A 144,179-nucleotide genomic window follows, 5' to 3' on the forward strand; every position below is an offset into this window, starting at 1 on the left:
CGCGCATGATTGGACCCATGTAGAGGTCTCTTGTCCCCAAGGAAGAGAGCGAGGAGACACGAGGGGGATTTAAGCGCAGGATTTTGCCCTGCTAGGCAGACTAGTCGCTGACCAACATGGCTTAGAAATAGATCAACAAGTACCTCTTCTAGAAGTTTTTAGTGTGGCTCTGTATCGGCTGGCCACCTAAACTTCGCCATTCGTCTAGTTGTGACGCGATATAATGTCTGCAACGTAGACATCCGGACTTCGCCTCGAGTTAGCTCAACCTGCCCGAGGTCACCTGCAAGCACTAGCCTCCCGGAGCCATCAGCGTTGCAACACCGCCGACATCGCAGTTGTGCCAGAACTCTCTTCAACTTCTCGCATCCGATCGTCGGGGACGCAACGCTGCCTGTCGTCTCACGTATGCCTTCACCTGTTTATATCTTCGAACTTTCTCCTCCGTAGTTCCATTGCTGTTAGTTTGTGTAGTTTGTAATGGTTCTCTCTCGTAAGCTGATTTATTGTTTTTATATGTATTTTTAGTTGTATCAAGTGTTGATGTATTTTGTTAGTTGTATTGAAGTGTTGTACTAGATCCCGTGCGCTGCAATATCACTAGAGTAAAGTTTGCTTTGTTTTCTGATGTCTCTGATCTCTTCACTGTCTCTGCTTGCGTACGGATCGAACTAACCTGCTGTCATTCCCGTCACTGACTTCGCGCTGGCGACGCTAGAGTGGCAGCTTGTAACATCGGCATTTGTGGTGTCTTGACTTCTTGCGTCCCTGTTGGCACGCCCAGTCTAGCCCATTTTTTTGTCATTTCAAGATTGCCAAAGTGTGTTCTACAAACCTGTACTCGTGTTGATAAATACTGCGAATCACGTCTTGCGCCCACATTCAAGGACCAAGGTAAGCTGGTATGTGCCACACCTAATTGAAAGAAGCACAATGCTGCACGCACGACGTCGTGCGCGCGAACCGGAAAAGGCTGCACGCACGACGTGGCGTATAACGCCATCTAGAGCCGGGTCATGTTAGCTCATGGCTGACATGGTGCTCACGTGGTGGTGTGTGTTGTGCAGTGTTGTGGTCTTAGTGGTAGCAGCAGTAGCACTTGTTCTCTGGTGATAGCGTTAGTAGGGTGCGGACCCAGTCGGCGGCCTTCGCTTATCCCTCCTCATTCACGTACGTGCCCTCGGTCTCTTAGGCCAGTGTCTGTAGTCGGCAACGGTCCCCTCTCCCGTGCGCAAAGCAGCGTGCGAGTCTCGAAGACGACATGAATGTTGGTGCGAAGTTCGACAGCGACTTCGAGTTTGATCGAGCATTCAGAGACTTTCAAGTCGCTACAAACATTCTTTTTGTCACAAAGGCAAGCAAGACTGTGGACGTTGTGAATTCTCGGCTTTTTGCCGGTCTAACTAAGCTCGGCTCAAAGTTAAAATTCACGAACATAACTTATGTTTGCAAGCACGGAGGTGTCGTGAGAAAGACGGGGACTGGACTTTATCCGCAACAAAGGTAAGCACCTCCACCACCTCCACTCTCGCCTTAGCCGTGAGCTCAGAGCGGGAACTGTGAAACTCAAAAAGATTTCTCCTAGGACTATGAAGAAGGACTGCATGGCCAAAATTATCGTAACCGCACGCCAGGCCAGCCAACTACTAGAGGTGACGGTTGTCAACTTGGAGCACAACCATGAGGTCAGCTCGGAAACATATAAGGCGTACTCGGAGTGTCGCCAGCTGAACGAGGAGGTCAATTTCGTTCGACCCCTAATAGAGCTGAATGTTCGACCTAGCCTCATCGTAAAGAAGCTGCGACAGGAAACTGGCAAGAATTTTTTTCTCTGAGATTTGTCGTTTATTTCTCTTCTTATTTATGTTCGTGCAGGGAAAGCAGTAATCGCCAAGAATATACAAAACCTGAGGTGTGCGCGGCGAGGAGAGGACCGATGAGGCGATCCAGTTGCTGCAGGAGATGAACAACTTGAAAGAAAAGTATGGTGCAAAAGTGCTTTCCATAACAGATAAAAACGAGGAACTACAGATCCTGTTTTTCCAAACTCCACACATGGAGCACGCGTTTAAGTGCTTCCTGGAAGTTGTCCTGCTCAAGGCAACAGACCGTACCAACAAGCTGCGTATGCCTCTGTTTGTAACGGTTGTACAAGACGGATCCGGTTTGAGTCATGTGGTTGCCTATGCATTTGTGGCATCTGAGCAGCAGTATGTTGTGACACGTCTTTTAGAGACATTTGTACAGAAAAACCCTGCAGCAATGAGTACAAAAGTTGTGGTTATAGGCAAAGATTTCACGGAAGTGAACGCCATCAAAGCAGCCTTCCCAGGTTCCCCAGCCGTGCAACTGTGCGAATTTCATGTGAAGAAAGCCTTTCAAACTGCAGCCGCACAGCTCTGAAAGTCACCTGATTAACGCAATTGTTTGTTAGCCAGCTTTAGTGAAATGTTGCATGCTCCCACACTACAAAAATATGATGAAGCAAAAGCTGAATTCGAAAGGTATGCCAGTTCAGAATCCACCAGCTATTTCACTAAAAACTATGCAACCATCACCGAGATGTGGGTACGTCACCTTTGCGATCAAGAGTTCACAGGAGGAAACAATACCAACAACCGTGTTGAATCACACAACGCGAAGATAAAAAATGTTCTCTCATCGTCTTCAAAGCTTCATGAAGCTCTTCGTGGCCTCTTAAAGTTATCCACAAGCTTGTCACACGAAGCACATCACAAAACCATCCTTCTAAAGACCTGCGACTTTTATAGCTATGAAGGACATGAAGGTGTGCAGGAGCAGTGTCACCAAGTCCTCACACCGTATGCCTGCAAGCTGTTGAGCAGTGAGCTGGTGAAACTGCGCGATGAGGTTAAAAAGTTATCAGCGCACACCTATGCCGTTTTTTCTACATCCACTGATGTATGGCACGATGTCTCATTTGAAAAAACATTCATGCAACTGCACCACGTACAAAAGGATGAGGCTGCTTTGCTGGCACATGCTTGCCGTTTGTGCTAAATTTGACATAAAGCCATGTCTGGAGGAAGCTGTCAGCAGGCGATGGTTCAAATCATATCAGGTGGAGTTCCTTGGAACCACTGCAGTGAACAACCATGAAGTTGACGCTGATTTGGAGTCCAAGACAGGCAGCACTGCGGAAGTGCAAGTTCTGTCAATTCCAGGGCCTTCCTTTCAAAAAATGAATAGAAACCAGCGCTTCAATTACGCAATGAGGACGCTAAATGCTATTGCAGACAATCTGGCTGACTGCCAGCCAGACGTCTTTGCGGCACGACTCAGTTTCTTAGAATCGGTGAACACAACCTGGCTAAGGCCGGAAGAGGTGACACTGAGCAATCATGACAAAGACGAGGTGCAAGCACCAGAACATTCCACTTGGAATACAAGTAACTTCCTAGTCGCACCTTCACGAGCACGCTGGTGACGAGCTAGGTTTCGAGAATTTGCCGCGTCCATGGCCGGAAGCTGTCGAACGCCTTCACGCTGCTTGCTCCTTGGCGTGCACGGAAGAGGGGACCATTGCGCACTACAGACATTCGCAGAGAGAGTCGCATCGCCACCCGGCGCTACTACGCCGCATCGCGTGTACAGCCAACGCCTCCTAGATTTCTCGTGCCTGCCGGATTATCGGCGGTCGTCGGAACCAACGTTTATAGAACAAGGTCAGTTTAAAAACTTGAAAGTGTTTCCCCGCGCCGCCGCTCCCAGCTGCATCGATGGCGCTGCAGTCGCACCCGGCTCCCGCTCGGGGCATCTGACGGCGGCACTTAGTGCGTTTCTCCGGATACACCCGCGATCGTTCGGCCAGCGTTTTGACTCAGTTCATGTTATTTTCTTTGTGTGTGCGTGTGCTCCACCTGTAGATGGTTCGGCAAGCGCCATGCCGACGTATTGTGACCCCGGTTGCACGAGCGGCTACAGAGGAAACAAAACCTCAAGGCACTTCTTGCCTCCAAGTGATCCCGGCCTCCGTGCAGCATGGGACTGTGCCGTTCCCCGTCTTGACCGCAGCCTTCCATTCAAATCGCGCGCGTGCGACGTTCATTTTTACCCGGATGACATAGCAAAAACGTACACGCATTTCATCAAAGGTGAGAAAGTGGAGCCTCGTCGAAGGAGCGGTGCCAAAAATATTTCCGAACTTGCCTCCTTATCTATCCAAACCCCCGGCAAGAAGAAGAAAATTGCCATGCCAAGACCAGGTTGTTGCGCAGACCTCGCCCGCAAAGAAAGCGAAGACAAGCGCTAGTGCTGTTGCCGAAGAAAGTGTGGCAGATTTAGACTTGCCGGCAGCAGTTAGCGAGCTTACGTTGACGGAGATGGCAGAAGTTTGTTTGCCATCAACGAACTGGAGAAAGATTGTCGACAGTGATGACGGTGGAAGTTACGTCGCTTTCTTTGTTCAGAAAGTGGAGGGCAAAATGCTTTTCGTCGAAAAGTGTGTAATAATCGGCGAATTAGGAGCAGTGACTGTCAGCACCAGTGGTTGCATTGTGAAATCGTGCAGCCGTGTCAACACCATTACTCAGTTGGTGAGCCTGTTGCAGATTGTTGACCAACTAAGGGTGTGTGCAGGCTCTTCAAATGGTTCAGCCGGCAGCGCATTGAACGAACGTAGAAGTACAAAGTGCGAGCGCCTGACGAAGAGCCAAAGATGTGGTCCTTGCTTAAAGCTAAAACTTGACTTGAGCAAGAAACTCTGCCAGGAACCACTCAGGCGCAAGCAACAGGAGCAGAAATTAAACATATTTCAAAAGAGAGCGGAACGGGCTGTTGTACGATGAACCAGGCTTTTAAGCAAGATACAAGAGCTTAAAACAAAGCTCACTTCGAAACCAGATGACAGCCTCGGAGAAGCCATCGATGTTCTGCCACCTATACAGCAAGAATCCTTTTGATCGTCGTTCAAGCAAGCGAAGGTCAAGGGTCCTCAAGGTATGCGGTATAGCACCACATGGCTAATGAACTGCCTCCTCCGCATCGCAAGTCCAAAAGCATACAAGCTGATAAGAGCAATGAACCTTCTGGCCTTGCCTACATGTAGCCGGTTGAACCAACTTATTGCAGGAGTACCATGCCAGTATGCTTTTAATAAGGTCACACTTGAGACCATAAAACCATGTTCCAGAACAACCCAGAGAAGTGGAACCATGGTACTATACTCATTGACGAAGACAAGCTGCGCCAGTCCGTAGAATTCAATCCCTCAACCTACAAATTTGACGGATTTGCAGACTTCGCTGCACTGCTCCCGATGAAAATGGGAAGCTTGCTGATCATGCCCTAGTTGTGATGTTTGTCCCTATTTTCGACTCCTGGGGGCAGCCAGTTGGTAGTTTTGCTATCAGAGGTGCAGCACTTGGCGTCATGCTTGCAAAACTGGAGCTAGAGTCAGTGCTGCAACTAGAACACCACGGAGCCTCCATTCTTGCTGTGGTGTCTGATGGTGCCGGAAACAATCGATCGATGTGGACGTACCTAGGAATCTTTGGAAAGCTTGACCAAGCCACAAACAAAGTTCCACATCCATCACTAGAAGAAGGGCGTTTCCTGCATTTCTTGTGCGATGTACTATAATGAAGTGCATCGAGAATCACCTATTGACGCACACATATGGCATGGTGAGTACTATTTTTTTACAAAAAGTATCAAGACTAATGTAAGTGAAAGTTGCCGTAGGTTGCCACGATTTGACCACATTGGTACGGCATTACCGGAGATGTCAGTATTTGATCACAATCTTTTCACAAATAGGTAAACACCAAAAAAACCAATTTCTTGCAACACAGATGCAAATAATTAATAAACACTAAAGCAGTGATGCATTATGGATGTTAAGCACAGCCAATTTTCATTTTATCTGAATTCATGTATTTCCTTTTAGGCTAGCACACACAAAGTCAACTTTGATAACTACAAGCAACTTTACAAAACGGAGGAAGAAAACCAACTGAAAGTTGTGCCAAAGCTTACAACATCTCACGTCAACCCCAGTAAGCTGCAAAAAATGAATGTGCGGCTGGCAACACAGGTATGTAAAATTTGGACCCATGACTTGATCGTTTTGTCATTTACGAGTAGACCTACACATTGCATTTGCTAATCCTCTACGTTTGTTCCCTCTGCACCTTTTCAGCCGGAGCGTTGCAATTGGCCTGAAGTTCTACAGAGAACGAAAAACACTGGGCTTTGCAGATACCCATGGTACAAAGGAGTTCACCTTGATGCTGAACAATCTCTTTGACGCCCTAAATGCAAGAATTCCTGTGGAGGGAATAAGACGGAACTCTCGTCAAATTCAGGTGAGTTGCATAGAGGTGGCATTAGCAACGCAGCAGAATTCATTGATTAGAGTTCATAAATTTAACTCATAAGAATTTTTTGTTAACAGGTAATAAGAGAATTCCTGAAAATGCTGAACTCCACTGAGAAGAGCTGCAAAGAGGACAACACCAAGATGTTTGCTTCTCATATGAGCGTTGAGTCTCTGCGAGTCACTTTAATGTCTGTCCTTGATGTCATCGACCTCCTTCATAAACAAGGGGTGCCGTACATACTCACGGTCAAGTTGAATCAGGACCCACTGGAGGTACACCACTTTTTCTTTTGATTAAAAAATTCCACATTTCCAGAAATATACATTTATAGCGAGTTTCCACATCAGTAGAAGATATAAAGCAAGTCTTGTTTGTTTCTTTCAGCTTTTCTTTGGTGTTGTGCAAACATTCGGTGGTAACGAGGACCACCCCACCATTACTAACTTCAGCCAAGTCTTCCGCCTCCTCAGCTTGCATACGCCTCTCAAAATGGCCACAAAGGGAAACTGCACAGGTGAAGCCAATCCGGTCCTCATTTCTCTGGAGGAGACATTGAGCAACATGAAGATGTCAGCCTTGTTGGAGAAAGAAGCCAGAAATGAGAAACTTCAGAGTTTTCTTGCTTCGGTCAACCTTGAAGAATGTCCTGAAGGTGCAACTGAACACTCATACAGCCGCGCCACAACTAAAGACGCTGTTTTGTACTACCTTGCTGGATATGTTGTGAAGAAAGCTTTGAAGTTTTCCGAATGTGTAGAGTGTAGGGCAACGATTACAGACACACAGAGCATGCCTGCGCGTCTGTTCTTACAGAAGCTAGATCATTTGTGCCTGGAGCTTTGAAGCACCCATCAAAATCGCTAACCGAGCTGCTGGGTGCCGTTGAGTCAGTTGTAGAGGCGGAAACCAAAACACAAAAGGTCTCCGGAAACTTGTTTTGAGGATAGTTGACATCATCTCAGATTTGACACTTGCAAGGGTCGGCTGTAATGTGCACTACGAGGAATTGAGGGTTCGCATAGTGAAATTCTACTTTGACAATGTGCATGCATTTCTACACTCAATTTCTTGCTGAGAGGAGCCAGGTCAGCGAAAAAGTGAAAAATACGAGGAAGAAGGCTCGCCTCTTGTAAATAGCTCTTGCTTGTAAATGCGGATGTAAATATCTTTTGAGCATTGTTCCTGCGATATTATTATGAGGTAGCCTTCATGGCAAGTAAGCTGATGCTCGCCTCCTGTGAATAGCTCTTGCTGGCTTGTAAATAATGTTGTAAAATAGCTTTTGTGCACTTTTAGCATGAAATTGTTGCGGGGTATAGCCTTTTTGGCACTGAAGGGGCTGTCGCTCGCCTCCTGTAAATAGCTCTTGCAGTATTGTAAATACTGTTGTAAATAGCTTTTTTTTTTTGTAGGTGCCATGGTATTATGTGGCAGCCTGCGATCGTCTGCTTCTTTGCTCCCCGCTCTGCCTTACCCACCGCGCGAAGCTGCTGATGTCCGTGTCTTGTCAATAAAAAGCATCCACTGTTTTAGTTCTCTAACTAATAATGTTTGCTGCGTGCATTTATTTCTAGGTTTAGTGGTTTAAACATGCAGCCGCCTCAGCGAGAAACGTAAATTATATTATAGGAAGCGGCAGACAATGCAGTAAACGAATGCGGAGGTTCAGACACAAAACCACGGCCTTGCAAATTTGCCATGATTTGAAGCGCAAACACGGATGATGAATACAGAGTATACATCACAGGTGCCTGTCTTTTTTAGTCTGTATTCATCGTCCGTGTATTTTGTTCCGCTTCAGCTCATGGCAACTCTTCACCAACTAGCCCAGCAAGTTCTCGGCCTTGCAAATGCATGCGGCCACTTCGCAATCGTTGTTCCCGATAGAGCGCCGTAACTTCGGTAACCTGTGTCTAGATTTACCGCTTACAAACGCAAATAGGGATTTATAATCATGGTGATGGTTATATCGCGATTTTCCTCGCAATGGCCGTAGCAGCTGTGGCAACCGCCGCTTTCGTTCGTGCTTCCTCGCAGGCTGCAGAGAGCCGGTTGCGACAGCGGCTTGCTGCGCCACCTGGCGCAGCAAGCAGCTTGGGCGCCGTGTTGTGGCAACGCCTCCTCTAGGAAGATGCCTGCCGCATGAAAAAAAACCAGCTGCCACACCCTTTCCCTCCTTCATTTTGAAAATGTTCTCGGTCGCTGGCGTCACTTGTGGCGGACGGTGCAACAACGCAACACTTTGCATAGCCTCCGAAACAGTGGTGCACAGTTGCAGTCGCCGTGATAATGGATGGATGAATGGATATGGCTGTACCCTTTAGATCTGGCGGTGGCTAGTGCAACCAAGCCGTAATACTTAATGAACCAAAAACTAGATTTATTTTTTTTTCCTTAAATAGTGAGGTTGAGGATTCGTACTTTGCAGCGAAGGGTTCAATTTTCACCCGTGCCTTGACTTTAGCCACCAATCAGATAACCTCCTTCTAGTTAATTCTACCCGCTTAAAATCTATTTTGCCTTCACTGTCTCTAAACCCCAGTGCTTTGAAAAACTCTGCGCCATTAACCTGAACTACAGGGTGAAGCCCCTTACAGAACATCATCAAGTGTTCGGCAGTTTCTTCTTCCTCTCCACACGCACTGCATATCGTGTCTACACTGTCGTATTTGGCCCGATATGTCTTTGTTCGCAATACTCCCGTCCTGGCCTCAAACAGTAGAGAACCAGCCCGAGTATTATCATAGATCCTTTCCTTGGCTATTTCCTGCTTAAAAGTTCGATAGATCTCTAGTGCGGACTTCTTAATCATGCCGATTCTCCACATATCGGTCTCAGCTTCCTTCAACTTCCTCTTAAGCGATAATTCTTTTTGGTTTGGCCCCCTACTGTTTTCCAAGTATTTACCAGTCAATTTTCTGATTCGCTTCTGCCATATTGTATCGAGATTCTTCATGTACCAGTAGCTGAATACCTTCCTAGCCCAACGCTCCTCCCCCAACGCTCCTAGCCCAGCGCCACCGCGTGGAGCTTGTTTAAAACTGAAGGCAGGCCGACTCCGCTGGGAGCGCGAGCCATTCCTCAGGCATCTTTTTAGAGGAGGCCTTGGTTGTGGGTTAGGCGGAGAGTTTTAAAACTGACCTTGTTCTATAAACGTTCGTGGAACTACGGTGGCGGCGCCACTCAAGTAGGGGTGTCTTTAAATAGGTTTTTGCGTTTTTGGAGCTTATCTACAACAAAAATAACGTAAAAAAGTTTTTAAAAAGCATAAACGTAATTATAATTAACCCTATGTAAGTGACGCCGTCATTCAGCAAGTAAATTGTTTAATACAAGGCATTCTTTAAAATTAGTAGCAAACGCCAAAATTACTGATCTCAAAGGCTAAGTACAAAAACCCTTCTCCTACGTAGGCAGCGCCGCCATAGACAACCGCGTTTCGCGCTCATCCGGCAGGCACGGGAAATCTAGGAGGCGTAGGCACAGCCTTTTCCGGTTTGCACACACGACCAACGTTTCTAGACTAAGTAAGTTGCAAAACTGAGCGATGTTGCGCAATGCGGCCGCTGCCAGCAACAAATGTGGCGCTGCTGTCGCATCCAGATTCACTCACTGCATGCTCGCTCACAGAACACCTAGCTCGCTCGTGTCACTCCCGTAACGTCCATCGCTGTGCATATTGCAGTGCCTCGATATCTGTGGAGGCTTCTTTCTGCGTGAACATTTTTGTGCTTCAGCGCGCCCTGTTCTGCTTTGAATGTGTTGCGTGTTTTCAACATGCCCGGATGTTGCGTTCTCGGCTGTAGAGTAGCTACGGGAAATGAGAGACACCACGACATTTCTTTTGTGCCCACGTGTACCTGAGCAGCGAGAGGTATGGGACCACGCTATTCCTCGTGCGGATTAGAAACTGCCCAGCACCTCACCTATGTGTGATATGCACTTTCATGAGAAGGACATCCTAAAGACTTTCACTCACGTCGTATGGTAAGAAGGTACAAATCGCAAGAGGAAAGTGGGACCTCGTCGAAAGATGCCTTCCACGAATATTCACGAATTTGCCCGCTTACCTTTGTCGCAGGGCCCACGACAAAGAAGCGAAAGCTGCCCGATAGGAGTGGGGTATTTTCCAGAATATCATCGGCGAAAACGAATAGACTATCTCCGAGCACTGAGCTCGAAGATAGTGAAATAAGTCTCGACATGCCATCAACTAGTGGCGTCATTTCGCATCAAGACATAAAAACGTTTTTTTTTTTTTTTTGCATGCTGGCGGAACGTTGTTGAGAATGGCGAGACAAAACGTCTTGTGGCGTTTCTAGGGCTCAAAGAAAAAAAAAAGAGCGCTATTTGTGGAGAAATGCGTTGTCATCGCAGAAGACATGACAGTCACCATTAGCAGCCGTCACTATCGCTTAGCCAAGTCGCCTGGCAAAGCAGATACCATCATCCAATGGGCAGAACTTCTGGAGGACATAGAAAAGCTGCAAGTGTATTCATGTTGTCCCAATGCGTCAGCAGGCAGACTCTTGAGTAATGACTACGAAGTGCTCACCGATACCCCAAAGTGCGGTCTCTGCTCGAAGCTTTGGCTGCAGCTGTGTTAATAGGTTTCATTAGAGGAAATCCAGAAGAAGCAGAGGGAAGACATGCTGAAGAAAATGGCCGCACGCGTAGCTTCTCGACGGTCTAAGTTCCTAAAGAATGTGACTGACATGAAAAAAAAAAAAAAAAGCTGACTACATAACCAGACAAAAGCCACAAGATTGCGCCACACAGTTGTAATTTATTTTCAAGCCCAAAAAATACAGCCACAAAAGAGGATGCCAGACATTGTAATTGGGTTTTTCGCGTCTAAAAATCTATTGCGAACGTACACCAACTAGCAACTAACCGACAGACTCGTATGTATGACCGACTCTATACGCACGACGTCGTGGGTCTTGGCGGAAGCGTGTATACGCACGACGCGACTGACGCGCCACGACACGCGGCAACTTCAGAAAACGGAAAGCGCCCTCGCTACTCTCGCTGCTCAGAGCACGTCCACGTGCGTATTCATGCTTTCATCGAGCGGCCGTGCACAGGCGCCTCGCTTTGTTGTTCTAGTGGCCGCAGTGTGGTGAACGGCATGGGATTCGAAGTTGGGGCACGGTTTAGTTGTTTTAGCGATTTTGATCGCGCCTTTAGGGAATACCAGCTCCAAAACAATACCCTTTTCGTAGCAAAAGCGACAAAGACAGTGGACGTCGTCAATTCGCGGCTAAGTGTCGGACTTGAACGTCTGCAAAAGAAGCTCAAGTACGCAAACGCGACGTATGTGTGTAAACACGCCGGGGAACGGAGGTGCACTGCTACTGGTGTACGACCTCAGCAAAGGTGAGCTGCAATCCATCTATCCTTTCTTAACTTGTACACTTTAACAATGAGCTAACCTCTTGGGTTACGTTTCCAGTAGTTACGAATAGAAAAAAAAAATGTGCGCAGGACCATGAAGCAAGGGTGTCCCGCGACCGTTGTCATCGCAGCACGTCGGACCAGCCAGCAGTTAGAGATAACAAAGATTGACTGCAACCACAACCACGAAGTGAACAAGGAAATTTTCCAGCTGTATCCGGAAAACCGCCGGCTTACGCACCATGAAAAGGAATATGTCCTTCCTTTGCTTGACCTCAATGTGTTGCCCAATGTCATAGCTGGGAAGCTAGCAGAAAAGACGGGTAAGGACATGTGTTTTTTCCCTCTTTTTGCGACGCATTGATTGCCTTAATTTTCGCACTTCCCGTCTTATTTTTCTCAGAGTGCTCAATTATGACTTCCGAATATTTTTTCCTGTTTTGTCAGTGCATGCTATTCATGCATGTCTTTCTTTCCTGGCTTTTACCAACAGGAAAGGTGGTAACAACGCAGGATCTGCACAATGTCAAGCGAAATTGTCACGGCCGAGACGAAGCTGAACAACTTCTTCAGGAGATAGAGAAGTGTCGTCAGCAGCATCGGGCAAAGATAATTCCTATCACAGATGAAAATGAGGAGCTGCAAATTTTGTTTATTCAAACGCCACACATGCAGCAAGCATATAAGTCCTTCCCAGAGGTGGTGTTGCTTGATGCAACATATAGGACAAACAAGTTAAAGATGCCACTTTTTGTATTTGTCGTGCAAGATGGGTGTGGAGAAAGCCAAGTAATTGCTTATGCTTTTGTTGCTTCTGAGCAGTGTCACCACGTCACTGAAATGCTCAACCTCTTCGTGAAGGAAAACCCTTGTTCTGAAAATACTGGCGTCATAGTCGTGGACAAGGACTTCACCGAAATTAGTGCAATTCGTAGCGCTTTCCCATCTGCTCCATCAATACAGTTGTGCCAGTTTCATGTGATGAAAGCGTTCAGAACAGCAGCTAGCCACTTAGCACGTTCCGCTGAAGAACGTGACAAAATGGTGACCACATTCAATGAAATGCTGCACGCCCCTAATTCAAGCAAATTTGAAGATGCACAGTCTGAGTTCACAAGGTTTGCAAGCAAAGACTCAATAGAGTACCTCGAGAAGAATTGGCTCTCAATTAAGAACATGTGGGTTCGCCACATCTGCGACCAAGAGTTCACTTGTGGAGCCAACACAACTAACAGAGTTGAAGCGCACAATGGTTTCATAAAAACGGCATTGTCATCATCAACAAAGCTTCATGATGCTGTAAGGAAACTGCTAGATTTATCAAGCAGTATTGAAAGAAAGTCGGCCCACTCAGCAACATTGCTGAAGACATGCATCTTCTACAACCATTCTAGCAATAATAAAATTGAAGAGGCATGTGCTAAAGTGCTGACCCCGTTTGCTTGTGGAGTAATTAGAAAGCAGTTCAGCAAACTTGCAGAAAATGATATTGAAGTGAAGAAAACAAAAGAAAAATTGTACCATGTTACATTTTCAAATGGAGAAAGGTGGCATGATATTTCCATTGAAAGTCACTCATGCAGCTGCACCTTCTCTTCCAAAATGGGGTTGCCTTGCCGGCACTTGTTGGCCGTGTACGTCAAATACGACATTGAGCCTGACTTGGACAAAGCAGTACGAAGCCGCTGGTTCAAACGGTACCAGGCCGCATTCTTGCCAAATCAGCAAGCCGCTGCTGAGAACAGCACCCCCACAGACCAACTCCGAATACTTTCGATGCCTGGCCCAAATTTTGAAAAAATGAACCGTAATCAGCGATACAATTTTGCTATGCGGACACTCAAGTCACTTGCTGACACGTTGGCCGATTGTCAACCTGGTATCTTTGCACAACGACTCGGGTTCTTGGAGGATTTGAATAGCACTTGGCTCAAAGGAGGTGAAGAGAACAAAAGGGACTGCTCTATAAATTTAGCCACCAGCAGTAACAGTGAGTGTGACACACAAGCAGCTGAAAATCCTCATAGTCAAGCCGTTGAAGTGGAAAACATGCAGAAGAAACCTGAGGAAGCTGAAAATTCGGGTCAAGCCATTGAGCTGGAAAACATGCAGGAGAAAGCTGAAGAACCCGACAATCCTGGTCAACCCGTTGTAGTAAAAAACGTGCAGGAGAAAGCTGAGGAAACAGGGAAAAGCTGTCCAATAAAGCTTCCAGTGGTGAAAAGCAGAGGACGTCCTGCCAAGCGCATTCGCCAAAGAACAATGAAGAGGAAGAGACAAGGAGAAGGTCCTGTGCCTTTCAAGGATTTATCTCCGAGGTCTCAAGAAAAGTGTAAGGAAATATGCCTTTTGCAAGCGTTCTGGAAGTGTGCAATCATTACTTGCTTGGAATGGAACAGAAAACGTTTCTAGTGATGATTTTTTGTCAGATGCATAATTTTTAAGAACTTTTAAACATGCACTAGCTACGTCCCTCAAGAAAGGTTAATCTGAGGAAATGTTCTTTATTGGCATGGCTTGTCATGCTTGTGCATTATGTGCTGGATATTTTTTTCAGTGATCCTAACTGGCATTGCTGGCCAGGAGGCTGCAGCACGTGTTTTGAATGAAGGGGGAATTCTCGATGAGAGTGATATTGAAGTGCGCCCCGAGGAGTTGGCGAGCGCCCTCCTAGACCACCGGGTATCATTGCCAAAGCTGAAGAAATACTTCACCGCAGAGGCATGGCTGTTGCTCTCATCATCCCGTAAGAACCTATCTCTTTCTGGTCGTTTATCATTGTTTTGTGACTGCCATGCATGAGCAACTGTTCCTTGTCTGCAGTTGCTGTGAAAAAAAAAAAAGGAGACATATGGAGCTGTGCACAATGCAAGAAAAAGGATGATGGCGAAATAAAAATGGTTTTGTGTGATCAGTGCTTGGAATGGTTTCACTGGTAAGTATAGGATGGCATAAGGTCATAATTTATGTTCTTACATGCTTTTCTCCATTATATTACAGGCCGTGTGCTTCAGTGAAGAAGGAGGACCTAAAGCGTCACTGGTTCTGTATGAAGTGTTGCAGTCACACATAGATACTTCCTGGAGCAATAAACGCATGCTTTTTTTTCTTTTTGCACTTATGCTGTTTTGTTTTGCTGCTGAATAGACGGTAGGCAGTCTTCGGTAGTGCAGTGCCTTGTCAGCTCGAAACTGCAGTACTGCTACGGGTCCGTCCGCTCTGTTGCAAAAGTTCAGGAGAGCTTAGTATATCTCATACGCCCCCGCGCATGAGATGAGGGAATCGCGAGAGACCAAGGTGACTGAAGTGTTTGACGCATGTTGCGTCCTGTCTATTTCAGTTCTCACCCAGGAAGCACATCAGCGTTAGGTTACTTTTTTTGTGTAGCGTGAAAGTTTAAATAGGGAGACCCTGAGAAAAAGGGAAGGGGGGGGGGGTAATTTGACACAGCAGGATGAGAAATTTACTACAGTAAATTATTTCTAAACTTTTATATCTTGTCATCTATGAAACAGGGAAATAGAGTAACTGATTCAAGTGTAAGTTGAAATACATGTAACTGTAATATGCTCCAACATGAAACTGTTTCGACGGTGAGGACAGCCAGCGTGTGAACAGCGCGGCTAGCTGACTTTTTCTGAAGCTCGGAGTGCTTGCTGCCAACACATGCTCAAACAGGATGGCCAGATGTATATGAACTGAAGGCACTGCTGAACAATAATAGGGTGTTCACCCTATTAGCGTTGTTAAAGACCTCCATTTCCACTGCAAGCTGGTTTCTTCCAACGAGGACAACTTTTCATGGCAATGAAGGGAAAGCTACGGGGGCGGAGCTTCTGCACATGTACAGCCGCCCAAATCTTTTTAACTATCGTGCGCGAACGCCGACTTTGTGCGTTAGCGCCGTACGACGGAGCCAAGTTGCAAACGGCGAGAGTAAGCGCAGTCCCATGACGCGCGCACATGGGCCTATCGTCTGCTCGGCTGTTCCTTCGTGAGAACGTCACCCTGCATTAACTTAGTTCAGAAGAACAGGCAGCGCGTCTGGCTCGTATCTTAATATTCCGAAGATTAGCAAGCAACCGAAAAAATGAAATCCGCAGATACGTCACACGCCCCCGCGCATGAGATAAGCTGACAAATGTGGATCGTTCATTTGTTATCTGGCGACGCAAACGCTTTTTTTTTTTTTAAGTTTTCTCTCGCCCTATTTGGAACATGGCTCCGTCGTATGGCGTTGACGCACAAAAAGGTCGGCGCTCGCGCACGAGATTTGGATAGTTATAGATTTGGGAGTCTGTACATCTCACTAGTGTGTGCTGCGTCCTGTCTCAAAGAGGGCTACATGTAGAAAATAAAAGAGTTGTTCTGATAACTTACCTAGAAATACGGTGGCATTTGCGGGACTTCATTATTTACGATAGGATACGCGCGATTTGACTCTGCAGCCTTCGCTTCAATGCCAAGAAAAAGTTGTCCGCGAGTATAGTGGTCTACCCCATTGAAAACTGCTGCTCTTTGCATGCGCAATTACGTGCAGAGCGATAAGGTGAGCAAGGTGCAGCACACGCTCTCGTTTGCATTAAAACATCGTACTGTTCACAGCTGTAGGGCCCGTTACTTTGGCAACATCCACTAAACAGTTGTCACACGCGCGGCGACCGAACAGACACGCGCAGACTACTCGGAAGCATGCATCGGTAGTCCGATCCGGAAGGTTTCAGCAACTGCCGCGTGGCGCGTCAGTCGCGTCGTGCGTATACACGCTTCCGCCAAGACCCACGACGTCTTAAGTTTCTGCGGCAGTACAACAAATCTCGATAATATACTGTTGGCAAAGCTCTTTCAGAACGGCCGCCACGGCGTCTTGCCACGACGACCACGCGTTTTCGTCTGCTAGCGAAAGCTTGTTGCGCGCCAGTGCCACCAAACCGGAAGCTGTCCCGGCGCCGTGTGACGAGTAGTCTGACGCGGGGAGTTTTGCAACTTACCTAGTCTAGAAACGTTGCACACGACGTCGTGCGTGCAGCATTACTCTTGAAAGGAAGGGCTTCAAAACAGCCACGACACAATCATGGCCGAAGGCGCAGCACGCGCCGCAAATGAACTTCACCACGACATACTTTTGAACAACTCTTCGTAGCCGATGCAGAACTCCGTTGGCGTTGTCGCCCGCACGTTGTTTCTTGAAATAAACAAAAGCCTCACCATTCCGCTGGTTTTCTTCCTACGCGACCCGGGAGCCGGTTGCATCGTTGCATGGCATGGACATCTCGAGTTCACCCCTCGAACACCATCATTGCATTGATTGAACCTGGATAGAACTTTTCAAACTACGCACTTTCGTGTCCTTGTTGTCTCTGTGTCGTCGTTTGGTTCTCGCGCTATAACTATCGTCATCGACAACGCGCACATTTCGACGCCTGCGCTACACTCTACCTGCGCCATGCCGGCCGGCCGCAACGCTAAAGCCGCTAAAGTAACGCACTTGTGCTTTTACAAAAACATGACTAAACTTCTCAAACAAATTTAATGGTAAAAGTTGTGCCGCCATCTGATGTTGGCGAAGTAAACCAATACTAAAAAAAAGTTCAAGTCGTTCTTTAGTTACCAAAAACACTATTGTAATATTGGTGACGCAGCAATCTTTATCACGCATACTATAATTTTGTTTGCGCGTCATGGTGTTCTGTGGTCATGCTCTGAGGGCAAATTCGCTGCTGACGCGTTGAGAATGGGAAACCAGCGCTGGAGTTTTCCGCGGGCAGGGTGCGCCGCCCTGCCGGACACTCTCGGAAGCTGCCGGGCGTACAAACAAGCACAAATGGTTGTTGTTGTTGTTGTTGTTCTCGTATTGTTAGTGGCGCATACCCACTGTGGGGGATTGGCCAAGAATCGAGTGGTTTCAACATTTACTGTTCAGATTTGGAATGATGGAGGTTTAACAGAAAGATTACCGATAGCCTAGAAAAGTGTGGTGCTAAATGTAATGCATACAAATATTTGCTGCTAACGTGAATCGCGCTGCAGTAGGCGATTATAAAACGAAGAAAAAGAAGCTTCGAAGCCGGCGATATTGCTGCGTTTGTAAATGTCATAATCAAGAAGGCTTTGACAGCAGCGTGTCCTTTTATACATTCCCTTCACGACCGTACAAAAAAGAGCGGCGGCAGCGTTGGATACAGGCTGTTCAGCGCGCCGGGTAAGTGCGCTGTTTACTCCAAGGTTTGGCAAGGAAAAGAGAAGGTAAGGCTTCAACATTCGCGCTTTATTCATTCGACAGGCCTGACGGAGATTCTTGGCAACCAAATTCAAACACCAGAATTTGCAGCCGGCACTTCCCAGGGAATGCAAGGAGCAATGTCTTGCACCACGCTGCATACGTGCCGACTATTTTCCCGTCAGCATACCGCCGCACGGTTCCTTTCGACCCTTCGGCCCCGACAGAGCGTTTTCAGCGGTGAGTTTTTCTTTAAATTTTGTGTTGTCGTTGAGGTTTGTGCTCAAATGTAGTGATATTACATAGAGATATCGCGCCGCGCGGAGTCCTCTCCGTCACCCGTGAGGCAGATGGAAATTTGCTCTGGGCGCGTTCATTTATCCGGTTAACGGGCGTTGACGAACTACCGATTTTATGCAGTCATCATGCATCCTTCACGGCCCTCTGGTATCGCCCTATCATAAGCGGGGCCTCGCTCTGGCCCCGCTTATTCAAAAGCTGTTGCGCTAGAAATTGTGCACAATGTCTTAGGAGAACGCGTCATTCGAATTCAAGTCGACATAAGTCCCTCACGGGAAATGTGCGTACCATATGACAGATAATGATGTGGTAAATAAATGACGGAACGCATTTTCCAGTTTTATATCTAAAGAACAGCTGATATGAGGTTTTGTATACTAACGAGATGTTTCCTCTAAACGTTGCCTACCGTATACGTGTCAAGCTCTCAAAACACCACTGCTGCTTCTTCCCGTGCCCCTTTCACTTACCTCTTTTTCGTTTCTCTGTGCTTTGGCTTTAGGAAAATGCATTTCATAGTTCATTGGTTTCAGCACTCTAGTCACACTTGCGATACGGTTAAATGCTGTGTAATTTCAATGTTTTCCCCTACCAGATGGCAAAAGAGACCACGGGACCAAACAAAGTCGCCCTCAGAAGGAAAGGCAAGTTGGTAGTTATGGTTGTTGTAGTTCAGAGATTCTACGGTACAGCATTACCCCATTATATACAGGTCAAGGACACCCCTAGTTCGGCTGGAGGCTCTCATCAGCTGCAACTATGTCATGACCTGACGGATGAGAGTATTAGCTTGGAGCTGGTATGTTCACTTTTTCGTCGAGGTTTGTTCATTTTTGGTCCTCATTTGTAACTTGTGACTTTCAGGATGAGTCCACTGATGATCAGCAAGGTGAATTGTTGCGTGCTACTGTGGAAGAAGAGTGCCAGCACAAAGATGCAGCCACATCATGTTCTACCATATCCGCGAAGAAATTTCCATCTCTGCTACACCGCGCTGTGGGGCCAAGTGCTAGAGTGTGTTTTTTGGGAGGTTTCGACACAGTGTCCTTGACACCTGGGGCAGTGAAGGACCTTTGCGGTGTTTGTGACAATGTTTTCGCACTGCTATTAAGTCTCCTGCCTGAAGTGAGGGATAAGACAACTGATGTCAGCCTTCCTAACAAACTTTTAATATTTCTATTCAAGATGAAACATGGACTGCCTTTCAGTGTCATCGCAGTGCTTTTTGGCATTCATGAGACAACAGCGTCACGAAAGTGGATTTATAAGCCACAGATGCACGTTATAAAAGACACATGTCCAGAGTGCTTTAAAATAAATTATCCAGACTGCACAGTCATCGTTGACTGCACCGAAGTGCGCACAGAAACACCATCAGAAGTCAGACAACAACATGTTTTTCGCAATAATGCAGGCGTCCTAGCACATGTAAAAGAAGGGTGGTCAGGGAGGAACGTCAACAGTAATGGTGCATTGAGAAAGGACAGCAATGACGGGAGTTATCAGAAATAGAAGTAATACTGGTAGGTAGGTGTTCCTTGCCCTAGGTAACGCTGTCTGTGGCATGATAAGAAAACCACCACACATTCTTGCTAACATTCTACAGATTTAGCTGTATTGATATGAATTACATCACAAATTGCAAAAATGCTGTTATCTTTTTTACTGCAAATTAAAAAAGTCCATAAACAGGAGGTGTGTGCTAGCACCGACGCTTTGATGTTAGAGCGCTAGTGGACAGGAGCACCAATAATGTATGAAATTACGCAAAAGGTGGATTATGTTTTGGGGTGTACAGAAGCTTAGGGCACTATTCCTGTGATTTTGCAACAAACCTGTGTCACTGCAGTGCCAACTTTCCTCTCAAAGTCCCTCCTGGCCTCAGGTTCCATGGCCGTACCTATTGGAAAGCAAGAGACAGATAAATTTGCTAGTTTGTTAGCAGCTACATCATTGCACAGTTAAAGAAAATTGAAACTTTGGTGTGATTTTCAGCAGAAGTGCGTCTTAAAACTGTTAGTCTCATGGCTGACAGTAACAGTAATTGTTGAGCTAGTCGGTGAATCTGTAGTATTAAGATTAAAAACATGACTACTAGAGAATACATACACAGGTAGGATTTTTGGCATTGTGTCTTATTTATGCTAGTGCTGACAGGCTGAGAGATAACCAAAAGAGGCACAGCCACTGCGTTAGGTGGGGAGATAAAGCATCTGGAGACCGCATACACTCATTGCACACGGCTGGGCTAGCCTCAGTGTGCCTGGTTAAGCAGAATTTTGGCGAGCTTGAGCTTAAGTGAGGCCTTGTGAAAAAAAGAAGTATGCTCAGACGTATGCCAGGTTGTCTGTATTATTGGCTGTTATATCGAGGACAGCAGTTGGTGTTAGCACTATTTATGCATATATTTATTGATTAGTGTATTTAGTGATAAAATAACAGTGGCTCACCATACAAGATAGCAGGTACACAAGGAGTCTTTGACCTCTGCAGTTGCTCTGCAAGTGTCTCGAACGACTTCTTCCTGGTAATGACACGGTGGGCAACGGAGCTTGTGATTCTGAGAGCCCTCTCCTTGTGCCATCTGCAAAGCCAGCACAGTGTATTAGCAGTACAGTGTGCAAAGCCAGCATAGTGTATCTTATAAGAAATGTGTACATGCATATTAGAAGCAGCTGTTCAAAGAGCCTTGTTACAAACCGACTGCAGTTCCCTTGAGTCATTGTCTCGGCAGCTATCATGCGAGCTTCGGTGCACGTGATGTTCTTGGAAAAGTATTCACGCTCATCATCACTGAGCTCAGCAGCAATGCAGTCAGTAACATCGCGTGTGGCAGGAACGTGGCTTTTGGCTTTCATTGTGTACAGGGGCATACTGTCATCCCATTTCACTACCTGCTCCACAAAGCACAAGTCTGCATTTAGAGCAGCCTGCGATACTAACTCTGACACCACGTCGTGGACTACAATTTCAACTTCTCCCGTGAGTTGACTCCTCAGTGTTTTGTGCAGTTCACATTTTATATCTGGGAAGTGCTTGAGAGCATATTCTGGATACGGCTCTCGCGGTCGCTTGCCCCCTTTGTATGTTGGCTGGTAGTCTGCAAAACAACATTTTTTTTACTTTAAGCTGTTATTCATGTGAAAAACACAAACAAGTATGTAACAGCTTAGCAAAAATCACACTGTACTTTCCACATTTAGAGAGAGAATTTATTTGCAGAAAGGTAGAGAGTCGGCCTGAGCTAGTTTGCTCTGGCTACTTTACACTGGGGAAGGGGGACAGGGGAGTGATGGAGTGATGAATGACGGTGGTAAGGTAGGGAGATGAGAGTACAGTCTTGTTACGCTAGGGTAAAACATTAAAACAATGATCACACAAACTTCATCTCAGCAACGCATGGTACAGATATTTGTTATGCTTACTTCCAAAAAGTTCCTCGATGGGCTCTTTCTTCGAGGTGTCAGGCTTGGTCGACGGCCGTCCCCATGCCTGCGGGCGATCTGTTGACGACGGTGAATCGGTGTCATTTATCCTCAGCACGACAGCCAGCCGCAACGTGCTTGCAGGTCCCACACACGCCAGCCTTGCACGTGCACGCTGACAAAAGCTATTAGGAAGTGCATACTGTTCAAAACAAGGTGAAAAAGAAGCGCGGAATCTAACAGCCCCTGAACCTTAGGTAACATCGTACTAAGTGTGATATCCTCGCTAAAAACAGCTGCCACTTAGCAGTAGGCGACCTCAGTGATGCTGAGGCTTTATTTGAAAGCGAACACTTACAAGTGCAGGCTGTTTCACATTAGGGCTCCGAGTTTTCGGAAGTGTGAAACAGCCTACGCATTTACACTGCAGGCTGCGTCAAGCTTTGCGAAATCTATCAACTTACCTGTAACTTCACGTCGTATGAGGCTTGCTTTACTTGAGAGTGGCTTAGAAGTGTGGCAGCTTGGGCTAGTTGTTATGGCATGACGATAGTTATAACGCGAGAACAAAACGACGACACAGAGTGGCATTTTGCTGACACTTCTGACCCGCTGTTAGTGCCACAAACAGTCTCCTCGACATCGAAGATGTATTTGCAGTGCAGAGCTTCCGTCCTTTTGACAGCACAGCCGCACAGAAGTAGTCGTCAGTGTACACAACATTGTTAAATTCGTAGCGAAGTACCGGCGGCATCGCGCCTCCCCTGCTACGCCAAACTACAAGACGATTCTCAAAAGCAAGAACGCACTGCTGTTCAGTGAGTTTCCACTGCTCCACTGGCTCCTTCAAGCCGCGCGGCGACTAATTGTACTACTGTGTGCTTCTTAGCCAGCTCGTCAGGTGGCGCAAAGTGTCAATTTCAGGCGAGGAAAGAAGGAATTTTAGTCGAAGAAAGAAGGAATTTAGGCGAGGAAAGAAGGCCAGGAAGAAGGAAAGAAGGCGAGGAAAGAAGATAAAGCGGTACCTACCACACCATTCCATCGAGGCTGTCGTTGAGGGCTTCGAGGCTTGTGCCAAAATGCAAGAGGCTACCACTTATGACGAGTACATGTTGGCCCTGCGACGGGTGGTGGAACGACATATGCTCCCAGACAGACGGTCGACACGAGCGTTAAAGAGTCCGTGGTGAGATAGCGATGTTGAGGAAGCCTGGAAAAGGGGTCAAGAGGCAAACAGGTAGCATCGAAGGATGGTGCAGTCGTCGGATACAGAGGCATGCACAGCCACCTGGCAGAGATATTTTGAACTGAAGCACGAGGTACAGGCATTGGTGCAGGCGAAAATTGCCGAGTACAACAAGAAGCTATTTCAATCTCTGCGCAAAGAGGGCAAGAACGCAGCCCAGAAGTTTTGGCAATATGTGCAAACGCTGGACAGGCGACAACAGAATTCGCCCCAATCGAGGGATGCTGACACCAACCAGCCAGTGGCACATGTGCGGCAGCACCTGACGCGATACATCAGTGGACTGTTTGGCTCGACGGGAAATGACGGCGACAGCGATGCTTCCGCGGCCGCGACACTGCACCCTGCCCTCGGCGAAAGGCAAGAGGAAGCGGAACCGCGCTGGGCGGTGAGCAGTGTGACAGTCATCCGTGCCTTAGCGCGAATGAGCACACGAACTGCAACGGGGCCCGACGAGGTGCCAGCGCGCCTGGTGAAGTGCCTCCGCCCACAGGCTAGGGAGAAGCTTGCAGACCAGCTGTCGAGCATCCTTTCTGGCGCTTAAATCCCGAAGGACTGGCGTCAGGATCGGATAACATTGATCCTAAAGCAAGGCGGCGCGGCGGACCTGCTGCAGAGCTATCGCCCTATCACGGTCACTAGCGTGGTGTACCGAATGTTTGCCGGTATCCTAAGGGAATTGCTAAGTGGCTGGGCTGAGACGAAGAACTTGCTGACAAAACTACAAAATGGGTTTCGTTCGGGTCGTAGAGGATAATATTTTCACTCTGACCCAGTGTGCCGAAATAGCGAAGCTTGAAGGGCGATCTCTGCTATGCTGTTTTCTAGATGTACTGAAAGCATACGATAGTGTCCCGCAGGCAGCATTGTTTGATTGCATGAACCACTTGGGCCTTCCAGAGAACCTCGTCTCGACCGTGAGACGTATGTACAGAGGTAACACTGTAGTGGCACACTTCGGGGATGTTCAGTCAGACCCCGTTCTAGTAGTGAAAGGCCTGCGTCAGGGTTGCCCACTTTCACCATTACTGTATATTCTTTACGTCTCAAGCCTCGAGAGGAAGCTTCTTAGCTCCAGCCTTGGTTTTCGACTCCACCACACGACCAGCGGTATCGACGAGAGGCGTCGTATACCGGGCTTAACGTTCACAGACGACATCGTGCTCATGGCAGAAAGCACCGAGGAAATGCAGGCACTGCTGGACATCTGCCAGGATGAAATCACCCACCTGGGGCTCTGCTTCAACGTTAAGAAGACATCCTTTCTCAGACTTGTGGGGGAGTGCACCAAGGAGAGTGTTGTGACCCTGGGAGTTGCCGAAGTGAGCAGCTGCACCGAATACAGGTACCTGGGTGTAAAATTGTCAGCATCAACGGACATGTACAGCCTACATGAGGCGAAGACGCGTGAAGCTGGACTGCGGGCTCAGAGCATCCTCCGGCGCCGCTGTTTGTGGGGCTGCAACCGGTATTTAATGGTACGTGACCTTTGGAAGCTCGTCCACGTGCCTGGGCTGATATTTGCGAACACAGTCGTGATTATGTCAGCGGCCACCCGGGAATGGTTGGAGCGGCGACAGCGGGAAGTAGGGCGTATCGCTCTGGGCTGTCATGGCATGGTGGCGAACGAGGTGGTTCAGGGGGACATCGGCTGGTCGAGCTTCGAAGCGCGTGAGGCAGCCAGCAAACTGATGTTTCACTGCCGCCTGATGTACATGGCCCGCGAGAGGTGGTCTTGACGAGTTTTTGACTACCTCATGGCGACATGTATGCGCACCAAGTGGGTACGACGAGTGTACCAACTTGAGAAAAAGTTTGGGTTATTTCAGGCGCCACTGGCGGCCGAAAATCAACGGGGGCGCACTAAGGAAATTCGCCAACGTACTAAGGAGGCCGAGGAGGAGAAGTGGAGGCAGGCACAAGTGAACAAGTCAAGTCTCCTCCTCTACCGCCAGCACAAGGACACCATTACTCTAGTACCACTGTACGACAATGGCCTTGGAAGTGTGTTTGAGGTGAGAGCAGGTGCCCTGCGTACTCTCATCCGTAAGCAAGCACGACGGTGAACTCGTGAGTGTGATGTGTCGCGCGTGTGGTGGGGCTGACGAGACCATCGCACACATCGTGACTGAGTGCCCGCAACTGAGCCCATCCAGTTCGAACACAAATCTCACAGCCGCACTGGGTTTTGTGGACACAGGTGATGTGGTGGACTACGCCTCAGTGAGGCGCAGCAAAACTCGCCTAGAACAATCGAGGAAAATAACTCTCCGGTGACTGCGGGAGGGTTCTTAACTCGGCGACCCGCCCAGTCTGTATTTTATTTTCTTATTTGCTTTGTATTTTTTTACTATCGGCTAGGGTGCCAAAGTGTGCCAGCCCGTTACAAAGGGAATGGCCTCATTACCATCATCATCAGGCGCGCCACCTGGGCAGGGTTGGTTTCTGTATATATGTAGCAAACAACAAAAAGTGACATTTCTCCCTGAAGCACGCACGTACGCTCGGCGTGTGTGTGTGGCCGACTGTCTTGGCTTAGTGGCAGTGTGCTCCGCTGTTCGTGCGTTTACTATAAACAGCTTTGGCTTCACTCGGGAAGCAAGAACAAGAAAAATGGCCACGCTGACGAAGGTGGGTGTCCGTGAGGCACTGCAAGAAAAAGGAGTCCCGATGCCGCCCGGCTCCCCGGAGGAGACCCTGGTGCGGCGCTACCGCGAGCACTTTCCCGGTTCGGACACCACGCGCGGAGGTCCCTTGGACTTCTCGAGCGACGAGGAAGCGGACACGAAGGCGAGTACTGCTTGTCAGCATGGGCGGCCTCTTTGACGGCCGGCCATTGGCGCCCCGTTCGAAAATGGTGCGCAGCCTGTGGCGCGAGTTTTCCGCTTTAAGCATCGTCCCACTGCGTCGACCCTTTCGCTGCGAGCGTAGGAAGTCGGTGGAATGGCAATGGCACGATGCCAACTCGCTCAGTTCGCCGTTTTGTCCCTACGCTGAGGTCTATTTGATGGGGTCATTCCTCCTTGCTGACTAGAGCGGCACGTTGTTGCATTGCTCATAGCTGCTACTGACAATTCTGACCCATCAGATGCATCGTCTGTCGCAATACGTGTACTGCTCCTCTACTGTCAATTAATAGGTTGCTTGCGCTTGTTTTACTCGGCACTGACGATAATGATAAACAGAAATACTTGTGCATTACAATGCAGTCGCTAGTCTGCACCACTGGTCAGAGCAATGTGCCAGGGAAAACCAGCTTAAATTAACTTTGGGCACGTTGAAACGGGGTGAATCGCTGCTACTACTGTTTCCTCTGTTGCTTCCATTTAGTGGAGCTGTTCTAGCGGCGTGCATTGTGAGGACGTCTTTCGTTGTACCTAAAATATAACCCTTGAGCAGCATTGCACATCTTGTTGTACCATGCAGAAGTGTCATGTTAGGATACTTTTGGTTGGTAAAAGTTGTAAGAAAAGCTGTTTCGCTATGGTAGTGGAATACATCTTTCAAATAATCTATGTTTAGTACCAGACAAACATAACTTATTACCAGCAGGCCAAGTAAACCTCAATTAAGCTAGTTTTGCTGTAAAGTAGCTGCAAAACGTAATGCATTTGTAGTCGTTGTGTTGCCACTCAGGCAGCTGGTCTGCACAGAGCAATTAAGCGCTAGCATGAATGTCTGGCTCATTTATGTTTGCTGCAACGAAATACCTGTGCCATCCTTAGCCAGAGAATAGACTACTGAAATCGGCTGATCAGTTGGAATTGAAACAGTTAAAGTCTGAAGATATAATTTGTTGATAATCTCAAAATGCTTAGCAAGATAACAATTTTGAAAAATTAGCTTAATATATGAAAAAAAAAAACTCTAATGTTATTGAAGAATAAGCTTGGTTTAGATAAGCTTGGCATTCAACTCCTTTCATTTTGCGTATTAAGTTGCATTCGTCTTGCAAATGCTCTATTGGCTCAGACAGTGTTGTAGCCCCGAAGGAAAGAACCCCGGAAGTGATAAATTGAATCACATTCTTCGGAGTGGTTGATACAAAGGTTTTTTTCTTTGATTGGTAAACAATGTGAATGTCAGGAAGAAATTATGCAGGACGAAAAGCAGCAGAACTACCGGGTGAAAAACAAAGCTATTGCAATGCTCTAGAGCTGGATGTGAATTTTTGAAAGCAACATAAATAACGCAGCTTGTTGCTGTGAGGGAGAGGTCACGGTGGCCAAAGTGACCGTGGCTGAAATGATCGCCACTTTACAAAGTGAAGTGAAACACAAAACGGGGCTGTGACATTCTTTTGGTCCAAAATCGTAGCACTCTCTTTCTCGCTCGTGCCTCAAGCCCTTAGCATAGTTACGTGAGCGGTGAGGCAAAGACCATGATCCTTAAAAGCGAGTATGATGCAACAACAATTCTAAGAAAAACAATTCACGAGACTCTGTGGCGGGAAACTGCTGTAGCACGACTGTAACAAACAAGTACGCCACCAGCCTTTTGTCATAATTTCTACGGTGAATGGCCGTGGGGCCATCGATATTTCTAAATGCTGTATTGTGCAAGTACGCGGGTAGTGGGCGCGTGCCAGTAGTATTTCAGGTGTGAAAAAATGACTGCTTATCACTACAGTTATGAAGCAAGCACCTTGCTTTGCAGACACCTGACACACGCATTTGCCATCAGTACTGACGACCGGCAGCAAGGCCCTTACTAACGTGGAAAATGTGGCTGATTTCATGCATGTTTTCTTATTTACTCATAGTGGCATTACAAAAGAATGTCTCCCTACGATATCCTGAAATCTTGCTCAAAGAACCGATGCCACGGGCACTTTTGCCACCATAGCTGTCAAAGTTGTGAGGAGCTGCTGTCTGCTATAAGATTCTCAACGTTGAGCATCCGCCACACCACAAGTGGCATTGCGCACGGCTTTCAAAGCACCCCCTATAGGTTTAAATCAGAGTGTATAAGGAGTATGCACTGAGCCTTCATCTGCATCGGTGGCACGTGGGCTGGAGTTGCGCATTGGTTTTGGGTTCGGGTCACGGCTTCGTCTTGTTGCTTCGTTTTGCTTCGTCTCGCGGCTTGGGTTGTTGTGCGTTGTCGTCGTCATAGATGATGTGCTGTCGTCATATATGGTCGTCGGTGGAGGGTCTTCGGCTTTTCCTCTTGAAGCAACCTTACCTCCAAAGGTTGCTGGTTTTAGTTTCCTCTACGGGGGCTTGGGGACCTTCTTCGTTCGTTGTTGCTGCGGTTCGGTGACGTGAAGCATGGGGATGGCGGTGATGGAGAACAAGTACTCTGTATGGCGCAAGTAGTCTTCGATTGCCGGAGGTCGTTGTCCAGGGCGTGGCCGTGGTGCCTGAGATGAGAAGCCATGCAGTCCCATTCGCCTGTAGGGGCAGTGTCGAAGAATGTGGCCGGTCTCACCGCAGTGAAAGCATAGGGGACGGTCGTCGAGAGTTCTCCAGGTGTCGCATTTTCTTTGGCTCGGGCGTCTCTCGTATGTAGGGTGGGCGGGTAAGGGCGGACGGCTACTTGGGGCTGCAGTGTACCGTCGAGGACTGGGCTCGTTTCGTCGGGGTGGCCTAGTGTTCACTGCAGCGGCGTAAGTCATTGCTTCGGCCTCTGTTCGAGTCGTCGCTGATGAAGAGCCAAGCGCCTGCTGGACTTCATCACGCACTATGTCCAAGAGAGATGCTTCTTGGGGGGGCTGGGGGGTAGGAGGTAGCAATCGGCGTAGTTCTTCTTTAACCACTTCTCGAATAGCTTCCCGCAGATCGTTGGTGGTTAGCCCACCTCGAATCGGTTCCGAGTAGAGCGAGCTGAGCTGAAACGGGCGGTTGTATTGCCGAGTCCGGGCGTTCAGGGTCCTTTCTATGGTGTGCGCTTCTTCAGTAAATTCGGCGACTGTTTTAGGAGGGTTCCTTATGAAACCGGCGAAAAGCGACTCCTTCACCCTTCGCATTAGGTATCCGACCTTTTTGTCTTCGGTCATGTCTTGGTCCACTCGCCTAAAAAGACGTTTCATTTCTTCGACGTACACGTTTAGGGTCTCATTGGGCTGTTGGGTCCTCGATTCTAGCAGCAGCTGAGCCCTTTCTTTTCGCATGATGCTGGTGAAGGTGCTGAGCAACTCATTCTTCAAAAATTCCCAGGTGGTCAGTGTGGTCTCATGGTTTTCATACCACGTTTTGGCGGGGCCGTCCAGGGAAAAGTAAACGTATCGCAGCTTCATTTCTTCATCCCACCTGTTTATGGTAGCCACGCGCTCGAATTGGTCGAGCCATTCTTCTGGGTCTTCAGCGGCATAACCATGGAAAGTTGGAGGCACCTGCGGCTGCTGCAGCATGACAAGGGTAGGTGATTGCGGGGTGCTCATGGTGGCTGTGGAAGCGTCCTTTCGTGGTCGCGTGGGGTCCGGTAGCGGTCCCAGCTCAGGTGGCAGGTTTCGGAGGCGGCGACTGCTTCGAGTATCTGTGTCTTCAGCGTCCTCGTTCTCTGCAGTGCCTGTTTTAAGGTCGTTTTTGTGCATACCCAGCACCTCCACCAGATGTCACGTAAGAGTGAGGGTAGCCCGAAGACAGGAGACCGGGAGGTTAGTAGAAATAGAAGGAGATCCGTTTATTTGGCGGACTTGCGCCCACTAAAGGAAAACAGACGCGCCGGCTTAGCGGGTGGCGAACAGCGCGTTCGATGGCTGTCGGGGAACAGAATGTCCCACTGGAACGCAAGGCGCGTTCACCATCCGAGATACAGTCGCCGTAGCGTCTGGCGCTACGGCGACTCCTCGCGGCAGGGGCAATACCATTTTTGTGCTATTTTGAAGGTTCGTTTGTATGCTCCGTGCTGTTGTCCCTGCTTCGGAGTGCACGATAATAGCCGTTCGGATATCCGACCCAGCGTGTGCAGTGTTTTATGCGCGTGCGTCAGGGACTCCTATTTCTGAAACGCCGACCCCCTACGCTAGTGATCCTCGCAGACGACGTCAAGGGTATACCCCTATATGTTTGTGCAGCGCCTGTCAATATGTAATTTAAAAAATTACTCAAAGATGCTATACCAAACTGCTTTGTTGCAACACAACGGCAAAGCCACATTTGGTAAGTCCCCTCTAACCCCACTATCTTGTCTCTTTCTTGTACGTGGATTCATATAGGTGGTATGCACTTGATGCCACCCACAAGGAGCACTAGCATTGGGTGTGCCATTTTGAAGTCCGCACTTTCGCTCCACATGCGAAATGTGTATAGCCTACAATCAAATGGAATGTATAGCCTACAATCAAATGTTCTCTTTTCCTGTGTATCCACCCCTTATGTAATACCCCCGAGTGGGGTCCCTAAAGAAATAAAAATGAATGAATGAATGCGTGGTCCGATGCCGGTTCTAGAGACCTCCGGAACTCCTTGTTAATGCCGAGGCATGAATGGTGTGTACGAACAGACTTTCAAAATGTATCAACGATGGTCTTGGTGCCTTACATATCGAGACTTTGTGCATTCTGCCCTACTGAAGAAATAAAATGGGGTGGAGCACATTTAAAGTCGTTAATGGTATGTTTAACACTCTCCCTCAAAAGTAGGGTATGCTGCAGCTATAATTTCTAGTATTTGCCCTTGTAAGAGAAACCTGGAGGCTTATGAAAAGGTTCCAACTTAAATTGACAACGATTTAGCTAGCGATTGAAAGGATTGGGTCAGGGAACAAACTAGCATTGACCTTTTACTGCCGAGGGTCTCGAATTCGCGACATTTCGAAAAACTTTGAGCAAGCAGGTTGAAGCCTTTAATGCCCGCTGTCAAGTATGCACGGGGAACGTAGCTTTTAGCATAAAAAATCTATTGTCGTCTCATCTAAGGTATCTTATGCTTGAACCAATTGTTTTGTAACTGATGGCAGAGAGTGTGAAGCACAAGCAACAGCTTTCACTTCTTCATTCTTTCTCGCCTGCATAAGGTAAATTCTATGTTCAATAATTTTGTTTATTTGGTGTGTTCATATCCAAGAGGTGGCGCACATGTCACATAGTTCTAAAGTAAGTTTTTTGTTGCAAGGTCCTCGCTTCTGTGGCATATGGACAATTCGTGACATACACAAAAGTATTCTGCAAAGTGCCAATATATGTAACTTAACTGCGGGATCACTTAAAGGTTGCTATTTAGAGCTGGAAAATGAATAGTTTTTGTTTTGTTCAATAGTTTTATAATCCAGGTAATAAAGGGTTAAGGACATCTTTGTCAAAATTTAAGGAGCACTGGCAGAAAATTTCGAAGCGTGATAATGAATGAGATAGATTGATGAGGAGGCATACAGAACACCTACAAAACACCAAGGGAATGTATAGCCTACAATGAAATGCAAAGCCCCTCGTGGTGTTTACATTAATAAGATGGCAATGTAAACCTACGTTTAGAGTTAGTGTTGACTAATTTCTGGCACGCGCCTTGCATTTGCGCTACTTGCGATTTCTTTTTGTATGCCTGCAGCTTTGCATGTGCTGGCTGCCAGTGCGGCGCACGCTGTTGCGCGTGGCACCCACATCACAATTTTGCGTGGTAATGTGGCCAGCTGTGTTTACCTTGCCACCGGGACAGCTCCTACTTAGCTCAGTGCTTTTTGCAACTGAAACTGCAGCTGGGTGGTCTGAAAATGTCTCCTAAATACCCGTCATGTACTTATGCAAATGAGGTTTCAAGCTGTGATAAGTGGGTCATAAGCTACCTTTTGCAACGACAACAAAAATAACACTGTGCAAAATTTTTTGTCGGAAGAAATGGGCAGGGCGTGTAGCATAAGCACGGTATTGGCCGCACATTAGCCCTTCACTGTAGAGTGTTGTGAATTTGCGTCATGCCAAAAAACTTCATGCAAGCAATTGGGAAATGTGTGCCATCTTTGATGCCAGCTGTCCAGTACTCATGGTGAGCATGAAGCGTTACCGCTGTTTCGTGTAAGGTAATGTACGCTAAAACCAGGTGTTGTGTAGCTGATGGCAGAAGGCATGAAGCATGTGCTACAGCTCTCACTTGCCCGTTCTTTTCAGACTTAATGATGCAAATTCAATCTTCTACATTTTTTTTTTAATTTTGTATGAACGCATTCGAGAGGTGGAACACATCGTGTTATGGAGTTCTCTAGTGCTTTTTTTTTTTTTCTTGAAGATTGACCCGCAGGTCGCGGGTTCAAATCCCGGCTGCGGCGGCTGCATTTCCGATGGAGGCGGAAATGTTGAGGCCCGTGTGCTCAGATTTGGGTGCACATTAAAGAACCCCAGGTGGTCAAAATTTCCGGAGCCCTCCACTACGGCGTCTCTCATAATCATATGGTGGTTTTGGGACGTTAAACCCCACAAATCAATCATTTTTTTTTTGAAGATTATTGCATCTGTGGCATGTTGCAAATTCGCAACGCTGTGTGCTTTTAAAGTCGAATTGTAGATAATTTAACATCGGAATCAATTAATGATTGCTATTTAAAGCTAGAAGATATTTTTTTTTCGTTAAGTGGTTTCAGGCAGTTTCCAAATTGAGGCATTATAGGGTTAAGAGTAACTAACTGAATTTCATAATATGGCAAGCATGCAGTGGGGGAAAGGGCAGAACATTGCATGGCCAGATGAGATTAACAAGTTCACGAGTATAACATGGCAGCAGCAAGGGCTGGACTACGTTTAATTTGAGTAACATGGGAGAACACAAGCATTGCATGGTGAAGGTTCTTGTAGTGAACACACTAAGGTTGGAAAGATCAAAGTAATGTCCGTGGAAGACAGTAATGTCAGTAGAAGAATGCATTGACAGTGGTAGTATTGTATTCGAGTTGGCCTTGGGTCATTTCCATTGCTCTAACAATACAGGGCGACATCTCAACCTGAGAAACCACCAGCGGCAACTACTTTCATTCAGCAGTGACATTGCATTTAATGCTACCAGGCATTTTATGTTATAAGAGTTGCAGGCTATGTTAAAATTGGCTTCTGCAATGTTTCACCCTTCTCACCGTGGTATACCTTGGTCTTAAATACTTACCTCATGTAATGTCACCCTGTGTAGAGCCACGACACCAGCCTTCCCGTGGAAGTGTCCCAGGCCGTGCATTCCCTAACCAACGATCAGCTTTACACCAAGCTCAAGGAGCTCGGTGATTCAGTTGGCCCCATTGTCGGTGAGTGTTTGTTTCTTACCAAACCGACAAAGCTGTTCCCATGTTAGTTCCCAATAGGGCCAGTTAGAGCATTCTTTCATGTACAGCCGTACGAACATGGCTGTGGTGGAGTTGAGCAGATTCTCGTGATCATAGTCCACTCTAAAATTGTTCTCCTACGCCGTGGCAAACACTAGCCGCCCATGTTATAATGCCCCGAAAACATATGGAGAGCAAAAGTGAAGTTGTGGTTTTGCTATTGTGCATGAGCAATGTTCATGAAAGTGTTGATGTTTCAAAGGACCACACAGTGCAATGAAACATTATCTACTCTTGTGTAGATGCATATGTATCATATTGTAAGAAAATTAGACCAGCATTCTTTTGCCATAAACACTCATATATTCGCTCACTCATCCACCCAAAAAACACACTTGACAGACAGTGCTCCGTGTCATGTGTTTTTAGGGCAACCGTTGTGCCTTTGCTCACGTGCTTGAATTCATTGCTGAAGTTCATGATCATCACTATTGCTTTTCAGACTCTCAGCTCGACTATTCCTGTTGCGACGCAAATGTCGCGGTTCATTAACAGCTGCTGGCCGCTTTCAACGATGCCTTGCAGGCATGTTTATTTCTGAGAGCCGACAGATATGTTGATCCTGGAGCGAGGGAGAATGGCGATTTGATCTTCCAGTACATTCAAGGCCACATTTTCGGGCGGCATGTGCGGTGGTAGGGCTTGTTCTGTTGATAGCATTATTGACTTGGATTGGAGATCGATGATTGCACCACGAAGGCCTGGGAAGTCCATACCAAGGATCACATCTCTCGAGCACTGCTGTAGTGCTACGAAGCTTGCGGGGTAAATGTGGTTGTCGATGCAGGCTCTCGCTGTACAGATTCCTTCGGGCATTACTAGGTGGCCTTCAGCTGTCCTTATTTCGGGGCCTTCCCAGGCGTGCTTGACTTTCTTCAACTGCGGGGCGAATGCTCCACTGATGACAGAATAGTCGGCTCTGGTGTCAATTGGAGCTGTCACACTTTGGCCATCACTAGGTACTTCGAGGTCGTTAGTTCATCTCGCATTGAAGTTAGGTCGTGGCGTCAGGTCACGGCTGCATCGGCTTGTTCCACTGTTTCCATGTTGCGTCGTCAGGCGATCTTTCGTAAGTGGGGTTTCGTCCACAGTGCTTTGCCTCGTTTGCGTCGTGTTCAGAAAGTTCCGTCGCGGTGGCGGCGTTGGAGGATCGTCGGTAGTTCGTCGCACCGCAACCGCACCTCCATTGGTTGCTGCCCTTAGTTTGCTGGGTACGGGCTAGGAGACCAGGCCCCGGGTTGGGCCAGAGTACCGCCGGGTAATGCGGTGACATGCGGCAGCTGGGCGACGGTGAACGGGAAGGGCTTCGTGGTGTTCATTGCGCTTTTGCCAGGTAGTCGGCGATGTCACGTGGCCGTTCCCCTGGCTGCGGACGCGGTGCATTGATGGCAATACGTGTGCCTGGCTTCACCGCAGTGGTAGCAAAGTGGGCAGAGATTGGGGGCATGCCACACATCTGTCTTCCTCAATGCGTTGCGCCAGCCCAAAGGGGAATGGTATGGTGTTGGTGGTGGTGGCGGCAGCAGTGTCTGGCGGTGGAACAGTGGTGGTGCGGCATCTTGACGTAGGCGTGGTGGAGGAGGGCTACAACGCACTGCAGCAGCGTAGTTCATAGCCTCCGGATGAAACTGTGCTGGTTCAGAAATTCCAATGTCGGTGACTCCCTGAACATCTTGCGCAACTCTTCACGCACGAACGTGCGGATGGTCTCGTGCAGATCTTCGGCACTGTGTGCTGGAACGTCGGCGCAGTGCATTGTTGAGGAGCAGCGGTCGCACTGCCTTGTCCGCATCCCAATCGCCTTTTATATAGTTGTAGTTTCTGCGAGGAACTCGGCGACCGTCGTGAGTGGGTTGCAGACGAGTCCTGCGGAGGGTTGTTTTGTTGTCTAACACATCGCATAAGCAGCCGAACTTTTTTGTCTTCGGCCATGTCAGTGTCAACAAGGTGGAATAGCACAGTCATCTCTTCCGTGAAGATGGCGACTTTTGCATTTGGCAGTTGCACCCGCGTTTCCAGCAGGGAAGCGGCTCTCTCTTTGCGGACGACACTCATGAAAGTGTGTAGGAAAGCGCTGCCGAAATCTTTTCAGGTTTAGAGTGAAGACTCTCGGTTTTCAAACCAGGTTTTTGCCGAGCCTTTTAGGTAAAAGTAGGCATGTGGCAGCTTGTTGTTGGTGCTCCAGTTGTTAAAGGCAGCGACACGGTTGTATATCTCAAGCTAGGATTTCGGGTCTTCAAAGGATGTACCACGGAACGTTGGTGGCTCCTTGGGTTGCTGGAGCAAAATCGGTCCAAGTGGCACTGGAGCGGTCATCGTCGCCCTGTCTGAGGTCGGGGTCGTGGTTTGCCAGGTCTTTACGGGTAGAGGCCCGTGCTCTGGGGGGAGACCCAGTTGCCGGAGGCTTGTTCGTTGCTCAGCATTGGCGTCGATGTCTTCTTTCCGGCTAGGGCTTGGTTCGCGGCTTTACGGGGGCGTCCGGTACATGAACGAAAAAGCACCTCCACCAGATGTCGCGAGGTCGTGACGTGGATAAATGGAGAAGACTGCGGGTCGAATATGAAACTGTTTATTCGAGTCGAAGTTGTGGCCATGCAAAAAAAAAAGTCTGATTACAGCAGGACACTGGCACTGATAGTGGTGAACATAGCGTTGGCCGTCGATTGAATAATTAAAATGTAGCAACTCGAAATTCAGGGTCAACTAAATAGCCGAGATTTATGTTTATTTTATTTATAAGGTGTACTGTGCGTATTTACTTGCATATCGTGACTTGTTTATTTCTGCGACATATATCTGGGTATAATAAGGAAGTGCTATACTGAGCGCACTTACTTTTGCGTAGGGACGTATTTATTTCCATGACATATACGTAGCTTAAATGTGAATCTGACAGTTATTCATTATGATTCTTCCTCAATAGTCTCACATAAGCATAACCTATTTCTGAAATGTTGCGAAATGTTGCGGAATAGTGGTATCCGAAAATGTATATTTTCTAGCTAGCTGCTAAGAGCTCCACCAAGTTCGCCAGGAATGGACTCTGTAGCTTCCTGATAAGAGCAGTCTGGAAGAACGAATGGCATCGCATGCTGACCGAACGATAGCAGAATACGATTATCACAATATCAAGAGAATCGGTGAGATTATGTCTTTGCAGGTTGGCGCAAGCAGGTGCAAGTGCCATTACATATGGAGGGATGAATGCCATGAGCGTCCCTTTTATAACGGGGCGGTGTCTTGTGTGCCACTAGGCTTGCAAGAAAAAAAAAGCAAACTTTCCACTATTCTTATGTTGGCCTAATGTCTTATTTACTTCAATTAAATTGATCTTATTATAATGAAAAAATAAATTTATGTTCCGTCTCTGCCTCTTCAGCAGACTAACGTCATTTTTTCACTATTTCTATTCTTTATCTCTTCTTTTCTGCCACTAATACTCTAACCGTGCTTTGTTCCTATCGCGGACGTGTTCAGCTTTCTATGTTTGTGCCTAAAACCCAAAGCCTCATGTTGGCTTGTACCCACGTGTATACCTGGGTGGATATCGTCGCCTTCAATCAGAACATGTTCCATAGTTTCTTTAGCTCTCCCAGAGCATGTACATTGTTCTTCTTTACTGAATCTCGCTTTATAACCACGCATTCGTAGGCAACCCGACCTTTCTGAACAGTAAAGCTCTTCCCCTTGAATTATCGTAAAACCTTTTCTGCCTTATTTTGTTGTAGCCCTTTTGGTAGTTACTGAATGCCGGCTTCTTTTCCATCGCTGTCATCCAATAAATCCTCTCGGCCTCCGACTTTTCTCCCATAGGGCCAGTCAATAGGCTCCGACGGGTTTTTTTTTACACCCCCCCAAACAAGCTCGGTAATTCGTACAGTTGACCGCAGAGATCGCGTTTTCTGAATATTACATAGCTGCGCGCCACGCACAGCCGTCATTTCAAAAAACAATTTCAGCGCACCTTTTCTACGCCTGACTGATGCTTCTTGCACGTGCAGTGACAACTCTTTGATCAGCGGCGTGACGCAGCAGGCAGCTCGTCATTTGGTCTAAACCAGGTCTCGACAAACAGTAGTGAAGTCAACGACAGTTCCTGTTCCGACCCACAGCTACGACATAGCTATTCAATCATAGGAGTTGCAAAACTTCTCATAGGCTTCATGCATCGAAATCGAGACACTTCACTGACCCAGTTTTGGGGAGTGAAGAGATTGTCGTGCCACCTGTTGATCAGCACACTCACTATCAAGCGCATTATTTGTTTTGTATTGCTGCTCCCAAATGGCACGACAGTCCTTTCCCAAAAAGTCTAACTCCCGAAAAATCGGGCCAACTTCATGTCGGGGTTTTGGAACGCAGTTTTGCTGCATATCGAACAACTGCACTGTGGAGAAGCATTGGCCCTGGCTAAATGGTAAACAACCAGGCATCGCAGCAAGCGTAAGTGCGTTGTGACTGATCGAGTTCGTCAATGATGTCAGTTGCTGACGTCTTGTCACATTGCTGAAGTGGGCGGAGTCACGACGAGGGGCCACGCTTTCCCCTCCATCTAAAAGAGAAGGGTGGTGAGGCTGCACAAAAATTTGAAGCCAGCTGAACGCGATGCTCTAGGCCCTGTAAATTCCTAAATATAGCGTGTATTCGCAACATTCTTGCGGCAGCAAGTTCAAGAATTCACATATTTCTCTTTACACCAATTTCTGGTCCTTGGGGTTGTTTACTGGCCCTTTAACTCTTTCGTTACGGCGCAAAACTGGCCAATTTACAGTGCTTTCAGAAAATCTCTTTTATCTAAAACAATTAAATGCATTTACCATTGCAATGCATGGAATTGTATATTATTGCTGTGGCTTTTGATATGAAAAAATTGAAATGCCCTCAGGTTTACACTTGTTAAAATTTTATTGGTCAGATGAACAAAATAAATGCAATGAAAGGTATAAACAGGCGGAAATGAGCGAATGTACTCGACTACAAAATTATTTTCAAAATTCTGAAATATAGCAAATGTTTATAGTCACTTTAGCTGTGCTTTCCTTATATACCATCTCTGTACACTGCCTTGTGCCTTTTTCGCGACTCGTCGATCTAGGAGCGTTTACTGCTGTGCCATTTGGCAAAGCAGTCGCGTGAGGGCAGGAAGCAAAGGGATACGTTGCAAGTGGAGCAGAAGACATTCGTTCTGTTCTGTATCTTTGTTTTTTTCGTAGGAAATCTTGAAATTTCTCCTTTTGTTTCTTTTCGGTTGGTGCCGAACGGGGATCCAAGGGGGAGGGGGGGGGAGAAGGGAGCTTGAGCTTGTGCGACTTCGTCGTGTTCGAAAATCTGCTGAATTGATTCTTTCCTAAATGCAAGCTAGTCATAGTAAGTGCTTCGAGAAAGTTCTGGCACTGATGGGTTCTCTTTTCGGTACTCCTGGAACATTATATAAGGGTTGATGCAAGCAACGTCCACACAATGAAAGAACAGTGTCTTCAACTAGCGCGCGCGCTTTATAATCACGTTGTATGTACTAAGTAATTGGTCTGACTTGTCAACACCTAACATTCCGCTATTATATTCATGGACAAGGCGTGGTTTTCTTATGACTCTGAGAGCCCACTGGGTCCCCCTCTTTTCGCTTTGTTTGGCAGGAACATGCTGATTTGCAGTGTGCATAGTGCTTATGGGGTTTCCAGCACACCGGTCCTTCTACTGCGTGTACAGGATGTTACCATCCCGGATCCATTACACATCTCCACTATGTGCCTTCTTTTCCTAAAAAGAGTCCAACTCAACTGGAAAACATCGGCGGTCTTTGCGAGTTGTCCCGCATGCAAGGGTCTTGTGTTCGAGGAGGTGTTCGAAAAGTCTTTTTGAAGTATAAAAATTATCCACACAAATTTTGTAGCCTTGGTTCAGGTACACTGCGCAAAGCATGTTCACCACGTCGAAGGCTGGACCATGTGGTCCTGGTGCCTCCCGCTTTCCAGTATACACAAAAAATTGCAGGTTGCATCCTGTTCTCGAGTTCGCCAACACCCAGAGTTTATACCCAAATTTTGTCACCTTGTCTCGAATGTGCTGCCTGCCCTGCCGTGGTGGTCTAGTGGCTAAGGTACTCGGCTACATTTCCGATGGAGGCGAAAATGTTGTAGCCCTGTGTGCTCAGATTTGGGTGCACGTCAAAGAACCCCAGGTGGTTGAAATTCCGGAGCCCTCCACTACGGCGTCTCTCATAATCATAGCGTGGTTTTGGGACGTTAAACCCCACAAATCAATCGAATGTGCTGCCTGATTCCCGATCATGTTTTAGATTTAACCATGCACTCATCAACTGAGAGGTCACGCTGTGGTTGGAAGAAGTTCACAGATTCCTGATTGATGGGGCGCAATAGCCAGGACACCCTCCAAGTCTTCCCATCCGAAGCCGCAGCTGCCATGTCTTTCGGATCCCCTACACTCGGCAAAGAGAGCAGCGTGAAGAAACTGTCCCTTGGCATCACATTTTGTGGCAAAAGGCCACTGAATATTCCTGATGCCCTCCAGTACAAGTGCAGTCGTGGCACTTCAACAACTCTCATAAAGGATAATCCCAATCAATCTCAGCATCTCCAGTGGCGTAACCTCCTCCCAAGAGCCGTCACATCGAGCGTAGGTTTGCCGTTCCAGAATATGCATCCATGCATATTTATTTCTGTTGTCACACAGTCTTTATAACTTCTGGCGTAAAAAACAGCAGAAGAAAATCTAGTGCTCCCGAGAATCAACGCGCATAGTTTCGCAGCGTTGCTCCGACATCAGCACCGGGTTCTCTTGTGGGTGCAAACTTGATGCGGCGTGCTGTGTTCGGCAAAATATCCTGGCCATAGGTTGTTGAGACCTTAAACGGAAAAATAAAACCGGAGTCGTCAAATTTGAAGCGCGTTCTTGCGCCAATAAAGCGCGTAGCCAATAACAAAGTTTACCTGCGAGCACATGTTGCGTCCGAGGCGCCTGAACGGGAACATCTTCATGTGAGCTCGAATCTGACGGTCCCACATCGTTACTCCATTCATCACTGCTGCTTGGATCATGAACATCAGCAGTTGAAGCAGCCAATTTGCTCACAACAGAAGTCTTATGTCACGACGCGAACGTGGCGCCATTCTTGCCAAATACAACGCGACCTTCAGTTTATCTTTTGCTTTCGACGGCGCACCCATACGCAAAAAAAAAAAAAAACAAAAACTGAAAGAGTAGTTCTCACTTAACATGTCAGATGGTGTTAGTTGACAGTGGTGCGCCAGGTTTAAATTTTGCGGTAGATTCAAAATCATCGGAACTCCGTGTTAGGTGTCCTATGGCGCCGTACTGAAAAAGTTAATGCTCCTTGTTGCCATATCGCCCACACTGCCAGCCGTATACATATTAACTGGCGAACCTCCTAGTTCTTTTTCTCCACTTTGTGTCCACGCTCTTTCTACAAAAATACCTGAACACTTTCCCTGCCCATCTACTCTCCTTCATTTTCCTAAGCCTCTCTTCAAATCTCGTTTTGCTCTCAGCTTTCCTTACTTCAATGCCTGTCCGTCTCATATCCTCCTTTGCAGCCTCATTTGTCGTCCTCCCGTGAGAACCTTACGCGAGACGTCCCACATTCCTTTGGTTTACATCCATTCCTGATGGCACCTCTGACTTCATACACACCACTGAGTTCCCTAATGTAATGCGATTCCCTCGCCATTGTGCAGCGCCCTGACCTCCCGGCGTAGCCCGTCAGTCAACTTTTCCTTTGACGCGCGCTCTTTTGTTAGAGAAAATGACTCGGCAGGTTGCACCATAGGCGAGAGATCGAGCGTCTGTGGTAGACATATCGTAGCTAATAAGCACACAGCGAGTAAAGGTCACAAAGCTGTTCTTGCCAACCGATGGCTACTTCCTGCGAATATGAAACTTTAAAACCCAACCATGTGCACGCCATTTTCGAGCGGCGACGACAGGATTTGCTGTCGCGAAGGGGTATCGCGTCGCAGGTTTCTAGCAAACCAGAAAAAATCGCTTGTTGCCCAAAAAAATTGTGACGGTTTCTGCAACATGATAGCACCCCGATTCTCGCTTCGCTTGTTATCTGCGCATACAGGAACTTCTCGTGTGAAAGCTGTATTTTGTCGTTAATCTTGTTACCGACAGTTTGTTTTGATGCTTCGAGGTTTGCTTGCTGAAATGTTGGTTACTTGCTACAACGTAAATGGCAGCGGCGCGGTTGTCATGTGAGGTTGCTGCAAAGTTGGCATTGGCAAAGCGCGTCGTAGCGCACGCATCTGGACACCTCTTGAGATCACAGCAGATACCACTGTTGTGGTTAAATTGTGAGAAAAGATAGCCGCAAAACGCTCTTATGGCGTGTGCGGGCGGCGCGGGGACAGCTTGCAAAAAATAGCACCATCAACCACCGAAGATGAGTAAAGTGCAAAAAAGAAGCTGTTTTCAAACTGTGTACGCGCATATGCCAATTGCGAAAGGCTTAGCAATATAACTTTTTTTTTATTGCATTACCATATTTTTTGCTCTTTTTTACCTTGCTCTGATTTTTTCGAGAAAAAAACTTCATTCATTAGGCGTGTAAATACGGCATTCCAACAACAAGCTTTATCAAACGTGCATGTGTGACTGCACATGTTTGTGCTTATGTGACCATTGCATATACCATGGTTGTCACCGGGCACCTTAAGAAGCAAGCCAGGCAATAAACCAGGCCAGCATCTCCAGGATTACCATTGAACAATGCTATTTATGTAAGACAGCAATTCTTAATCTCGGGTAGCGCGAAGAGTTTTTGCATGTGCTGCCATAACAGTGGAGTTAAATGCACTGTAGAATATTTCACGTAAGACATGGTGCATATGGCTGTGCTGGATGTAATGTCCGTTGTGCCAAGAAAAAAAAAATGAAAGCATTGATTTTCCAACCAGGTGCAGTATCTTTCACTGCTGAGTTCTTATGGTCATTGTCAGCCTTGGTAGTCTCGATAGTCAACTTGAGGAGTCTGATTGCTGCCTCGAGTCTGATTGCTGCCTCGAGTCTGATTGCTGCCTCGTAGTGTTGTACGGAATAACGGGCAAAGCCTCACTATGAAGCTGAACTGACTGTCCCAATCCTGTCAAAACAGTCAGGCTCATTTCTAACAACAGCATTTAACCATATGGTGTAGTAGCGCAAATTCACGGGGACGAAGAGGACAAGAAAACACGACACTCGCTACACTCGCAACTAATTTTTATTTCAGAAGCAGCACTTCATATATAACCCATAACCCTAGCGACACAGAAAAGAACTACGAACACTGAATCATTGCCAACAGAAGCTTTGCGCAGACTCAAGCGATAGTACACGGCAGTTAAGCTTAGACACTTTTAGATGACATAACTAAAACAGCCCTGGGTAACATCAAATAAAAAAAAAACCAAAAAATTTTGCAGGAATTCACACGTGTTTGAAACAAAATTTGTTTCAAACACGTGTGAATTCCTGCAAAATTTTTTGGTTTTTTTTTATTTGATGTTACCCAGGGCTGTTTTAGTTATGTCATCTAAAAGTGTCTAAGCTTAACTGCCGTGTACTATCGCTTGAGTCTGCGCAAAGCTTCTGTTGGCAATGATTCAGTGTTCGTAGTTCTTTTCTGTGTCGCTAGGGTTATGGGTTATATATGAAGTGCTGCTTCTGAAATAAAAATTAGTTGCGAGTGTAGCGAGTGTCGTGTTTTCTTGTCCTCTTCGTCCCCGTGAATTTGCGCTACTACACCATATGGTTAAATGATGTCTCACCAACTAGCCCAGCTCTCAACCCTTCTAACAACAGCCTTCTCTGTTTCGGGGTGTCAATAATTCATTGGCAATGCTTGGCAATGTCATGAGCGAGACAGAAATGTGGTCAGGTGACCCTGCAAACGTGGAGTGAAGGGCATGATTTCTTTTTTTAATCTTCCAGGCTGGATAGCTTCAAAATGTGTCTCTATTACTGTCACTGTTGCCACACTAATCTGTCCATCCTTGTGTTTGTGCAACGGTCAAATAAAATGTAGCAGCTTGGATAATGTTAGTGGACCCCTTGGTACTGGGGTGCATTGCGCCGCAGTACCTTGAGTAGCAATGTGCCAACTTGCTCAACATTGTAGTATATTCTGCTTACTGGCCTAACTTTATGGAGACTCAATTGGTGTTTGCAGACACAACGCGAAGTATCTACGAGAAGCGTCTTCAGAGGTACCTCGACAAAGGTGCCACTCCACGGCCTCTTGCCAGTCCCATGAACAACAACACGGCCGAGTTCTCAGCTACAGAGGAAGAAGCTGAGAATGATAATGAGGACGACTACGAGGGCACTCCATTGCAGGACGTCCCACCGTCTAGGCTTGGGCTCGAGTAAGCTTGCACATCTACCTGCTATTCATTTGTCTGTGTGTATAGGATAGACCGGATGAATGTACAGGTTATGGTGTAACAAGAACCAAGTATTTTTGAAGGTGTGGTTTTGTCACGGATCTCGGAGGCCATTGTTAGTGGAGATAGATCATGTGGATGCTGGTCGGCACCGCAAACAAGGTTTATTTACAAGGACAAAAACTAAAAGAGAAAACGTCAACACTGAATAAACAAACAACAAAGAGTGAAAACTTGGAACGTTTCTGACAAAATCTCTAAAAGTAAGCTCGTCAGTTTTCAGTTGCACCTAACCATAGTCTAACTGCTGCCCCCAACTTCAATCTGGCCACCTATGCCTCGTCGTCTGTTCGTAACCCTAATGAAAGTGCCTTACTTGGCTTCATCGATCGTTACGTCCAAACTTTTTTGTCTGACGCCGTGGTTGCCGACGGTCCTGCTGAAATTGTCACCCCGTTGCATCACGGTCACGCTGCGCTACCGTAAGCCTGTCCCAGGTTGCATCGGTGACGTGGCACTTTGTTGTCATCCGTTAGTCCTAGGATGAGAGTGGCCCTCTCAAAGTGACAGCGTGGTGTCTTGGGGAAATCTGCAGGCTTATGTTCGAAGGGGGACTGCGGCGGGTGCTTCCAGACTAGCCGAAAGATGCTACAGCACCTCCGCGGAGCCTCGCCCAAGCGCCGTGACGGCCTCCGAGGTCGAACATCCGCTGTGCCCATTGGTAGAACATAGCTACCAGTGCAACCGTTGTCTACTTTAGCCACGCAAGCAATCCCAGCTCATCGCGCATTCCTTTTGCATTACGGCTCTTGTCATGTGCTTCGAGCCATGTGCTACATTCTCCATGCACTTGTGCCTGTTCTGCGAGTGTCTTCTCCTTGCTCATGACAGGTTTATAGCTACTGAATTGCCTTAATGTCAGGTGCTTATTTGGGCATATTTTGATAGTAAGCAGTTAAAGTAATTTATGCAAAATACCCAACATCTACTTCATGGCGAAGTGCGCTTCAATGTATCATAGAGGGCATTTCTAAATGCGTTTTCGAACAGGACAGATGCTATTGGGCTCGCATCGGAGGTTGTATCGACACTCGTGCGAGCCCAGTAGAATTCTCCTTTTACCAAATATCAAAAGAAACCCGAACGTTCACAGTTTCGTCAGTGTTCATGCCATTGAACTCTTTCACTACTGTGCCTGTTCAAATAATTTCATTTTGAACGACACATATTAAGTTTAAATTTTTGTGTGCTTGCGTAGTTTGCCGGTTCCTAGTGCCATCTAGGTAAGAAAATAAGAAACACACAGGATTCACTGTGTTTTGGTTGCTTTTTTTTTGCTTTCGGGAAGTTTTCCTTCGCCACTTACATGAGTGTGCCTATCATGGCGTCGTTTTCTCATGTGGGCAATCCTCAGATACGACGCATTTCTCATGAATCGAGCACATCAACAGCAGATTTTGAGGGTGAAATCGGCAACAGTGAGCCTGGAGAGCATGTTGACACATGAAATTTCAGCGGCGATGACGAGGATGCGTCGCATCAAGCCGCAACATCGAGTGAGTGTCGGCTAAATGTGTCGCGCACTTTTTGTTGTCTAATCAGTAGTTACTGGTGGCAGAGTGTGTACTCGCGGTAATTTTGGTCATATTGAGGGTCTCGCCGTCCTACGCACATGATTCCTTGCCAGCATCTATCAAGCGTGTGCAGTTTCTTTCGAGAGAAAACCTGGGTGGTCGAAGTCGAACGTGTGCTGCAGAGTAATGCACGAAGGTTTATCTGGGCCGTCAATTTCTTCCAGTTGTCTTTCACTGCTCAGCTAACCGGCATGATCTGTGACTACATCAACAAATATGTGTGGATGCATATTTTAGAGAGGCAGACATGCGCAGAAAGAGGCGGTTCGTGGAGGAACTTCAGTCCTGACCAAGTGATGAAGTGCATTGGAAGGCTCGTCTACATTGGAATTGAGTTGCCTCGCCTTCATCTCTACTGGAATACCTCAGTTATTTTCCGGCGTTATTTTTTTAAGGAAGTGGAAGGAAAAAGACATTCATCAGTGTGCGTACTTGTGTATAAGCGGACATGCTACTTGGAAAAGGAAAGTTTCTTTAGTCTATAGTCTAGAGCAATAAAATTATCACTGTATATTACAGCTTTTGTGCATTTGTGCAGATTTCAAATATGTAATGAGTTTTATAAGCTGTCCAGTTTTCAACTGGCACAATGCAATCTGTGAAATACAGGTTATTGGACAAACTGTTTTTGTCTCTAAACTTTCATGGTTCCGAGTCATTAACAGCTCACATTGATTTGCAATAACTGTAGAGTGCAAATAACTAACAAGAAATAACATAACAAATGTTCTAATGGACAAAAAAATTTTAATGTAACACGTCTTAGAATTTATTTATTTATTTACAGATACTGCAATCACCTTTGGTGATTTTAGCAGGGTGGTACATGAAGTTAGTCATGAACAAATGGCAAGTACAATGTCATATAATATATACAGGTTATACAATGTCTATAGGGCAAATACAAACTTCAACTGGCAATATCATACAATAAAAAATAGAAGACTACAATTATACAAGCATGTACAGTGGTATGTAATACGATTCAACAATTCAACTGGTTAGTGCACTTTCTAATTTCGAGGAAAACAATGCCAATGAGGGTGCTGAAACAATTGCATTAGTTAGTTTGTTCCACTCGACTATGGTGCGAGGAAAAAATGAATACTTAAAGCAATTATTGTGTGTGGGAAAGGGGGTTATGGTGAGGTCATGTCTCTGCCTGGTAGAGTAGCCAGAAGAAAAAGAAAAAATATCGGCTATGTCTACTTGATATTGGCCGTTAATTAGTTGGTACAGAAACTTAAGCCTTAAGTTACGGTATCTTAATGATAAAGGTGAAATTTGAGCTCTGCTTAATAGGTCAGTAACGGAAGTCCTCGAAAAATTATTGTAGACAAAACGAACTGCTCTTTTTTGCACTTTTTCTAATTTGTTAATGTTAGTCTTAGTAAAAGGATCCCATATAATAGCGGCGTAATCTAATATTGGTAAAACAATTGATTTGTACGCTAAAAGGCGGACAGAAGGAGTGGATAGTTTGAGAGCACGACATAGAAAAAACAGTTTGTAAGTTGCATTGGCCGTTACATGTGTAATGTGTTTGTTCCAGCAGAGATCATTCGATATGAAAAGCCCCAAGTACTTATAATTAGTGACTTCAGTCAAAAAGGTGTTGTTAGCATTGTATCTGAAATGCAAAGGTTTTTTCGTGTGTGTAATTCGCATAAAAACAGTTTTATCAAAGTTAATGACCATCTGCCATTCCTCGCACCAGGAGGCTACTTTTTGAAATGCCTGATTTAACAGAAGTTGGTCGGATGTGCTATGAACCTCAGAGTACAAAACACAGTCATCTGCGTAAAGTTTCACTTTAACAGGAATTTGTTCTACAATATCATTAATGAACAAAAGAAACAGTAGAGGCCCTAGAACTGAGCCCTGGGGAACGCCAGAACCAACCATTACACATTTTGAGTTGCAACCGCGAAAAGAAACAAATTGTTGTCGTTTAGTTAGGTAGAAAGAGAGCCAGCCCATTAACTTTTTGTTTTTAAGTATTTTCTCTAATTTAAAAAGTAATTTTTTGTGGGAAACCTTATCGAAGGCTTTGGCGAAATCCATAAAAATTGCATCTAATTGTTTTCCGTGGTTAATACTTTTCGCAAAGTCATGTACGGTTTCAACTAGTTGAGTGCAGGTTGAAAAACCTTTTCTAAATCCATGCTGATGTCTAGTTAAGAAATTGTGTTTGTTGAGAAACTCTACGATATGATTGTGTATTATATGTTCTAATATTTTGCAACATGTTGAGGGTAATGAAATTGGTCTATAGTTACCGACCTGGTTTTTGTTTCCCTTTTTGTGTAATGGTTTAATTCGGGCAGTTACCCAATCATGCGGTAGTTCACCATCGAGTAATGATTTACAGAACAGTACGTACAAATACTTTGATGTCCATTCTGCATACCTTTTTAAAAAGTCATTGGGTATGCAATCAGGACCAGGTGATTTTTTCGTGTCTAGTTTCAGTAACATGTTTAAGATACCCCTTTCCGAGAAAACAACATCAGACATGGGAGGTAAGGAGACATCAAAAGTTGGCAAGGTACCATTGTCTTCACTGTAAACCGATCTGAAGTGTTCATTAAAAAGGTTCGCGATTGATTCCTGATCACTTATCTCTCTGCCATCGTCATCAAATATTTCGCATTCATTTGTCTTAGGAGAAATTGTTCTCCAAAACTTCTCTGGCGATGAAGTAATGAAGCTAGGTAAGGACTCACCAAAGTAATGTTTTTTATCTGAAATAACCTTAAGTTTAATTTGAGATGTCAATTCTGCAATTCTTTCTTGACAACTGAAATCAGCACAACAAGTTTTACTTTTCTTTTTTAATCGCTTTACCCTCCTTCTCAATTTCAATGTCTCCCTAGTTATCCACGGGTTCTTGGTTCTGGGCTTTTTACACGTGGTTGGGACATAACGCTCAATGCTTTTGCTTACAATGCCCGTAAACTTAATCCAAAGATCATTTACACTATCATCACTATCGGCAAAATCATCAAAATGAAAAGAAAGGATATCGAGTATCGACTCATCATCGGCTTTACGAAAGTTATAAAAAGTAGTCACCTTGGGTTTTTCACAGACACAAAGATTTGACACGGTTAGCACTACAGCAAGGTGATCGGAAATACCGGGAACAATGTCACAAACGCAATCATGTGTTATATTTCCAAAAACAAAGACAAGGTCTAGAATTGATTTCGAGCTGCCTTGAATCCTTGTGTAACTTTCAACTACCTGTGATAAATCATATTGAAAAGCAATGTCTATCATGGTATCTGCGGAAGCATCGCAGTGACTAATGTGTGTCATTGTTGGCCAATCAACACCTGGCAGATTAAAGTCACCTGCCAAGATTATTCGGTCACCCGGCTTCACATAATTTTCCATATATTTTTTTAGCTCATCGATAATATTGACTGAAGAACCAGGGGATCTGTATAAAGCACCCAATACATATCTAGTGTTACCATGATTGACCTTACAAAAGATACATTCGGCATTAGGCACATCTGGCATTTTAATTAATTTTAACCCCTTTTTAAACAGAATACATACACCTATTCCTTTCGAGCTGCGATCCTTTCTATAAGCACTGAAACCCGGTGGAAACACTTCGCTGTCATAGATCGAATCTGTTAACCATGTTTCAGTTAGGAAAGCTATGTCAGGATTCTGTGAGAGCAGAACCCCTTCTAACTCAACAGCCTTATTTACAACACTTCGGCAATTAATATTCAGAATTTTAAGCGAGGTGTCATGTGGGATGCTTTGTCAGTTTCTAATTTTGTTCTTAATGCGGTAACGGGATTTTTTAATGTCGTCCCACCCATACGTTACCCCATCAAGAATTAGTTTGTCATACGAGAGCTTGACTTTCGCGCCTTTGGCCCTTCCGGTAGTTGATGTTTGCCATAATTGCCTCCTGATATCTCTAACTCGCCTTGAAAAGTCTTCAGATATGGATAGGTCACTGTTCTTTAGTTTATAGGCTGCCTTCAGGATAGACACCTTTTCGCGATGATCCAGGAATTTTATTATAACCGGTCGTACTTTGTTCTCAGCCTTTTGACCTAGTCTGTGGATTCTCTCAATACCATTGACTGATACGCCAAGCTTGAGTTGGAAAACTTCGTCACTTACTGCCTTTGTGAGTGTTTCGGTAGTCTCGGTGCGTAACTCAGTTAGACCGTATATTATCAGGTTATTCCTGCGTCCTCTGTTTTCCAGCTCATCTATTTTTGCTTCAAGTGTTGTAAGCTGTTTTGACAATTTCTCATTATTTGCCTCAAGTTCTTTTACTGTTCCTGACAATGCGTTCATTGCCGACAGCTGTTTTTCAATGTAATCAATTCGGTCTGCCAGAGCAGACATTTTTCGCTCAATGTCTGCCTGGGATACCGTGATGGCATCAATCGACGACTGCATTTTTCCCTGGCCGGCTAACAAATCACGCAGCATTTCCTTTTCTGTAGGGCCAGGATTTGATTCTATATCGCCGCAAATTAGTAGATCTTTCGTTAAATCACTCACGCAACCAAAAAAACATCTCAGGCACAGTGGGCAAGGCAGCAACAGCAAAAAGCGGTCATCGTTACGGTAACACTTGTCAGGGAGATAAACACCAACCTGAAGCATAAAGTGGAACGGGTTTCTGAGCACGTTGTTGCCGCTGCTGCTGCAAGGCCCACTGTCGAAGCATAGTCCAGGCGCTGCTTTTATAGGAACACTCTCAGTCACGTGGAATGATGTCACCGACGCCGGCCGATATGTCAGTGCAGTGACGAAGGGATCAGCATAAGCGTCGACGCGAGGGAACATTCCACGTGCGGCGATGTACGGTTGGAGACTGCGCAGCACCATCACGCTAGACGATCCCCCTCCAACGCAGCACCAGCTGGTATCGATGCAGCCCAGTAGGATGGTTGCCACCTGAAGCATAAAGTGGAACGGGTTTCTGAGCACGTTGTTGCCGCTGCTGCTGCAAGGCCCACTGTCGAAGCATAGTCCAGGCGCTGCTTTTATAGGAACGCTCTCAGTCACGTGGAATGATGTCACCGACGCCGGCCGATATGTCAGTGCAGTGACGAAGGGATCAGCATAAGCGTCGACGCGAGGGAACATTCCACGTGCGGCGATGTACGGTTGGAGACTGCGCAGCACCATCACGCTAGACGATCCCCCTCCAACGCAGCACCAGCTGGTATCGATGCAGCCCAGTAGGATGGTTGCCACCTGAAGCATAAAGTGGAACGGGTTTCTGAGCACGTTGTTGCCGCTGCTGCTGCAAGGCCCACCTCTGAGAATGCTCAGTTCATACTAATTGTTTACTTTAGGCTTGATTTAATTATGTAGGCATTAGAAAGTTTTAAAGGAAATACTTGCACTATTCATATGTTAAGAAATATGGGGGTGAAATTTCATCCTGATCTGACTATCAGAAGTACCAAAAACATGGTGTCCAAACTCGAGAAGTTGTCCAAAAATGAATCTTGAGGAAAAGGAATTTCAAAGGTATAAGTGAACGCTCACCTATGTTGCAAAGATATGTTTGTTAAATGATGTATTCCATCATGAGAGCTTGCGAATCATGGTTATTTTGAGCATGTGGCTTTGGTGAACTGCTCATGCAAAATGCAATAGCAAGCAGCCAGGTGACAGTTTCCAAAAGTCTTACACAATGAGCTTTTTTCTAGTTTTAGTAGCCACTTTGTGCTCTTTTATTGTCATATTTTAATGTCACAGGATAACCCATCTACTGCTGCACCTTAACTTTTTTTTTGTGTGTGTGGAAAGGATAGTTCTTGGCAATAGTTTTTGAAGCTTGTGCTACCTTTTTGCAGCATTAATGGTAAAATCATTATATGAACTTTTCATTAAAACATTTTCAGTAAATATTTATTCAATATCCATGTTATTGGGCAGAAATTTTTTTTTTTTTTTAGTTTCAGTTTAGTACCAAAGAATATAAGACAGTATCTAGCTGCAAAAAAAATGTTTTTACGCCTAGTGAGAACAGCCCCTTTTTCCGTGGTAGCGGAAGAGTGAAGCAAGCCATAGTCAAGTATGAGGGAGACGACAACAGGTGATTTTCAGAGAGCCCTTGAATAGTTGGAATGGCATTATGTATTGATGTATTGATTCTCCAGGAAAATGTATGGAGGAACCTAAAGAACATATGCTAATCGAATCCGTAGTTGTTTTTTTTTTTTTTTTTACAAGACCCAGTTTCATTACTTGACGAACGTACCCAGTACGTCCGAGCGTGGCCATGTAGTGTTTGGCAGCTGTGTTTCGTACCTGCTTATCTTCAGTGTCTACATTTAGCAATGCGTACAAAATCACGGGTGGTCTAAATGTCAGGAGCGCTTCAGTACGGCTTCCCTCATAATGGTGTTGTGGTTTTGGGACATTAAACCTTAACATTTGCTGTTATTTTCAGTGCCAGTGGCTCTCATCTTAGCTATGGCAGCTCCTACGGTGGAGTGTTTGGCTCATCTGATATCATGGAGGGCCCCCTGACAAGCCGGACGAGCACATCCTTCACAGGTGCCAGCCCCCCACTGCAGATGTCGCTGCGCAACCGGGCTAAGTGAGTGCCAACACTTCTCTCGCATGTCGTTCTTGGTCTGATTAGTATGTATAAAGGGCAGGGGTGCAACAAACAGCCGCGCCGATTTGATACAATTTCTCATTTGTGTGCCGAGGTGCGCCAAAACCATGAAATTTGTCAAAATTGCACCATGCTGTGCCAAAATGGCTGACTAGCTTCGAAATTTTCTCAGTTGCCCTAATTTCAGCAAAAAGTGGAAGCCACTTTGGCCACTTGTAGCTTGCATTATAAATCAATCATTCCAAGCGGGCAGACCCTAAACTGCAGTGTAATTGCACATTAGAGACAGACACTCGCAAAACGCGATCGACCAGATGAAGTAACAATGCTGTGTGCCCATCAGTCCGCTGGACGTAGCGTCAGACAAAAATTTGGATTGGCGGGATGACGCACCGTCAAGACAAAACTTTGTCGCCATAGTCGGCAAACGTGGCCATGGCATGTTAGAAACCATTAGGAACTAAAGCTGGAGGCGTACATACTTACAGTACGTTGAGTTTGTACGCTTCCAGCTTTAGTCAATGCCATGACTGCGTTAGTTGCCATAGCAACGTCGCATGAGATAGCTATCCGGTGCCGTTGCCAGGCTAACGGGCGGGTGCCCTTGTTACTTTATCTGGTCAAATGCGCCTTGCAAGCAAGCCGAAAAATTGTCCTAAATGCAGCCCCTCCATGCCAAAAAGAAGGGGAGGGGGGTAGTGGTTTGAAAAAATTCTTGGTCTTGTTCTAACCCATGCAAAAACACTGCTGGAAAAGTGCTGGAAGTGTTTGGAAGACCAGGCAAACACTCTGGGAGTGCACTTCGAACAGGTCTCCAGCTTATCACACTATAGTGAAGCGTTCCGAAGATACAAAACCAAAATAGAAAAAGCGAGATTAGAGCGCAAGCCTACAACATATGAGGCATACAATGAACCATTTTGTTTGGCTGAACTATAAGCCTCGCTCACCTGCTGCAATGAATTTGCCCCGGGCCCGCACCGTGTGGCACAGGAAATGTTAAAACACCTGCCCACTGAAACTCGGAAGGCCCTCCTGTTTCTGTATAATGCGATATGGTCTTCCAGCGAGCTACCCTCAGCCTGGAAGGAAGCTATCGTTACCCTAATTCTGGTTATCATTATCTTAAATCCAAGAAACAGGAGTGCCACAAGGAGGTGTATTGAACTGCACACTTTTCATAGTTAAAATGAATTCCTTGCACCTGTCTCTCCCACGTAATATTTTTACTGCATATATGACGATGACGTACAGATTGGTACCAAATCGTGCAACATATCAATGTTGCACGATTTGTAACCTGATGAATGTATATAAAAGCCTCGTACGCACACGCCTAGATTATGGTTCTCTAACCTATCAGTCGGCAACACCATCAGCTTTGAAGATTCTCGACCCTGTCCACTATCTAGGAATTCGCCTCTCTACGGCTACTTTTCGTACTAGCCCTGTAGAGAGCCTGTACGTGGATTCGAATGAATTGTCGCTCCACCTACAAAGATGTTACCCGTCTTTTTCGTACTTTCTGAAGGTGAAGGCAGACAAGAAACGCCCCTCTCATTTCAGAAGTAATGATTTGTCTTGTTCTGGCTTGTTTGAGAACCGTCCTTCGTTGCAGCAGCCCTACTCGCTTTGTGTAAGGGGCCTGGCCGAAGAAACAGGTGTGCATCTTCTCGAATACAGTTTGATGGCTCCTGCAGCGTATCTGCCACCGTGGCAGTGGCAGCTTATAGACTGTGATGTCTCTTTTGTTGAAGTCGCAAAGCACGCACCACTTGCACACTTACATACATACTTCCTAGAACTACAACATAAATACACATGCCCCGAGTTCTTTACCGACGCCTCAAAGTCCAAAACTTCTGTGTCATATGCAGGGGTAGGCCAATCCTTTTCCAAGGCCGGCGTTCTTCATCCTGATGCAAGCATTTTCACAGGAGAACCTTACACAATACTGGCGGTCGTAAAACACATCAAACAAATAAAATTACAAAAGGCGGTAATATACACAGATTCCCTAAGTGTGGTCAAAGCCCTGAAAACTCCTAAAAAACGCAAGAACCCCATGCTGATGTCACTTTACTCACTTCTGTGCACACTGCACACATCAAAACAGCATGTCATTGTCTGCTGGGTGCCAAGGCACTGTAAGATACAAGGAAACGTTTTGGCCGACAAGCTGGCTGCTTCCGCCAACGACACTACTTCCAATGCATCATTACCAATCCCTGCACTTGGCTTGAAACCCTTTCCAAAACGAAAACTCGGGGTATTGGCAGAGCAAGTGGGATAGACACACAGACGATAAACTCCATGCTAATAAGCCGCAACTAGGTAATTGGCCGCCACTATCAAAATCGCGACACACAGAAGTAATGCCGACAAGACTTAGAACAGGACTCTCTACATATTCATATCTTCTATCTACCGGCATTCCACCATATTGTGAGAGATGTGGAGAACCACTTACGGTTCTCCGCATTCTTGTCCAGTGCAACGAGTTGGATGCTCTAAAAAAAAAACTTTTTACTGCCCTACCGACAGCAGCTTCCACTACACCCTGGGAGGCTCATCGGTAGGGATCCGCTTTTTAAACTGCAATCACCAGCGGAAAGACTGCGACCCCCTACCCCTTGAAGGTGATTACGCGAGAGCCAGTAATCCTCTTGAAGGGGGAGGGTTTGCATTCTTGCCGTTCTATATCAGCAACAAATGGTTGTTTCGCTCACCATGAGATGACCCGAAAAGAGACTGCGGTTGCTCTCGCTCCCGCTTGAACGCGCTGTTAGGAGCCGCCAAGGTGCGCAGGCCACCCGTTACAGTGTTCCCTTTCATAAAAATTGACTTCGTTCGTGCTCACCGCGAACTTCGCTGCTTGCGCCCAGATAAGGGGGCTGCTCAAGGGCAAATGCGCATCGCGCGAAACGGCAGTCTAGCACGACAGCGCTTTTTCTAGCTTAGGATGCGCTGCCGTTCGAAGCCTCTTCCTTTGGTCGCCAAACATGTCCCTGTCATACACTTGCATAATGTAACTAAAGCGCAATTATATCCTAAGTGATCGTCGAGCCGTGAACACGTCACGAAGTAGCGATTTTCGACAGCCATGTCCTCGTGACCCATAAGCACCAGATGACCGTCTCCTGAAGCGAGCATTGGGCCAATGGCGAGGCGATCTTGCGCAACATGGCAGCCATAGCCAATCAGGGGCCTCGAAATGACCTTGAAATATTTGCTTTTTGTGAGGTTTTTTTTTTTTAAGGGAGAAGCCAGCTGAGGTGGAAAATTTGAACACTGAGAAACGCTCCTTCCGGTGAGCCCAAGAAGACTGTTTCCGGCCGCGCCCTTGCAAAGCTACGATTTTTTGAAAATCAATGTTTTCTCGCCATTTCCAGATAAACTTTTGCTACCCAGGAGGGTGAAACGAATTTTTCAAAGCACTTGTGCGCGGTTTTTAGTGTAGATATTTTGGAATCGGATAGAAAAAAATTTTCTAGAAACTGGAAACTTTATTTTTAAAAAATCTATTTTTTGCCATTTTTTGCGATACCAAAGCCGCGCCCCTGCTTAATAAAAGATGTCCCAGTGGTGGGAAGCCTGCGTCAACTAAAAATTATTGCGCCATTGCTGCACCAAGGGGGGGGGTTGGAATCGAAAGTAATGTTGACAACATGCATCATGAGCGGATATTACTTGATGGTCGCCATCTTATGCACCTAGGCTACTGGAAAAGCACAAAATCAGCCGGTTAATCATTCAGACTTCCGCGCTATAGCAGCGGTGCCTTTTCTCGTAATTTTTGAAAGAACAAAGATGATGCGTCGACTACCAAAAAGCGCACCAGTATGACTTATCAGTGACAGAAAGCCTACATATGTGGTGTAGCGCGGCTTTAAGCCTACTACACGCTTTCTAATAGCCGGCGACTACATGAGAGGGCAGAGGCGCTTATTGCTGCCGCCTCAATCGTTGTGCGGGACAGTGTTCAGCATTGTTGCCTCATGAAGTGTATACACTTTCATGAGGCGACAGCCCAAGTACGCCCGAGTCTGCTGCTGGGGCCGCTAGAGGATCACTTGCAGAAAGCTCCCATCTGTGCATGGTCTGAAGTGGAGTGGGCGCAAGCGGTTCGGCATAGTGTGTACACCAAGTAGGCAAAATGCTGCATGCAACTAGCCAGTAGATGATCGGCTCCCTGCGACTGTACCGCGTCTCGGAAAAGCTGTGTCAGTTTTCGCTAAGTAGCATATTGTCACAAACGGCCAATTGTGTCCGTTTCGTCGCTATGTCACTCGCTGCGTTGGCTGCGTATTCCGAACTCTGTAGTAGTTTTCAAATGCTCTTTGGTATCGTCACCGCGTGCCATCAGTGGGTCGTACAAGAATGCCAATCATTTCGGAACATTGGCGAAAAGAAATGGCTTCGTGTTGGGCACTTTAGGCATTATTTTCTGTGGCACTGTACTCATTCCTTCTTTAGCACTCGCGGTGCTTGTAAAGAAATGCAAATCGGTACGTGGTCATAGGCGTGTGCACTAGGGGGACAAGGCCAGCCCTATATTTTACATGATAGGGGGGGGGGGGCTGCGACATACTGCCCTCCCCTCCCCCAGAAGGGAAACCTGCGCATGCTTATGTACTCAGTGGTCAATTCATACAGTCGACGTCCGATATCCCGGACGCTCAAGGGGCCGCGAAAACGTCCGGACTTTTTTAGTTGCTATTTTTCACTGACGGAGAGGGTCACGGCAGGAGTACAGGATTCTCATCGCAATTTAGCAAATGCATTGTTTAGGCGGCACAGAAAAGAGACGTTTATATATGCATATATGAAAAAACTACAAAAGAAAAAAAGAAAAACCTTTTATGTGGCCGGCGCTACCGTATTTGTAAACGCTTAGGTGCCAAAAAAGAACAAAAGTCTCTTATTTTTATTTTTTGCGGCACTGAACTTGCCCACCATGATGTCTGCCTCAATTTCAGCTAACATCATCCTGTCGCTGTACACCGATTAGTGTCGGTGCTCGCGTCAATTCCGAGCTCGTTGATGATATAGGTGCTCGCTATCTCTTTGATCTCGGTGTCAGAGTCGTCGGAATCCTCCGTAACTTGACGAATTATTTCGTCATCAGTCGATTCCGCACACGGCTCGAAGTCTGTCAGTATCGGCGAAGTCCTCAAAGGTTATGCCGGCTGAAATCGAAACACAGCTAACATGCAGGATGTCGAAGCCAATGTCTGCACGCGCTGTCCACTCCGCGCGAGATGGCAGTCTCGGTGTCCACTATGAAGCTCGCGGGGTGAAAACAGTTCCGGAAGGTTTGTTGCATAACCGCCTTCCACGAGTTTGCAAGGATGCCAACAACAGACCAGAGGTTAACAGTGTAGTTTTTCTAACTGTTGCAAAACAAGCAGCACGGAAAAAAAAATTGACTAAGCCATGATTTAGTCAAATCTGCTGTGGCCACAGATTTTACTAAGCTACGACTGGCAACCGATTGGCATGCACTGGATTGCGGCATTTACGGTTGCGAGGATACGGTAGCCGCAGTGCGGTGGGTTCGAGCCAGTGTTGCGAAATGGGCACCTTCATTTCATTCCAATTCCATTCCCGGGAATTCCAACTTGCCATAATTCTATTCTTTTCAATTTCTTGGATTGAAAAAGCTTAGCCCATTCCCACTCCAAAAATGGCCAGACAGGTCAATTTTATTTCTACAATTCCTCAACTTAGGAAAGGCATATCTTGATAGCTTTATTGGGCTAAGAATGATTGTAACAACAAGGAGCTGATGTCATAGTGGCTTGGTGGCTTATCTCGGGCAGTACCACCGCACTGCTATTTTCCATGGGGCAGTGCTTCTGTTACGTATGGTATGTGCATGGTCAGCACAATCTTTAAGAAAACCTAGTACAGTCGACTCTTGTTAATTCAAACTTGAAGGGATCTCCAAATTTTGTTTTAATTATCAAGAAGTTTGAATTATCGGAAGTTCTCGGATAGGTGACTCTGGCAGAGGTGGCACCACTCACTAGGTTTAGGCATTGATTTTATCACATTTAAAAAGTTTTTAAGTGTTTTGAAGCTCGGACTGCACGCATTAAATAGAAAGAGAAGTAAGGTTCACAGGGTTTTGGCCATTTACTGCTGATGAGACCTTTTGAAGAAATCGTGAATTGGCAACTGCTTCTTTGCTATAGGTACTTGCCTTCAGCACAAAGCTCTTTATGCCAGTTGAGAAACATCACGGTTCGAAACAAAGCACACGCATGGTAAACATTTGTTTACCAGCAAAGCCTTTTTTCTTGAAGGCCTAAGGTGCTTATTTTAATTTTAGACGGTTACTATTATATAAGCACACAAATTTTTAAATAGTTGTGGGAAAGCAGCAGATGTTTTTTAGTGTGAAACTGCAAAAAGTATGAATTAACCAAATGATGGAGTTTGAATTAAGGGGCTTTTAAATACATTGAAAGAATAGAGAGCCAACCAAAAAATTGAATTTTGTTTGAAATAACTGGAAGTATGAATTATCGAAGTTTGAATTATTGCGAGCCTATTGTGAACAGTTGACAATGCATGCATTACTTGTTTCGAGTGTATTTTACCACCTTCGCGACATCTTTTCACTATAGCCAGCAGCTAGTAAGGCTTGAAACTTTTGCTGGTACTAAACATAAATGCTTTTGTGGTATTTTTAACTTAGTAACTTTTAATTCGCATATATTGAAGATCTCTCGTAAACACCACCATATATCCTGTAGTAATCATGACACTCTGAAGAAAAATTTATAACAAATTTTATTTTGTCGATTACTTTGACATCAAAATTTTGTGCTAAGTGATGACACACATAGAAGGGCAGACAATGTGTACAAAACGGCCATCATTCATGGGTGCAACAGCTGCGCCAATTGCATCAATTTGATACTATTTCTCATTTTTGTGCAGAGCTGTGCCAAAACCATGAGATGTGCCAAAATTGCACCATGCTGCACCAAAACGCTCGTGCGCTAACTTAAGCAAGAAATGAAGGCCACGTTCGCCACCTGTAGTTTGGGTCCTCAATCAATCCAGGGATATAGGCCCCGACTTTTACCCTAAACCACGGCACGTCATTTGCGAAACGCGATCGATCAGATAAAGTAACGTCACTTGGCCGTCGGTTCCCTGTCCGCAGTGGATAAGAAACTAAAGCTGGAAGCCTATGCCGCTGTTACTGCGTGCAAACAAACTCGACATGCTGCAAACGTCGGTGTTGCCAGCTACCACGCTTAGTTGCCCTAGCAACGACGCATACCGTAGATAAGTGGTGCTGTCACCGGCCGATGAGCACGTGCTCGTGTTACTTTATCAGGTCAAACGCGCCTTGCAAGTGTTTGACTAGATAATGTTTGAAGTAGTGCCGTAAGCCTAACTCCATCGTGAAATAAAGGGGGGGGGGGGTACTGAATTTTCGAAAATTTCTTGGCCTTGTTCTATTTTGTGCAGAATGCCGTTTAGGCCACCTTCGTCACAGTACACTGGTGACCTGCTGAACATTTGCTGCTTGTTGTATCACGACAGAGCGGCTCTAGACCACTAGTAGCCAAACAGAGCCGAAAGAATGGATTTTGGACAAATTTCCATGCTGGCTGAAGTGCCGTGCATTGCAGCTCTCATAGACGCTATTGCAAGAGTTATCTCTAGTGAAGAAACTCTAACTGGAAAACATTATTAAAGTTCCCGAAGTAGGTGTCACAGGCAGGCACTCCACCAGCAGTGTAATTTCGCATGCACAAATTCAGAGTATAAGAAAGCAAAGTTTAGTTCTTAGTTTTTAATTTTAAAAACTGGGCCGACTCTTTAAGACTCGTTTGGTCTTTTCTTGAGGGGGTAACTCCTCAGCTGGCTCTGCAGTTGTACTTTTTAGTGGTTGGCCCCCTCTCTACCATCGTTGTCCCCGCCGCTCCTGCCAATGCTTTGCCTTCTTCGTTGATTTTGAAAGTCGTGTACATACAAGCTTGTCAGTGTCCCCGCCGCCCAGTTGATGTTGGAGATTTCGTGTGTTTTCCAGCTGGAGACTCTTTAATTTATTCTACCCAGCCAGACGGATATGACACATATGTTTACCTATAAAGGGCATGTAACATGCCCAGCAGTTATATACACGCTTGCAAAAATCTTTTTTTTTTTTTCCGTAATGAACCTCTTCCTCTCTTTTATGCAGTGCCTGTTGTCCTCTCATTGAAATTTTGGCGATACGCTCCCACCTTGATACAATGATCATCGATATAACATGTTATCTGTTATAACAGAACAAATGCAAAGTACTTGTATCATAGGTACACTGTTATGAATATACGTTTATAACATATTTTCAATTATAATGAAGGAAAGAAGTGTAAATTTAAGGGCTTGTTTTGCTTTGTTAGACAAATTATTAAAGAAAAGTATAGGAGATGTTATAAGAGGCAATTGTAATATAAATGGGAAGAAAGAAAAGTGAACGAAAAGATAATTTGCCACCGGCAAGGACTGGACGTGCGGCCTGTTTGATGGTCGCAGGTCTGGTCCTTGCTGGGGGCAAGTTATCTTTTCGTCCACTTTTTTTTTCTTCACATTTACGTTACAGTTGCCTCTTATAACATCCTCTATAGTTTTCTCGGCATCGTTCTCTTAGTTCTCATTAATATTGTGTAGGATATAACGAAGTTATTTTAGTGCAGGTGCGACTTCGTTCTTATGAGAACAAAGTGTAGTAGGATGTCCTACATCATCTAAATCAAAAGTTATGATGCTGCAATCTTTAGTGCACATACATGTTCCACAACCTTTAAAAAGTTCTAGGGTCTGGCCTGTGTAAAAGCAGCCTGTTATATGTATGATGCCTGTGTGTAAGTTGACTGATTGAGTTACATTGCATTGTTGTGCAGGTTGGCAACGCCAAGGAATGAGGCAAGCAGCAGCGGTAACCACGTGAAGGCAAAGGCTGGGCATCAACAGCAGCAACAGAGGAAGGGCTTCTCTCTGCTTCTCAAGCTGGCCCTCGTTGTTGCCTTCGTCGGCATCACTGTGCTCATCTATGCCAACTTAGAGTACTTCAAGTTTGATGTCCCTGTGCCTATAGTAGTGAAGGCACGTCCTAAGTAGCAGGCACCTCCTCTCTCCAGCCACCCCGAAGCAGATGCTACGCACAAAACATGCACTGGATTTAGTCATCTCGTTTTAATTTTTTTTTTGACTAATGCATTTTAATATTATGATGTTTTAATATTTGTTTATTTACCATGTCTAATAAAACGTTGAGGTAAATGGCGTGTGGAAACATTGATGCACTGTGTTTGCAGTTCTTACGGTCTTTGTCTATTTAGCTCTGAAGAAACTGCATGGTTTGCTCTTGCACATAACCTTGGTGTCAAATATGTCGCCGTGGAATCTAGGCTTGTGCGAATAGCACTTTTTTGTCCAAAGGGAATAGTGATTTGGTCATATAGTTGCTAATAGACATATTTGTAAGATGTTTCAGCGCGCAAACAAAGGAAAAAGGACAGGGTAGATAGAAAGAGCGCTGACTTCCAACTAACTTTATTTCACAGAGTGGCAAGAATATGTACTGCTAAAAAGGATGATAACAGAGCATGAAGGTAAAATGCAAGCCTAATCTACACATCAGTAACAAAACACGTGTGACGGGTCCTCTACTGCTTCAAAGCCCAGCCAGGTAATCACGTTCAGCCTGTGATAAAGCAATCGATGATGTGCTCACACATTTATCTCCTAGCAAGTGTATTTTTTGGGCTTGGATGATTTCTCGGGTAAGCTGGTCCCTGTGCCTTGCCAATATTGAGCACTTATCAAAGAGAGGTGCACCCACAATCTCTGCAATGAATGCCAAGATGCCCTTGTATCACATTGTTTACATTGTTTCGGTGTTCTCGGAGGCGGTCATTTATGCACCTGCCGGTTTGCCCGACATAGATGCACCCACACGTCAGTGGAATCAAGTACTCCCACTGTGCATGGGACGTAGCGTGTCCTGTGCGCGATAGAGCACCAGGCAAAATTTGCACGAGGTGCATTGACTCCGTTTGCAATGCCTCTGTAATTTTTCTGGGGCAGAAAAAACCACAAAAACGTTGACGTCTCGAGCAATCTTTCTTTAGCCTGTGTGATACGTCGTGCATGTAAGGCAGTACGACAGGCCGGCTCTTTCTGACACTGTTTCGCTTATCCGGTTTGTCGCCTCCCTTCAAGACAGTGACCAGCTTTTCCGCCACCGAAACAAGAACATGCGCAGGGTAACCAGCTTTGGTAAGCCGCTCTACTTGTAGAGCAAAGCTGTGGTGTACCATGTGGGGGCAGGACTTCTTTAAGTCATTGGCAAGGCAGAGGTTAGCGATGCCCCGCTTGACCAATTTAGAGTGAGCTGAGCTGAAAGGCAGAAGTGGATTGCCGCTTCTTGGTTCATACATCCAGCAAACATGTCGGGATTCTAGCAAAAGCTTCAAATCTAGAAACTTCAGCCTGCAGTGGGCGATTCATGGGTTAGAACTAGTGGTTTCAGGCACTCTCGGAAAACAGTCAACACGTCGGAGGAAACGGTCTGAAAATTTTTAATATCTTTCTGTCTACCCTGTCCTTTTTCCTTTGTTCGCGCGCTGAAACATCTTGCAAATATGACTACGCACTAACTAGCCTAAGCTTCCACTCTTGCTAATAGAGTTTGAATAGTATATATATCACGTATTGTAAAAAAATATGAGCATATTTCTCATGGCCCAACTGACCTGCAAAGTATAATTTAAACAAGGTGTGCGAAAATGTCATTGCTTTTGGTTCAAAGCGAAGCGGAAAGAATATTCAATAGTAGCAGGATCTCACTTCCTATAGAATAAAAGTCGTACCCAGAGAAATATGATACATTTTAGAATTTGCTGTACCCAGAGTATACAAGCCTGGTGTAACAAGCTTTTTAATCTAAAAAAAAAATTAGATTCATGTTAGGGTAATATGGTCATTTAACTTACAAGTGCGCCTTTGCAGCAGTGCGGAGTTACAGTAGATAGGTATATTCACAGTAAAGCGCCCTTTACTGCAGTGAAATCATCTTTACAAGACGGGGGGTAGGGTTACTGGAGTGACATTGACTAATGTACACCTGTTCGTTTATTTCAAACGCTTTCAAATTTTCAGCACTCCAAGTTAATGTCAAGGTGAATTATAGTGTAATATTTGTTGCAATATTCGCGCAAGCTTAGTGAAACATCAGTTTTACGTTTTTCTAGATGGCTGCAGCATATTAACCGTTTGATGTGCTTTGCACACATTTGTGTACTTAACTAAATAGTTTTTGCTGTAGTTCCTACGAAGAAGCAAGACACATCAAGGTTTGGATCAGTTGAAGCTCGTGCGTAGTAATTGCCTCCATTTAACATTATTTTGTAGTGTACTGTAGCATATGAACTCTTTGCTGAAGGCATTACCTTGTTCGACGAGTTTTTGTCCCGCTTTCCGTGATCCACGTCGAAAATGATTTTTCTTTGTTCGGATGGAACATAATCGAAAGGTAATTTGCACAGTATTGCTAGCCTCATACTTGGTTTTGTTTACGCAAAAAATTGAACATAAGCTTGAGAATAATGAATATTTAATCACAATTTAATTAAAAAGAATTGCTTTGAAACCCACAAATCGCTTCATTATGGCAACACTTTTGTTGCTGTGCATTGTTTGCATCGAAATAAAGTTTGGTGAATTGGACGCAATGACAGTTTTTCATAGGTCACGTCTCGGAGAGTTGATGCATGATCTGAGGAAACACTATTCTTTATAACAATATCTTAGCAGGGCATCAGGAAAATTAGACACTTTGTAAATTCCAAACTGTGTTCGGTGAACACCTGTACCCATTGAGGCGAGGTAGGTGAGAATGCGCGTATCTCTCTCCTTTAAGCCCAAACTCCATAAGCGCGAAAATTCACGCGACAGCGACGAGCGACGCTATGAGCGACGAAACAGGGCGTTCGCGCGACGTGTCGCGTGGTCGTTTTCGCGCGATCGCTCGGTTCTCCAGATTTGGAAACCGTCGCTCATCGCCCGGAAGTGCTAGGCTCAAGCAGCCAATAGCGAAAAACCGGAAAAGACGAATACTACATAGGTGCACGTGACCCTGCCCGAGTCACGTATGCGCAACAAGAAATAACGCAATGTTTATTACGCATGCGCATATAAAAAATGCTGCAAGGCAATAATAAACACTTTTCGTTCCATTACACAACAATATATCTTATTTTTTAATTGGAAACCGCTCGCTACGCGGTTTTTTTGGTGCGACTTGACGGCTGTTGACGGCCTCATGCCAGCAACAGTGGAATTCGCTTGCCGAAGCCGTCGCGTGAATGAGGTTTGCCTGTGCTAGCGACTGATCGCGCGACGCCGATCTACGTCGCGTCGCTCGTCGCTGTCGCGTGCATTTTCGCGCTTATGGAGTTTGGGCTTTAACGATTGGACACTCTGAGTACAGCAATGCTACACAAGCAAAAAACGAGTGCCACTGAGTTTGACGTGCCTAATGTTTATTGGCATGCCCCAGCGGCCACCTGGCACCATGCTAGGGCATGGATGGGTAGACGTGAGCATGAGACGATAAAGGTTTTCGCCTTAAGTGTGTTCAACTGTTGGGAAAGAGGGCAATATGATACAGCACATGATAGAATAACAGTATGGTTTATTAGCAAAATGGCAGGAATGAAAGTACAGTACTAGTGCGCAAGTTTAACGGTTTATGAACTTGTCCTTTTAGGAAGCCCCTCTAACACAGGTCAACTTGAGGGAGTGCGCTTTGCCACTCGTGTCACGTTTTCATACAGGAAAGCTTCGTTGAGCTCACTGCTAAGCCCCTTTGCTGCCCCGCCGCGGTGGTCTAGTGGCTAAGGTACTCGGCTGCTGACCCGCAGGTCGCGGGTTCAAATCCCGGCTGCGGCGGCTGCATTTCCGATGGAGGCGAAAATGTCGTAGGCCCGTGTGCTCAGATTTGGGTGCACGTTAAAGAACCCCAGGTGGTCGAAATTTCCGGAGCCCTCCACTACGGCGTCTCTCATAATCATATGGTAGTTTTGGGACGTTAAACCCCACAAATCAATCAATCAATCAATCAATTAATTAAGCGCCTTTGCTGGAGAGTGCATTAAACAAACTCTCTTTGCTACGTCTTAGTTTCTAACCTTGGTAGGTATCATTTGCCTGAAAATAAGTAGTAATCAGAGTGGAGTTTGTAGTATCCTTTCTTTTAAAACTTTTCTCGTTATTGTTAACACATTTAAACATTCTATGCCACAAAAAATCTAGTTTGCTATTCTCAATCTCTGGCAGTTTATGGCCACAGTCGTGTGCAGCATGCCCAGAACAAGAACTTTAGGCACAAACGCGGCCTCATGGGTCGCGTTTGTGTCTAAAGTTTGTGCTAGGTGCTGTATACATCTGCCATAATATTACCTGGAATAACAAGTGCTGTCCTACTGAAGTACCCATGACTTCCAAAATGCACTTTCCTTGTGCAGCACCATACCGCCAAAGTGACATTCAGGAGCGTATTTGCTCTTAATAACTGTAAACTTGCGTGTGGCTGGAGTACATAATGCGCACATGTCGATTGGTTCCCATTTGACAGCTGGATAGCTGGCTAGTACCAATAAGACATAATTGGCAATTTTGCTCCTTCCTTGTGAAGATGACACTGCAGAGTCTGTGACCCTTGTTTATCCGAGACTGGTACCAGGGGTTGCAGTTTTTGAACGTAACAGCAGGTAGTCTCTAAAGCATTCAAACACATTTTTTTGCTGAGTGTGTACAATCAACCAAGATGTAGCAAACAGCGATGTGTAAGGTTTTATTTTGAACAAAGAGCACTTCAGGCATATGTTTTGAAGTATGGTTCCGCAAAACGTACACTCGCCAATTAAAAAGACCCACATGCATTCATTCATTATGAACTAGGCAGACGTATTGGGTGCCGAAGCATCGATTCTGTTGTTTTTTGTTAATTTTTATTCGTGACTGTACATTTCCTTGAACCATGAGAGGCTGTCTATCAACCTGGAAAAGTCGGGGAATTTCTAAAAAATCCGGTCTGGTCATGGAAACTGTCTGTAGCCTGCGCAAACATCACAAAAATAAACATTACCATTGATCAAAGCTTAAAAAGCCGCTCCTTCAGCTGCAACTACCGTGAACAGCTAAAAGTTGTGTGGGGAAAAAAAAAGCTATGCGCAACTGTTGCTTTTTAGTGTAGACGCAAAAGGATACACCTACCAAAGGGATACAAAGTTTACTGACATTATGGCGCCCACAACGGGAGCCTGGTTCACAAAAATAGCCGTAAGAAAGGCACAGCGTCCCACTTCAGTTTCTTTTTTTTTTTTTGCTTTGAGACTCTCGTCTGTATATTTGTTTATCTTGTAACTTTTTCTTTAAAACAATTACATGAAAATGAAAAAAATAAATGAAGTATGTCTAAATGCGTAATGTAAGCACTGGAAGTACATTGTTGTAAGCGTCCCATCTTTCCTGTTCAGTATATGTGCAGTTGTCTGCATGGGCTGGTATTGCAGGTGCAGGCAATGCAAGCTTACCTTTAGCCAGAACACGCACACCTGACCAGTCAGTTTGGTGGCCTGTAGAATCCACATGTTTAGCGAGGACATATGAGGTTACGCTAGTTTCCCGTCATCATATTCGTGTTTTGTTTAACTCTTTCCTTCAAATCGCTGCTCTCACTGATGTACTGGTTGTCATAGTTGTGGCAACGTAAAGCAAAAATGAGAGTGCAAATTTTCGCTTGGCAACTTGTCCTTCACATTCTCTTAAGCATTCTCTAGCTTTCGTATTCATACATACTCCATGTTGGCGTCTGTTGCTTCTACATATCGCACAGCATATCTGACTTTCCAACCACAACAAAATTCACGTCGTTAAATTTGTGCATATTCGTCTTGACCATCATTTGGCTTGGCCTGAAGGCTTTTTGGTTCTGCTAGGACTACCATTAGCAGAGGCTTGCCAGGCTATGTCATGACTTTTATTATTATTATTATTACTATCATCATTTTTATTGGCGATGCAATGGCAAACGTCGTCAGTTACACACTTATAGCTCGCGTTTAAAGGGTAGAGTTGGGTAACTTCGTCAAAATTTTTCATTTCAGTGTCTCGAGATGGTAATATTAAATCTGTGATTACTTTTTAGCCTTATATCTATAAAAGAGTACACAAACGAACCGTAACCCACCGACATCTGTGATAAATTTATGAAATCGAGGGAGCTGTTGCACCCTGACAGATTCCTTCTCGCCAGCACATGTTCAAACGTCACCACTTTTAATGCTACCCCAAGCTTTCATTGCAGGCATCTGAGGACTTTGTCGACCTCTAAGCGTCAGAGCTCAGAGAAATAAGGCTTGCCGTCGAAAAGAAAAGAATGAAAGAAAGAATACAGTTCCGTTCTTGAGCTGTTGTTAGTCATTGGTCAATGCAAAGCGCACAGAATATGCGAGTAGCAGCGTTTTTCTTTTTTTTTCCTGAAAAGTATATACTAGTGGTGTGCAATTTAGGTGGGGATGCAAATCAATAGTAAATACAGCAATCCGTGTTGAATCAGATCCAATTCAATCCATATCTTAAATAGTGTTCAATAAATACAGGTCCATCTAATCCGATCCACATTCTAAGCGGCCTGGGCTGTAACCATTATAGTGAACTAGAATATATTTCAATGGTAGAACCGACCGGGCTCGGGCGTACCTCTTTTACACAGATGCCACAAGATGGTGCCACTTCTACATTTTCTAGCACTTTGACTGTATTTTAGGGCTGTCGTGGGCTCTTTTAAACTTTTAGCTGCAGTTAATATCAACTTGTGTGTCTGCTTTCTGGTTCTTCCAAACATTAAACAGCCAACTTACTTTCTCACTCGGAGGTTTCATTTTGGTCAGATATACATATTTTGCCATATTTACTGCATGTTCGCTGAACATTCTGAGCATTTGTGTTACATTTATTTACTTATTTTATGGGAGCGCCTGATTTTTTTTTTCATCACTCGAGGGTCTGTTTCCAGTGCACAGAGTTTTTCAAGCAGACAGGAGGGTCATGGAATTTGCTTTAAATCATCATGGAAAACCTGGAAATGTCAAAGAATTTTGAAGAAGCAAATCGGTAGACACCCTGCATGATTTTTCCTCGCCAGTCGAATTTTGTCAATGCCTAGACTTTGTGTTTTAAAATAATAGGGAGAAAAGCTAGGGTCGTGCAGACATGCGTAATCGGAGTACTGCTACCATGACCTAGTGTGCTTTTTCAGCAAGTTAATACGCTCACCAGTTTTGCGTTGTTGTTTTTTTTTGTCGAGTCTTTCACAACTTAAGGGCTCAATATGGGTTTGACCGTGCGCAAGCCTCAGACACCATGCATGCGGAGCCTTCCTAGCTGTGGCTAGATCGCCCCCTCTCCACAGCAGACACCGATATTCTTTGATGACATTTCATGGCACGAGAGCATCTAGGCCGAAGAGTGCCATCAAGTTTCTGTTTATTGTTTACCAGAGTTACAAAGAATGAAAGCCATGATTTCATCTTGTAGTAGGTTAGCAAATGTAAAATATGTGTGTTGGGTCCTGTTGGTGAAGGCAGAGTTTGAGATCTAGGGAATATATTGAAGTAAAAGATTAAAAAAGAGATGAGGTATAAATGCTCAGGGGCATTCCTCGTAATATTCCTCACGTACTTTCCTAGCATGCACTGCTATCAAACTCATGCACAGATTCCAAAGGGAGAAGTCTAGCTGTATTAGATGCTACTCCAGTCTCCTGGCATCTCTGTGCCAAACACAAAATAGATACTTATGTTACTAGGGCAAACCAAGTGGATGTACAGAGTGTTACCTTAGATTCGTTCACACACAGGGCATACTCATTTGCCAGTCACAAACCTGTTCTGAAAGCTTCCTCATTGTACTCTTACAGTACATGGAAGAAAGAATTAGAAAAGCCATATTGCAGCACTTTCAAAGCTTGAAAAGGTTTATCAGCCCAGCATGGCATTTCGTTGTCAGAGTGCAGGTGCACTGCAGGCAAAGCTACAGCAATGCAGCAGAAAAATGTTCATCAGCCAACGCCATGAGCGAGAAAGAGGCAAATGGAGTGGTTTCACAGAGAGTTTCCTTGCCAAAACTGGTTGCATCGCACAATGCTCCAACAGTTTATTTCTTGCTCAGTGTGCAGTAAGACGATCCGCCAAGCTGCTGGAATCATAGAGACCAACTCACTTTGGAGGCTACGTTCACCTATTAAATTGCCTCTGAGTTCGCACCCAACTGAGTGGTCAAGCAGGACCAGTCCACATGATCAACAGCACCTCGCAGATTTTGTCAGTGCAGTGCCAGAGTGCACTGTTGGTGTGAGCCTGGGTATTCTTTATTTTTACTAGCTCTCTTTAAAAAGATATTCAGACCACCCAATGTTCACCTAGCACGTTAGCTTGGAACATTTTCAGCCGTGAAATACATTTCGGTGAATGTACAATATTTACACAATAATATGTGAGGAGACCTACATATTAAGTGTGGTTGTTCCAATAATGCAACTGGAGTGTTAAAAAAAATGCTACTCTTCAGAAGAGTTGTAGCATTTCTATTTTCTCAGGCAAGTCCGAGTTTCTGTGTACAGATCGAGGGATGCAAACATAAGTCATTGAGGTCAAAATAAGATACTTACATACTTCCAAATCATCATCATTTGAAGCCTATTTTATTCTGGTAAATATTATAGCCTGTCGCTAAGAAATGCCTTGAATTGTCTTGAAAGATCTCTGGAAAAGCACTAGAAATGTCACTGAAATAGTAACATATGTCACAAAAAGAGTTAAAGTTGTAATCGCCACACTACAATGTCAGATTCCGTATCAAACTTTTGTTTACACAGAGCTGGTCTGGCACCTTTCCCTAATATACAGGAGACAGTGGCACATTTTCTTATTTCTTCTGAAAAAATTTTCTACTGTGCTTCAAATTACTTTAGATGCAGTGCTTCACTTTCTTCAGATGTACCAAATTTACTTTTTCTTTCAGGACACAGCTAACATTACAAGAGTTTCTTAAGTGATTAAAGATATTTAGACTATCAAATTAATCTTTATACTCCTGATTTTTCTTTCTTCCAAATTCATAAACACGAAGTTGAGGACCAAAGAGATTTAGGCTATGTAATACTATTTATTGTGGCTTCTCATTTCTTCCAAACTGCTTTATTTTTCATTGCTATTTCTTCGTTTCATAATTTACATTTCTGTTATGCCTCTTTACCTAATCCCAATATTCTCAAACATTATTTATTTCCACTTCTTTCTTTTCTTTTAAGAGAAAATCATTTATGTTATGTACGTAGTAAACGTTTCATTAAAGCTACTCCATTTTCTTACTGTGTTTCTCCAGTATGGTTGTACTTCATAAGTTCAGAGAAATAGCCCCAAGAGTCTGTTCTCGTTGCATAATTAAACTGCAGCAAGTGCAAAGCAGCACTCTCACTTGCATGATTGTGCTTTAGGTACAACTTCATTAAAACTACCAAGTTGAAGATCAAAAAGATTTAGATTATTTCGGTGAAGGTATGCATCAATTCTTCTGGTCGTATATGATTCACTCTCTTTGCCCAAATATTGATGCATCCCGTAACTGGCGTTTCCATTCTATTGCCAACATTATTGCGGTCATGACAATGACACTGCCAGACCTGGTAACACACTATCCTGCTAGGAATGTACCATCCTTGCATACAGAGTCAAGATGTGCTCTTTGTGCAGTGCTCCTGCCAAGCTTGAGCATGATCACTTTTCAAGTACATCGATCACATCTTGTGAACTAAACTTTTAGGTTAACGTTTAAGGGTATCGCAGTCACGAATAGAGACGTACCACAATGCTCCAAATAGCTCGCGCCCTTCCGCTTTGGTGACTGCCCAAAGCTGCTCACGGCGTGCGCGATAAACAAATCACATTAGCCGCAGTTTTTTCAGAATATTTTCTAGCACACTGTAACTTCTGCAGATATGTGTATCAGAATCAAAGTGCTGTGATCGAAGCATTGCGGGTTTTCCTTTTAGCGCTTTGGTTTTTTCTTACTAAAAGCGAAACTTGCACTATTGCACTTTCTAGGTATCGTGAACATGCTGCTGACTTACGTACATTTTGATTCGTGCAAACCAACGTTACTAGATTAGTAACGTTGGTGCAAACTACGTAAAGAGTGCATATTTGAGAGCGCTTAGCCCGCGGGACCTGCATCATTGGGAACTAGGCATGATGTGTACGTATTTGCCCACTGTCAGATATATTTTTTGTAACACAGCCAAACTGCATAAAAAATCTAAGCGAATGTGGACAGCGCATGGTCAGAATGAAGTTTTATAGCTCGCGTGGTGCAGGATACCATGATCAAAAAATTCCATCGAGTTCAGGCCTGATCACGACAAAAAGTGACCGTGATTTTGTGATAGAAGTTATCTGGTTTTCTTTATGAGTAATAAGTACAAAGTTAATATCAGTTAATACAATTAATATGGTAACCCTACGGCTGCGACAATTCTAGCAATTTATACTTCCCGCTATACTAGAAGAGCGCCACTCCTTGAGGACATGGTTTACTACAATGAACAATACTTTATATTTTTTAATATACAGTGATTAAACAAAAGTACAATATAAAAATAGCGTTAGGATAGCATATATTAGATGTTTGAACTCACTACGGTAAACATGCAATTCTAAATTCAAAACGCCGCTTTTTGTTATGTGTGATAATTTTGGGATGTCTAGCGATTGGAGCGGGGCGGTCTCACAACACTGTACCTTTCTCGTCCGCGTGCGTACTCGTTGCGTCCATATTGCGCCTTCTCCGCCGGTATTTGCCACCTATTTATTACCCCGTAGCCGAGCTGGCCCATTAAAGCCTCAAAAACGAGATCGCCATGAGTACACCGACATTCATTGATGTTGGCGTGGACGAGCAGTGCCTCGACCTGCGCGCCTACTTCAAGGGCCTGGGTGCCGACATTTCGGAGGAGCAGCCACCTGCCAGCTTGGCCCTCAACTTGGCCGAAATCATCAACGTGTGCGATGTGTGCTTCCGCGAAGCCTCTGACTCGGACATCGAGACGGTGCTCAACAGCATTGTCTCCCTGCTCGTGGACCTGGTGCCCGCCGAGGGGGAGCCCCTGGTGAACGCGTTCTGCGCCAAACTGGCGCAGGTCCCGTCCAACCGGCTCGGCGTGATGGCCGTGCGCGTGCTTCAGAATCTCTTCGAGGCGCTCAGCGTGGATAGCCCCCTGCGTTACGACGTCTACTACAATCTGGTCAAGGCGGCCGCCAAGACGGACATGATAATGTCGGTGTTCAGCGATCTCCCGAAGGTAACGTGACAGCGCGACACCCTCGCCTTTTTGTAGCTGACAGCGTCGTGCTTCTTCACTTGTACCACGTTGGGTACCCCGGCTTGAAAATGGCTCGACTTCTTTCTGAAGTCATTCGATGGGTCATTCCTCACGCAGTCGCTTGACCGGTTGCTGTGCACTAATCTACACTTAAGTCGTGGGAAGGTTTCTCCTATCTTACGCAGTGCTGTGGCACTAGCAGCGACAACTTAATGCCATCGAATATTAAAACCTTAATCTAAACTTAAAGCGAGGGCTTGGACAAACTTTCAGTAACGCATGTAATAGGGTTTTGAAAAATGCGTGTCAAATGTTCTTGTCACGGTCAGAAAAACACGAACGCTACATCGTTATTATCGTTAAAACAACATTTTACGTCAGGAGCCTGATTTAGAGCTCATATCATTAGCAAACAACACTGTAAGGTTTTATGAATGAGGTGTTGAAATATTCCAACTTTCATCAATGTCAAAGGGCTCCAGCAGGAGTATGCAGCGACTGACAAACGGCCATAGATTAGAGTTTAGGAAGTGCTTGCAGGTTAGTTGCCAGACCCTGGGTGAATAACACGGCAGCGCCTTGTAGGATTTGTAGGATACAAAAACAAAGTTGCGCGATGTATGTGCTGAATAACTACACAGCTATGAATGCTCTACAAGACATCTATAAGTAGAGGTTATGACAAGCCATGTATCCGTAAAGAGGAGGAATGGCTAAAGAAGATGAACTCATCAAGTAAACTCGTCATATATAAAAGACCAAGAATCATGACAATCTAAGTAAAGCACTAACAACAACTGCAGGAAAAATTTGATTCCTATGAACTGCATATTAGCAGTAATCAATCTTTGTGTTCTCAAATGCAAGAGGCTCGATTCACCTGAAAAAGTGGATGACTTGCAGCTAGTAAATGCTTCCATTTTTGGTATTATTGATCTTTTTAAGATTAATGTTCCTTTTTTTCACCTCTTGCATATTTTTTTGTAGTACGGCTGTGAAAAATGGCCAATATCTGCTATTATGACTGTTTTTTTTTTCCTTTTTTTTTTTCAAAGGCCAACTCCTGCAATTTTTCGACGTCGGTGGATCTCATTGAAATTCATTTGCACGTTATTGCCATTCATGCTAAACTGCAGTCTTGAGAGTTTCGCTGATTCTTTTTAATTGTATTTCATAGCTTGCCTCCAAATGCTCACCTCGCTTGCCAAAATTAATGGCAACATTGTGTGTTGTTGATTTTCGCAACGTGGAAGTCACAGAACTGATTTGCCACTGCAGCGTGCTCGTCTACTGTGGATTGTGTAGGTTTGGCTGGTGCTTCCTTGCTTGAGCATGCGATTTTCTTTTCCATGTCGGTGTGCGTGCAGTGGGTGACAAGTGGTGTTGCGTTATGGGTCGCAGACGATTCGCCATGTATTCACCATAACAGCGTAAACGTTTGTGGGGTTTCAAAGTGGAGAACACCTGCTCTTGGAGTGACGAAACACAGCAGATGTGGTCAGAATGAACCAAAACCATAAACATTTATTTAACTAGTTTTAGATCAACGATATCGCTAGCCGAATTCATCATCATCAGCCTGACTACATCTACTGCTGGAGAAAGTCTACTCCCATGTTCCGCCAGTTAACCCGGTCCTGTGCTTGCTGCTGCCAATTAATACCCGCAAACTTATTCTCATCTGCCCACTTAACCTTCTGTCTCCTCCTAACCTGCTTGCCTTCTCTGGGAATCCAGTTAGTTACCCTTAATGACCAACGGTTATCCTGTCTACGCGATACATGCCCGGACCATGTCCATATCCTCTTCTTGATTTTAACTAAGATATTTTTAACCCCCGTTTGTTCCCTAACCCACTCTGCTCTCTTCTTGTCTCTTAAGGTCACACTTACCATTTTTCTGTTCATTTCTTGCTGTGTCGTCCTCAATTTAAGCTGAACCCTCTTTGTAAGTCTCCAGGTTTCTGCTCCGTAGCTAAGTACCGGCAAAATACAGCTGTTATATACCTTCCTCTTGAGGGATAGTGGCAATCTACCTGTCATAATTTATTTATTTTATTTACAATACCGCTGCTAGCCCTTGCGGGCTGTAGCAGGGCTAGCATTTGAGAGTGCTTGCCAAATTGAGAGTGCTTGCCACCCCATTCTTATTCTTCTAGTTACTTCAGTCTCGTAGTCTGGCTCCGTGGTTATTACCTACCCTAAGTAGACATAGTCTTTTACAACTTGAAGTGCACTGTTACCTATCTCGAAGCGCTGCTCTCTTCCGAGGTTGTTGTACATTACTTTCGTTTTCTAAAGAATAATTTTAAGACCCACCTTTCTGCTCTCCTTGTCCAACTCCGTAATCATGAGTTGTAATTCGTCCCCTGAGTTACTCAGCAATGCAATGTAATCGGCAAAGCGCAGGTTACTAAGGTACTCTTCATTAACTCTTATCCCTAACTGTTCCCATTCTAGGCTTCTAAAAACCTCCTGTAAGCACGCGGTAAACAGCATCGGGGAGATTGTGTCCCCCTGCTTTACACCCTTCTTCATTAATATTCTGTTGCTTTCTTTATGAAGCACTATGGCAGCAGTTGATCCCCTGTATATTTCTTCCAGGATGTTTATATATACTTCATCGACGTCCTGATTCCGCAGTGTCTGCATGACGGCTAGTATTTCTACTGAATCAAACGCTTTCTCGTAATCTATGAAGGCTATGTATAGTGGTTGGTTATATTCTGAGCATTTCTCTATTACCTGATTGATAGTATGAATGTGGTCGATTGTTGAGCAGCCTGTTTGAAATCCTGCTTGTTCCTTTGGTTGATTGAATTCTAATGTTTTCTTTACTCTGTTAGCAATCACCTTTATAAATAGCTTGTATACTACAGAGAGCAAGCTGATCGGCCTTTCATTCTTCAAGTCCTTGTCATCTCTTTTTTTATGTATTAAGATGATGTTAGCGTTCTTCCAAGACTCTGGTACCCTTCCCGTCAGGAGACACCTCGTAAACAGGGTGGCTAGTTTTTCTAACACAATCTGTCCTCCATATTTCAGCAGATCTGATGTTACCTGATCCTCACCAGCAGCTCTGCCTCTTTGCATGCTCTCCAAAGCTTATCTGACTTCTCTCATTACTGGCGGGGTGTCATCTGGGTTACTAGTGCTTGCCACCCCATTCTTATTCTTCTAGTTACTTCAGTCTCGTAGTCTGGCTCCGTGGTTATTACCTACCCTAAGTAGACATAGTCTTTTACAACTTGAAGTGCACTGTTACCTATCTCGAAGCGCTGCTCTCTTCCGAGGTTGTTGTACATTACTTTCGTTTTCTAAAGAATAATTTTAAGACCCACCTTTCTGCTCTCCTTGTCCAACTCCGTAATCATGAGTTGTAATTCGTCCCCTGAGTTACTCAGCAATGCAATGTAATCGGCAAAGCGCAGGTTACTAAGGTACTCTTCATTAACTCTTATCCCTAACTGTTCCCATTCTAGGCTTCTAAAAACCTCCTGTAAGCACGCGGTAAACAGCATCGGGGAGATTGTGTCCCCCTGCTTTACACCCTTCTTCATTAATATTCTGTTGCTTTCTTTATGAAGCACTATGGCAGCAGTTGATCCCCTGTATATTTCTTCCAGGATGTTTATATATACTTCATCGACGTCCTGATTCCGCAGTGTCTGCATGACGGCTAGTATTTCTACTGAATCAAACGCTTTCTCGTAATCTATGAAGGCTATGTATAGTGGTTGGTTATATTCTGAGCATTTCTCTATTACCTGATTGATAGTATGAATGTGGTCGATTGTTGAGCAGCCTGTTTGAAATCCTGCTTGTTCCTTTGGTTGATTGAATTCTAATGTTTTCTTTACTCTGTTAGCAATCACCTTTATAAATAGCTTGTATACTACAGAGAGCAAGCTGATCGGCCTTTCATTCTTCAAGTCCTTGTCATCTCTTTTTTTATGTATTAAGATGATGTTAGCGTTCTTCCAAGACTCTGGTACCCTTCCCGTCAGGAGACACCTCGTAAACAGGGTGGCTAGTTTTTCTAACACAATCTGTCCTCCATATTTCAGCAGATCTGATGTTACCTGATCCTCACCAGCAGCTCTGCCTCTTTGCATGCTCTCCAAAGCTTATCTGACTTCTCTCATTACTGGCGGGGTGTCATCTGGGTTACTGCTAGTTCTTATAGTATTAAGGTCGTGGTTGTCCCGGCTACTGTACAGATCTCTGTAAAACTCCTTCGCTATTTTAACTATCCTGTCCATATTGGTAGTTATTTTGCCTTCTTTGTCCCTTAGTGCATACATCCGATTTTTGCTTATCCCAAGTTTCCTCTTCACTGCTTTGACGCTTCTTCCGTTTGTTCAATTCTCACCATGTTATACCTTCTTGCATCGCATACCTTACGCCTATTCATCAGGTTCGAAAGCTCTGCCAGTTCTATTTCGTCTGTTGTACTCTAGACTTTCATGATTTGACGCTTCTTAATGAGATTCTTCATTTCCTGAGAAATCTTACCAGTGTCTTGTCTAACTACCCTGCCTCCAACTTCCACTGCACACTCCGTAATGATACTCGTCAGATTATCATTCATTGTATCTACGCTAAGGTTGGTTTCCTCACTAAGAGCCGAGTACCTGTTCTGAAGCGAGACTCTGAATTCCTGTACTTTCCCTCTCAGTGCGAGCTCATTGATTGGCTCCTTGTGTATCAGTTTCTATCGTTCCTTCTTCAAGTTTATGCGAATTCGAGACCCTACCATTCTATGGTCACTGCTAGCTGAATTAATATACGTCAATTGTGATCAACACGCTAAACAACCTTACAAAGTATTACACAATAGTCAAAAACATAAACACAAAAACACACACAAGGCGGCTCCGCCAATGCTTGACTCACCACAAGGGCCCACTGCAGACGGCCCGCGGCGCTGTCTATCGCAGACCCACCGCTAGAGACAGCCATTTGCGCCACCCGCCAAAAAGACCCGCTCATCTCTCCCATGCTGCAATGAAGTCTTGCCACGAGGCGGCACTGCTGGCACCACCGTTCTAGCCTTGATGATGATGGTGGTGATACAAAGGCTCCTAAGCCCAGTGCCACCTATTGCTCGGTAGTTCTGAACCCAAAATGCAGCTTATGCGTGAGAGACATGCGCCAGGAGACACAAACAACTTTACAAAGAGTTTTAGCACCCCCACATCACCTCAACCTTGATTCAAACCGTATCCCAAAGAGAAAAACACGAAAAAAATTGGCTACGCAAGCTCTAACAAAAGATGACAACATATGTCCCTAAAGAGTGTCCGTGCACGACGACACCGTTGTCGGTCGACACTGCTGCACTGTCCGGCTTGACTACTTCACCTCATTACCGGTCCCGCAACGGCAGCATTGCCGTTGGCGCGAGGAACCGTCACTCGCGCTGACACGTCTTTGGTTGGGACCAGCGCTCACGAGGGCGCCGGACTGCAGGTAGTTGCGCAGGTTCCAGGCATGTCCATCACCCTATCTCACGACTACATTCCTGGCGAACGGTGAAGACGATGTTCACAAGACAGCCAGCCGTGGCTTATATCACTCCCGCTGCGTACATTCAAAACACTCAACGGAACAATGCAGTAGGGCAAAGGGAAGGGAGTGCTTCGGGCTTGCCCACGTGGCAGGATGATCAGTACTACTAGCAAATGCAACGGTGGCAGCCAAGACGCTCAGCTAAAACAAAACAAAGGTTGCTTTTCCTAACTCGTGCATCACATGATAAAAAAAGAAGTGAGGGAAGCAGAGTGCAAGACCTCATTGCCGGGATCCCCCTAGTTGTGCCAGGTGCGACAGACGGCTGGGCAGAGCTGTAGGTCTTATGAGTCGCTTGGCAACAACCGGCATCCACCCAGCTTCTAGCCTAGGCGCAGAAGAGTCAGCCGCAAGGAGATGTCCACTTTGTAAGGTGGCCCTACTCGCTCGCCGTACACAGCAGCTTGCCGAGCAATCGGTGTCCACCGTTCCGGACAGTTTCGCAAGTCAATTCACAAGTCAGCAATGACACCCAACTCCAAAGAGATAGAAGAAACTATTTACAGATAATCGGACCACCTAGGATGCAGACCGCATGGCTCTCGTCCCAACTGAGCAACATTTTTGAAAACCAACCACGCACAAAAAAAACCACTTGCAAGCAGAAAAAGAAACTCAACGTGCCGACAAGTTCAACACATCACAAGCGATCACCTCGCTCTCAACAGAGCAGTTCGCCGACACTAGCCACAGAAGTCCCCGTTGGCCTATTTCACCCCAGCTGAAAAAATGGCTGTTCCAAACCACAAAAACTGACGTCCGATGCTCCAAGAACCCCACGTTTGGCACCAGTGTGGGGTCTCAAAGTGAAGAATTCCACGCTCTTGGAGTTAATGGACACAGCAAACGCAGTAGGAACGAATCAAAACAGTAAACATTTATTTAACTACTTTTATAATGACTATATCGCCAGCCAAATTAACATACATCATTAATTGTTATCAACACGCTAAACAACCTTACACACTAAAACACTAAACAACCTAAATACAAGAGCACACCAAGGCGGCTTCGCCAACGCTTGACTCACCACAAGGGCCCATTGCTGACCCACCGCTAGAGGCAACCGTTCGCGCCAACCGCCACCCGCCACAGAAGCCCGCTCATCTCTCTCATGCCGCCGCCAAGGATTTCCGCCAGGTGTCACTGCCGGCACCACCGTTTTAACCATGATGATGATAGTGGTGATACAAATTCTCTCGAGCACAGCGCCACCTACGACTCGGTAGTTGTGAACCCGAAATGCGGCCCCTCTAAAATCGCTTGGCCCGGAACTAAAACTGTAGTGCAATTGAGTTTTGGGCTATCTTTCTAGTTTCGTAGAATAACGTGTTTAGAAATAAAAATAGGCAACATTACAACTTTTCGGCAAGTAAGCAGCTGTTTTTCTGAAAAATCTGTATAAATTCTCTTGTGGCCTATTATTACAAGCAGGTTGTTGTGAATTGTCTTTTATTTTTTAGTGTGGCTTGCTTTATTCTGGTATTTACCCACCACGGCTGCATTTCATTTGATGCTTTGTCAGTGTTTAGTCTACAGTAATTTTCTGAGTCGAGAAGGCAGTCGCACAACCTTCAGTGCGCGCATTACGCCCATGGATATATATTAGCTGCGTGGAGGTGTATTGCTGCGTTCCGTCACGGCCGCTCGATCACCGTGGTTCCATATTGCAGGTCCCGTTTGGGGAAAACACCCAGTGTTCCTTCTCACCAATTCTCAAACAATACTGAGTTGTGCAGCAAGTGACAGAAGAATATTGCGAGAGACAACCTCATCATCAACGACAATTCTTCATTGACAGTCGTATGCAGCAGACACTTAAGCGATGAAGACTATGCGCCTGCGTTCCGCATCAGAAAACTTATTCCTGACTGCGCACACGCCTACTCTTTTCGAGAACTATCTTTCCTACATGATTTCAAGTGCATAGAAGCCTCGCGAAGATCCTGCTTCACGAGTTTGGCCCCTATGTCAAACATCAAGGAAGTCAAAAGCAGAGACCAACGAAACAGATCTGGAAGTTTCAACTTTACGAAACGCTTTGACTGAACAAGAAGCAGCAAGTGTTTGCACACAAACAATAAACAGCGATGCTCATTGGGCGGGTCGATACCAGACTACGATAAGACGATTGCTTTCCCAAGTGTCGCACCATCGTTTAAAATGCGAGAAAGTACAGCGATTGCTGAAAGAAGAAAAAAATGCGTCCCAATACTTTTGCGAAAGCAAGCATCACACATGCGTTAAGAAAATCGCAGCAGATGCACAGAAAGGAGTGAAAAAGGCTGTGTTTCTTTTGCATGAAATAGAATGTGATGGAAGAAAGCATCCAGCGTAGCCAGAGGATTTTGTAAAGGGTGTGTGGTATGCGGATTTCTGTCACAAAGAGGCTAAGATCATGCGCGCACTTCGGGGCTTGTGACAATGCCAGCAAAGTGCACTCTTCAGAGGTGTATAGGTTCAAGCCCAGCATCATCAGGTATGAGCAATGCCATAAACCATTTGTATGTCTTCAATGATTAAGCAAGCGGTTTTTCAACGTGCGGTGAGCGGAAAAGCGCACCCGAACTCATGTGCTGGCGTTGCACGCTGTGCGGAGCGGCGGAAGATGGCAGGGTCGCAGCGCCCTCCTCAAAGAAGTGGGGAGAGGCATGTACTACACCCGTTGCGTAGGTCGTAAAAAGGTAGTGTGCAGGTGCAGTCTACCCTGGCCGTGAGGCGGCTATATATGATTACGACAGGACACTCAGCCCACACCTCAAAGGGGAAGTGACACCAAATTGCGAGGCTATCCCAAGCCTGTTGTTGGTTTGTTCTGTATGCAAGGACTCTTCACACAAAGTGTCGGACACAACAAAGGCGTAGAATATATTTTAATTCACTTCATAAATGTAGCTGAATGCTCACTCTCGCGATCTAGGCAAATCGCTTGCACAGCAGCACTGACGTTTCAGAATAAGAGAAGTGACGGCAGTTGTCGTGACGTCACACCAGATTCGTAGTGACATGAGTGACCTCTGCCATTTCCGAAACGCATTTTGTGAAGAAGGAGAGAACTAGCATGCCTGCTTTTACGAGTGTGCTTCCGTTCATTGCAGAGACACTGTGTGCGTCTGTCAAAGACTCCGAGTGCTTTCGAAAAGACACTCCACGCGTCGTTCAAAGACCCTGCACGCGTCCAACAGCAGGGCTGTCTCTTCCTTCATCAGCATCTCAGCGCCTAGAAAAGGCCGGCGCATCGAGCGCCTTCCTCGTCTACGTTCTGTGGAGATGTGTAAATATAAACGCTTTGTTTCCTTCTTGCTACCATTTGCCTTGTCACTGCCTCGAAGCCACTGCAGCTGGCCATGGCGACTGTCAGCTCATTTGTTTTGTTGGCACTGGCACGTGTGTATGAGAGCAGACAAAACTCAACACGATGTGCGTCACAGCGTTGTGTGCTCACGTGACCAAGCCACCTATGCATTGACGTCACTGCACAATTGGGCACCACGAAACCGAAACCGAAAAGGTTCCACGTAAGTAGAGCAATATTGAAATATTTATCGAAAATACACGAATCTCGATGTGTGCATCATGCTTCCTAGAGCTGAAGGAAACGCTTACAGCAAAGAACACGCATACGACAAATTTGGCGGCACCACCCCTTTAAGGAGCTTAGCTCCTAAAACAGGCTGTATAGAAAAGATGTGACAAAAAAGAAAAATATAAAGAAACAAGATTAATTGCCTACTTCATCTGTGACTGTCATGTGCACGACAGTCACAGATGATGTAGGCAATCATTTTATTATGCTTTTGTTGTTATTTTGTTGTCACATCTTTATTATAGTGTGCTGTATGTATTCCTTCAGTAAAGTGCAGTTGTTAGCCAGTGTTTCGTCAGGCATGTCTTCTCTTTTGTCTGCATTTTTACTGCGCCATAAATGTTTCTGCATGGTATCTCTCTTGTAAACAATGAGCTTACATATTGCCGTGTTCGTGCTGTTCTAAACAGTAAACTTGTCGGTGCTAAAAGAAGGGATAACAGCACACACTAGGGCTTTTTGTTGCCGCTTTGTTGCATGGCTCTTGCAGTTCGTGGTCTTAATCTTCCTCTTTCTTCACTTGTCCATGTTGTGCAGCTGAAGTCGTGGATGGCAGCACTGCGAGTGCCCGTGCCGCGGGTGCAGCGGCTTCTGCGAGCGCTGCACGAGGCCCTGCTGGAATGCCGCCAGGGCGGAGAGCTAGCTTCACGTGTCATGGTCGAGCTACTGTCCACCTACACGGAGGACAATGCGTCGCAGGCACGTGATGACGCACACCGCTGCATCGTCTCGTGCCTGGCCGACCCGACCACCTTCTTGCTTGACCACCTACTGCCCCTCAAGCCCGTACGCTTCCTCGAGGGCGAGCTCGTGCACGACCTGCTCACCATCTTTGTGGCCGATAAGCTGTCTGCCTACCTCGCCTTCTATCAGGTACAAAGTGCTCCAGCAGTTGCAGAATTTGGTACCACAGAGGCACTGTAGTGGAACTGGAGAGCTCTGTGGTGCTGTAAAGTAGTTAGGAACTTCTCTTAAAATTTAAAAGTACCACCACATGGCTTTGGCTCATAAGAAGAATTCTGGCAAATCCCACGCATTGTAGGAATCTGCGTCACGCAGAATATTTATTTAATTTTTTTATTTATCATATACTGCGAACCATTTAAGGTACAAGCAGGAAAGGTACAGCAAGTTCAAAGGTAAAATAAAAGTACAACAAAGTTACAACAAAATTGATACTGGTACACACGAAATGTAAGAAAAACATAGCAATCACCATCAAATTATACTCGTTTCCAGAGGGCTGAGTACACCCACTGCAACACAATCCATAAGCAAAGCACCACACTCTTAGGCACACAACAAATTGTTAAATCAAACAAGTATTGTGAAAGCCAGGAAACACAAGGCGCATTTCATGGTGAAAAGGAAAGAAGAGTAGAGTTTCGGGGCAACAAATTCCACTCTGAGATTGATTTCGGGAAAAAAGAGTGTTTGTATAAATTAGTTCTTGCGAAAATTGGCTTGATGCTACAGCTGTGTTTGTGACGGGAAGGCCTGGAAGAATCCTTTACCATGTAGTTTTCTGGCTTTATTTCGAGTTTAGAAAAATATATTAGACGGAGTAAGTTAAGTCGAGCAGCTCGTCGTCTGTCCTCAAGAGGTTCAAGATTTGCCAACTGCAACATCGCAGAGGGGGAATCGCGGCGTCTATACCTACTGTAAATAAAAAGGGTTGCCAGGCGCTGAATTTTTTCTATCTTTTGTATATTGCTTTTTGTGTGAGGGTCCCATACTACGGAGGCGTACTCGAAGGAAGGCCTTACCATTGTTTTGTAAGCTTTAAGGAACTGGGGACATTAGCTAATCGATGCTTTAGAAACCCTAGTTTTTTACGTGCGAAAGAGCATGTATTTACTATATGGGTTGTCCAGTTGAGACTTGAGGTAATTGTAACACCCAAATATTTATATCCTTCGACTTGTGTAATCTGTGACCCTTTTATATCATATTTAAAGTGAAACTTGTTGATTTTGTTGGTGATACACAAGTGAGCTGTTTTTTCTAGATTAATTACCATGTTCCACTCGGAACACCAAGTTTCCAAGTTACCGATGTTTCTGTTTAAAACTTGTTGATCTGCCGTTGAGTTTATGACTTTGAAAAGAATGCAGTCGTCTGCGAACAGTTTAACTGATACGCTGGTATCTATTGCTTGAGCCAAATCATTAATATAAATGTTAAATAAAACAGGACCGAGTACGGACCCCTGCGGTACTCCGGAAAAAACGTCTAAGAAACGCGAGCGCGAGCCCTCAATCTCTACGTATTGTTTACGGTTTAGTAGGTAAGATGTGACCCAATTTGTTAAATCTGAAGGAACTCCAATTGACTTCAGTTTATTTATTAATTTTTTATGGGGAACTTTGTCGAACGCCTTCGAGAGGTCAAAAAAGATCACGTCAACCTGGCTACCAGCATCTAGAGCCGTCGCAAATTCATTAATTGTAGTTAATAACTGCGTAGTAGTAGAAAGACCTCGTCGGAAACCGTGTTGGTGCTCAGTGAGAATATTTTGGGATTGAAGAAAGTTATTGAGGTATTTTGCGATAATATGTTCCAGCAGTTTACAACAATGACAGGTGAGAGAGATGGGCCGATAGTTACAAAAATTGAGACGGTCACCCTTCTTATACACAGGAGTCACACGTGCAATACGCCAATCATCAGGTATCGCACCAGACGAAACGGATTTCTGCAAAATGACTACAAGGAACCTGGCTAACAGTGTAGCATAGCATCTGAGAAATGCGGAAGGGATATCATCAGGGCCTGTCGATTTTTTCGGATCCAATCGCAAAAGCAATTCTGTGACACCTTCCAAAGAAATCTGAATGACACCACAATCACCATTTTCACAAACAGCCCCGTTTAAAGGCTCTTACGTTGAAAACACACTTTGGAAATACTCGTTAAACACCTCCGCCACTTCTCTTGGATCAGTAAGTACCCAATCACCCTTGGCGATTTGATCAAGCCTCGTGCCACCCTTATTCGATAAAAATTGGCAAAATTTAGAGGGACTTTTGGATACAAAACGATTGAGTGTCACATTAAAGTAGTGATCCCTAGAAGCAGCTAATTTGGACTTTAATGTAGCCTGTAAATCAGAAATGTCTGCTTGAGCAGCATTGGAACGTTTCCGCAAGCATTTTAATTTGCGCTTCACATGAATTATTTCTCTATTTATCCACGGATTCGTCCTGCCAACTTTTTCACTTTATCTGGAATAAAATGCTGGATACAGAAATGACAGTGCGCTTTGAACTTTGTCCATAATGTATTGATGTCATCACTATCATCAAACAAAACAATGGCTTCCTCGAGATAATTAGTTATATTTACATCATCTGCAGATGTGTACTGCTTTATAGTAATAGGTTTGTATTGGGGTGGGTTGGATTGGCGTGGGAGCAATGACGTAAAGTATACCAATTTATGATCTGAAATTCCCTCACAAATAGTCAGGTAGGAGCCAATAATGTCACATCGTTTAACTTGAAACCACGTGTTATGAGGTGGATCAACATCTTTGTACAAATTGAGGAGTCTTGGGCATATTGTGGGCTCACCAAACACATCAGCTTGACTGTGGTTTCTAAAGGTTAGCTCATGGTTTGGTGAACGTTAGCATTTTGGTTGGAATACAGATCCCAGTCTTATTGAAAATTAATGCATGCTATGCTGTGCCTGATGTGGATAGAGTAGAATCTTCGTAATGCAAACCCCGAAGGGGGGGGGGTAGGTGGATAAAAATAATGGGATCGCTCGAAATTTGGCATCATCAAAATCTAGTCAAGTTCATTTTCACAGCACGGTATATGTACATAACATTTATTTCTGTAGAAAGAACTTGCATGTGTTTTTTTTTTTGGGGGGGGGGCATAACTACCAAACCAATAAGGGATGGTGTAGTTGGCTACTGTTAACTTGTGTTGAAGCTTTCCTAGGGGCCTCTTGAAAACTAAGTGCTGAAGTCTACTCCACCATAGTCATAAGTTAGCAGGAATGCCAACACGCTGTGGACATTTTTATGACTTATTTAATGCTATATTAGCTGTGTAGTTGCCATTTATGACCATCGCAACAGTAGTAACTGCAGTTTCACGTGCAGTGGTTGCAGCAAATGGTATTTCTACTTTCATTCGCTGACTGTGCACTTGCCTTCAGAACTACGTCAATGTGTTTACCGTGGTTTTGCCCGCAGCTCTTGCAGCAAGCAGCATTACTTTGACTCTTCAAGAGCTTAATGCACATGAGCTCTTGGAGTTTCACTGTCACCATATGTCATGGATTGGGGTGGTTACGACTTACGAACAGGGACAAGATGCGGCTAACAACACTGCACATATAATAAGCACATGCGCACCACTCTAGATTATACAAATTTACAAAACAAATACTAACAACTACAGCTCAAGCCCAGACAACACACAAAACAGATTTTACTTAAGGGGGGACCCGGCTTTTCAAGCCGAAAATCTGCCCAAAAATCGAATTTTCATTCTCTTAATTTTCGTGTTCCTGACGCGTTTCCGCGCCTTTCTACAAAATTTGATTCCCAAATTCTGCATATTTTTCCTGTTATCAAGATCTAAAGATGCGGTTTTACGAGCGTTTCTCTCTAAAATGTGCAAAAATACCCTGCATTTTGATCGCGCGGGGCTTGGCAACGGTACGCTCCATCGGCGCCATTTTGGTGTTGTTCAATAGCTTGCGTTTCAGACTTTTTTTTTTTTATCCTTTGGCAACCCTGTGCCTCCCTGAGAAACGAGAAAAAAGCACCCGCAAAAAAGAGCTTTCACGCGTTGCCATTGGTCAAATGAGGCAAGTGATCAGGATTCTGTCCTCTGATTGGCCTAAGTGCCGCCATCGTGCGCCGCCATTTTGACTCGGACAGCGTGTGCCTACCGCCATTGTGCTCGATTCGCCGCTCTGTGGATTGCTCGCTTGATCGGCGCACGAAGTTTATCATGCCTGGCGGTGCGAAAAAGTTCCATACGCGCCACCACTTTGGGCGTAAACGACGAAGGGGAAAAGTGCGTGCAAAGGACCCGGCATCGTCGCAGACAGCCGTTCACGGAGCATCGCCTGGCCATGCCACGGACGCCGGCGGTTCATCGGCGCCAGCCTTGCAATGCGATAATGCTTTCGCAACCCACGCTGGTGATGCGAGATTAGATTCTGCGCTCGTGACCGAGGAGGAAGTGCGGGGGGCGCATGCACGGGAGCAAAAAGTGCTTCGACAGCTTGGATCAACACCAGCGACCGCGCGGAAGATCGAAAACTTCAGCCGACGAAGCGGCGCAGAGACTGTGGCGACGGAACCTGCAGCTCCGTACACCATCGTCGAACTTGACGCTGTCAATGATCTTATTCTTCAAACTATGCGTTGTCACATCTGCCGAGGAAAAGTCAAGCTAACTCGTGGAGATCGTGAGTACGGTTTGGCAGTGAAGCTACACACGGTGTGCGACAACTGTGGCGATATTGGGGATGCTTGGAGCTCGCGTCGAGTGAAACACTCGGTAAGATCAAGACCATTTGCGATAAATATGCTCGCGGGACGCGCGATGCTTTCGACTGGTAACGGCCAAACTGCGATGAACGACATATTTTCCGCAATGGGGCTGAGCAGTCGCGCAATGCATAAAAAGACTTTTCAGCGGCATCTGAAAAATAAGCTGGAGCCCGCTGCTACGCGAGCAGCTGAAGATGCTATGCAGCAGTGCGCGCGTGAAGTGTCGTCGCTCTACGAGGACTTGTGCTTTGGTCACCGTGGTAATATTGCAGTGTGTTTTGATGGGAGCTGGATGACCCGGGGTCACTCTTCGCACATTGGCGTCGGAGCAGTTATTGAACTCTTCACTGGTTATGTTCTCGATTACGTCGTACTTTTAAATTTTTGTTTGGGCTGTGATGTGGGACTGAAACCCGGTAGCGAGGGTTATGAGCAATGGAAAGATGCTCATCGCTGCCAGAAGAACACCAGTTGTAAATCTGGGCAAATGGAAGTAGAAGCAGGCCTCATTCTTTTTGAAAGGTCCCTTGAGCGGCGCAATCTCCGCTATACGACAGTCTTGTGTGACGGCGATAGCAGAACGTACAATGCTATAAGGGATGCCAAAGTTTATGGTTTTATTGACGTAGAGAAAGAAGACTGCACAAATCATGTGCAAAAGCGAATGGGGACGGCTCTGAGGAACTTAGTTCAAAAGCAGAAAACCGAAGGCCGCAGTCTGGGAGGAAAGGGGCGACTCACTGCCGACCTCATCACCAGACTGAGCACCTACTATGGTCGTGCGCTCAAGTCACATCAAGGGGATGTGGATGAAATGCAGCGAGCTGTGATGGCCACGTACCATCACATCACATCCACTGACGAAAGCTCGAATCACAGTTTGTGTCCCACAGGCGAGCAGTCTTGGTGCCGGCACAATGCCGCAAAGGCAAAAGGTATGCACGAGCCAAAACACAAGTACAACTTGCCCAAAGAAGTTGCAGAGGCATTATTGCCTGTTTACGAACGTCTGTCTGACAGGAGTCTGCTGCAAAGATGTCTAAGAGGGAAAACTCAAAACTCGAATGAAAGCTTGCATTCAGTTATTTGGAGTCTGATCTCCAAAGAGCAGCACTCTTCCCTTTTTGCTGTGCAAGCAGCAGTTGCTGAAGCTGTGTTGCATTTCAATGCAGGAAACAAACACTCTGCAGCATCAATTCTGCAAGAACTTGGAATGAATGCAACCAACACTGGCAAGATGCGAACAGCAGAGAAAGACAAACGTCGGAGTGCCATGTCCACGAAGAGGCATGCAGCATCAGAAAGACTGAAAAAAAATGTCGCAAAAAAGCATAAAGACTCCATGCATCCTGATTGTGCACCTGGGTTATTTTGAATGACTTCAGTGACATTTACACTATTTTTCTGCTAATAAACAACTTTTGAAACGTTTTTCCTCGTTTTCTCAAAATGGCTATTTTGGTGGTTTTGCTATTTAGGAGAAGCGATATTTCAGCTTCTGGTCATAATATTACTCTAATTCTTGTGTTGACAGCTTGGTAAACTAATGTAGATTGAAATAAGACTGAATTGAATATTGTAAGTAATAGACATAATTTTAAAAATCACATTTAACGATTTCATGTCAAGCTGGGATTTCACTTCCAAAAATTTGACATGCCATAACTTTTGTTCAAATGGGCTTAGAACATTCATGTTTGTTTTATTGCATACAGCCATCATTCTAGATTATAGTGGTATGTTGATTTGTTTTGTAACTATCACAGTAAAAAAAACAGACTTCCTCCTTCCAAGGAACCTGAAAAATGTGATATCTCGAAAACTATATAATGCACCAAAAAAAGAATTGCATATTTGAAATCTGCATATCAAAATACATAAGGTGCATAAGTTTCATAAAAATCGGCTTGAAATTAAGCAACATTTATCTCCGAAGCAGGGTCTCCCCTTAACCATCCTAGTTTGAGTCTGACATCTTTATCCTCACTATTCGGGCCTACCTTATCTGACCCAGCTGATTCGCTTCTCGTCAATGACCGGGCTCGGTCGCGCTGTCTCCTTGTCGGGGTCCTCAAACATCGCCGTCCCTGCTGCTGACAAAGTCAGCCATCGTCATCGTCGGGTTGTTGAAGTCGCCCGTCATACCCACTGGGCTTTCTTGAAAGAGGGCTTGTGTCAAGAATGTAAAGATGACCATGTGCGGTTGCTGCGTCTTGAGGCCGCAATGGCACTGGGTCAATGTCTCCGGCCACCTCTCAGGACACCTGCATCACAGTCTTCCGAATCGAAGTCCTGCCGCTCCCGTGGCCAGCGCACTTGCCGGCGAGACAACGTTCTCCTTGCAAGCCCATGTCGACAATGCGAGCTCATCGTTGCTCGCATCCAGATCGCAGGTGGTGTCACGCGTCTCGGACCTCGCATTACGATGCACGTGCTTGTGCCATTCTGAATGTTGTCTCGATTTCATTGCTGCCTTTCTCCTTCTTCCGAAGTACTCTTGCTCATGACACCATACATGATCAAATTGATAGCGACAGCAGGTTCATCCGCAGCGCCTGTGGAAAATGAGTAACGATAAGCTTAGCTTTGGTTGCGTTTCCCGGCCGCATGTGTACTTGTGGAACTGCTGTGGGCTGTTGCTCGACAGTTTTAACACTTAAGTTCATATCGCCACGTGGAAAAGTATTCGGAACATTTGAATTGTGGCCCCTTCTGCTCTGTATAAGTTATGTCATAGAATTTCCCAAGTCAAATTAGACGAATTCTTACCACTGTGATTCTACTGTATCTCTACAGTGTGCTGATGCATTGGCATTTATTTTGTATAGTATTCCTGTATACTTGAGTGATGTTGCACTGTAGCTTGCTGAGTCATAGTAGTAGATGTTATCACGACTACTTTGTTATTCGAGTGAATACTGTCGCAGACGGTGCAACCTCAGAAAGCCTTTTTATAAGCATCGCTGCTGTAACTGATGTTTACTCCTTGCTGTGCTCACCCTTCGTGACTTTCTCCTCTTCCCATCAGGCCAACAAGGACTTTGTGTCCTCCCTGGGTCTGTCGCACGAGCAGAGCCTGCACAAGATGCGGCTGCTGACGCTGATGCAGCTGGCTGAGTCCCGGCGCGAGCTTCCCTTCGAGCTGCTCCAGCAAGAGCTCCAGCTGCAGGACGTCGAAGGCTTCGTGGTGGAGGCCTTGCGGACGCGCATGCTCACCGCCAAGATTGACCAGATGGGCCGCAAGGTCATCGTGGGCACCACGGTGCACCGCACCTTTGGTCGACACCAGTGGGTGCAGCTTAAGGAGAGCCTCGCCCAGTGGCACGACCGGCTGGGGCACGTTGAGAGCAGCATGGACAGAGTCACGCGCGCCCACTTCGAGCCCCTCACGGCCCCACCCACGGCTTGATGACAACCGCTCCACTCGTTATATAGTAGATAAAAGAAAACTCTTTCGTTATTGTGCGCCTCATCTGTGAAACAGCTGCTGCTGTGTAACGCGATTTGTCGAGCTATAAAATGCTCGACAACACGTCCATTTTAAATGTTTATACGAAAATAAAATGCAGTATAGTGCTGCCACGTAACTGCAGTGACTTCTCATGTGCCTCTCGGCAGTGGTGACAGTTTACAAACAGAGATCAGGGATCGATAGCAGGCACAGTTGACTTGCCAGCACCGTTCAAAAGCTTTGCTTCGCAGGTGACCGTTTTAAAGGGTTTTATTGTCAGCTATTGTAATTAGCACAAGACGAATGCCAGAGTACCTTTCAGTGAAATTCCAGATATTCGTAAAGAATTTTGAAGGGTGATCGAGTTTTGTCTTCAGGTGTAGAATGCAGTTGTGCATTTGGGGCCCCATGCACATCACCTTCACATTCACTAGGCTGGCTTCGCTTCATGTACACCTCAGTTGTATCATGACATGTGGGCACATAGCATTCACCATTCCTGAAACGCCTGCTGCAAGTCCGGTTACTCACTACGCCATTATTCTGCCTTTTGAGAATTGGCAAAGTACCACTATGCATCCTGAATGTGCCATGTGGACCAGAGCAGCTGCAGATGCATACTTCGTTGATCTGTTACGTGCAGCGATCATAAACTATGCTTGAGCAGTTTTAAACTACCCACTCGTGCACTTCATGTTTTGACGCCTGGTGTGATTTGACACTACAGTCGATCCCGCTTATAATGAGCCTGACGTGGCATCCGTTCGCTGCATCCCAAAGTTCGTAGTACTGTTAAACCTGCTTATAACGAACCTTCATATAACGAAGTTTTTCTGTTTCCCTCCGTTGCTCCATAGAAGCACATATATTTGCAACCTCTATGTAACAAGGTAACGGCGGGAGACAACCTTGATATAACGAATTTTCCCCACGGACAATCTAGAAATTTCGCTCCGCATTTTGTCATTTTGGTACAAGCATGCATCTACCGCGGCTGTCCCGCTGCCGATGAACGGCGCAGCAGGCAACAGCGAGCGCTCGTTATTGCGCGCCGGTGAGCGCGATGCGGGCTTGCACACCACGAGCCGGCGTTGCCGCCACTCTCATCGCCGCGGGTGCCCCCCCCCCCCCCCCCCACGTTTTAAACCAAAATAAAAAAAGATGTAAAATTAACCGAATTGACCGAGTCCGTGTCGCTCGCTCTTTATTTTCGACGCCGTGCACGCGCATCGTGTGGACCCCGATGGCGTTCACCTTTGCTTTTTTTTTTTATATTGCGACATAGCAATTATATGTACAGTCTTGGCTGGTTTTTTACCGGCACCGCAGCCATCATTGACTGTTTAAGTATCTATATATATGTAACACCTTCCCCCCAGAAGAAGGCCGCCCGTGCTCGGTGCCCTGCTTGTCACGATGCGCCGGCGCGTGCTTATCTCACCCACGCGTACTATGCCTGGCGGAGGGGGGGGGGGGGGGGGGTTGATGCTTGTGCGCTGCGCTTATCTTTCTGTGGGGAGAATCTCGCGCCTTCGACCTTGGCCGGAACGATTGCGTTTAGTTGTAAGGCGCACAAAGCTCACTTTGCTCGATAGACAGGCGCCTTTGCAAAAAGAGCGCTTTTTAAACACAGCGAAGTAACAACTGGGGTATTTGTTAGTTCGCACTTATATCTATAGCTGTGATTACGTTTCGTGCGTCATTTTTGTTTTTGTTTAAACAGCGCGTCAAGTGTCAAGCGGTAAACGTTGTTCGCTCTCGTGCTGTGTTTGTTGTTTTCGCCCGTCATTTGCGCTTGATCAGCGGGCCGCATGCTTCGATCTGCTTGCCGTTCTCAGCGTTACATTCCAACTTGTCATTGCTTCGCCCTTGCGGCGAAACTGTGACTTCACTTTATTTCAGAAAACCGTGTCGTTACCACACAGGGTTTGTCAGATTAGGCGCTGATGGAAATTTACTGAGACCACGGTGACAACGGATCTTCAGAGGTCGACTCGTCACGCGCTTCCGTGTTTCGCCGCGCCGCGAGTTCGCAGGCTGGTAGCTTTCGCGATTAGTCGATTAGTTCTGGCAACACGACGGTGCGTTGAATGCTATGCAATGAACGCGACAGCAAAAAAAAATAATGTTTTAAGAAGTAAGGCTGGCAGCCTACTCTTGGATCTGGTATCCCCGAACTCATACAAAACGCTGGTGTGAGCTAATACTGCCGCTCCAGGGTGAAGTGATCTTTTCACACCATCCCTTCGCGTAGAAACCGCACTGATACTCGCCGAGATAGCAAGCCCGCCAGTGATCGCGACCACCCTTAAAATCCAAGTTCATTATTGTTACTGGAGTGACCCCCCCCCCCCCCCTCACCGCGTTGTTTCCCGCTTGTTCAAGACGGGTGGTTTACTTTGAACATTCAACGGCAGTTTTGACACACGGGAGATGTTATCTTATGCACTTTCCAGGCGACAGGGATGGGCCGACTCATTTGTTCTCTGCGAGCGCTCTTGCGCTTTTAACCGCTTGTGAAAGTTACTATGCGCGGGGGCATGTTATCAATCTGGACCTGTTATGGAACATGGCGGCGACGACGAAAACCCGCTGAAAGTTGATTGATTGATTGATTCATGGGGTTTAACGTCCCAAAACCACTATTTGATTGTGAGAGACGCCGTAGTGAACCCGCTGAGAGTGTCTATATAATTGCTATCACAATAATAACGCAGTTTTTTTTCACTGTCAAGTAAGCGTTTTGTGTTAGCTCTGCCTTCAGTCCCCTTTTGTTTGATTTGCACGTTTATTTCCCGAATTATCGTACCGAACCTGCATATAACGAAATACTCTTTATAACAAATTTTTCTCGGATTTTATCAATTTCGTTATATCCAGGTTTAACTAAATGAAACACACCTTTTAAAAAGTTGCGAATGAAAACACAAAATATTTTGCCCGAAAAAGTTCGTGACGCACGTGTTTCGAAGAGCAGAAGCGATAAGGGCGGTCTCGGGTTCATTTTAAACGGCAGCATGCTCTTCGCCGAGGTCCATGGCATAAGCTGCATGAGGCACTGGCCCCAAAGTTTCTTCGTTCTCGCAATCCGATTCCTTCAAATCGCTCTTGACGCATACTTCATTCACAATGCCCCAATCCGTGCACGATTCCGCGGTGTGGGCAGCATCATCAGCTGTAATGAAACCATCGCAACAAATGTCCCACCCGCTCTCCCATGTTGGACCACAAATCGCCGCCGGAGTGGTCCTGTTTGGAAGCGTCGGCCCGACGTCGACGAAGTCGGCTTCGCGAAAACAGTTTCGCGCGCATGTAACCGCCACCGCCGCCCACGAAATATTATTTCCACACCTGAACACTGGGACGTCCAAAGCGGCAAATTGGCTGTCAGGTGGTCAACAGCTACGAGCAAGCGCTGCGCAACGCGGCACCTAACGTGCCGATTATGCCCAAGCCAGGTGGTCACGCTTTCGACGTTTGTTGAGTGGCAGGAAAAAGCGTGAAAGGCCTCCCGTCCGACCACACACACGCGCACACCAGGAGCAAGCAAGACGCACACATTCGACACACATGCCAGAACGCGTGGTACAGCTCTAGACTCGTTTCTAGTCTCAAAACGAAACTTCTGAATTCGAGCCATCGTGGCGGGCGGAGCGGTGGAGACGGGCGGAAGAGTTGTTAGTCCCATTGCTTATCCAAACGCCCAGATATTTGTATTTATCTGTTATCTCTAGCGTGAACTCCTGTATTCTAAGCTCACTACCTTCGTTGTCATTGAAAATCATGACTGCTGATTTGTCCTTACTGAATCTAAAATCTAACCTATTTCCCTCATTACCGCAGATGTCCATCAATCTCTGCAAATCTTCCTTGTTGTTGGCAATTAGCACGATATCTGCGTACTTTAATTCTGGTAGTGCCTGATCAATAAGTTTTCCTTGTTTGACTAAAGAATGGTTGAAGCCCAGTCCACTTCCCTCTAATTTGGCCTCTAATTTTTGTAGGTACATCATTAATAAGGGTGACAGGGGACACCCCTGCCTAAGCCCCCGTTTTACCTCTGCAGGCTTGGATACCTGTTTTTCCCACTTTATAACTACCTTGTTACCTTTATAGATAACCTTTAAAAGATTAGTGACTACATGTTTTACGCCTAGTGTGTCCAGTATTCCCCACAATTCCTCTTGAACCACGCTATCGTACGCTCCCTTGACATCCAAAAATGCTAGTCACTGGGGCCTGTGTTCCTTTTCTTCTATTTCGATGCACTGCGTCAGTGAGAACAGATTGTCTTCCCACCTCCTGTGTTTCCGAAACCCATTCTGCAGTTCCCCCAGCACCCCCTCATCCTCTATCCATGCCTGCAGTCTTTCCTTTATAATCTGCATCGCCAGCCTGTAGACCACTGATGTCACTGTTACAGGACGGTAGTTGTTTATGTCAGCTTTGTCCCCCTTTCCTTTATAGATCATGCTCATCCTGCTAAGGTTCCATCCATCGGGAACTTAACCATCGATTATTATTTTGCTCACTGCCTCTCTCAAAGCCTGCTTAGACTTCGGACCTAATGTCTTTATCAGCGTAATTGGAATGCCATCTGGGACTGTTGATGTACTACTAGGAACCCTTTTCTCAGCCCTTTCCCACTCTCGTTGTGAAAATGGAGCCATTGCACCACTTTATTCGTCCTTGTCTATTGTGGTGCATAAAGTACTTCTTTGTTGAAATTTTTCTGTCACCCTTGTACTTATATATTCAATAGCTTCGTCCCCTTCTAGCCTAGCACCTTGGGCTGTAGTTATAAAACTCTGCTCTAGGCTCGTCTCATTTCTTAAGGAGTTTAGATGGTTCCAAAATTTCGCAGCTGCCTTTCTATCTTTTTTATGTACTTCTTCCAGCCACTGAGCTCCCTTTCTTCTGATCTTTTCATTGACCAGAAGGGATGCATCCCTTCTACAGCTTAGAAAGGTTTCCCATTTTCTTTCAACATCATCTGTCGGTTCACCCCGCTGCTTAGCATGTCTGTGTTCCTTAGAGGCTTCCTGACGTTTTGCTATGGCTCTCTTAACTTCCTCATCCCACCAAATTTAGGGTTTTTGTCTTCTTTTTTTTCCGGGGTGACTTGTCACGCGTCTTAGCAAGCTCTAGCTCAAAGAGTCTAATTATATTCGTGTATGTCCACACTGTCTTATTATCCTCCGTAAGTACCTTCTCAATTTGTTTAGTGGCTATTTCAATTTGCCTTGCTGGATAAAAATTTTCCTGTAGTTGCTCATCTTGTCTCCTTCCCACTTTCACTGCTCTTCCAAAACTTAGCTTGATACGTTTGTGATCTCTACCCAAACTTCTGGAGCCACCTTCATCTATGTGCATTTCCCTGAGCTTATCATTCATCCTATGTGACATCAGTGCATAATCTATCGTCGACTGCAGCCTTCCTACCTCCCATGTTATTTGCCCTTCACACTTCTCGGTACTCTTGCAAATGATCAAATCAAGCCTTTCACACATATCCATGATCATTTTGCCTGTCGGGTCGGTATACCCATCTATATCTTCCATGTGCGCATTCATGTCTAGTAGTATAATTATCTTACACTCTCTTCCTAACTCCTGAATGTCCTTTGATATACACTCTACCATTGCCTGGTTTTCCTCTCTGGCCTTTGCTCCCGTCCACAAGTACACAAAACCAAGGAGTGTCATTTGACCTGCAACTTTCCATTTCAGCCATAAATGTTCCTTGCACTCCTGCTTGACCCTTTGCCAGTCTGTACTTTTATGAATGAATGCCCCAATACCACACCCCTTTCTGCTGTCTTCTGTTCTATTACAGTATGCCCACGCGTAGTCCGGATTGTTCGGAGGTTGTTCCATGTCCCTGAGATGTGTTTCTACAAAACCGTGTACCATCGGCCTCTTTTCGCTTAGCTGTTCTTCTATCTCTTCCCACTTCAGCCTGTTTCTACTACCCTGCATGTTAATATACCCTATGTCTGAATTGGCTCGGCACTCGTGGCTACGTCTATTCATGCCCCAGACTCTACCTATCTTAGACATTGGTGCCACTTTGGAATCGTATCTGTCCATACCGCCTGTCGAAGAGTCACCTGGCTGTTTTCCTCGTTACTAGCTATCCTGCACCCCGAAGAGCTCGCTTGCCCCCCCCCCCCCCAAAAAAAAAGCTACTGCGCGTCCTGCAAGTCGCCAACCCACATTATGACCTAGCCGCCCATCGAAGTGAATTCTGTCTCGTTGAAAACCACCCCACCTATGCACCTCTCTGTTTATTTCCACCACCTCAAAGCCTTTCTCTTGACTCATCCGTCATATCTCTTGGTTTTCGTTGACAACCGCTCTTTGCAGGTTGCTATCACGCACCGGTACCTCCGGTATCGTGCATATCACTACCTGTACCTTGGGAGAAGTGGCGCGCATGTCATCGACGCCTTTCGCCAGTGTGGTTGCTAGTCCTGCTGTATCTTCATTTAGGACATCATTTAAACCGCCTGAAATTATCACTAGGTTTCGTCTATCAGCTGTCGTTTTGAGCTTTGCGCTCGCTTGCCTCATGACTGCTTCCAGCTTGCGTCCGGGGAACGCCCCTACTGCAACCCTCTAGTCACCTCTTACCCTCTCTTTGATGGCTTCTGTGCATCGATTTAAATTCGAGTCCCCGGCGACTATCACATGCTGTGACTTTTCAGCTGGAGCGTCCTGCACCTGGGGGCTACTTGCACCTGTGAAGCCGGCTGCTTTGTTCCCTCCCAGCCCCACCACTACCTCGCTAAAGCTGGGCCTTGCGACAATTGAACCAGCTGAACCTGTTTTTTCCAAACTTGCTTGCTATTCCTTCACCATTCTGGTTGCAGGTTCCCTACTGTTCTCTCCGTAGGCCGCTTCTTTGTTCAGCTTCGCTAGTGCTTCCTCGGCGGACTTAGTCTTTCTCCCATTGCACTCGTTTTCTCTTGCTCTGTCGCCAACGCAGTCTCGAGCTCGGCGATTCTCATCAGCAGTTCACTCTGGGCAACCATCATTTTCTCCATTTTTTCCTCGACGTCACATGGCCTACACTTCGCGTCAGCCTCTTCTCCATCCGCTTCTACGCTTGGGTCCACTTTCGAACCCACTCCACATCCTGAACACTTTACAGTCTTTTTAACCATGTCTTTCTGACACCGATTGTCCCTATACTCGATAATTACTAAACTCGAGCCCTGCACTACGGAAAAAAAGAAAGTCTAAGCTCTACTACAAAAATTTGCGTGTTCAATGTACGTGCACCTCCCCCACGGGGTGGCAAAAGGAAAAAAAAAACAAAAAATGCAAACACACACACCCGCACTAACTAATAAATACCCGGTGACTGGCCCGCGAAAAAGCCGTACCATAAAATAAGTGCTACGAAGATTTCAACCGCTGCCTTATAATTATAAAGACAAGCTCAAAACATGCAAAAACACTCACCGTATAAACCGGACTATAGGTCGAGTGGGAATATAGGTCGACCCCCCAAGTTCAGGTTACCGAAAAAGAAAAACAAAAAACAAAAGGAAAACACACCAAAACTGCCGAACCACATTTATTTGCGAATTGGGCGTACCCAATCCCGATCGTCGGAGCTCCCCTCTACCACCATCGCAACTGTCGCACCATCGCATTGTCTTGCGTTTGAAAATGACGAAGGGCGGAAGCTTTCTACCATCTGCCAGCATGACGGTGAAGCGCAAGTGCTCGTTGCCAGTGGACAGCAGCTTCACATCTTTGGCGCCGCGCTGCGTGATCGTGGTCGACGAAGGCATGTCAAACCACACGGGGGTCTCATCGGCGTTGTCAATCTGCCCCATCATGTAGCCGTTCTGCTCCCGAAGCCGGTTTACGAAGCGCTGAAAGTTTATGAGCTTGTCCTCGAACTCCTCCGGCAACTTTTCACAGATGGATGTGCGTCGCCGGAGAGAAAATCCTTTGCGTCGCAAAAATCGGCGCACCCAAGAGTACAGTGCACTAGAGGGGGGCTTTCTAGTGCACTGTACCAAGAGTTCGGTGCACGAAACTCTTCTCTCGTGAGCCCAGCTTCCCGAGCGAGTTCCACGGCTTTCTTGCGAATGGTATCCACGGTCACTGGCAGCGAGCGCGCGAACTTCCCGCACAAAGTCCGCTAGCTTATCCTCCAGCTGCGGATGAACGGCACTTCGTCCACGAAACGACATTTTTCGAGGAGTGCACATCTGCAGCTTCCCTTTCTGCGCCCTCCAATAGCGCACGCTTTTTTCTGATACACCAAAGCGCCGCTGAGCAGCCATATTCCCGTTCGCTTCTGCGAACTTAACAACATCTAGTTTAAACGCAGCTGAGTACTGCCTCCTCGCACCGCTAGACATATTCAGGGAACGAAAAAAAAAAAGGCCACTAAAAATGCAGCGCAATGTCAAGCGGAGAGAAAACTCTGAACAGATCAGAAGCAAATCACGAACACACACACACACACAAAAAAAAAAAACAGACTGCGATTGGATTTGAATGCGGATATGGCCGCGTCTGGCTATGGTGGCTAGAATTGGAAGGTGACGCCAGCGCCCGCATATTCGCCGAGCGCGCGCGATCCTCCTTTTCGAGCGCCGCCACGACGGCCACCACGGCGCTGCTGTCGGCATAGTGATGCGGGCGAAGCGCACGCTCCGCGTTCTCTCGTCGGCTCGCCGGTTCGCCTCTGAAAGTGTGTCTGGGCGTGTGCAGTTTCCCGCGTTGTCTCGCTTTTGGCAAAATGTATTTAGTTGCTGACACGACAGTGCGAGTTCCGAGCTTAGGATGAACTACAGCACTACGAAAGTGAGGCAACGCCACTGCTTCACTCCTGGCTGCACGAGCGGCTGTGTGTCAACGAGGGAGCAAGGTCAGCGTGCTTCTCTCTTCTCTGTTCCCAAAGACCCTGCCCTTTTTGAAGCCTGGCGACGAGCCGTACCCCGTGCCGACAAGTCGTTGCACGCGAAGTCGGCGTTCTGCGAGCTTCATTTCGACGAGCAGTTTATTGAGCGTTTTTACACGCACGTGATAAACGGCGACACTGTTCAGATTCCCCGAGGGAAACCGGTGCTGAAATCTGACGCGGTGCCAACCATATTCCCAAATGTTCCTGCGTGTCTTTCAAAGATAGTGCCGAAGAAAAGGACGTCAAGAAAGTCCACTTGCGGCCTGCCATCGAAAATTCGACGTCAGGAACCAAGCACGCCTGCTTGCGAGGAGACAGCTGGCTCGTACAGCACAGAAAGCGACAGTCACCAGGTGCCTGTTGCGAATGTTCCTGCAATTCCTGACGTCCGCAAGTGTGGTCTTCCCAGCGCTTACTGGGCTCGACATCTAATTGCTGGAGCCGACAACGCCAAGGTGTTTACAGTGTGCGCACTTGATGATGACAAGTTGACTTTTGACAAGTATGTTCTAATGACATCAAATGAAAACAAACTTCAAGCGACAGCTTTTGTGCAAGCCACAAAAATAAAGACCCTTGACATTACCGACATCGAAATGGCAGAAGAGTTGCTTCGCGTCGTCGACTCCATGATACCATGCTGAGGGTTTGGTAAAACTGGTGAATTTGGAGTAAATTTAAAGTACAAGGAGAAGACTTGATGACAGAACCTTCAGCCCATCCTGCCGTGGGGTTGCTCCAACACCAGAAAAAGCCTGCCCACAATGCAAGCACCCCCGAAGACTGCTCCTGAATCGAGAGTCCTACAGGCGAAGAAAAGGCAAAAATGTGGCCCAGTCTCAAAGATTTCCATACAGGCTTAAGCTGCGAACAGTGCAAGCGAAAAAGAGTCGCCTGACTGTCCTGCAGGCTAAATTACTCATCAAACAAATGAAAGAAAAGAATGCACAGAATGACTATGCAGCATTTGAAGAAGCGGTGAAGGCCCTACCCATTAAGCAACAGCACTCGTATTCTACATGGCTGGATATGCGGCAAGAAAGCGTTGCAAGCACCAAATGTGCAGCGTGCAGCCAGCAGCTCCTACAAGGCAAGAACGATCTATCTCCAGCTGCAGCATCCCTCACGGCTGCTGTTGACCGAGGAGGCCTGCTGTACCCATCAGCCAAGCTCAATGAACTCGTGACCACTCTCGAGAACCCTTTTACCCACTGCTTCAGTGTGATAAAAGTCAAACCTGACAGCATCATCGACTTGGTTTCCTTCTTGCAGCTAAGAAAGCTTACACTTGTTGGCTGCCCTGATCACAGCATGTCCCTCACAAACAAAATTACCAAGTTCTATGTTCTTACTAGGCTCCACTCAGAACAACAAGCGAAACGCTAAGCAGGAAAGAATGAAATTGTTGAAGCTTAGACGTGTGCTCTGAATTTGATACTGTAACCTTAAGCTCTATTGGTTTTTTTTTTGCCGAGTGGAAAGTGATTGTATGCCTCTCATTACTTGGTGTCAAGCGATGTGCTGTCTGTGTGCAATGTTTCAATGTTTTTAACTACTCCCGAACATATGTAAATGTGCGTATTTTTTCATTATTTTACCCTGTATTCTATGATGTGCAATAGATGTTACTAGTAATATGATGTGCAATAAATATTTGTTTTATTTTCCTCCCCCAGAACTTGGGTAATATTTTTTTTTAAGAAAGCCGACTCCAAAACACTGCTGGGATATGCGAACGAAAGCTTTTAGTTACGCAGATTCAACGTCACAGGAGTCTCGCAGCGGCAGACAATTTCTTTTAATGCTTGAAATGGCGTTCTATCAGCCATCCTCACAGTGAGTTATCTGAATCGTGCATCTTTAAAAGGTCCGCGCGCTCAAGGCGCAGCGCGCGTAACTAGCATCACCATTCCGCCGACAGCGCCACCGCCGCGCTGCTCGAAACGGAGGAGCGGCTCAGAGCTCCCGTTGGCGTCACCTCCATATTCTAGCCACCATAGTCTGGCTAGAGTGCCTAGAATAATCTCCTAGTGTCATGAACAGGCACCTTCCCCATCGGCGACTGGGAAATTGATTTGGATTCAGCGTTAGGGGGCGCTACTTGCAACTGGCGCGTCAGTTTGCGTGCCGGCCGGGCCTTTCAACGTTGTGTCGGGTGGCGACCTGTCTGTGTGGTGAAGCGTGTTCTCGCTACGTTTCGAATATGTGCCTTGAATTCTCGTGCAGCGATTGTGTGTGACTATGCCTGAAAAAAAAAGGAAGAACGTGCTTTGTGCCTTTGTGCAAAGGCGGGTACAAGTCTTTCAAGGAGAAGGTGTCTCTGTTCAGGGCTCCGGAAGACCCTGTTCGTCTTCAAGAATGGGCGCGAAACATCAAAAGAGGTGACAAAGTTCTAGACGAAACTTGTGTAGTGTGTTCTCGTCATTTTGATGATCGCTACATCCAAAGAACTTTCAAGCATGTCATCAACGGCGAGGACGTCGAATTCGACCGTGAACGACCATCACTAACGCCGGACGCCGTTCCTACCATTTTCCCGGATGGCCCCGCTTACCTGACTAAACCAGTTCCTCGAAAAAGAAGAGAGAGGAATATTGCTGACTGCACAGCTCCGCCTGCTAAGCGTAAAGTGCCGAATGAACCCACGACTTCCCAGGCCTGTGACGATGCTGCCGCTGGCGAGGAAACAGCACAGGCGCCGCACCCGTTTCACAGCATAACGCCGCCGTCAGCATTTTGCAGCAAAATTTGCTTGCCCAGTGACCCAGAAGCATTGTGCTTCGCACGACACTACAATACAGTGCCGGGTGACGTGTGCGTGTTGAAACACGTAGTGTTTTCGTCAAGCAAGGAAGTTGGTGCTGCAGATGGGTACCTTTGCAGTACTTACTGCCGCGGCATAAATGTGGAAGAGCACTATGTCAGCACCGAAACTGACGCACTCGCTTCGCTGAAAAGGGCCGACGATCTGCTTCTTTGTTGCGGCTGCGAAATTGAGCCTGCCGCTGGCACTAAGTGCGTCCGTTTCGGAAGCGGATGTTTTTCGCCCAAGTGCTTTGTTACTACGCAGGATGGGAAAGCTTGCTTGAGGTGCAAGTACCTGAGGAGACTGATTCAAAATCAGCGGAACAGACTGAAGAAGAAACACAGAGGCACATTCAAGCAGCGCATTTCTAGGAAGTCTGTGCAGTTGTTCCGGGCCAAGAAGAAGCTGGCTAAGGCGCAAAGGAGCATTGAAGAGCTACGGGCAGTCAACAATGGAATTGCCAGGGCTGCTTTAGAAAAAAATTGAGTGGTCTGCCAGTGACGCAGCGTATTGCTGTCAAAACCTGCTTTCAGGCAGCCACTCGGAAGTCGACGAAAGGCATGTCGTATGACAAACTGTGGATATTGGAGTGCATTCTTATGCGAATGATAAGTCCACAGCCTTACGAGCATGTCCGCAGGCACGAAATAATGGCTCTGCCAAGCAAGTCGTGCTTAGACAAGCATATAAAAAGCTTTAAGAGCGCATTTGGATTTAACTCCAAAGTCCTTTCAGCACTACAGGAGAAGACCAAGAAAATGGACGAGTTTAGCCGTCATGGTAGACTTGTATTTGACGAACTCAAAATTTCAGAGAACATTAACGTCAAGGCATCTGGGGAGCTGACAGGATTTGTGGACTTAGGACCATTTACGGATGACAGAAATAAGACAGAGGCCAGTGACCACGGGTTCGTGGTTATGTTTCAGCCATTCCAAGGTATGTGCATTTGAAACACAGCCGTATTGTGGATAAATGTTTACAAGTACTTAAATTTATCAGCAGTGTTTGGTACTATTACTCGATTGCCTCTTTGACCTGATTTCATCTGGGGGGCTACTCATGCATTGTGGGATTCGATATCTTTGCAGGAAAATGGACTCAGATCCTTGGCGTCTTTGCCTCAAAAGGCAATGTAAAAGCCTCGGTCCTGTCTAAAATTCTTCTGGAAGCCACAATCCTCGCGGAAAACGCTGGACTATTTGTTTATTATTGGACAAGCGATGGTGCAACCTGGAACCGGGCTCTCTGAAAGCTGTTTGGAATCAAAGGTGTGATATCTCTACTTTTAATTTTTAAATTAATTATATGAGCTGGTAGTCAACCAGGTGCTTTTTTTCTATTTGTGCAGCTACCTCCAAGAGAATCACCTGCAAAGTTCCACATCCGGTCGAGCCAGGGAGGAACGTGCACTTCATATCAGACTTTCCTCATCTGATCAAGTGCATCCGAAATGCATTTGTGTCGACAGGCCTGCAGATCCCAGATGATCACGTCCATGTTGATGTTGTCAGAGAGGCATGGATTAAGGACAGCAAGTCACTGACACTAAAAGTGATGCCGCACATCACGGAGTCACACGTGCAGCCAAAAGCATTTGAGAAAATGAGGGTAAACCTCGCATTTCAGCTTTTTAGTGAGCAAGTTTTGAAAGGGATTTTTCTTTTCAAGGACCACCTAGTTAAGACGTTTAAGATAACACAGTTTACGGAGAAGTTTATTCAAACGATGGAAAGACTGATTTTTATAATGACGGCCCGAATCCCTTCGAAAGGCCTTAGATGTGGTTCAGCAAGTGCAAAGTTTTTGGAAGACTTTCTCCCATTTCCGCGAGAGTGGGAAGAGCATGCTGCCAAGCACGGTGGGGGGTTTTTAAGCGAGAGTACTGCTTTAGGGCTCCGGGTGACTGTTCAGAGCACACTGTCACTCCTCAGCTACGTTACTAGCACACTGAAGTACACATATTTGCTAACTGCAAACCTAAGCCAGGACAAAATGGAAAATGTGTTTGGTGTCGTCCGGCAGGCCTTTGGGAGCAACGATCACCCCTTCCCTGAGCAATTTTTGGTCGTCATTAATAACATGGCATTTTACAGCCTCGCCAGACCCCCTAAAGGAGGTAACTCTCCTCCTGAACTGGTTACTGCTCTTTTAGAGCCTTCTGATGTGCCCGAACAAAAGGGAGCTCGTGTAACAGCCCTTGTTGATAGCCTTCTGGATGAAGGAAACCTGCCGCATGCTGAAGAAGTGCTGGAAAGGCATGCCTCCCTGCTTGACCATGATGGCATGGTAGAAGAAAAGAGCGATAGCCGGCTAATTTTCTATATAGCTGGCTATGTTGTGCGCAAATCTCTGAAAAAATTTCCATGCCCTGATTGTGCATCTTGTCTCTGCATTATGCCTCTGCAAGCAGAATCGAACTGCAATGCCACGCTGACCAATCAGTTCAACCATGGGGGCCTGCTCTACCCATCAGACGCTCTTGAAAAGCTCATCACAAAGCTTGAAAATGCTTTCACTGTGTTTTTCAGCCGGAACAAGCTTCATGCCGAAAGCTTGGTTAGCTTCTTGCTTTTTCTTCAGGGTCATGAGCTTGAAAAAGTTGGCTGCATTGAGCACGGTCGTGAGCTCACATCAGCGATTATTAAGTTTTACGCACTCACCAGACTGCACTTCTTCACGAAAGCAACAAATAAGAGCCTGTCCTCTAAGCGAGAGAAGCAAAAGCTCTTGAAAATGCGGCGGTGTCAGTAAGGTGTTCAGTGCTGTTCATGTAAAAAATGTAAATAAGTTCCTGGTACAGTGGCTTTTGTAATTAAGAAATCTGGCATTGTGAATCTGTTAGGAGTTCGGAGCTGCCAAAGTGAAAAATGTAAATAAATTCTTGACACTGACTTCTGCAATAAATGTTGATATTGTAAATTGACATTTTGTATTGGTTTGTTTTTTCTTACTGCTGGTAACTCATTCGCAGGAGGTCCTGTTCGCCAGTGGTTTCGTCTGGCGCACTGTCATTGCTTTGGCATTATTTATTTTTCTGATTACTTCGAGGCGAGAAGGGCCAATCGAAGAGATAATGACCCTTGTACGTGGGGGCGTCCAGGCCTGCAACCGAGTGCAGGAAAAGTAAGTGTCCATAATACATTGTATATATAAAAAGTTGCGAGAAGAGGGTTTGTACAGTGCCTGCGATTCTGCACATGACAACAAAGTCGCGACAGCAGCCTACGGGAGGGAATGGTGGTCGTGGATGAGGAGAGAAATATGTGATTTTTTGTGTTGAACAGTCGTACCGCTGGGAGTTCCCGGTTGGCCACCCCTTAATTACCGCAATTTAAAAAGTTGCATTGGTAACGCGCGAGCGGCCAATCTATGAAGAGGCGGCACGGCAGGAGGACACAAAATCTCAACAAGGCAGAGAGCTCGCATACATTTCGTTCAAATTCACACGCTTTATTTACAGTCTGCATGGAAAACGCAGGATAACAAGGCAATCGCGTGCTAAGCCATCAAACCACCACTGCAATTTCAACGCAAAGCGTCTGCTCCGGCTTGCTGCCTCCGCAGCTTGCCGAAAAAGCAGCGCGCCAGAGAGCGGTACTGCCACCTGGCGGCTGTATCGCATACCGTTTCCCCTCGGCCGGCCCGTTCACGACACTAGGAGAAATATTCTAGGCACTCTAGTCTGGCTTCACAAGTACATGCAAGCCGTATGTTGCCAGACAGCGTTGCACTGTCGGCTAGACACTGCTATATAAGACGAGGGGCGACTTTAGCTTATTATTTTAATGAAAAAATCTTTACTTATATTCCGGTTTATACGGTATTTGCGCAGTCGATCTGGAGCGCTCAAAAAACACGTCCATCTACCGTGACAGCGCCTCCACCGGCAGCGCCACCGCGCGGCAGGAACGCGCTTTTGGGCCAGCCTCCGGAGGCCGGTACTGGCAGGTGTTCTGTGGGCCCGTCACAGAACTATGGTGGCTAACAGAACACCTCTGAGCATTCGCGCATATTTTCATCGAAAGGCAGCACGCCGGCGCAACCTTCCTGCTCTCGTCACTGGCTGCGATCGCCAATGGAACCCTACGGATAGTTGTGTTTACGCGAGCTTCGGAGACCGAAGATTGCTTTTGTTTCGTTCCATCGTTCGCTTTGACTTGAAAACCGGAACGTCAACATCTGCAGATGTCATCTTCGGATGACACATACTTGTCGTCAAAAGCGTTAGATCGCTGCAAGCAGCGCTTGTGATTTGTATGTGCGCCGTGTTCGTGGTTCATTTGTGAGGAGTACTGGGTGATGACACAATCTGCGGTGATAAACTTTATCGCCGTCATTCGACATGTTCGCTGCTTTGCCGCGGGCAATATGATGTGGTGACCGCGTTGTGTCCGAAGTGCTCGATCGTGTCTGACAAAGTTTGCTCACGAGATACCGGTCGGGGTATGACCCTGCGATGTTCTGCAGCGGCGCTAGACGCAAAAGTTATTTGCGGTGTCTGTGTGCTCTGAAATGTGCCGTGAATAGGTGGTGTTAGTGGAGCTTTATTGTGTATCTGGCATCTCGATACAGGAATCCCATCAATCTTGAATTTGCTGTTCAGCTCGCGTATGTTCTGTTACAAATTTTTTTTTCCGCACTTACACGCTTTGCTTTCATGCAGTGCTGTATTAGATACGTGCAAAAATGTTGGAGTCATAAATGACAACTTCAGGTAGCGTTTAGGTGTAATGTGTGTAAATAATACACACAGAAAATTTCAAAATAAAGAAAGTCGTGATGCGAAAGTATTCTTGATGTTTCTTAACCGCAGAGAAACCTTATCGACAGTCAAGTGAAAAAAAAAAATGCTGCTGTTCCCTACAAATTTCCATATTATAATCGAAGGCTATATGCATATAAGGAAAACTACAGTATAACTAACCAAAATTGTGTGTTGAATATAAAATCTGTTAACGTACAACTGTCCCAACAACTTATGTCAAACTTTCATGGCAGTTATGATGATAGTTACAAAAGCCAACCGAGTTGCCGAAATTGTAGCTTTTCAGTACCTTGCAGATTGGCTTTTGCTCATTTTGTTGTTATTGGCGTATCTTTTTGCCATGAACCTTTAATTAAAGCAAACGAAATTGACCCGTATTAACCAAACAGTTTCCTTGGAGGCTTCCAGTACATTTCGATTACCAATTTTGTTTGCACCTGGTGCTGGATACCGTGCCCTAAATCTACTCATGCCAGTAAAGTATTCCCATGAGCTATTTTGCACTGTCGCTGATAGGCTGAGAAAAGGGCACTGACAATAGACATCTTCAGCTGTGTTCGACTTGAAACATGTTTCGACGCACACATGAAGTGACTGAGCATGAGCTGAGGCCTAATTGCCATCTGTATAAAAGAATATTGTGATTTTAGTATAAGAGTTAATCAGCATTTGAGGAATTATTCATCACAAAACAGCAGTGCAGTGCTAGGTTTTGGATGTAATATCACCCATAGAAAGGCACAAAGTGTGCTTTGTACGTGGGTGTCAGGTGCTGTCAATTGTGTGTGTTTCATGCCATTAACTCCTCAAGTAATCCCATGCAGGTGAAATCTACATAGGACTCATGCTCATTGAACACAAACATGGAACGTATTGGACTGCTGCGTTTGGTGTTCAGAGTACACAGTGAAATGCATTAGTTTCATTGCCTCTTCATCGCTGTCATGCATGTTTTATTGTTTCTGAACTATTTTGCTGTTTGTTTTCCTCTATGGTGACAGCATAGCTTTTGAGGGAGGGATCGATAGTGTCCTTTGGCGTATACCTGCAGTGGGTTGCAGCAGCTTTAGGTGCTGTTTTATGTGTTGTGCATCATGCGATGTGTTTGTATTACTAATTAATCCATGCAGGTAATCAGTCATGTGCTCATTTTGGTCAAACTATAAAAGCTGAATTTATCCGCATCTCTCACATACTATTTGTTTGAAAAGTTAGTTACCTGTGGGCTTCAAGTACATTTTTTGGTGAGGTGCAACTACAAAGTGGCTCAATTTACATATGCTGATAGGTCTATACACTACTTGTAGGAGTGTTTTCATTTGAATCTTCGGTGCCTTAATTTTTTATGCATGGACGTTATGCAACTGAATGATATGCATGGGTATGGTCTTGTGTTCAGACTGGAACATTTCACACACTAAAGAATCATAACTTCTCGGTTCTTGTCGGTGCCTAAATGCGTGGGTTTTTAGTACAGGCACTTGTGAGAGCAGATAACTAGTTAACACATTTGGTGAGGACTGTAAAGTTGATTTTGATGTTTTACATATCTTTGTGTTTCGGTAGAAAGCTATGTGTGTGTAATAATCCAATTAAGTCACTCGAATAGCTGGGCTATTACCCTTATTTTGAGAACAGGATCAGGTGTGTACGGATGATCACATTCATAGAGGAGCCCAATCTAGACGATCGTTTCATGGAAGCTTTGTACTTTCATTAGGTTCTGATTGCAAATAATGCAGCATCCGAACTTGTAAAGTATAATAAAAGCCTTTGTCGGACAAATCTAAGCCCAGTAAAGCAGCATGCATATCATCCTTGACATTATGTGCAAATGGCATAGCATATTTATTACATACTCTAAAGGGATATTGTGGATTATTCTCCTCGTGTTCTGTTACACCAACCTGAAATAATACTATTATGAACACTATGGCAGGGAATACGGAAGTGCATGGCAAATAGCCTCGAACACGCTGTCGAATGGTTCATGGCAGCAGCTGATGGAAACACTGGAAAGGGCGTAAAATCGAAGACTTCGTTTGTCGATGAATGAGTTTTCTGGACGAATAGACCTGGAGAGATCAAGTAGCGAGTCTCAACACTTCCATTTATTCCAGTGATAAAGTGCAAAGATCCTCGTGCCACGCTTCATTCCTCGTTTTTCTGTTTTTTAGCGTGCACTACGTTATCTGTTTTTAACAAAGAGCATCATGGTTCTACTAAGCCTTGCCACTGCTGCCTTGCTAGTGCTGATACAAAACAGCAACTGATTGTATCACTTGCTGCTTGTGAATTTAATGTGATAATGAAGCATAGTGCGGCGACAGCCATTCCTATCCACTCGTGTTCTCTCTCATACTGCTCACAATAATACACTGGTGCTCTTGCTCTCTGCACCCATCACAATGCAGGCAGCATCACGAAAATCAATACTTTCCTCGTGCTTAGCAGCACAACACTTGGCCTGCTAAGCTACCCAGACACCCATGTTACAATCATGAGTACAGTTGTCAAAGAGTCTGATACAGCAAACAATTATTCTAGGTGCACGTTAAAGCCCCGCCGCGGTGGTCTAGTGGCTAAGGTACTCGGCTGCTGACTCGCAGGTCGCGGGTTCGATTCCCGGCTGCGGCGGCTGCATTTCCGATGGAGGCGGAAATGTTGTAGGCCCGTGTACTCAGATTTGGGTGCACGTTAAAGAACCCCAGGTGGTCAAAATTTCCGGAGCCCTCCACTACGGCGTCTCTCATAATCAAATGGTGGTTTTGGGACGTTAAACCCCACAAATCAAAATCAATCAATCATTAGGTGCACGTTAAAGAACCCCAGGTGGTCAAAATTTCTGGAGCGCTCCACTACGGCGTCTCTCATAATCAAATAGTGGTTTTGGGACGTTTAACACCACAAATCAATCAATTATTCTAGGTTTTCATTAATGAGTCACTGAACATTCCAGCACTACTTAGGTGTTTGGTTATGTACTGTGCTATTTCCATCATGCTCGTAATCGGTATCACCCCTTTTCCAACCACACTTCTTGCCGGAAGCAATAAAAAATACTGATTTATTTTATTTCCGTATTTGATTCCATATATCTTTATACAACAAGCAAATTTTTTTGTGAATGTGCAGAGGATTGATTACACTTCATTGCATCACAGAAAGTGCTTTGACGTCTCCAGCCATCAGTGCAGAAGATGTCGAACTAAAATTTTAAGAATAATGTGCAGGGACAAGCGAGCCAGCGAATAAAGCCTGTGGAGGTTTGTCTACATCTACCAGCACCAACTAGAATTTAAAGAATAATATGTAGGGAAAAGCGAGCCAGTGAATAAAGCCTGTGGGGGTTTGTTTGCATCTACCAGCATCCACTGCTGGTAGACGTTAAGAAGCTGTGATAATTTTATACATAAAATTTAGAAAAAAAAAAGGGCTATTCTGTATAGTTAGAGCCACACTCTCAGCAGAAGTAAAATTCGTCATTTCACAATGCTCAGGCAAGCATGGGTTTTGTTATTCCTCTTTTTTTAAACAGAGCTGCAGCTATATTTATTTCGCAGTTGCCATATTTCATTCCTATCTTTATCAAAATGCACGCTTTGAGTGTATTTCTGTTGCACGCTTTGAGTGTATTTCTGTTGCACGCTTTGAGCGTATTTCCACGTACTATCTGTTTGAAAAGTTAGTTACCTGTGTCGTTCAAGTACATCTTTTGGTGACGTGCAACTACTAAGTGGCTTAATTTGCATGAGCTGACAGGTCTATACACTACTTGTAGGAGTGTTTTAATTTGAATTTTGGGTACCTTCATTTTTTATATGTGGACGTCAGTTTGAACTGGACGATAAGCATGCGTATGGTTTTTGTGTTCAGACTAGAACATTTGCACATTAGAGAATCATAAGTTCTCAGTTCTTGCAGGTACGTAATTGTGTGGGCTTATAGTACAGGCGTTTGTGAGAGCAGATGACTAGTGAACAATTATTTGGTGAGGACTGTGAAGTTGATTTTAATGTTTTACACATGTTTGTGTTCTGGTAGAAAGCTATGTGTGTGTAAGAATTCAATTAGGTCATCCGAATAGCTGGACTACTATTCTTATTTTGAACTGAATCAGGTGTGTTCTGATGATCTTAGTCATAGAGAGCCCAATCTAGACAGTCATATAATGGAAATTTTGTACTTTTATTAGGTACTGTTTGCAAATAATTCAGTAGTCGAACTCGTAAAACATAAATGAAGCCTTTGTTGGACAAATGTGAGCCCCGTAAACTAACATATCATCTGGGACATGATGCATAAAAGCCATAGTATGTTTATAATGCACTGTAAAGGGATATTGGATTATTCTCCTTGTGCTCTTTAACATTAACCTAAACATTAACCCAAAATAAGTACTATAGTGAGTACTGTGGCAGGGAACGCGGAATGCGTGGCAAATAGCCTCAAACACACTGTTGCGTGGATCACTGCAGCAGCTGATGGAAACACTGAAAAGCGTGTAAAATACGAAGACTTCATTCGTAGGTGAACGGGTTTTTGGCACGAATACGCCTGGAGAGATCGAGCAGTGCGTCTCAACGCTGCCATTTATTCCAGTGAAAAAGCGCCAAGATCCTTGTGCCACGTGCCATCTTAGTTTTAGATGTGGAGCATCTAATACTCGAGGCTTGTAGTGCGGCGCCGTCCCCAAGCTTCCTCCTCCTTCTTCCACCATCTGTGCATCCCTTCCTCCTCTACACACCGCGCGCGCTTCACTCCTCCACCATCTGTGCACCCTTCCTCCTCTACACACCGCGTGCGCTTCTCCTCTTCACGAACATTCGCTAGCTGTATAATGTAGCGCGCATGCGCCGTCACGCTTCGAAAACATCGGCAGCTGACGCGCGCGCATGCGCCGTCGCGCTTAGAGAACATCGGCAGCTGACGCGCGCGCATGCGCCGTTGCGCTTCTCCCCCTTCTCGAACATTCGACAGCTGACAGTGCATGCACCGTGACAGTGCATGCGCTGTATATATACTCAAGGTCGGCGCTCGCTCGCTCAGTTGCCGCTCGTCGGTTGGTTTGTACGGCGCGTCGACGTCCGAGGTCGCAACGATCGCCGTCCCTTCAACCAGCGCCGGCCAAAGTGTTGGCGGAACCGCAAACAAGTCGTCGTCCGAAGACAAGGCAGCGCGGAGAAGAGCTCGCGACGCCGAACGTAAACGTCGGCGTCGAGCGGAAGATGCTCAACTTAGAGAACGTGAAGCCGCTGAGAGACGTCAGCGTCGAGCAGCAGCACCGGATTCGGCCGCTTTGAAACGTAAGCGTCGACAAGAGGACCCGGACTTTCGAAAACGGGATACGTGTCGTACGTGTTCACTCATTTAACAACCCTCCTACAACCACGTTAACCTATTTAGCCAGCGACCCAAGTAAGTCGCAATTTAACACCCCATTTCACAACCACGTTAACCAATTTAGCCATCGACCCAAGTAAGTCGCACTTTAACACCCCGTTAACCAATTATATGCTCCGCATCCTCCTCAGTGTTCCCCCGAGGGAAGCTGCGGGCAATTTTTTTTCTTTTCATCTAGCGTGCGCTATGTTCTCTGTTTTTAACAAAGGGCATTATGGTTCTATTAAGCTTTGCCACTGCCACCTTGCTAGTGCTGATTGTATCACTAGCTGTGTGTGAATTTATTGTGATAATAAAGCATAGTGCAACAACAGCCATTTCTCTGTTCATCCACTCGTGTTCTCTCACACTGCTCACAATAGTACACTGGTGCTCTTGCTCTCTGCCCCATTGAAATGCAGCCACCATCACCAGGAATCAAGCCTGTTTCCTTATGCTTAGCAGCACAACACTTTGCCTGCTAAGCTACCATGACACCAACATTACAGTGATGAGTACAGTTGTCAAGAGTCGGATATAGCTAACAATTATTCTAGGTTTTCATTATTGAGTCACTGCACATTCCAGGACTACTTAGGTGATTGGTTATGTACCGTGCTATTATTACCATGCTTGTAATCGGTATCGCTCCTTTTCACCCACACTTTTTGCCAGAAGAGATACAAAAATACCGATTTTTGTCTTATTTCCATACTTGATTCCACATGTATTTATACAACAAGCAAAATGTTTTTTGTGAATATGCAGAAGATTGATTTCACTGCAGCACAGAAAGTGCCACAACGGCTCCAGCCTTCACTGAAGAACCTGTCCAGCTGAAATTTTAAATAATAATGTGCAGGGACAATCGAGCCAGTTAATAAAGCCTGGGGGGGGGGGGGGGGGGCTTTACATCTACCAGCATCCACTGCTAGTAAAGGTTAAAAAGCAATGATAATCTTAATTATAAAATTTAGAAAAAAAAACGCTATTCTATGTAGTTGGAGTCACACTCTTAGCAGAAGTGAAATTCGTCAATGCACAAAGCTCTGGGAAACATGCATTTTCTTTTTCTAAACAGAGCTGCAGCTATTTTGAATTTACAGTTGCCAGAATCCAGTCCTATCTCTATCAAAATGCATGCTTTGAGCATATTTTAAAATTCTTTAGTGCACTGTTTGTTTAAACCACGAAAAAACTGGGAAAACTTATTTAGATTATCTTAAATGCGGCGTCCTAAGCACTTTTTTCAGTGTGAATGAGGCCTACTTGCTTTCCGTAGAAGAGGTATAACTGTGTCGATGAGCTCAGCTCGTCATTGTTAGGGTGAGTGTTGAAATGATGGACACGATTTAAGAATGTTGCAATACATAAAGGTGTGGCTTGCTACGAGGGAAAAAGTGCAACATTATGGTTTTAGCGGAGTACAATAACAGTAGAAACAAAGATTAAATGCATGTATTACTACCTCTCTGAAAAATATTGCCGAAGTGCTGCAAGCAATGCGAAACTGTGAATGCATTCATATGAATTAAGAAAGCAAGTGATAAGAGGTGCCCCATAGTCCGCAGCACACACCGTAAGGTTTAAGCTGCAATACATGGAAGACTTCAAGCCATGTGTAGTGCCACTACAATTGCATCATGCCATGAGGCTGAATTTCATAGCTTATTGCACCAAATTGTCGGAGTAAGCTATAGACCTGAGGTATCACTGCAGAAGTTTCTCAGTAAGCTCATGTCGGTGTTCCTGCGCTCACATAGTGCCCTGCTAATGGCTGCTAAGTTCTTTCGTGATCAAATTTCTCAACATTGATTGTTCTGAAGACAGATTTTCATCACAGTCCTTTCTGTATTACAGGGTGAAAGTTCTAATTTATACAACAGCTCCAGCAGCCTGAAGTGTCAATATGATGCATAGCCATGCTTTTTTTTTTGTAAGACTCATTTTGAAATTGCAGTGCAATTAAAGGAGGTCTATACCCGCAGGGGCGCCTGCGCAAGTAGGCGTTTGGTGTGTAGCGACACCACGGACCCGAGCTAACGGGGGAGTTTCTACTCCCTCCCACGCCTAGCCGTGCGTGGCTTTGCCGTGTCCGGGGAAAAGGGGATCCTGGGGGTTGAGCTGACGCTGGGTGATTGGACCTTTAAGGCCCCCCGGCAGAGGCAACACACCCCTTTGGCCCCGGCTTCACGTAGACGGCACCCCTGGGCTGACCCACCCAGGGGAAATCGGCAGTCGCCTTTTCCTATCTCTCTCTCCCTACATCTTCGTCTTTCTTACTTTTTTAGCTTTCCTGTCTACTTCTCTCTTCTGTTTACTTCCAACTTTCCTGGCGGCAAGGGTTAACCCTGTGCAAATAGCCTACCTTGGTCTAGGCGCATTGGGTTATAGTGGCGTTGTACGGCTGGCGTCTGCAGGTTTCAGCATCCGCAAACTTGTAGCGTCCCCTCGTTGGGCTCCGTGGTGGGTGGCCGCCAACGCTGCTGAACAACATACAACTAGCATGCATAAAGCATTCCCTTTACTCAGTGATCGTGCCTCCTCAAAGCGGGTACGCACCGAAGACATCAATTTTTTCAACCGGCCAAGGCAATTGTTTCCTCATTTTCACGTTATACACTGCGAAAAAACTAACAAGCAAGCCAGAACTGTATCCCCCTTCGTAGTTTCTAGATGCTTAACCGAAACTCTCGGTGCCGGGTGCAAGGTTACAAAATGGCCAGTGGAGATCTACTCCTTGAAATACGTGACAAAGACCAATTCGATAAACTGAACACCATCACAACGTTTGGAGACACACCCATCAGTATTACGCCACACAGGTCCATGAACTCATCTCGCGGGGTCGTATCGGACGTAGATTTGCTTGAGCTGACGGAAGCTGAACTTCTGGAAGGATGGAAAAGCCAGAACGTGACAAACGTACAGCGTATTCAGATCAGAAGAGATCAAAAGGAAATCCCAACCAAACACTTAGTACTGACCTTTGCTTCGAGCGATTTGCCGGAAACTATTCAGACTGGGTACACAAAGACATCCGTGAGACCATATATTCCCAACCCCCGCCGTTGCTTCCAATGTCAGAGATATGGCCACGGCTCGCAAAGCTGTCGTGGCCGGAAAACTTGTGCTCTGTGTGGAGTCGTGGGCCATGCGTCCGACAACTGCGAAGCAGCTGCACACTGCGTGAACTGTGGCGGTAATCATGCCGCGTACTCACGTTCCTGTTCTTTCTGGAAAAAAGAAAAAGAGATCATCACTTTAAAGATAAAAGAAAAAATTACATTTAAAGAAGCAAGAAAAAGAGTCTCGCCATTTTATGGCCCCACATATGCTGATGCGGCGCGCCAGGGGGCAGTGTCGCACCAGCCCTCGCCACTCCTTCGGCCTGTGCAGAGCGAGCCATTGGCTGTGGCGCCTGCCCCCAAGGCGGCAGTAGTTGAGTCTACTCCGCCTACTATTGAACAGAGACCAGAGACTCCAGGGTCCTCGGGTCTCAAGGCCTCACCTCGCCAGGCGAGGCCCAAGATTCGAAAAACCAGCTCGCATGAGCGGGCATCCAGTGCCTCCGAGGAGGCAATGGATACGGCGGCACCCTTGGTGCCAAAAGAGCGGCGCGGCTCTCTGGAGCGCGCCAAGAGAACTAAGAAGCTCATAACAGGGCCTGATAATAGCCCTGTTACTTGAGCTTGATCTTTCACCTTAAACAAGTCACTCCCTTAACGTACACACAGCACTACTTTACTTCCAATATGGAAACACAAATTATTCATTGGAACGTCAGAGGCCTGCTTAAAAACCTCGACGACGTCCAAGAGCTTTTATGTAAACACTCACCTCAAGTGCTGTGTGTACAGGAAACACACCTAAAATCCTCCAATACAAATTTTTTACGTGCTTACGTCATATACCGAAAGGACCGAGATGATGCTGTGGCGTCATCCGGTGGCGTAGCCATTATTGTTAACCAAGGAGTAGCGTGTACACATTTACCACTCCAGACATCCCTTGAGGCGGTGGCTGTCCGAGCGGTACTTTTAAACAAACTCGTCACCATTTGCTCTTTGTATGTACCTCCCCACCACCGTCTTGAAAGACGTGAATTTCAGTCTTTAATAGACGAACTGCCTGAACCCTATTTGCTTCTTGGCGACCTAAATGCACATAGTGGACTCTGGGGCGATTCTCGCTGTGATGCACGAGGTCGTCTCATTGAACAATTTCTCTTCTCTTCCGGTGCCTGTTTGTTGAATAGGAAAGAGCCAACATACTATAACGTTGCCAACAAAACTTACTCGTCTATAGACCTCAGCATCGTATCGCCTTCACTCCTACCCCTACTGAAATGGAAAATCATAAATAATCTATATGGAAGTGACCATTTTCCTGTAGTGTTGAGTTCACAAACAACATATGAATGTCCTCTACATGTTCCCAAATGGCTGATGAACAAAGCAGACTGGGAACAGTTCCACAACACTACACGTTTGAGTTGGATAGACATATGTAGGTTAGACATAGATGAAGCTGTGAAGTACTTCACAGCTTTTCTAACTGACGCAGCAGCCAGGTGCATACCGCAAACATCTGGAATGCCCGGCAAACGACACGTCCCATGGTGGAACACGGAGTGTCGTAATGCGCGAAAGGAACAGAACAGGGCATGGAGATTGCTGCGCAACTCGCCAACAGCGGAAAATCTTGACACGTTCAAGAAAATAAAGTCTCAAGGAAGGAGAACGCGTCGGCAGGCCAGAAGAGAAAGCTGGCAGAAGTTTTTGTCGGGGATCAATTCATACACACAGGAGGCAAAAGTCTGGAACATGGTCGGTAGGATAGCAGGGAAACAAGTACACAAACTTCCACTCGTAAACACTCAAGGTGATACCTTGGAAGATCAGGCAAACTTCCTCGGGGCACACTTTGAACGGGTATCCAGCTCGTCCCACTATACTGACACTTTCCAAAAATACAGAACAAGAATAGAAAAGCAGAAACTCGAACACAAATCCACTAGATACGAGGCATATAACCAAGCTTTCAGTCTGGCGGAGCTCCGTACATCTCTAAACTCCTGCAGCACTTCTGCCCCAGGTTCTGACCGTGTGGTGTATGAAATGCTAAAAAACCTACCAGCCGAAACACGAAAAACCCTACTTTGTTTGTACAATGCTATTTGGTCTTCTGGCACTGTTCCTACCTCCTGGAAAGAGGCTATTGTTATTCCCATTTTGAAAGAGGGCAAGGACCCTTCTTTACCCTCGAGTTATAGGCCTATAGCACTTACAAGCTGCTTGTGCAAAGTCTTCCAAAAATGATAAACTGCCGACTTGTACATTTTCTTGAAACAAATAATTTGGTCGACCCATTTCAGTGCGGGTTTCGAGAAAGTAGATCCACCACAGACCACCTTGTTCGTATCGAGGCACAGATAAGAGACGCCTTCGTCCATAGACAATGTTTTCTCTCTGTGTTCCTCGATATCGAAAAGGCGTATGATACAACATGGCGTTTCGGAATTCTAAGAGACCTGTCCCACCTTGGTGTGCGCGGAAGAATGTTTCATATAATCGAAAGTTACCTGTCAAACCGGACATTCCGTGTCCGTCTAGGCAGTGTGCTATCCCAAACATTTGTCCAGGAAACAGGCGTGCCACAAGGTGGTGTGCTTAGTTGCACACTTTTTATCATCAAAATGAATTCTTTGCACTTGTCCATTCCCCGCATGATGTTCTATTGTACATATGTCGACGACGTTCAGCTTGGCTTCAAGTCATGCAACTTAGCCATGTGTGAGCGGCAGGTTCAGATGGGTTTAAATAAGGTCTCCAAATGGGCAGACGAAAACGGATTTCGACTTAACCCACAAAAAAGCACGTGTGTCTTGTTCTCTCGAAAGAGAGGCATGCACTCGGAACCTGACATTCGGCTGAACGGGCAACGTCTGTCCGTCAAAGCCGAGCATAAATTTTTAGGCTTAATCTTGGACAACAAGTTGACCTTCGTACCGCATATCAAGTATTTAAAAACAAAATGTTTAAAAGCCATCAATGTTATAAATGTGTTGTCACGTACTACGTGGGGTAGTGATAGGCAATGCCTCATGAACCTCTATAGAAGCCTTATTCGTACCCGCTTAGATTATGGGGCCGTTGTCTATCAGTCTGCCACTCAAAGTGCCTTGAAGATGCTTGACCCCGTGCACCATTTGGGCATCCGCCTTTCTACGGGTGCTTTTCGCACCAGCCCCGTAGAAAGCCTTTATGTTGAGTCGAATGAGTGGTCGCTTCATCTGCAGAGAACTTACATGTCCTTTGTTTATTTCCTTAAGGTGAAAGCAGATAAGAAGCACCCCTCATACTCCACTATTATTGATTTGTCGAGCTCCATTCTGTTTCAAAACAGGCCTTCGATGAGGCAGCCCTTCTCAGTTCGCCTGAAAAGGCTAGCTGAGGAAACTGGAGTCTCACTTGAACATAGTTTAATGGCTCCTGTAGCATATCTGCCACCGTGGCAATGGCAGACTATAGACTGTGATGTGTCCTTTCTTGAAGTTACAAAACATGCGCCTATTGCCCATATCCGAACATACTTCCTGGAACTTCAACACAAATACACACGTCCTGAGTTCTTTACAGATGCCTCCAAGTCTAACTCCTCTGTGTCCTACGCTGCTGTCGGCCCATCCTTTTCGGATGCTGGCCCTCTACATCCAGGCACAAGTATCTTCACAGCGGAAGCCTACGCGATACTTGTGGCGGCTAAACACATCAAGCAATTACAAATACAAAAAGCAGTAATTTATACAGACTCCCTCAGTGTAGTAACGGCTCTGCACACTCTTAAAAAACACAAAAACCCAGTCCTTGTCTCACTTTACTCCATTTTATGCACACTATACACACTCAAACAACATGTTGTAGTGTGCTGGGTGCCAGGGCACCGTGAGATTCAAGGCAACGTGAGGGCGGATCAGCTCGCTGCATCCGTCCATGAGAGCACCGCCATTACATCCATATCAATCCCGGCCCTTGATCTTAAGCCGTCTCTCAAACGAAAACTCAGGGACTACTGGCAGAGCAAGTGGGATACACACACACAAAACAAACTACACGTTATCAAGCCACACCTTGGCCATTGGCCACCAGTATCAAAATCACGTCTAACAGAGGTAACACTAACAAGACTCAGGATAGGACACATATACACGACACACACGCATCTTTTGTCCGGTGGTGATCCACCATTGTGTGACAGATGTGGAGAGGCATTGACAGTCCTTCACATATTAATCCAGTGCAAACACTTAGAAACTCTAAGAAAACGACATTTTCCATTACCCTACCGACAGCATATACCTTTACACCCTGCCATGTTCGTCGGTAGGGAACCGCTTTTTAGTCATAAATCACTGTTAGCGTTTTTAAAAGAAATTAATAATTTTCATATCATACACCCGGGCATTCCGTAGCACGACCTCTCTAGAGAGGTTTTTGCTGCGGCGGTTACACAAGAAAGCACTTGCCTCACGGCCCTTGGACGCAAGGGTATGAACGAGTGAGGCACTTGTGCTAATGCCATTCATATCCACCATCGCTTTTTATAATCACCAACTCTTGTCATCTATCCTCACCACACACACCTTTCACGGCATGGTCATGATTTTATTACTTGTATGTTTTTACCCGCCTTACCGCGAGGAATTTTATGGCCTTTATACAGCCGCTTATCACAATCATTGTCCATATTCTTAGTAACATGAACTGGCGCTCTTTGGCCGTGAAACGACCCTTGCGCCACAAAAAAAAAAAGGAGGTCTATAACTTCATGCTCCGGGGCTTGTCTCTTTCTACTACAGTTGTTAACTAAAAAAAAGCAAAAGCTTTTGTTGTTGTTTGCCACGTTAAACCAAAAAATTCAGCTGACCAAGGTTTAGCCAAATTTGTTGTGCTTTCACACTGTGAATCAATAGAAAAACTGCTGATTGAAGTTGTGCAAGCTACATGTCACTCATATTTTGTTTACCCTGAACAATCTGGAGTTAATGCCATGGCAGAATATCTATGTATTTTGTGAGCATCCACTACCGTAATCAACAATGTATCTGTGCGTATTTTGTGTTTGTTACCTTTTGGATAGTACATGTTTTTTGTTTTTGTTTTTTTTTTCAAAATGGTCAAGGAACGTTCAGACCATTTATTATGTTACACAAGCAATGTGTTTGGATTTGTAAGGCTGAGATTGTAGGCACTGTTACACTTCGTGCAGTCCATATGTTAGTGTTGCTGAAACCCTCTTTCTGCAATACCCTCAGGCAAAATGCAGGCAACGAATTAAGGAATACATAAGTTAGTAAATACTAGTGCGTCAGCAATGTGGCTTCATAACATGCACTATATTGCATTTCTACTAATTCAGTAAAGTACTCGCAGATAGTTGTGCTAGTTTGGCTGACAAAGCAAGATTGAGTGCATCTAAGAGGGGGGAGAATATAAGTGAGGTATAGCCAATGGGAACTGATCTCCAAAATGGATTCAGCACGAGACTCAGTGAAACATCCCAGGGGCCCTCCCTCTTAATGTGACTATGTTACTCTTCAATGCCTTAGGTATGATAAAATAGAACCACACACAAGCCACCTGATCTAGGAGCAAGAATCTATGTAGACCTCATCCCATGTCACATGAACTCGTACGTTTACACAAAATAGCAACAAGCCTGAACAGTTCCTTGCGCAGAAGCCAGTACGATGCAAACACCTTCTTAACTGATACAGTTAGTGAGACAATAACTACAACTACTAGTGCACGCAGCGTGTGGCAAGAGTTGTCTTGCGATCATTTAACAAGAGATCCAACATATGGCCGTGGGAGCCGTGGCTTTGCAATCTGTAATTGGAAACCAATTGGCAATTGTTAAGCTGCAATAGCCAACAGGGCCCTGCAAAAGGTGCTCGATGCATGGCTAAACTCAAGAATTTTTTTCGGGCAGTGTTTATGTGGTGAACGGCTAACTTTAGCCACAGGTAGATGATGTGAAGCCGTGTAAATACTTTAGTGCAACCCAAAAAGTTCAAGCATGAAGAAGCTGTGGAGAGTGTCAGAACCCGCACAACTCTTTCCTTGCCCTGGCTCCTTCCATAGTAACCGAGCAGTCTTTACTTCAATAATGTTGTTTTTCATTCTCTAACAGGTAGTCTCGAACCGCAGAGGTCAAGTTATTTTGACTGAATATTCATAGATGTATCTGAAGGAAACTATATTTGCATTGGTGACACAGCCAATCCTCATGTCATTTCAAAATTTCACAATCAGTGTGTCATATGGAGTTGCAATATTTGTTTATCGAGACCTAGTAAGTCAATTGCTGTTTACTTTTCACTGAATCAAGTGCAGTTATTAAAAACAGAAGATCGGGTAAAAGCCAGCACCAACCAATGCAGGAGCAATACAGGGATATGTACCAGCAAAAGCAATTAACTATAGTAGTTTATGAGGTAACTACACAAGCAAAATACCAATCATCAATATGTACATTTGTACAAAAGATAGAATTACCACATATAGTGTTGCAATCGTATGCATAAAAACACCAAGGGAAGACATAATGACATCATAGTTGTATGCTTGGTGAAAATGTGATACCAAATTAAACAATTGAAATAACATGTATAGTTGTAAAAACCATCTAATTAAAGAGGTATTTGTTGAATGTGTAGACTTCAATTTGTCATTATAACGGGGGTGTAGCTCAGAGGTAGAGCGCTAACTTCAATTTGTCATTGTTCATATGCATTAATAGTGGCTGGACTTGATAATTTAGTTAGATGTGATGACCATCAGATTATTTTATTCAGACACAGTTAGTGTTCAAGTGATGGTTCGTTGTGGCATCCAAACTTGCATTGCACATCATGAAATCATTCGGGTGCTTCTGCATTCTTCTTGCAAAATTTACAGTTTTCATTATGCAGGATAATAAAAGCCAGAAAATTGTGAAGCTAAGGAAAGGTACAGGGGACCTAAATTGTACTGTTGTAAATGTATAATTGTGATATGTATGTGCATAAAGAAAAGTGGATGGAAAGACAACTTGCCCCCAACAGAGACTGAATCTGCCACCTTTAGATAACGCGGGCAATGCTATATATAACTTGAGTTATGGTAGAGCATGAGGTGCATCGTTTGAAGGTTGCAGGTTTGGTGCTTGTCGGTGGAACTTGCCTTTCGTCCACTTTGTTGTTATGCATATCTATATCACAATGGCTACGATACACTTGAAACAATACAGTTAGCTATCCCCATACCTTTGTTGGCTTACTTATCTTCTGGTTTTCATTAAGGTTGAGTTAAACAGAAAAACGAGCCCTTTGAATTCCCTTCTTTTATTGATTACATAGTTGGCTTACAGTGTAAAAATCAATAAAATGGGTGATTCATCATCTCCCGTGGCGTTTTCAGCTCACATTTAGTATCGCATCGATCGACATCTGTTACAATGGGCACATTGCGAAGAGCTATGTACATGTGGGTTGGTAATAAACATGAACAGTACAGCGTGCCGTTTTCATCACACTCTGACCTTGGTGTCAAAGAATTGTTGCTAGTATGGCTCTTTATTGGATCATGGATGACTCTAACTGCTTTTCATAACCATTCAGGATACAACTGCTTCAAAAATAAATGGGAAACACTAGAGAATGTAGATGTTATGTCGTTCATCTTTCTTTCCATATTCACTGTAAACTGTCATATGATTGCTGTCTTTTCTTGTGTCATTTGGGGTGAATATTTCTAGGTAAAGGGAGCATCGAAACAATGTCTGCGTGCATTGTAGGAATATTTGCCTTTATGCTGCCTCACCCTGTGTACTTTTCATTACGTTAAGTATATTGTCATGTGCGTACTGCGAGAAAGACGAAGGCGACAGTGCATATGCGATCTGCACGCTTTTATGTAGAACCAACAATAAGAAAGACGAGGAACTCTCTGGCGCACGGTAAATAAAAAGATGGACCCACTGCTGCTTTTTCAGCTTCGTAAAGTACGACCTCTGTCTCCACGTCGTGACAATACGAAATGTGTGCCTGCCCACTGGTGCGTGTATGAGTCGTAATATTGCACAACCTGCAATTATCTCCCCTCACATTCCCAGTTTGGTAGGATGAGGAATCCAGCACAGGTAAAGGAAACAAAAAAATTGGAGAATTGAGTAAAATGTAAAAAACTGGAATAGATCGATATATAGAAGTGCTAGGTATCTTTAGCACAAATGTCACAAAGCTGCAATTTACAAACAATTAAAACTTACAAGCGAAAATCTACTTCAGCACAAAAGTGCTATGTTAGCCTTCAGATAAAATGTCACAAGATAAGGGGGGGGGGGGGAGGTTCAGACGTCGTGCGGGGGCGCGCGCATGAGGCCCGGCCACAGCAGGTTGCCGAGCCCTGGCTTGTGGCCCTGTCACATCGTGCCGGCGCTGCGCACTTCAATAGAGCGGCCCGCGGCGCTGCTCTAAATGAGTAGCATTTCGAGGGGGTGGGGGGGGAGTTGAGATTTGTGTCTGTCTGTTTCGACCTACATGCCTGTAACCTCGCGATTGATGGATGATCGTCGTCAGCGTGACTACTTGAATAATCTGGTTTGGAACTTGTGCGGTGTTGTGACTCCGGGTCATGCCGGTCTCGTTTTCGGTAGCTGGCCCCGTCGCAGGATCCATCGTCCAACAATTCAGCGAGAAGAAGCGCCCGAACGAACAACAGAGATTTATTTACATGTGGAGAAGTGGTCAACTGACCCAAAGAGAGAAGAGTGCGTGTGATACAAAACGTCTTCGGCATTTTATAGCGCCGCGCCGTTGACACTGGGTGCCCCGTCCGCATCGTCAGCCAATACGGTGTCTCCGGCCCCTCGGCCACGAGAGAGGGGGAAACACACCTAACAACACATGGAGTGGCACATCCCAACACGAGGTCCACATATGGTCACGGCGCCCTAAAATGTTACCAAACATGGTCACGAACGCACAGCAGACCCCGGAGCTCTCCCGGCGAGGAGGAACCCGAAGGGGGAGGTGGGGGTGGACGACACCGTCAGGTCAAGAACCGGTTCTCCCCCAAACTCTCCCTGCTTGGCTCCCCAGGGCCGGTCGTAACAGCGGGAACGTCGTGTTCCAGCAAGCTGAAGCGCGGGCACGTTCAAGCAGGGCGATGTCACGCAGAACGCACCTAGTGCATATCGGCTGATCGCATGCTAGATACGGCAGCTTAAGCGAATATCAACAATCACGCAGGTTAAGGCCCCTCTGTAGAGTTTCCAGCGTCCACGACCGCAGCCATGCAACTCATGCCGCTGCAGAACAGAACGTAACAGTGCACGTACTTTGTTTAAATTGAACCCACAAGGGCAAAAGTGTACGTTTTGTGTCGCCTGCTGATGATAGTCGCCACCGAACACCTCTGTTTCGCCCACGGAGGAAGGAAAGGTCTCTGTGGTTTCGCCGAACGGTTGCCAGCACTTCGCGAACATCGCGTCGGCCAGCGTGCTCATGCATTCGGCTCGTGCGGCCCCACCGTGAACAGCCTCCGTATCCAGTCCGGCTGAAAACCGGAACGGTCCTGAAAAACGGAGCGGAACCGGGCGTGTGGCCGTACCGTGTTTAGGCCCTAAGACGCAGACGATCGGATACAGACGATGTTGGCAAATGGTTTGTCTGGTCACTCCAGGCCGGCGACATCAACGACAGTACCAGCGATCAAAAACAGGGGAGATGGCCTACTGGTGTTCGAAAGACCGGTGGCAGTGTAAAAAAAAACAGGGGCCTGTTCTAGCAATGCGAGGTGCTCAGAGTAGCGGGGGGGACAAAGGACAGAGGGGTGCGTAACAAAAAGCGGTCGGAGAGAGCAGCAACTAGAGAGGCGCGGAAGCAGGGTCGGCATTTAACAATAAGAATCTATGGGCACCTCGTCGATGCCTGATCGGTGGTCGAAAGTGGTTTCCTGGGAAGCCGGCAAAGTGCCGACTCCGTTCGCTGTAACCGATCGGCGGCGCTCGAAGACGTTCGTTGTAAGTGCGATTTTGTGCCATTGAAACAATGTATATTTTCATGGTCACGCGGATATTGTTCGTTTTAGGCGAAAGTTCATTTTAAGTGGGGCCGTTATATGTGGGCTCGACTGTAGCTGCCACGCAATCAGGCTGGTGTGAATAGGGAATTTTAGGAAGTGGTTACCCAACCAACGTGCAAGTATAGTATTTTGAAAATTGAAACAAGGCACATGCAAACGCCATTCCAGGAAGCGGGAGCAACTTTTAACGGTAGCAGGATTCCACTTTTTGCAGAATGCTGGTGATGACCTGTAAAGCATGTTACATTTTTATATATCCTATACTTGGAGAATATAAGTCGGTATAATAAGCTTTTAAACCGATGAAATGGGCATGATGAATCTATCCAAGGGTAATGTGGGACTATGTTCATTTAAGGTATGAGGCCAAGTGAAAAAAGCAAATTGCTGTTTTCCGGTTTTAGGTTATTTTATATGCCCAATTTATCGCTTGTCGTTCTGCTGCATAAGTTTTCGTCTATGCAGTTTCTTTCCAAAGATATAAGCCAAAATGTTCGACCACCCATCACGTACAAAACCGAAACTGAAAATGTTCATTCTGTGTCAGTCATAAAATTATCTTGATATGTAGTGCTTTGCGGGTTATTCAGCACTCATATTAAGAGCCAACATGTAGCAATGCTCTAAAAGTGCTGTCAACACATCATTTTTAGTCATAAAAGTCATGATCTTTTTACCAGGTGAATGCATAATGTAACTCCCATTAATCCAATTTTGATCATTTATTTATTTGCAGTTTTATCTCATTTTCGCTTTTACAATGAGCAATGATTGTTTTTAGAGACATGTTACATGCTAGAAAACATTTTATGACAGTGAATTACCACAAGCGACAGGAACTTCGTTGTGCGTTCACCTTGCACCTTTATTAATGGCAGTAGCGCTTCTCAGTGGTGTGATAGCCTACTCAAATAACAGTAATAAAAGTGCTGAGAGGCCAATTTCTCTCAGCATCGATTATGCCAAACTGTGCCAAGAGGTGGAACCTGCTACATCGTGACAAAATTTTCATTATTTGTGGCAAGCATTTGCCAAAGCATTGTTCTGTTTTTTCAGTGAGAAACCTAAAGGCAGATGCTTGAAATCTATAGGTTACCTCTGCAGATTCAAGTGGTCGTCGCAATAGACAGGAAAGTGCTGCATAGTTGACACACTTGCTAGGCGCAAGCCTTTCGAACAACTTTGACTCACCCATACTGCGAAACTTACTGTAACATATAGTTTTCCATAATTACTGCTAGACCATACTGTGCGATATTACTGAGTTCAATTCAGTAGTTTACTAAATAAATCAATTCTTAAGAGGTTTATTGGCAGACACTCCGCGATGATTCATGACAGCGACAGTCAATGCGGGGACCGACTCTCTGCACGAGCTGCTCTTCTTCTTATGAAAAGGGCGACCCACTAGAAGGCACTGGAAAGGACGACCCACTGTTCAAAGGCTTTACCACAACTACCCCAGGTACGAAAAGGGAGCCGCCTGGCGGCCTAACAGCTGGTTACAATGAGCGGGTCATGGTAGGGCTTAAGGCGCTCCACGTTAACAATGTCGCGTCCTCGACGGCGCATGTCCGAAGATGGTTCGATGGGTTCAATCAAGTAGTTGACTGGGGAAGTGCATTTGACGACACGGTAGGAGTCTTCGTATTTGGGAAATAGTTTTGAAGATAAGCCAGTTGCAGTGGTAGGGATCGAGAGCCAGACGAGCGCTCCAGGGAGGAACGTGGGCGCAGAAGTGCTGGCGTCAGAGCAAATGCTTTTTTGCCGCTCTTGGTCATGCGCAGTAAAGGTCTTTGCAAGCTCTCGACACTCTTCAGCAAGCTTGGCTGTAGCAGAAATAGGTGCCCACTCGGACGGATCTGGCCTGTACGGAAGTATCGTGTCGATAGTGTGTGACGGGTGCCTTCCATATAATAAAAAGAAAGGTGAAAATCCAGTAGTGCTCTGAGGGGCGGTATTATATGCGTAGGTGACGAAGGGTAGAATGGAATCCCGATTTGTGTGATTGGCGGCGACGTACTTGGAGAGCATCTCACCGAGCGTACGGTTGAAGCGTTCAGTGATGCCATTCGTCTGCGGGTGGTAAGCAGCAGTTTTGCGGTGAACAACGTTGCACTCTTTGAGAATGGCTTCAACGACTTCAGACAGGAAGAAACGGCCTCGGTCACTGAGCTGTTCCTGGGGTGGACCGTGTCGCAGAATGAATCGTTGGAGCAGAAAGGAGGCCACATCGCTCGCTGTAGCCGCGGGAAGAGCGGCTGTTTCGGCGTATCGCGTGAGGTGGTCCACAGCGACAATGGCCCAGCGGTTACCAGCCGACGTTAGTGGAAGTGGCCCATACAAATCGATGCCAACGCGCCCAAAGGGCCTGGCAGGGCAAGGTAGAGGTTGCAGACCTACCGGCGGCAGGTGTTGAAGCTTTGTGACGCTGACAATCTATGCAGGAGCGAACGAATTTCTGCACCGGTACATGCCGCGCCAAAAGTAACGTTGGCGAATGCGGTGGTAAGTCTTCGATACCCCGGAGCGCGCACATTGTGGATCAGAATGAAAGAATTCGCATATGTCAGAGCGCAGACTGCGAGGTATGACAAGTAGCCACTGGCGGCCGTCACCATTGTAATTGCGCCTGTGTAGGAGGTCGTCGCGAAGGGTGAAATGGTGGGCTTGACGACGCAACGCGCGAGTGGATGGAGTGGATGGATCAGTCAGCAAGTCTATCAGTGAGGCAATCCATTGATCCTTGCGCTGTTCAGTAGCAATGGTATGAATGCTAATAGAAGAAATGGCAAGGTGAGACGCTGAGTTGTTGGCATTGTCGTCAGGCAAGGGAGAGCGCGACAGGGCGTCGGCGTCAGCATGTTGCCTTCCATTGCGGTACAGCACGCGGATGTCGTAGTCTTGCAGGCGAAGTGCCCACCGGGCGAGACGGCCTGAGGGATCTTTCAATGACCACAACCAGCATAGTGCGTGATGGTCGGTGACGACATCAAATGGGCGACCATACAAATAAGGTCGGAACTTTGCAAGGACCCAGACGATCGCCAAACATTCTTTCTCGGTGACTGTGTAATTAGTCTCGGCTTTAGTAAGCGTACGGCTTGCATATGCCACGACATATTCCAGGAACCCTGGTTTGCGCTGCGCAAGGACAGCGCCGAGGCCGACACCACTGGCATCCGTGTGTACCTCTGTAGGGGCCGTAGGGTCGTAGTGGCAGAGTATGGGAGGTGACGTCAACAAACGACGAAGTGTTGTGAAAGCGTCGTCGCACTGTGATGACCACGAATGGAGAGGCCCGTTACTTCCGAGGAGCTTCGTCAGCGGCGATATGATAGTCGCGAAGTTTCGAATGAAGCGCCGAAAGTAGGAACACAGTCCTACGAAACTGCGCAGTTCCTTGACGGATGTCGGCTTGGGGAACCCGGTCACGGCCCGAAGCTTGGCTGGATCAGGGAGAATTCCGTCCTTGGACACGACGTAGCCGAGTATTGTCAGCTGCCGAGCTGCAAATCGGCACTTCTTTAGGTTCAGTTGCAGACTGGCGTCGCTCAGACGCGTTAAAACATGCCGAAGGCGTTGAAGATGCGTCGAGAAGTCCGGAGCGAAAACGACGACGTCATCGAGGTAGCACAGGCACGTGTGCCATTTCAGGTCACGCAGAACAGTATCCATCATGCGCTCAAAGATGGCGGGCGCATTGCACAGCCCAAACGGCATGATGTTGAATTCGTACAAGCCGTCGGGGGTGACAAAAGCGGTCTTCGGTCGAGCTTCCTCAGCCATAGGTACTTGCCCTGAGCGCAAATCGAGGGATGAAAAGAATTCTGCAGCTCCTTGCAGGCTGTCAATCGCGTCATCTACCCGCGGAAGTGGGTACACATCCTTACGAGTGATCTTGTTGAGGCGTCGGTAGTCCACACAGAACCACACAGAACCGTCCTTTTTCGTGAGGAGAACGACAGGAGATGCCCAGGGGCTGCTAGAGGGGCGAATAACATCGCTGCGAAGCATGTCGTCGACTTGCTCGTTGATTACACGGCGTTCTGTGGGAGATCGCGATATGGACGTTGCCGCAGCGGTGGCTGTGCGCCTGTGTCGATGCGATGCGATACGGTGGATGTGCGGCCGAGAGAAGGTTGAGCGACATCGAAAGAAGAGCGGAATTCTTCCAACAGGCCCAAAACCTGGGAACGCTGGCCCGGCGTAAGGTTGTCGGGTATGTAGGGACCGAATACATCATCGGATGATGAAGCAGATGTCGAAACAGCACTAAGCGTACAGGAACTTGAGCAGTGCATGTCATCGGGTTGATCCATAACTTGCGCGTCTTCGATGGGTTCCACGCTGCCGAGATATTCCCCTCGCACCAACGTAACGCTGTACGGAGACGAGTTCACAACAAAAATAGTGGTGCTGCCGTGAGTGAGTTGCACGAGCGCGAAAGGAACCAGCAAGCTTTTTTCTTATGAAAACACGATGAGATGGCGAGAGGAGTGCAGCGGTGTCAGAAAGGCTTGCGCAGTAGAGCGACACCACCATGGACGAGTTTGCAGGCACTTGAGTGTCGTCTCTGATGAGTAACTTGCTTGCAGCAGATGGACTGTTGGCCAGCGTCAAAGAAGAAAATTGCGTGAGTTCTATTTCTGCTGGTGCGCAATGAATGACGGCGTCGTGGCGGGAGAGAAAATCCCATCCTAGGATGACGTCGTGAGAGCATGAAGAAATTATGATGAATTCGACCGCATACATCACGTCCTGAATCATAAGGCGGGCTGTGCACATCGCTGTAGGGTGAATGCTTTAGGCGCTGGCTGTACGGAGGGAGAGCCCGCAAAGCGGCGTGGTCACTTTGCGCAGTAATCGGCTAAGTTTTGCGTCCATCACGGATACGGCGGCTCCAGTATCTACAAGGGCAGATGCACGAACGCCATCCACAAGCACGTCTATCACGTTCGATGGGCTTTCCTGAGGGCTTCCGCAGTTCGACAGCGTCGCAGCCCTTGCCTCGTGGACTGCGACGGCTAGTTTTCCTGGTCGCCCTCGAGTGAACGTGGCCGCATCGGCGACAGTGAGCGACGTCGTGGAAATGGTGAACGGCGGGTAGACGGAACGGGGCGGGACAACGGTGACATAGGCGGCGGTTGGTCATAAGAGCGGCTTGATTGGCTGGGAAAGTTGGAGGCGACCTGCGGCTGCTGCACACGATTGCATTAACGTGCTACATGACCGACGCAACCACAAGCAAAGTAGATGGGGCGATTGTCAGCAGTGCGGCATCGGTTCGCGGGTACCATCCATGTCGCAGAACGCGATGGGCGAGCCGGATGTTGATATGAGTGCATGGTAGGCCGACATATGTAGGCGAGACAGTTTCTCCGAAGGCCTGGGGCCTCGCGACGGTTTCTGTGTAACGTAGGGGAACAGCGACAGAAATCGGTGGGGGCGGCCTGGCGACAACTTGGGCGTAGCTGAGTGGCGCAGATCACGACCTCCTCTATAGATCTATAGAGGAGGTCGTGGAGCAGATACAGGAGGCGGCTGGTGGTATTCAGGGACGACATTCACGATTTCCTGCTGAATGGCTCGGCGGAGCAGGGGTAGAAGTGTACTTGATGGCTGTTGAGCATGTTGTGGGGAAGCAAAAGCCAGTAAAGAGACCTGGCGGGCAACTTCTTCACGCACGAACGACTTGATTTCGGCGAGCAAGGTTGCCTGGTCAGGAACTGCTGACAAGGCCGAGAGATCAGCATCACGTGGTGGAGGTCGAAGGGTCATCAAGCGCTGCCGCCGCAGCTCGTCGTAACATTGGCATAACGTAATGACTTCTGCCACAGTGCGGGGGTTCTTTGCCAGGAGCATGGTGAAGGCATCGTCGAAGATGCCTTCTAGAACATGCGTGATTTTGTCAGCCTCTGACATGTTCAGGTCGACTTTCTTGCAAAAGTCAAGGATGTCCTCGATATAACTTGTGAAGGACTCGCCGTTCTGCTGGGCTCGGTCACGTAAACGCTGTTCAGCTTGCAGCTTACGAACGGCCGGGCGGCCGAACACGTCAACGACAGCGGTTTTAAAAGCGGACAAAGTCGGGAAATCAGATGCGTGGTTGTTGTACCACATGCCGGCCACACCCGCGAGGTAGAAAAACAGGTTGCCGAGTTTACCTGCCTCGTCCCAATGGTTTGGGACGCTCACGCGTTCGTACATGGCCAGCCAGTCCTCGACGTCGGTGCCATCCGCGCCGGTGAAGACAGGAGGGTCGCGGATGCTGGGGACACCGGGACATGGCATCGGCGTAGGAGGATGCGTTTGCTGGGCGGCGTCTTGGTGCATGGTTGAAGGCAAGGTACGGGTTCGAAGCTCCAAGGGCATCGAATTCGGACCGAATGTGTTTGAAGGGCACAGCACTCTCAGCACTCTCCACCAAATTGTTAAGAGGTATATTGGCGGACACTCCGCTATGATTCACGACAGCGACAGTCAATGCGGGGACCGATGATGATGACCTCTTACGGATGGCGCTCACCCACAGAGGGGGATGGGCCAAGAACCGGGCGGCAGGATACTTAAATGAAACTAAAATGAAAATGAAGCCAATCTGAAAAAGTAGTTAAAAATAATACCACAAAAAAAACCAAAAATTAATGTTTCCTGAGCAAGCGGTCAAACCATCTCTTGTTTTTGATAGACCTAACTACGAATTATAAACTAAAGATCTGAAAAGGTTGGGGTTCACTAGCAAGGTAATCTTTTAGTTGCGTTGATGTAATCAAACACAGTGGAGCATACATCCCTGTGGCAGTAACCAATTAAATGAAGTTCTGCCAAGTGATAAAATTACTGGTAGATTTACTTGTATTCCTAGCTTTTGTAATGGGGCTACTAAAAATCTTTTTCTCTGATAAGAATAACGTTGGCAGAACAAAAAGAAATGTTCAATTGTTTCAATTTCGTTGCACCAAATGCATAGCTGTGACGCCTTGAGTCGAGCTTTGTTAAGGTAATAATTTAGTTGTGGAACTGAACAGCGCAAACTGGTATAAGTGACCTCTAACTGGCGAGATACACACCACTGTTTATTCCAGCAATGGCTCAAATGCTCAAAATCTTTGAATTTACCCAAATTACCTTTTCCCCATTGCAGGCAAGCATTTCGGAACCTTAGTGCGGTTACGTAAGCCGTATCTGGCAAAACTGGGATGGTGGGCCCACCCAGGGATACTGCTGCTAAAGAGTCCGCCATTTCGTTCAAATATAATCTGCGGTGGCCCGGTACTCATAACAAATGCAGTTTTTTTACGTTTTTCGGTACTAAATACCGAAACGTATTCATCAGCTCTGCATTTACTGCCGCAGAAAGTGCATTACAAACTGATAATGAATCTGTAATGATAACTGCTAATGATTCGTTGAGGGCAATTTGCGTAGGGCAAGAACAATGGCCAATAATTCTGCAATGAATACCGGAGTATAATCTGGGAGTCGAATCGAAAAGGACCAGTCCAAAGAAGGAGAGAAGGTGCAAACCCCAGCCTTTTCTTTTGACACAGATGTATCAGTCGCTATGATATTGCTTATCTCTAGGTGAGCTAGATAATCTGCTAACTGGTAATTCAAATACCTATGTGCCAATTGTTTCACGTTATGAGGAAATATATCATCAAATTGTACGCTAAGCATTGACTTTAGGTTGCGTATTGAACCAATATGTTTAATTTTTACATTCAGTTGCTGTAGTAGCGCTTGTGCAAATACTATTTGCGGGGTGTGTAGTCGCGACCAATGGGTTTCGAAAAACAAAGCCGGTTCTTGAATGAAAGCATAAAATGAGAGTCTTTGGTGTGAACTGTATATCTTTAAGAATGCTTGTACAGTAAGAATTTTAAACTTATTTAGCAGAGAAGGTAGGCGAGCTTCCATATACAACACGTTATTTGCAACAAATTTTGGTAGACCCAGACACAAACGCAACGCTTCTCTTTCCAGCAGTATTAGGGGTCTCATTTTATAAGCTGCGCTGCCAGAAAATTATACACATCCGAATTCCATGATGGGCCGCACATAAAGTTTATATATCATTATTAGCACATCTCTTCTTAAACCCGCTTTACGGTTTGCGAGCTTCCGTAGCCACCCCATGGCCCGTGTTGCCTTGGAGTACACATCATCAATGTGACTTCTCCAATTTAATGTGTCATTATATAGGATGTCCAAACATTTAAGAGAATTCGCCTGCGGAATGAGCTCATTACTGTACATTAACGAGATGTTGATAGGCTTCAGAAAAGAGAATGCAAGAAGCCCACTTTTCTTTACGTTCAGGGTCATATGAATATTTTTAAGCCATCTTTCTATCATATTGAGATAATTTTGTAGACTCTGGTATAGAGATTGAAGGTCGGTATTACTTGCAAAGAAAGCAATATCATCCGCGTACTCATATAACTGAATATCCTTAGTTGATGGAATGAAGCTTAAGAAAATGTTAAAGAAAACTGGCGACAGGACAGCCCCCTGTGGTACGCCACGGGTCTGCTGATATCTATTCGACGAGTACCGATCTTTAAAGCGGTAATATTCTCTCCCTCTTAAAAACTCCGACATCCACGCAGTGATGTAGTTGGTAAAGTGGTGATATTGTCACGAGGTTGTGATACACGCAGCACTTGAGAGGAAGCACGCAGGAGTCAGGGCGGTGTCAGGCGAACTGTTTATTGGGCGAACTTGTGCCCAGCAAAACAGGGCCAAACACAACTCACAGCAACAGCGGCGTGAACAGTCGTCGGCCGACGAAAAGAAAAAGAACCCCCCCCCCCCCCCCCCCCAGTGGCGCACTGCGCCGGCTTTTATACACGCGTCGTAACGCGTTCCAGAGTGGCATACAAGATAAACGCGGCCTGCGTTGCGCTTAACAGAAAGTGATAGCGTCTTCCTTCGTAAACCAAAAGAACCGCACGTGTCAGTCTTTTATACACGCGTCATAACGCGTTCCAGAGTGGCATACAAGATAAACGCGGCCTGCGTTGCGCTTAACAGAAAGTGATAGCGGCTTTCTTCGTAAACCAAAAGAACCGCACGTGTCACTACCCCCCTCTGAAAAAGCATCGTCCCGATGCTAAAGACAGAACATAAGAGAGAGTACATGCAATAAATTACATTAACAATGTGTCACAGCTAATCAGCGCGCGTAATAAGGTTTAAGTCGCACCACGTGTACGACTTCGGGTCGTGCACGGCGTCGTTGGGATGACGTTAAGCCATCGGGCACGACCTCATAGTCCAGTTCACCACGACGTCGGACTACCTTGTAGGGTCCAAAGTAGCGTCGCAGGAGCTTCTCAGACAATCCCCGTCGTCGTATCGGCGTCCAGACCCAGACAAGGTCGCCGGGTTGGTATTCGGTGTGGTGTCGTCGAAGGCTGTAGTGGCGCCTGTCGACCGTCTGTTGGCTCTTGATACGCAGGCGGGCTAGCTGTCGAGCTTCTTCAGCGCGATCCAGGTAGCTGGCGACGTCGAGGTCTTCTTCGTCGGTGCCGACCGGTAGCATGGCGTCAAGCGTCGTTGTTGGGCTCCGTCCGTAGACGAGCTTGTATGGAGCAAACTGCGTCGTTTCCTGCACGGCCGTGTTGTACGCGAAGGTTACATACGGGAGTATGGCGTCCCACGTCTTGTGCTCGACGTCCACGTACATGGCCAGCATGTCGGCGATGGTCTTATTTAGACGCTCGGTGAGGCCATTCGTCTGTGGGTGGTACGCGGTGGTTTGGCGGTGGCTTGTCTGACTGTACCTCAAGATCGCTTGCGTTAGGTCAGCCGTAAAGCCCGTACCTCTGTCGGTGATGAGGACCTCGGGGGCTCCGTGGCGGAGGACGATGTTCTCAATGAAGAACTTGGCGACCTCGGCGGCAGTGCCCTTGGGCAAGGCTCTTGTTTCGGCATAGCGGGTGAGGTAGTCAGTCGCTACGACAATCCATTTGTTGCCAGAAGTTGACGTCGGGAACAGCCCCAGTAAGTCCATGCCGATTTGTTGGAATGGCCGTTGAGGTTGTTCGACGGGTTGCAGAAGTCCGGCTGGCCTAGTTGTCGGCGTCTTGCGTCGCTGACAGTCTCTGCATGTTTTTACGTAGTGGGCGACGTCGGCAGCGAGGCGAGGCCAATAGTACTTCTCTTGTATTCGTGACAGTGTGCGGGAAACACCAAGATGTCCGGCTGTCGGGTCGTCGTGTAATGCTTCCAGAACCTCTGGACGTAACGCTGAAGGTACCACGAGGAGGTGGTCGGCGCGGAGCGGCGAGAAGTTCTTCTTCAGGAGGACGTTGTTTCGCAGGAAAAACGAAGCCAGTCCTCGGCGGAATACTTTCGGCACGTCGGCGGTCTTGCCTTGCAGGTAGTCCATGAGGATCTTGAGCTCTGGGTCAGCTCGTTGGCGTTCCGCGAAGTCGTCGGTACTTATGGGTCCCAGGAAAGAGTCGTCGTCCTGGTCATCCTGGGGCGGCGGATCGACAGGGGCGCGAGACAAGCAGTCGGCGTCGGAGTGCTTTCGTCCGCTCTTGTAGACGACGGTGATGTCAAATTCTTGTAGTCTGAGACTCCACCGTGCGAGGCGCCCTGATGGATCCTTCAAGTTAGCTAGCCAACACAAGGCGTGGTGGTCACTCACGACTTTGAAAGGCCTGCCGTACAGGTAGGGGCGGAACTTTGATGTAGCCCAGATGATGGCAAGGCATTCCTTTTCTGTCGTGGAATAATTGGCTTCTGCCTTCGAAAGTGACCGGCTAGCGTGACTGATGACCCTTTCAAGTCCGTCGGTCCTCTGCACGATCACGGCGCCGAGCCCTGTGCTGCTTGCGTCCGTGTGAATTTCGGTGTCAGCTTCTTCGTCGAAGTGCGCCAGTATTGGCGGCGTTTGCAGGCGTCGCTTTAATTCTTGAAATGCCTCGACTTGCGGCGTTTCCCATTTGAAGTCGACGTCGGCCTTCGTGAGGTACGTCAGTGGCTCGGCGATCCGCGAAAAGTTCTTCACGAAGCGCCTGTAATAAGCGCAGAGGCCAAGAAATCGGCGTACTGCTTTCTTGTCGGTGGGTGCAGGAAAGTCGGCGATCGCAGCTGTTTTCTGTGGATCAGGGAGCACTCCCGACTTGCTGATAACGTGGCCAAGGAACAATAGTTCCTCGTAGGCGAAGCGGCACTTTTCTGGCTTCAGGGTAAGTCCCGAGGCTTTTATTACCCGAAGAACAGCTTCAAGGCGCCGGAGGTGCTCGTCGAAGTTGGAAGAAAATACGACTATGTCGTCCAAGTAGACGAGGCAAGTCTGCCACTTCAAGCCTGCGAGTACTGTGTCCATAACCCGTTGGAACCTCGCAGGCACCGAGCAAAGACCAAAGAGCATGACCTTAAACTCGAATAGGCCGTCTGGTGTTATGAAGGCAGTCTTCTCTCGGTCTCTCTCGTCTACTTCGATTTGCCAGTAGCCGGTTTTGAGATCCATCGACGAAAAATACTTGGCGTTGTAGAGTCTGTCCAGAGCATCGTCTATCCGTGGGAGGGGATACACGTCTTTCTTCGTGATCTTGTTCAGGCGACGATAATCGACGCAAAAACGTAGGGTTCCGTCCTTCTTCTTCACCAACACCACGGGCGATGCCCACGGACTCGTAGACGGCTGAATGATGTCGTCACGCAGCATTTCGTCGACTTGTTGCTTGATGGCCTCGCGTTCCCGTGCAGAAACTCGGTAGGGGCTCTGACGGAGCGGACTGGCATATTCGTCGGTTATGACGCGATGTTTCGCAAGAGGGGTCTGACGAAGCCTCGACGACGACAAGAAGCAGTCCTTGTATTGGTGGAGTAAGGCTTTGAGCTCCTTTTGTTGCTGCCTGGAAAGGCTTTGATTGACGTCGAAGGCGGGCGCGGACACTGCTGTCGACGTTGCGGCTCCCTGAGAATCGGTGAGGGCGAAGGCATTGCTCGCGTCCACAAATTCGCTTAGATGTGCTACCGTCGTGCCCCTATTTAAGTGCCTATATTCGTTGCTGAGAGCAGCGATGGCGTAGTGGTTAGAGCATCCGCCTCGCATGCAAGAGGTCCGTGGTTCAAATCCCGGTACCGCGCAGTTCCCAACCGGATTAAAAAAAACAAAAAAAATCCGCGTGTTGATGGAACTGCATTAGGAGGCCTGGGGTGCGGCCTCACCGGCAAACATCGCCGAGAACGCACTCCCTCACCAGAGAAGGATTGGCCACCCTGGTGCAGTATCTGGCCACTACCTCCCACATGCTTACGTCAAATAACTCACGGCCCTCAGGCCCCAGCAGCTGCGAAGCAACTGATCACGGCGGCGGTCAGATCTGCAACGCAGCAGAGGGTGCTAAGAATCTCTGGATCCGGACAGGCCGCCATTGGAACCTGAACTTGGCAACGTTTAACGCTAGAACCTTATCTAGTGAGGGATGTCTAGCTGTACTATTCGAGGAGCTAGAGGGTGTTAAATGGGATATAATAGGGCTCAGTGAGGTTAGGAGGACTGATGAGGCCTATACGGTGCTACAGAATGGGCACGTCCTTTGCTACAGGGGCTTGGCAGACAGAAGAGAACTGAGAGTGGGGTTCCTAATTCACAGAAACATAGCTGGCAACATAGAGGAATACTATAGCATTAATGAAAGGGTGGCAGGTATCGTAATTAAACTGAATAAAAGATACAAAATGAAGGTAGTACAGGCTTACGCGCCTACATCCAGCCATGATGACGCTTCAGTTGAAAGCTTCTATGAAGACGTGGAATCGGCAATGAGTAAGGTAAAAACACAGTATACTATGGTGATGGGCGGCTTTAATGCAAAGGTAGGGAAGAAGCAGGCTGGAGACCAGGCAGTAGGAGATTATGGCATCGGTACTAGAAACGCCAGAGGAGAGCTACTAGTAGAATTCGCAGAACGCAATAATTTACGGATTTTGAATACCTTCTACCGAAAACGAGAAAACCGCAAGTGGACATGGAGGAGCCCTAATGGCGAAAATAAGAACGAAATAGACTTTATAATGAGTGCACACCCTGGAATCGTTAAGGATGTGGAAGTGATTGGCAAGGTACGATGCAGTGACCATAGAATGGTACGGTCTCGAATTCGCCTAGACTTGAAGAAGGAACGACAGAAACTGATACGCAAGAAGCCAATCAATCAGCTAGCACTGAGAGGGAAAGTACAGGAATTCAGAGTGTCGCTGCAGAACAGGTATTCGGCTCTTAGTGAGGAAACCAACCTTAGCGTAGATACAATGAATGATAATCTGACGAGTATCATTACGGAGTGTGCAGTGGAAGTTGGAGGCCGGGTAGTTAGACAGGACACTGGCAAGCTTTCCCAAGAAACTAAGAACCTAATTAAGAAGCGTCAAATCATGAAAGTGTCAAGTACAACAGCCAAAATAGAACTGGCAGAGCTTTCGAAGTTGATTAATAGACGTAAGGTATGCGATGTAAGAAGGTATAATATGGAGAGAATTGAACACGCTCTGAAAAACGGAGGAAGTGTCAAAGCATTGAAGAGGAAACTTGGGATAGGCAAAAGTCGGATGTATGCACTAAGGGACAAAGAAGGCAAAATAACTACCAATATGAATAGGATAGTTAAAATAGCGGAGGAGTTTTACAGAGATCTGTACAGTAGCCGAGACAACCACGACCTTAATACTATAAGAACTAGCAGTAACCCAGATTACACCCCACCAGTAATGATAGAAGAAGTCAGAAAAGCTTTGGAGAGCATGCAAAGGGGCAAAGCTGCTGGTGAGGATCAGGTAACATCAGATTTGCTGAAAGATGGAGGACAGATTGTGTTAGAAAAACTAGCCACCCTGTTTACGAGGTGTCTCCTGACGGGAAGAGTACCAGAGTCTTGGAAGAACGCTAACATCATCTTAATACATAAGAAAGGAGATGACAAGGACTTGAAGAATTACAGGCCGATCAGCTTGCTCTCTGTAGTATACAAGCTATTTACAAAGGTAATTGCTAACAGAGTAAAGAAAACATTAGAATTCAATCAACCAAAGGAACAAGCAGGATTTCGAACAGGCTACTCAACAATTGACCACATTCATACTATCAATCAGGTAATAGAGAAATGCTCAGAGTATAACCAACCACTATACATAGCCTTCATAGATTACGAGAAGGCGTTTGATTCAGTAGAAATATCAGCCGTCATGCAAACACTGCGGAATCAGGGCGTAGATGAAGTATATATAAACATTCTGGAAGAAATCTACAGGGGATCAACTGCTACCATAGTGCTTCATAAAGAAAGCAACAGAATACCAATCAAGAAGGGTGTAAGGCAGGGGGACACAATTTCCCCAATGCTATTTACCGCGTGCTTACACGAGGTTTTCAGAAGCCTAGAATGGGAGCAGTTAGGGATAAGAGTCAATGGAGAATACCTTAGTAACCTGCGCTTCGCCGATGACATTGCATTGCTGAGTAACTCGGGGGACGAATTGCAACTCATGATTACGGTGTTAGACAAGGAGAGCAGAAAGGTGGGTCTTAAAATTAATCTGCAGAAAACGAAAGTAATGTACAACAACCTCGGCAAGGAGCAGCGCTTCGAGATAGGTAATAGTGCACTTGAAGTTGTAAAAGACTATGTCTACTTAGGGCAGGTAATAACCGCAGAGCCGAACCACGAGATTGAAGTAACTAGAAGAATAAGAATGGGGTGGAGCACATTCGGCAAGCACTCTCAAATTATGACAGGTAGATTGCCACTATCCCTCAAGAGGAAGGTATATAACAGCTGTATCTTGCCGGTACTTAGCTACGGAGCAGAAACCTGGAGACTTACAAAGAGGGTTCAGCTTAAATTGAGGACGACGCAGCGAGCAATGGAAAGAAAAATGGTAGGTGTAACCTTAAGAGACAAGAAGAGAGCAGAGTGGATTAGGGAACAAACGGGGGTTAAGGATATCATAGCTGAAATCAAGATGAAGAAATGGACATGGGCAGGGCATGTAGCGCGTAGACAGGATAACCGCTGGTCATTAAGGGTAACTGACTGGATTCCCAGAGAAGGGAAGCGGGTTAGGGGGAGACAGAAGGTTAGGTGGGCAGATGAGATTAAGAAGTTTGCGGGTATAAATTGGCAGCAGCAAGCACAGGACCGGGTTAACTGGCGGAACATGGGAGAGGCCTTTGTCCTGCAGTGGACGTTGTCAGGCTGATGATGATGATGATTCGTTGCTGAAGTGCGTCACCATTACCTTGGCTTCGCCGTTATGAAGCTTGGCTATGCCTCTTGCGACGCACATCTGACGGTTTAGGAGCAGGTGCCTTCGATGACACCTTGTAAGTTGGTAGACGCTTTGGTGCCGACGGAAATGATGACGCTCGACAGTGGCGGGATGGTTACCTGCTCTTCTGTCACATTCAAGGCATTGTGAGCGACGTTGCAGTCTGACGCCGTTGCATTATCCGTGGACAGCGTGATTGACCTGGATCTTAGGTCGATGACTGCGCCTTGCTGGTCCAGGAAATCCATGCCTAAAATGACGTCTCGCGAGCATTGCTGCAGGACCACAAAATTCACAGAATACGTCTGGCTGTGAATCGTGACTCTTGCCGTGCAGGTTCCAGTCGGTGTTATAAGGTGGCCCCCTGCTGTTCGGATATCCGGTCCTTCCCATGCAGTCTTTACCTTCTTGAGCTTAGCGGCGAAGAGACCACTGATGATAGAGTAGTCGGCGCCGGTATCGACTAGGGCGGTGACGCTGTGGCCGTCGATGATCACGTCGAGGTCGGTGGTTCGTCGTCTGGCGTTCCGGTTAGGTCGGGGCGTCGGATCACGGCTGCGTCGGCTTGGTCCGGTGCTGCTATGTCGCGTCGGCGGCGAGGCTTTGTCGTGAAGACTCTGCTCAGGCGGCGTACTGCGACTACGTCGGGAAAGTTCGTGCGTCGTGGTCGTCGTCATCGGCAGCGGCGGCGGCGGCGGAGAAGGATCTTCGGCATTGCGTCGTGCAGCAACCGCACCTCCATCGGTTGCTGCCTTTAGTTTCCCGGGTAGGGGCTTGGGGATCGGCCCCGGTTAGGGCCGGTGTACTGGCGGCGATCCGGGGAGACGTAGCGGCCAGGCGAAGGTGAACGGGATGGTCGTCGTTGTTGCCACTGCGATCCGGCGATGTAGTCGGCGATGTCGCGAGGTCGCTCACCTGGGCGCGGACGCGGCGCGTTCACGTCGAAGCCACGCAGTCCCATCTCACGGTACTAGCAGTAGCGGTAGGTGTGCCCGGCTTCGCCGCAGTGGTAGCATAGTGGGCGGTGGTTCGGGGTGCGCCAAACGTCAGTTTTCCTCGGCGAGCGCTGGATTACTGGCTAGCGGGAAGGCGTCGGGGGTGGTGGCGGTGGCTGGCGACGAAGCTGCGGAGACGTTGGGTCCTGGTGTTGGAGGAGCGGCGACAGGTCGTCGTGCAGTAGCGGCGTAGGTCATCGCCTTCGGTTGGGGCTGTGGCCGTTCAGGAACGCTCAGTGAGCGCTGTAGTTCCTCGCGGACTACGTCTTCAAGAGAGGCGACTTGGGGCTGAGACGATGGCAACATGCGGCGCAGTTCTTCACGAACAATAGCGCGTATGGTCTCGCTCAGGTCGTCGGGGCAGAGTCCTCGGACTTCTGCGACGTCTGGCGACATGCGCCGATCGTATTGGCTGGTCCGCATTTCAAGAGTCTTCTCGATGGTGGTAGCCTCGGAGAGGAACTTTTGTACCGTCTTTGGCGGGGTTCTGATCAGTCCGGCGAAGAGCTCCTGCTTCACTCCTCGCATAAGCAGGCGAACCTTCTTGTCCTCAGACATGTCGGCGTCGGCGTGGCGGAAAAGTCGCGTCATCTCCTCCGTGAAGATCGTTACGTTTTCGTTGGGGAGCTGCACCCGAGTTTCAAGCAGTGATGCGGCTATTTCCTTCCGCACGACGCTTGCAAAGGTGCGCAGGAAAGCAACGCGGAAGTCGTCCCAGGTTCGAAGCGTTGACTCGCGGTTCTCGAACCAAGTCCTTGCGGCGTCTTCCAGGTAAAAATACACATGACGCAGCTTGTCGTCCGGGTCCCACTTATTGAGGGCTGCGACGCGGTCGTAAATGTCAAGCCAGCTTTCCGGGTCTTCGTAGGTCGATCCGCGGAAGGTAGGCGGCTCTTTGGGCTGGTTGACGACCACGGTTGCCGAAGACCTTGCTTCCGTCATCGTGGATGCCGGCTTCGTAGCAGCCTTTGTTTTCTTGTCCTTGTCGGGGAGCGGCAGGTATTCGGGCGGTAGTCCTTGTCGTCTTCGGCTCACTCGAACGACCGGGTCGGCGTCGTCCTCTTGGCGGCTTGGGCTTGGCTCACGGCTGGACGGGGGCGTACGGTACATGGACCGAGAAGCACCTCCACCAGATGTCACGAGGTTGTGATACACGCACCACTTGAGAGGAAGCACGCAGGAGTCAGGGCGGTGTCAGGCGAACTGTTTATTGGGCGAACTTGTGCCCAGCAAAACAGGGCCAAACACAACTCACAGCAACAGCGGCGTGAACAGTCGTCGGCCGACGGAAAAAAAAAAGACCCCCAGTGGCGCACTGCGCCGGCTTTTTATACACGCGTCGTAACGCGTTCCAGAGTGGCATACAAGATAAACGCGGCCTGCGTTGGCTTAACAGAAAGTGATAGCGTCTTCCTTCGTAAACCAAAAGAACCGCACGTGTCAGTCTTTTATACACGCGTCATAACGCGTTCCAGAGTGGCACACAAGATAAACGCGGCCTGCGTTGCGCTTAACAGAAAGTGATAGCGGCTTTCTTCGTAAACCAAAAGAACCGCACGTGTCAATATTCCATCTGTTTTCATAAAATTGAATGCTCAACCCTATCGTACGCCTTAGCCAAATCTAGAGTAACTAAAGCACAGTATTGGCGCCGACGCCAAGCCAGTTGTATTTGGCTCTCTAAATGAACATGCACACACCATATTGAGCAACCGGATTTAAAACCAATTTGACTGGGGTTTAGTATTACGTTATTATTAATATATTTCATTACCCGGGCATTCAAAACTCTTTCAATTAGCTTAACCAGATTTGACATGAGTGATATCGGCCTTACATTGCCCAAGGCGAATTCTTTTTGCTCCTTTTTAAGAAGTGGAATCACTTTAGACAGCTTCCATTCCGCAGGTATTCCGCAGGTATCATTGCATTTATTACCCCGTCTGGTCCAGGTGCTGAAGCTAAGAGATAAGTGCCTTATTATCTCTGCCAGCTCATCTAAAGTAACCTCCTCGAAATCCTCGCCTGCCATTGGGTTCACAATGTGCAGTGGTATAGTTGACATAAATCTATCTTGGAGCCCTTTCGCAATCATCATCATCATCATCATCATCATCATCATCATCATCAGCCTGACTACGTCCACTGCAGGACAAAGGCCTCTCTTATGTTCCGCCAGTTAATCCAGTCATGTGCTTGCTGCTGCCAATTTATACCCGCAAACTTCTTAATCTCATCTGCCCACCTAACCTTCTGTCTCCCCCTAACCCACTTCCCTTCTCTGGGAATCCAGTTAGTTACCCTTAATGACCACCGGTTATCCTGTCTACGCGCTACATGCCCGGCCCATGTTCATTTCCTCTTCTTTATTTCAACTATGATATCCTTAACCCCCGTTTGTCCCCTAATCCACTCTGCTCTCTTCTTGTCTCTTAAGGTTACACCTACCATTTTTCTTT

General features: G+C 46.3%; 4 protein-coding genes and 1 long non-coding RNA gene across 5 annotated transcripts; all 5 read left to right on the top strand.

Moving 5' to 3' along the window:
• The first annotated feature begins 13,325 nt into the window (after positions 1-13,325).
• LOC142818006 (uncharacterized) lies at positions 13,326-14,855 on the top strand. Its single transcript, XM_075896151.1, has 2 exons — positions 13,326-14,070; positions 14,296-14,855. The coding sequence occupies exons 1-2, from the start codon at positions 13,341-13,343 to the stop codon at positions 14,538-14,540; spliced, it is 975 nt and encodes a 324-aa protein (XP_075752266.1). The 5' UTR covers positions 13,326-13,340; the 3' UTR covers positions 14,541-14,855.
• A 2,873-nt stretch (positions 14,856-17,728) lies between these two features.
• On the top strand, positions 17,729-20,594 carry LOC142817592 (uncharacterized; the record flags this gene model as incomplete). Its single annotated transcript, XM_075894647.1, has 5 exons — positions 17,729-17,940; positions 18,022-18,198; positions 18,854-18,902; positions 18,971-19,057; positions 19,123-20,594. Coding segments are annotated over 5 exons (1,173 nt in total), but the record flags the coding sequence as incomplete, so codon positions are not given.
• Positions 20,595-25,399: 4,805 nt separating this feature from the next.
• On the top strand, positions 25,400-61,137 carry LOC119174154 (lamina-associated polypeptide 2). The gene is made up of 5 exons (XM_037424975.2): positions 25,400-25,719; positions 32,985-33,096; positions 43,364-43,559; positions 51,663-51,812; positions 60,746-61,137. The coding sequence occupies exons 1-5, from the start codon at positions 25,543-25,545 to the stop codon at positions 60,960-60,962; spliced, it is 852 nt and encodes a 283-aa protein (XP_037280872.2). The 5' UTR covers positions 25,400-25,542; the 3' UTR covers positions 60,963-61,137.
• Positions 61,138-71,693: 10,556 nt separating this feature from the next.
• On the top strand, positions 71,694-90,552 carry eIF3m (eukaryotic translation initiation factor 3 subunit m). Its single transcript, XM_037424976.2, has 3 exons — positions 71,694-72,267; positions 81,982-82,317; positions 89,994-90,552. Exons 1-3 carry the CDS (start codon positions 71,827-71,829, stop codon positions 90,372-90,374), a joined length of 1,158 nt encoding a protein of 385 aa, XP_037280873.1. The 5' UTR covers positions 71,694-71,826; the 3' UTR covers positions 90,375-90,552.
• A 15,300-nt stretch (positions 90,553-105,852) lies between these two features.
• LOC142818009 (uncharacterized) lies at positions 105,853-112,639 on the top strand. The gene is made up of 2 exons (XR_012895475.1): positions 105,853-109,466; positions 109,731-112,639. It is a non-coding gene; the product is annotated as an uncharacterized LOC142818009 (long non-coding RNA).
• Positions 112,640-144,179: the final 31,540 nt, after the last annotated feature.

The sequence above is a fragment of the Rhipicephalus microplus genome, chromosome 5 (assembly GCF_043290135.1).
Source record: "Rhipicephalus microplus isolate Deutch F79 chromosome 5, USDA_Rmic, whole genome shotgun sequence".
Lineage (NCBI taxonomy): Eukaryota > Metazoa > Arthropoda > Arachnida > Ixodida > Ixodidae > Rhipicephalus > Rhipicephalus microplus.

What these genes read in the sequence shown, in the direction of transcription:
- LOC142818006 (XM_075896151.1), top strand. Translation starts at nt 13,341, where the DNA reads ATGGGGTTGCCTTGCCGGCACTTGTTGGCCGTGTACGTCAAATACGAC. An exon ending in TCCGAGGTCTCAAGAAAAGT is followed by an intron (nt 14,071 to 14,295) that starts GTAAGGAAATAT and finishes TATTTTTTTCAG; the next exon opens with TGATCCTAACTGGCATTGCT.
- LOC119174154 (XM_037424975.2), top strand. Translation starts at nt 25,543, where the DNA reads ATGGCCACGCTGACGAAGGTGGGTGTCCGTGAGGCACTGCAAGAAAAA. An exon ending in ACGAGGAAGCGGACACGAAG is followed by an intron (nt 25,720 to 32,984) that starts GCGAGTACTGCT and finishes CACCCTGTGTAG; the next exon opens with AGCCACGACACCAGCCTTCC. An exon ending in TTCAGTTGGCCCCATTGTCG is followed by an intron (nt 33,097 to 43,363) that starts GTGAGTGTTTGT and finishes TGGTGTTTGCAG; the next exon opens with ACACAACGCGAAGTATCTAC.
- eIF3m (XM_037424976.2), top strand. Translation starts at nt 71,827, where the DNA reads ATGAGTACACCGACATTCATTGATGTTGGCGTGGACGAGCAGTGCCTC. An exon ending in TGTTCAGCGATCTCCCGAAG is followed by an intron (nt 72,268 to 81,981) that starts GTAACGTGACAG and finishes CATGTTGTGCAG; the next exon opens with CTGAAGTCGTGGATGGCAGC. An exon ending in CCTACCTCGCCTTCTATCAG is followed by an intron (nt 82,318 to 89,993) that starts GTACAAAGTGCT and finishes TCTTCCCATCAG; the next exon opens with GCCAACAAGGACTTTGTGTC.